This window comes from Adiantum capillus-veneris, chromosome 30 (genome assembly GCF_014529385.1).
Source record: "Adiantum capillus-veneris isolate H3 chromosome 30, ASM1452938v2, whole genome shotgun sequence".
Classification (NCBI taxonomy): Eukaryota; Viridiplantae; Streptophyta; class Polypodiopsida; order Polypodiales; family Pteridaceae; genus Adiantum; species Adiantum capillus-veneris.
The window spans coordinates 10,624,816-10,768,994 of NC_140960.1; the positions used below are offsets into that span (position 1 = coordinate 10,624,816).

At 44.1% G+C, this 144,179-nt stretch overlaps 1 protein-coding gene across 1 annotated transcript; it reads left to right on the forward strand.

Annotated features, from left to right (window-relative positions):
* The first annotated feature begins 3,856 nt into the window (after positions 1-3,856).
* On the forward strand, positions 3,857-114,624 carry LOC147417533 (uncharacterized). Its single transcript, XM_086507385.1, has 39 exons — positions 3,857-4,121; positions 25,301-25,341; positions 27,003-27,105; positions 27,194-27,301; positions 28,012-28,128; positions 28,234-28,384; positions 28,482-28,732; positions 28,820-29,008; positions 29,081-29,157; positions 29,723-29,840; positions 29,918-30,001; positions 30,181-30,276; positions 44,025-44,126; positions 44,239-44,307; positions 44,392-44,487; positions 44,570-44,677; positions 44,762-44,875; positions 44,970-45,056; positions 45,142-45,270; positions 45,689-45,887; positions 45,978-46,118; positions 46,228-46,280; positions 46,382-46,465; positions 107,598-107,666; positions 107,751-107,827; positions 107,908-107,977; positions 108,096-108,245; positions 108,625-108,690; positions 108,886-109,030; positions 109,119-109,183; positions 112,625-112,690; positions 112,831-112,924; positions 113,154-113,190; positions 113,291-113,348; positions 113,487-113,597; positions 113,689-113,756; positions 113,824-113,890; positions 114,071-114,139; positions 114,212-114,624. The coding sequence occupies exons 1-39, from the start codon at positions 4,071-4,073 to the stop codon at positions 114,356-114,358; spliced, it is 3,927 nt and encodes a 1,308-aa protein (XP_086363511.1). The 5' UTR covers positions 3,857-4,070; the 3' UTR covers positions 114,359-114,624.
* The last annotated feature ends 29,555 nt before the right edge of the window (positions 114,625-144,179 follow it).

Sequence of the window (144,179 nt, forward strand, 5' to 3'; positions counted from 1 at the left end):
CTGTGATAGCATAGACATAATCCTCTCTTGGATGGTCCTATTCATTCGTTCGGCAACACCATTTTGTGCAGGGGTATAAGGAGCTGTAAACTCTCGCTTAATTCCCCTACTCGAACAGAAGTCTGCAAACTCTTTGGAGACATATTCCATATGAGGCCACTCCAAAAGAGGCTACACACTCCCGAATGAGCCGTGGGCTCTCGTAGATGGAAGAGACTGCAAAAATGGTACCTGTAAAACTGGCTATGGAAGCACTGCAACACAAACTACCACAAGAGGGCTGAAAATTTCAGCTCCTGAATCGTAGCTCGAATGGGGTTTTTGATGGCTCGAATGGCTCCGAAAGAGGGGTAAAACTACAAGGCACCTGCTGGAAATGCTCTCGGGAAGCTGAACTTGCCAATGGTGAAATCGGAATCATGTTTGCACCCTTGAAAGTGTGCACGCGCGGAAACAATTTCGGGAATGAAACCGCTCTGATACCAAATGATAGGGAGGAGCTGGGAGCACAACGGAAGAAGAATACGCACGCACACACTACCATAGCCACACACACAGGTTGAAGGGGGAGAGCCAACGTAATGTGTGCCCCCTTTCTTTCTTCTCTTATCTTATGCACTAAGGCACAATACACATTGTACTTAATGTTAGTGGCTCACACAAGTGTATAGCTGTACACTTAGGGTTTGTGGCAGTTAGTGATGGGCGGTTGGCCACATGGCCATTAAACCTGACACTATTTTTTCAAGCTCTAAGTTTGCTAGGTTTTTTGAAGTTTATGAAAGATTATTCATTCATTGTCTACATTCTTCTTGCTAGCATTTCGCCCATTTTTTGCAGCGTTCAATGAAGATAATGAGAGTGTCCACCAACAAAGTTCTACTAGCAAAGTGATATCTAGGCACTTGTTGCTTTTTTCAAAGCACTAGCAAGGTCTTCTTGAGAGAGAGGAAGAGCATATTTTGAGAGAAAGGAAGAGCTAATTGGGCAACAATTGTGAAGTTGTTGAGTCAAATCTTCACATAGCCCAAAAATGGGCAGCCATCCATGAGAGGAGATGGGGATCCAAGCTATAATGGGTCTCCTCTATAGTCTTGTTTCGCATGCTCATAGTAGCCAGGTAACCAACCAGTAATAATTAACTGACCTCCATTACTTAAGCTAGCGATGATGATCAACCAATCTCTGACCAGATTGCAAGAGGTCACCCACTCTTATCAACCTTCTTGCGATCCATGGATACTTTGCATCTAAGTGCAAGATAAGCAACAAGGAGTTGGGAGTGGTGCACAATTTGGTGCACAAATAGTTAAACTAGTTCATGGGTTGTTGCAGAAGACTTTGAAATGGAAGCTGTCCTATTTCATCATCTAATGCTATCTTTTGGTGTTGACAATGGGGTGGACAGTAAGACTGGAACAATTGTTTGTGCAACATTGAGAGAGAGAGAGAGAGAGAGAGAGAGAGAGAGAGAGAGAGAGAGAGAGAGTTGTACCTACAACGGAGCCAAGATCATAGCTGATGACGTGATTGCATGGGTTGAGCTTCAACTCTCATTTTTTTATCACTCCAAATAAGCATGTTGGCATGCACAATATTGAAGCTATCTTAGAGTTTTCACTTAAGGCAAACCAAGACCAATTATACCTCTTCCGCAATAGCATATTGTTTTTGTTAAAATATCATAAAGGGAGTGTGTCAACATGCTTGTTTTTTTGGAGGGCTAGGTTTTCCATTTTGATTTCTATCTAGAATCCATAGTGCCCTTTTGATTGGTTCAAGACAGGGGTGAGCCTCATGACTAGTGCTCACATAACCCTCTTTGTTGTGTAAATTTTTTGATTGAAAATGACAAATCTATTATTGACCCTTCCTTACCTTTCAAGGTAAAGAAATGTGTACTCTAGTTATAAATCTCGATAAATACCTTGATATTAGAAGTTGTATCCTTAGCTTGATCTTAAATTCAAGGCCAAGAAAATGTTTTTGTAAACGCGGTGGGCATGACTATGATAGTTGTGTTTATGATTGGAGATTCCAAAGGCAATTGCATAACACATCAATGCCTCTTTTCAAGTTGATGCTCCATTTTATGGCTGTGATGTAGGAGACCGCATAGTCATGGGCCTAGATTGTATAAGTGGGAACACTAGAATCGAATAATTTCTCTTTGCAAAAAATTGAAAAGAGGTAAAAGAAGGTGAGAGAGAAAAATATTTTGTGCTTGAACTTTCCAAGAGGATTTGACTTGGAAGGGTTTCTCAACGTATGTCATCCATTAGTCCTTCTTCCTCACTACCCTTGTATGCCCCCTTCTTGTTGACCTTCACCTATATATTTAACGAAGAAAAAGACAACATTAATGGGACATGGGTAGTCGGGGATCCTTGCAATGAAAGGTAAACCCGAGCAAAAATATGAACGAGGCCATCTTTGCAGTGAAAATTGACTCATTGGACACAACCTTCACGTTCCCTTCGCATTCTTCACCTATTGTTCGGGGTTTGGGACCTTCTTTCCGTCACTTCTAGTAGAGGGCTTGGGCAAGGCTCATCCTTGTCCTCCTCAAGGGCAAGTCCGGCAGGGAAACCCTTATACATCAAGATGAACTTACCAGTTTAGTGCATGTTTCACACCTTTTTGAATGACCTTGGGGGGAGTAGCTTGGGTAGAAGCCAAGTAGTTTCTTCTTGTTGCTTGGTGCCATGGAAGGCTAGGCTAAAACTTGAGAGCTCGACCCAAGTACGTCTACCTCTTCCATAGTTGGGCAGTGTCTTCTTTGCACTTCAATTCTTCCACTTCATCCTCCACTTCACTTCCCTTTAAAAACAACCACCAAGGTAAATACTTGCATATACACCTAATCCTTGTCATCCTTACATTTTAATGTAAACCTGAGAATCTCTGTGCACTGAGGTAAAACCAAGAACCTTGCAAACACACAAATGCGTACCTCAATGTGTGTGTGCAAGGTTCTCGAGCTTGGTCTTCTATGGCACTCGAAGCGCATCTACATCTTCCTCCATGCAACCTCAGCCTATAGACCTCCACCTTTGGGCTTATTGTTCTCGTTTGGCATTATTGTTATCTTTATCTTTTGCCAAGAAGCTATCAAGGGGGCATCCTCATCACTCCTTGGGGAGGTCACAAGTGCATCCTCCCACTACCCTGCTTCTCTTCTTGTGGGGCCACCGCCTCCACAACAAGCGTAGCCCTGTTCTTAGACCTTCAATAGGTGCCTTGGTTTCTCGTCCCTTCTTGCCCGGCCTTGCAAGTGGCTTGAACTTTGGGGGGGGAAGTAGAGTAGCTACGCCTCATTGCCCCTTTTTTACCACCACCGCCAGCCATTGAGGCACACCCCTTTCACCTTCTTGTTGACCTTTGCCTGCCCACAAAAAGCTTTCTCTATTCCTGCATGGTCTTCCTCCCACATAATGGAAAGGATGTTGGAGCCCCTGGTCTGCCTTCCCTCTAAACTCTCCCTCCAACCTTGCATGCACAAAGGCGGGAAGGGAAGAGGAGTGCTCGACATGACACGACACTTGACCACTCATAAAACGCTATCCCCCTCTACTAAGCATTAGTACTAATCTCATTTGGCATAGTACTTGCCCCTTCGGTGTCGCTAGACTGCCACATGGGCACCTGCTTTTGCCCATGTTACGTTTTGTGTAAACCCACACAACCGCCATGCCCCCCACCACATGGACGATGAGATCTACTCCGGAACCGAGACCCACTTGCACCTTGTCAATCTCATTCAATGACTTGATTAAAGCCATATAGCACATACTCATGAGGTTCGTGCATTGTATGTAAACTGTGCAGAGTCTCGGGTAACCGATAGCCATGGCAGGTAGACCTTAAAAAAAAAAGGAACTTCAAAACATTTACAGAAACTTGGAGGCTAGCTTAAAATAAAGCTCGGGAGAAATATGACGAAGGTCGGCTTAAATTTCATTTCCCCTCGCTTGGAAAAACTTTTATTTTTCCAAAAGCTTCGTGACTTGCTGACTCAATAAGCTCTCGACGCCACCTATTCATCTGCGGGGCAATGATCTAGCGTATCCATGGCGAAATACTCTAGCCTGTTCTGGCTCTTTGGACTGATGATCCTGCAGGTGTGTGTGAGTGTGAGAGAGAGAGAGAGAGAGAGAGAGAGAGAGAGAGAGAGAGAGAGAGAAGAAGAAGAAGAAGAAGAAGAAGAGAATTTTAACGTCGTAGGAAACTATCCCAAGAGACCTTAGAGAGAGAGAGAGATGTGTGGATTGGTTTTGTTATGGATTTTGCAAATAGTATTTTGGGCACGCACTTATTAGTGTGTATGTATCTATGTGGTTACCTGTCTTGCGTACCTATATGTGTTGTGGTATGATATTTTGACACACGTGTAATTAGATATACACAGGAAGCACTACAAAGTGGGAGACAACAAAGTCTATTCCATAGAATATCATGAATGACAAAAGGGAAAGGTCCAAATGGCTTTAAACTCTTTTGTAACGCTTAAGAATCTAAAACATATGGCCATTTCTTGGATAAGGGCGATGAGTCACAGCCCATTAGCATGTTGTCTTCTGAGCTTCTCCCCTTCCATGCGGCTTTCATCCATCATTCGCTGTAGATGCGTGTAGGATCCATCCAGAAGAATGTCCTGTTGTTTGTTAATATTAGCGCTGTTGTAGTACCCCATGCAGTCCGTTCAGATTTTGTAATTTGCTTCATAAATTCTGCATTGCTCTAGCTTTAAGTGATCTTCTGGGCTCTGGTCCTTCTGCAAACTCTAACTGAGTGGGTCTCTGTATGATGTAACTACATGGTGGAAGTATTTTTTGTCAAGCCCCTTTTTGTAATTATGGAGATAAAGGCAAGTCTACCCACTGAGTCAGTGGAGTCCAATGTAATTTCGATCTTTCTAATATAATTTCTCGTGCCGTTTATGGAAAAAAAAAAAAACATAAGGCCATTGCATGGTGAGGTTATGATGCAAAGGTTGTTTCAGAATCAGGTTCTATTGGGTAAGGCTTTTGTGGATAGGCATGCCAAGTATCTATAAGTGCAAAACAAGCTAAAGAATACTTAGGCAATGGCTTATATCAATTACTCTAATAGATACCATGAAAATACCTTTTTGCCTACCCATGTACGACATATTCTGTGATGTTCCAAGCATTGTCAGAGTGTGTAGCGGAAGAAGAAACATCTAGATGCGTCCTTTGAAATTGGAGGAAAAATTCTACTTGCAAGAAACATGCAAAGTTTAGTTGGCCCATCCGTCCGAGCACTACTTAACCAGAAAATAAAAATCCAAACACCCAATTTTCTATCATGCACCTGACTGTACCTGCAACAAACTACCATCACTTAAATACAAGAAGGTAGCAGTTTGCATGTAGCTCATAGGTAGCTAGGTAGCTACCCTTATGTTTGCTTCCCAAGCTCACAAGCCTCACATATTCTCTGCATCTCCAAAACTCTAACAAGTTTTGTGCTTTGCATCAATTTCAGCCTTTGCATATTTGCATGGCCAACACGTTTATGCTAGATTTCTAAATCTGCAACATCTGAACCCTGTGCAAACATGGCATCATCAATCAAAACTTCAGAAGAGCTTAAAGCAAATCAAGCAAAAGCAAGTGCAGATCAAACAAAACAAAAAGCAACCACAATAGCTATTGAGCAAAGAATGCCACAAAAGCTAGCAGTAATGAAGAACAAGGTTGCAGAGAACCAGGAAGAAATAGAAAGTCCAAAGATCAATCAGACAATGCCAGTTGAATCAGCAGATGTAAGTCAGATTGCAAAACATAGTCTCAAGCCACCCTCCATAGAGACACAGTTAGATCAAGATGAGACCGGGGCAAAAGCCGGAGAAAGATCTTCAATAGAACCAAAATTTCCAGATTTAGAGTTGCAGAAGTCACAAGGATCGAAGAAAAATCTTGTTGACAAAGGTAAAGCTTAAGTGGAACCTCCACCAATTAGCAAAAAAGGTGTGACAACATATGCCTCTACATCAAAGAAACCTAATGGATCAGATACTTCAAGTAAGTCAAGCTTTCATTTCAGGGATGCGCACATTGAATGTGAATATCCTTGAGTGAGAGAGAGAGAGAGAGAGAGAGAGAGAGAGAGAGAGAGAGAGAGAGAGAGAGAGAAATGAAATGTTACATTAAACATTTTTTCAAAAGGCCAAAATGACCTATGAGACCAAACTAATACAATCTTGGTGGATCTAATCTAATGTCTGGTACAAAAACAAAAATAAAGTGAAGTAAAGTGAGCGACTTAAATCATCATCATCGTCATCATCATCATCATTACGAGTGCCCGAGGATGCCTGGCATTAGGCGTTGTTCGAGAAACTACTGCATCGGTCGCTAAAGAGCTTCGTCAATGTCCACCTTTGTAAATAGTCGTACTGGGCGGCTCCCATGTCGTGCTAGAATAGTCCCGAATCCGATGGAGCCTTCGTCGATGTTGTGGTCGCCCTCGTAGATGTGGACGTCTAGCTCTCCCGATGAAACCGGCCCGTGGGGCGGTAGTCTTTGGCATTCACCCGAAATTCTTTACTTGAGACACACATAGAGAGCACTTTGGACAGGTAACCTGCGACGGGAATTAACACTTAAGCACACACACGGCTCGGAAGCTAGAATGCTCTGAGCAGAGACGCCGACAACTTCTATGCCCCAAAATTGGCGCCGCTTTTGGTATTTCTTTATACTTTAAGAGGGTAAATTACAAAGTAGAGTCTTGGGAATTCTTTACCTGTATCTAGCTAGATACCACCTGTTTTGGCAAAATTTCGGTAGCATAACAGCCCCAAAACTTGCCCGAAACCAATTCCCCTGCTGGAACTTACTTCCATTGGCATAAACCCTCTGATTTCTGCCCAAAAACAGTAAATTCAGCTTGCTGTATTTTCTGGTTTTTGCCCTGTTTTCAGCCCTAAACAGTCCCTAAACTGCCCTCTAGGAGTGGGGCACTGTTCCCGATGGTTCTGGCGTCCGTATGGCTGAAAACAGTCGAAATACAACACATAACCAGCGTTGAAATCGCACCTGTACGGTGAGGTTATCACCCTCACCGGCGCCTGCTTTTGGAGCAACAGTTAGCTACTCCTGTTCTTGCTCAGAGAGGCTCTTGCCTCAGCAAAAACGCATGTAACCACACAACTAGTTGTACATGAGCCAAATGAAGAGCCCTCTTATGGGGCATCACATTACTGCACGTAGGGAAGAGAGAGAGCAGTGTGAGGTGTGCAGGACATGACTTCTTGCACCACACTGTACATGAGAGGGAAAGCTTGCAGTCAATAGCTCTTAACCTGTGGCAAAATCCCCCAAATGAGCTCTCCCAGCGTAAATTTCAGCGCTACCTTCTTCTGCATGAGGAAGTGCACCAAAATGTGCCACTTGGCACGTTTACAAGTAATTTCTCGTTTCGGGGTTGCCGCTTAAAAATCTCCCGGCTGGTTGCCCAATTGACTTTGCGGTAGAGTTCTAAAATGTTCTTGTCATTTCGGAAGTAATGACGCGAACAGATTTCATGGCCCAAAATAGCAATCCCCTAATTTTTAGTAGATGCTCGTTGGGCTCCCACTGGTCTTTTGACCATCTATCCCCGTTGGGACCGCATCCAAAATTGCAATGTGGCCCAACTGTCGGGTACTTTCTTCTGGTGACCCCACCTTGACTTTGTGCCTTTATTGAGTTCACTTCCTAGTATCCACCAACTTGCTAAGTGCGATTGGGGGACCTACATAATCTTAAACTGAGCCTAGACATCCTCTTATTATACGAATTCCAGTGTCGACCAACTTCCCGTCTACGGGTGAAACTACCGTTCACATTGGCTAGACAATGTCCGACCATTTGCAACTTCAAAAAGAGGGTCTCAAAAAAATAAAACAAAAATCATTGGAAAGAAACAAACAACTAAGGTTAGCAGTTGCCACGTCCTCGTGTGACACCTTTCTCTTGAAATTGCAAACGTCCTCAATTGCATACCATAAATACACGCCACTAATGATCTTGTGTTGTTAACACTCTTTTATCATCATATGTATCCGTATTAAAGGTCGTTACACATAGATACAAATGACTTAATGAGACCTTCATACTTTTGTCATTTCCATCTATTACACTGAATTCATATGTACATTTGATGTGCTAGCTCTATCATTACCCCTCCTTTGCACACGTTGGGTTGGGGCATAGGTAGGCTGTAACCCAAAGGTTTCAAGGTAAAGCTGCAATACATTTGGTGACTTTGACAGGTCATGCTCTTCCATCCACTTTGCATCCATAGGTGGATAGTTCTTGAACTTCACCAAGTAGCGTCTTGCAACCTGTCCTTTAACTTTTCTGTCCTTATGTGCCAAAACTTGCTCAGGTACCAGGATCTCATCAAGTTTCTTAACTTCTGGCTGATCCTCATTTGGCATATTTTCTGGCACATCACCCCCGAACGGTCTTAGAAGACTCACGTGAAACGCATTGTGAATCTTCCACGCATCAAGCAATTTCAGCCTGTAAGCCACATCGCTGATCTTGTCAAGCACTTGAAAAGGCCCATAGTAACACATGCCGAGCTTAGGAAACAGCCGTTCCTTGCCCTTCATCTTCTTTAACCTTGCCTTCTTGAACCTTAACAGAACCCAATCACCAGGTGATAATAGCAATTCACGACGCTGACGATCAACAACCTTTTTTTGTTTTGCCCGAGTCTCCTCCAAGGCAGCTTTAATTTTCTTGTACATCTCATCCATGTTCTCAACATATCAATCTGCCTCAAAGATCTTGTCCTTTGTATGCAAACTGAAAGGAACTTGTTTGCCGCCTTCAACAATCTCGAAAGATGCCTTGCCAATCGACGAATGCACCGTATTATTGTACGCATACTCAAGCATAGGCAAATACTGTTCCCACTTGCCCTTATTATCCGACACATAGCATTTCAGCAAACCTAAGACAATAGAATTAGCCTCTTCTGACTGTCCATCAGTTTGTGGATGAAACGAAGATGAGAACTTGAGGGTAGTGCCCATGTTCTCAAACAATCCTATCACGTGACACATCCAACCCTATGTGTCCATGGACAAGCTACAGCACGACAAGGGTTCAGTCAGTCCAGTCAGTCTAGATTAGAAGTGATCTGGCACTTTCGTGAGTCTATTCGTAGACCGTGCATGCCCAGTCACTTAGTGTAGATGCATATCCTCTGGTTGCACACAGCATGATCATCATAGTTACATGGGACGGCGGGTCGGGGTCGGGACGGCAAAAGTCAGGAAACGGGGACGGGGGTCGGAACGGCAAAAAAAAAAAGAGAGTTTTTTTGGCATTTTTTGACCTACACACATGCCACACACATAGAGCATCACTTTGACCATAAATTTACACTAAATAGACCAAAGAACACGAGTCATATAGGCTGAAATGTGCTAATAAAACATCGATGATCGATGGATACAAAATGAGAAGTGCATGCCACAAGGGCTCAAGAGTCAAAAAGCCTTAAGGACTTAGGACAAGCCTGAGGCCTCAAGGATAACAAAAAGTACAAAGGGCTATGTAGTAGGTAGAGTCGTAGACTCAAGAGTCTAGACTCGAGAGTCGAGTGATCAATGATCATCAAACTCAAGAAGTGCTCGCCTGCTGAATCTCCACATCGTCGTCGTAGTCGAGGTCGTCAGCAACGTATGAGGGCTCCGGCTCGGGAGGCTCGCATTGAGGCTCGAAATCCTCCTCTAGCTCCTCCAAAAGAGTATCGGCCATAGATGGATTCTCTTGTGCCATCTCCCACTCAGTGAAAGGATCTGCCTTGTGTGTGACGCTCTTGGCAAGCATGCGTAAGTTAGCGCTCACAAACACCAAATCATTGGCCCTCTGAACGCCAAGGCGATTCCTCTTCTTAGAGGCAATGTGGCTGTACACACTCCATAGTTGCTCCAAGCAACTAGTGGTACATGCTTGGCTAAGGACACGAACAGCCAAGCGCTGCAAATGTGGGCCATCTCCTCCATAGTCCTCCCACCACAAAACCGAGCCAATCTTGTTGCGATCAAGCTGTGCATCTACACATCCATAGGAGCCCTTCTTTTGCCTGTAGTTGAGTAGCTCGTCTCTAATCTTGCGCCTAATGTCACTGCTAGGCTCAAGGCGCTCCAATGCAAGCCGCCATCCTTTGCTCACCTCCTTGTCGGTCTCTTGACGCCTTCCTTGAAACTCAGGGTCAAGCACATAAGCTGCCGCATGAAGTGGAGAGTAGTATCCATTCCACCTCGACTCACACAAGCCATGAATCTCCGCATACTGAACAGGGTCAGGCACAAGCTTCTCAAGTGCCTCTATCATCCGATCCATGGCTTCGTAGACTTTGCCAATGCATGGCTGCAAGCCATCCACCACTCGAAGTAGGTGTAGAATAGGCTTGACCATGGCGTCAAGAGTCTTCACCTCCTCCCACCAAGCGGCGTCGTCGGCCCATTCTCGGCATTTCAATCCTACTGTTGATGTAGACTCCGGCATGGCCTGGAACTCATCACTGAGAAAGAGGCCCCTTAAGGCTCCGCCACATGTAGACAAGCGGCCTAGCATAAGCCAATTGAATGCAAATCTTGTCTCTGAATATTTGAGCAAAGACAAGTGGCTCCTCTTTGAGGATTCATGGCGCACTTTTTGATGGTTGAGCACAAAGGAGACAATTCGAGAGGCGTCACCAATGGTGGGTGAAATCCATGACAAGTTCCCTATGTCCTTGAGGAGGTTATTGAGGCAATGCGCCATGCAAAATGTGACATGGATGCTGGGATACATGCCCTCAATGATAGCTCCGGCTGCCCTATTTGACGCCTCTCCATCTGCAACCATACAAAGGACATTCTCCGGGCCGGTGATCTCTATGGTGCTTGTCCACTCCGCAGCAAGCATCTCGGCGGCCTTGCCACTATCGGATGCATCATGTGACTCCACAAAGTACATCTCCCCCCGAGAGTAGGCCACCACCCCGTGGATGGACCGCTTGCGGGTGTCGCTCCATCCATCTACAAGAAGAGAGACGCCATTGGTCTCCCACAAATCCTTTGTTGCTTGGGCCGCTTGCTCCACGGCAAGCTTCTCTTTGTCAAGGAGGGTGGTGCGAAGCCTCTCCGATGAAGGTGGCACATAAGAGGAGCCATATTCCCCTATTTTCGTAACCATGGTTCGAAAGTATGGAGACCTATCCATACAAAATAGAGCATGTTGCGTTAGTATGGAGAGTCGAGAAATTATAACCCATTATGAATACAAAATGGAAGATTGCAATGTGCATATGCCAAGGGAAACTCACCGCGAAGCATGGAAGGCAATGTGGTCGTGGAAGAAGAATCGGGCAACCGACCTATCTACCTCTTCCTTCAATTTAGGATTCCAATTTTCGTTGCGAGTGGTTTGGCGATGTGGAAGGGAAGAGGACGGTGTAGATCCATGGCTCTTGAAGGTTCGAGAGATGTGGTCAAGGTTGGCTTCCCTTTGCTCTCGCGGTGTCGCCGTGGCGGAGGGATCAACGGCAACAAAACGGCCCCTCTTGGCCGCTTCCGCAACCTCATACACCGTGAGTTTCTCAAGAAGATCCAACCTCTTCTCGGGAGCTACATGAGGGCAAAACTTCACCTCGTGACCGGGTTCATGAAGAAGATGGGCTCGCACTTTGTTTGAACCACCCGATCTCTTGTATGGACATAGCTTGCACGTCCATGGTCTTGCACCGCCACCTTTGCCACGCGAGCTAAAGTCAACTTCATCCCACCACGACCACGTTTGCACGGCGGGCCTCCTTCGAGAAGAAGCGGTTTGAGAAGTGGAGTTTGCTTGAGATGACATGATGGTGGAGAGACTCGAGAGAGTAGAGCTTAGAAGTTAGAAGGGTTAGAGGAGAGCTTGTGTGGAGAGAGAGTAAAGGAGAGCTTCAAAGTGGGTAGAAGAGGGAGAGGAGAGCTTCAAAGTTCAAACTTGAGCCTTGAGCTTGAGGGAAATGGAATGAGCTTGAGCCTTGAGCTTGAGGGAAATGGAATGAGCATTGAGCATTGAGACTATGAGTATTAGGAGGCCCAAGGGAGCCTTTTATAGCCTCCCAAGGGCCAAGGCTTAAAAAATATGGTAGTTGGGGCTGCACAGAGCCGTTGCAAACGGTCAAAAACGGCCATTTTTTTGAATTCGACCCCGGCTGACCCCTGCCGTCCCCGTCCGGTCCGTCCGACCCCGGTCCGGACCCGGCCGTCCCCGGTCCGTCCCCCCTGCGACCCGCCCGTCCGGCCCGTTTTCCGTCCGTCCCTCGGCGTTCCCAGCCATTCCCGGCCCGGTTACGGCCGTTCCCCGGCCCTAGGGCCCGTCCCCCCCGTCCCCTGTAACTATGATGATCATAAGCATTCCCATCAGAACCCATCAGAATCCTTCAGGGGAATTTTCTAGTGCATTTAGCCTATTTTACCTATTTTTGACATTTTTCACTTATTATTTGTAAGTGACTTTTGTTGGAAAGTAGGTAGGGCAAATTGAGTAAGTTTGTATATAAGCAAACCTAAACTAGCACTAATTGGTAGAAGAGGCAGCAGGAGCTCCACCGCTCAACAAGCAACTTCTCAAGCAAGAACCCCTCAAGCAGACTCCCTAGCGTTTTCCATCCTCATTGCCAAGACTCCCCCTGCTTTGGCGTTTTTGCATCAGCAACCCATTGCCACACACTTCAGGACCTAGTGTTTTTTCAAGCAAGCAACATCGCCAAGAAGTTCCCAACATATAGCGTTTTCTAGAATTGCAGCCCTAGTGTTTTTGGAGCCAGATCTCCCTTCCTTGTGCATGGCGATTTTCAGCCCTAAGAACTGCAATTTTCAGCAGATAAGAACCATCAGTTTTCAGCCCAAGTACCCGCAGGTTTTCAGCCATAAAGACCAGCAAGGGCAGCGTTTTTCATAGCGTTTTCAGCCGCAACAGAATTCAGCCATTAGCGTTTTTGGACAGCAGATAAAGAGTAGCAGATTTCAGCCATAGCGTCGGTCTCGTCATCCCCGTTGTCGACATCGACCTAGCCTAGACTTGCATCAGTCATGCATTCAGTTTGTACCAGTTTGTGTAATCAATAGTAGACCACTTTTGCCGACGAGAGTGGGGCCTTCGGAGGAGGGTTTTACGTCTCTGGTCTCGTATTCTCTTCTCTCTCTATCACTCAGTCTCATACACTTTCACGCACAGTGTCCATTCACTTTGTTGTGATCATTGCACTCTCTCATTAAGAACGGAAGGCTCTACCTTCCATAAGAACAAAAGGAACCTTGAGCACAGTTCGGAGCACTCATCTTGAGAAAGAACAACATTCATTCCGCTGCACCTTACATTGGTATCAGAGCTTTGGCAGTGTTCAGTATCACTCAAGGAAAGAACCACAAGAATCACAAGAATTTTTTTTTTTTTTGCTTGTTGCGGTGGCACGAACCCAAGTTCGCTTGGGCGTGTCGATTCCTGATCGTGTTTTTGAAGAGTGTCAGGAATCCCAAGAAAGAAGGGCTTGTCTAGCCTCCCCTTGTGCCTTTTTTCACTCATTGAGAGCGGACCGTGCACTTGGCAGCCGGCCAATCGACGTGAGGCAGGAAAAAGCAACCTTGGTGTGAGCGCAAGGCCGCCAAGGGGTCGCCTGCGGAAAAGAGTAGAACTCGGGTGAAGAGAAGATCTTCTCAAACACAGATTGCAAGCGAAACAAAACCCTCAAGAACCTCAAGAACCTCAAGACCCTCAAGAACCCAAGTTCCTCGTGAACTTAAGAACCAAAGATCATAGTGCATGGTCATCACCCGAAGCGGAATGGATACTTCGCATACAGGTGATGAGCATGAGAGAGGCGACGAAGAGTTCTCCTCACCAAGAGATTTTCCCGACCCTCCCCCTTCTCCACGAGTTGTACCAACTTGGAGGCGATGGTCAAGTCGATGTTTGACATGATGGCCCAACAACAAGAAGCGAATCGTGAAGCGACTCGCCTTGCATTGGCACATCAAGAAGCGAATCGAATTGCGCTCGCACAACAAGAAGCGACTCACATTGCTTTGGAACGCGAGCGCGAAGAACGAAATGAAAGAAATGCAATAAAACAAAAAGCGACTCACATTGCTTTAGAACGCGAGCACGATGAACGAAACGAAAGAAAAGAAAAAAGAAAGGAGGAACGGGAGGCTCAAAGAGCGGCCTTGGAGGCCGAGCGTGAGGCTCAAAGAGACCTCCGCACTCAAGAATTGGTTCGACAAGTACTTGCCTTGAAGTTCGAACCAACCAAAGATTGTGGGAGTTCCTCAAGTGGTGCAAGCCACGATGCGGACTCCAACAATCCAGTCACAGAGAAGTTGACTTTCAGTAAGTATGATGGTAAGATGGATGCTACGGTTATTCATTCTTGGTTGCATCAATTTAATGCTTATTTTGCGACAACTAAGAAGACAGGGAATAGCAAGGTTTTGACGGAAGCTATGTACCTTGCCGGTGATGCCATCAATTGGTACCACGCATGGCAAGAGGCACAGTTAGCCGCACACCTAGAGGAAACCGACAAATTCACGTCCCTTTCCTTCAATTGGGCTGATTTCCAAGACAAGCTCAAGGCGCGGTTTATGCCACCTTAGTACCTAGCACGATTGAAGGACGATTGGCGCGCTCTCAAGCAAAGTGGGATGCCGGTTATGTCTTTTTCTAATCGTGTTTTGCAGCTCGGTACTCAATTACGCAAATCGGATGCGGAGCGCAAGGAGGCATTCCTTTATTGGACGAGTATATCAAGTATGATGTGGAGGTACTTGATCCAATCGATCTCAACAAGGCGGTAGCGATTGCTCTCGCTCAGGAGATGAAGCACAACAAGGGAAAGCCTAAGGAGAACAAGACTTCCACAAGTACCTCTCAGACTTCTCAGAACCCTCAGAACGGTAAGAACGGTAAGAATGGTAACTCTTCTAACCAATCTTCCAACAGTCTCTTAGAAAAGAATTCTTCCAATGAACCTATGTAAGGTGCAGCGGAATGAATGTTTGCGCTTTGCTCAAGATGAGTGCTCCGAACTGTGCTCAAGGTTCCGTTTGTTCTTATGGAAGGTAGAGCCTTTCGTTCTTAATGAGAGAATGCTATGATCACAACAAAGTGAATGGACACTGTGCGTGTAAGTGTATGAGACTGAGAGATAGAGAGAGAAGAGAGATACGACACCAGAGACGTTGTAAAACCCTCCTCCGAAGGCCCCACTCTCGTCGACGAGAGTGGTCTACTTATGATTGCACAATCTGGTACAAATGGTATGCATGAGACTGATGCAAGTCTACGCTATGTTGATGACGACGACGGGGATGACGGGCCGACACTAGGGCTGAAATCTGCAATCTTGTATCTGCTGTCCAAAAACGCTATGGGCTGAAATCTGCTACAGTCCAAAAACGCTGATTTTGGGGGCTGTTTCTGTGGGTCTTTGACGCTGAAAATCTGCAGGTTTAGGGCTGTTTCTTTAGGCTGAAAACTGATGGTCTTTCCGGGCTGAATCTGCTACTCTTTGAGGGGCTGAATAGGCAGATGCTTCATTTTGCTGAAAACGCTGCCTAAAACTATCCAAGGCTGAAATTTGCAAACGCTAGGAATGTTCAAAAACTCTAGGGCTGCAGTTTTTAGAAAATGCTAGGATCTGGGGTCTTCTGGCGATGGCAAGGCTGATGCAAAGCGCTAGGATCTGGGGTCTTCTGGCGATGGTCCAAATGCTGAAAACGCAATGCTGATGCAGATCTAGGCGAGGGTGCTTGATGGAGGAAACGCTAGGGGAGGTTCTTGCTTGGAGGGAAGTACCGCCAAGTTCTTGTTGGAGAAGTTGCCTGCTGAGCTTGTGTCACAAGACGGACACCACGTGCCAATAGAAAAGAACAGACTGAACAGACTTTTAGCACTTCAATAACAACTGCTCAATAACAACTGAACTGAGAGAGAGAGAGAGAGAGAGACGACACGCGACACGGAGTGGCGGAATTCCATCCAGAGAGTATTGGCCCCAAACCTTGGCGCCCCTTTCGGTTATTTCTTTATATTATTGTTGATTCGCAAAGTACAACAGCCGGGGAGCACCTGCTTTGCAATCTGCGCGCTAAAAAGTGCCAGAGAGGGCCCCCAAGGCTCATATTTAAAGGCCCAAAGCCTAAAAGCATCAAATATGAAAAGCTAACCCCAAAAATCACTTTCCTAAAATTTTGGGATTTCCCTAAAAATCCGCCGCAAATTCCGGAATGTCCGTACAGGTGCCACATCATCATATTTTGATGTGCAAAGTCTTTTGAGCGTGTTCTGCTTTATTTTTGAAGCTTTTATGTCACTTGGAGCCCCATCGGACGGGGTGCCCATAAGTTGGTATGACTTCTTCTTCTGTTACTTGTTCTTCTTAGGGTTTCTAGAATTAGGGTTTGCAAGTTTTAGGGTTAGGGTTTCCAGAATTAGGGTTTCAGTAGTTAGGGTTTCTAGCAAAAATTAGGGTTAGGGTTTCTGCTCTCGAGCAACCATTCTTCTGCTACTTGTTCTTCTTAGGGTTTAGGCCCCTCGGCCGGTAGCTCCATTCTTCAGTAGGTCGACACGTCAGCAGTTTGTTACATCTCCCCTTCTTGAAAGAGGGTAAGGGTAATCGTTCTCGATTACATCATATCTGCAAAACAACTCAAGTTAGCTCAAAAATTTCCGAGGGACATTCGGAGGGACAATCAGTTTGCTCTTTTGATCAAGGAGTTAGCTTCTCCTTTCTGCTCTTTTGATCAAGGAGTTAGCTTCTCCTTTCGGCTGTTTTGATCAAGGAGTTAGCTTCTCCTTTCGTCCAAATTGGAACTCTTGATATTCCGGCGTAGTAAAATTAGCCATTACACCCAGACCGTACTGATCTTCCACGGGTGTCTTGATGCACTAAAATTACATACCCAGGCAATCTCATCCAATTAGGAATATTCAGTAGTTGACACATCACAATGCAACACGAATGCTTACATATGCATGTTACAAGACATAGAAATATAAAGCCGCCGATGAACACTCCTCTCGCATAATCTAACAAGGTCCGGGCCGGGAGATATTCAACGACTCCCTCATCACTCCTCCCGCATAACCTAAAAAGGTCCGAGCCGGGAGATATAGAGGCCTTTTACAACCAAACGCCCTCCAGACCGCAGCCTGCGTCGTTTGGAGGTGCTGAGAGTAACCATTGCTTAGACTTCTTAATACTCCTCCCGCATAACCATCCAGGTCTGGGCTGGGAGTCACAACAACAATTATTTTACAAGTATACAACCAAACCTCCCTAGGCATTGGCCTGCGTCGTTCGAAGGTTTTCAAACATACAACGAAACGCTCCCCAGGCATCGACTTGCATCGTTCCGAGGTTCAAACAATACCAAAATAGTATTTCTCACTTCTCCACCCGGGAGTAAAATCACCAATATTTGAAACCAGTATCAAACCAGAGTCAAACAATTCAAATTGGCACCAAAACAGGTTCAAAACAAATATCATCCATTTCAAACAAATTCCAAACAGGATCACCAAACAAGATCAAACAGAACTCAAACTTAAAAAGCAATCTCGATATCAGTCGAGCTCAAAAAGTCGACTGACTTTCCATCTTGAAACCTGCACCAAAAATTAGGGTTAGGTTCCTTCTATGAGGTCGTAGCCGAACACAGCATGGTCCGCCAGCTCTTGGACAAACAGTGTTGCTTTGGCGGCGATGGTAGTCCCAAGATAGCAATCATACTAAACCTCCAAGGTCATCTGCTCGTGAAGAGACATCTACTGAGAGATGTCGAGAAATTTCAAGATATAATCTTCCAGGGTTTCCATGGCAAGCATTTTAGGATACCCCACGCTGCCAGAAGTTGCACTTCAAAGGAAGATGTCAGAAACCATATAAGTTTGGGCAAAAATTTTCTTGAAAGCTTGCCAAGTACTTGGAGTATGCTGCTTGGTAGTTGTAGACATCAACATCTGCATGGCACTGCTTCTGAGAAAAAAAATCAGTGACTTGAAACAAATCTGGATCCTTCTCTTGCAAGTGATCTTAATTGGCTTATGCCCTATATGACACTGCGGTGAAGACGGGAGCGCGCCCGATGCGCGATGAAGTAAGGGTGGGAGTCGCTAATAAGCCCGGGTTGGAGGGCAAAGCTACCTCGAATAAAATTCCAATAGCTCTGTCTGCTCTTTTGTAGGACCGGTATGCTTTCAGAAAAGCACACAACTGATGCTCTGATACCACTGTCAGAGACAGGGAATGATGGTATATGGACCATCATCTGCAGGTTCAGTAAGCAAGCCCATTTTATCCCTGTCAGGAAGAAGATAAAATCTGATCAGATGGCACGCTTGTTCATGTACAATGTGTTTAAGTACCATGGTATGCCACAATCGATTATCAGTGATCGTGATCCTCGCATGACCAGTTTGTTCTGGAGAGGATTGTTTGAGAACATGGGTACTACGCTCAAGTTCTCATCTTTGTTTCATCCACAAACTGATGGACAGTCAGAAGAAGCTAATTCTACTGTCTTAGATCTGCTGAAATGCTATGTGTCAGATAATAAGGGCAAGTGGGAACAGTATTTCCCTATGCTTGAGTATGCGTACAATAATACGGTGTATTCGTCTACTGGCAAAGCACCTTTTGAGATTGTTGAAGGCCGCAAAAAGGTTCCTCTCATTTTGCATACAAAGGACAAGATCTCTGAGGCAGATCGATATGTTGAGAACATGGATGAGATGTATAAGAAGATTAAAGTTGCCTTGGAGAAGACTCAGGCAAAGCAGAAAAAGGCTGTTGATCGTCACCGTCGTGAATTGCTATTATCACCTGGTGATTGGGTTCTGTTAAGGTTCGAAAAGGCAAGGTTAAAGAAGATAAAGGGCAAAGAACGGCTGTTTCCTAAGCTCAGCATGCGTTACTATGGGCCTTTCCAAGTGCTTGACAAGATCAACGATGTGGCAAGGCTGAAATTGCCTGATGCATGGAAGATTCATAATGCGTTTCACGTGAGTCTTCTAAGACCCTTCGTGGGTGATGTGCCAGAAGATATGCCAGATGAGGATCAGCCATAAGTTGAGGAACTTGATGAGATCCTGGTACCTGAGCAAGTTTTGGCACATAAGGACAGAAAAGTTGAAGGACAAGTTGCAAGACGCTATTTGGTGAAGTTCAAGAACTATCCGCCTATGGATGCAAAGTGGATGGAAGAGCATGAACTGTCAGAGTCACCAAATGTATTGCAGCTTTACCTTGAAGCCTTTGGGTTACAGCCTACTTATGCCCCAACCCAACGTGTGCAAAGGAGGGGTAATGATAGAGCTAGTATATCAAATGTACATATGAATTCAGTGCCATAGATGGAAATGGGAAAAGTATGAAGGTCTCATTAAGTCATTTGTATCTATGGATGTTACGACCTTTCTTGCGGATACATGCTATGATAAAAGAGTATTGATAGCACAAGATGATCAGTGACATGTATTTATTGTATGCAATCGAGGACGTTTGCGATTTCAAGAGGGGGGTATGTCACGAGGACGTGGCAGTTAATAACCATGTCACAGAGATGTGGCAACTGCTAACCTTGGTTGTTGGTTTCTTTCCAATGGGGTTTATTTTATTTGTTTTGAGACCCTCTTTTTGAAGTAGCAAACGGTCGGACATTGTATGGACAATGTGAGCGGTAGATTCACCCGCAGACGGGAAGTGGTCGGCACTGGAATTCGTATGGTAAGAGGATGTTTAGGCTCAGAGCAAGATCATATAGGTCCCCCCGTCGCACTTAGTAAGTTGGTGGATACTAGGAAGTGAACTCAATTAAGGCGTAAAGTCAAGGTGGGACTACCAACAAAAAGTATCCGACAGTTGGGCCACATTGCACTTTTGGATGCGGTCCCAATGAGGATAGATGGTCAGAAGACCAGTGGGAGCCCAACGGAAGCATCTCCTAAAATTTAGGGAACTGCTATTTTGGGCCGTGAAATGTGTTCGCGTCATTACCTCCGGTATGACTAGGGGAACATTTTACAACTCTGCCGCGAAGTCAACTGGGCAACCGGTCAGGATATTTTTAAGCGGCGAACCCGAAACGGGAAAATGCTTGAAAATGCGCCAAGTGTCACATTTTCATGGACTTTCTTCTTACAGAAAAATGGGCGCTGATTTTTAAGCTGGGAGAGGCCTCATTATGCATTTTGTCACAGGTTAAGAGCTATGGAGTGTTTCCTTTCCCTCTCATGTACAGTGTGGTGCTAGGAGTGATGCCCTGCACACTACACACTGCTCTCTCTCTCCCCTACGTGCAGTTATGTGATGCCCCAAAAGAGGGCTCCTCATTTGACTGATGTACAGCTGTGTGGGTTCATGCTTTTGCTGAGGCAAGAGCCTCCTTGAGCAGGAACAGGGGTAGGTAGCTGCGACTCCAAAGCAGGCACTGGTTAGGGTCATAACCTCACCATACAGGTGCAAAATCAGAGCTGTGTATGCGCTGTCATTTGACTGTTTTTCAGCCATACAGACGCCAGGACACTTGGGAATCGTGCCCCACTGGCAGAGGACAGTTAGGGGACTGTTTGGGGCTGAAAACAGGGCAAAAACCAGTAAATACAGCGTGCTGAATTTACTGTTTTTGGGCAGGAATCAGAGGGTATACGCCAGTGCAAGTGAGTTCTAGCAGGGGAATTGGTTTCGCGCAAGTTTTGGGGCTGTTATGTTACCAAAATTTGGCCAAATCAAATGGTATCTAGGTGGATACATGTGAAGGATTCCCAGGACCTTACCTTGTAATTTACCCTCCTAAAGAATAAAGAAATACCGAAAGGGGCACCAATTTTGGGGCCTACAGGTTGTCGGCGTCTCCTCGGAGCCTTCTAGCTACTGAGCCGTGTGTGATTAAGTGTTAATTCCCGTTACAGGTTTCCTTTGCAAAGTGCTCTGTGTGTGTGTGTCTAAAGTAAAGAATTTCGGGTGAAAGCCAACGCCTACCACCCTACGGGCCGGTTTCAGGAGTACGGACCCTCGCATAATGCGTCGACAGACTGACGTGGCCAACGGTACGGAATTCCGGAAAGTGCGGCGCAGAATATGCTCGGAGTGCGGACGTGGCATTCTGTACGGAATCAACGTAAATTATGCTGGCTCATTTTTATGGTAGCTTTTGGGCAACTTGCTTTTTAGTTAAAAGCTTTTGAATTTAGAGATTTTGGGGCTCTGCTTTTGGGCATCCCTTGTACCTTTAAATAAGTGGGCAAGGCCTCACTTCTCAGAGCATTTGGATGCAGAGTCTGATAGTGAGCACCTACCGGCTCTCTTGTACTTGAACACAGATTAATACAAAAAGAAATACCGAAAGGGGCGCCAGTCTTTGGGGCCAATACCTTTGGGCACGGAACTACGCCGGGCCGTGTCAATTTTTGTGAATTGTTTTGAAGTGAATGTTTGTTGTGTCGCGGTACAATCTTGACTTGGGGTGTCTAAGTTTGTTACATGTTCAGTCTGTTCTTTTCTATTGGCACGTGGTGCCCCGTGTTGTGACATGAATAACTGTAAAATAAAGGGAAACAGAGAGAGAATCGAGGTGAGAATTCCACCCCTAGATGGCTCTGGCCCCAAAGATTGGTGCCCCTTTCGGTATTTTTTTATTATTAATTGACAGAGGTACAAGTTGAGGGGCTCTCCTGTGCTTCTCCACACGGCTAGAATCATATATGATGCTAGAGAGAGACACCTAGTTACATATTTAAAGGCCCTTAGCCCAAAATCAAAAGTTGTACATGAAATTGAAGTCTAAAAGCATTTGCTTTTGCTATAGTTTAGGCTCCTTGGCCAAGGTTCTGTAAGTTGTTTGGGGGTTAGGATTATTAATCCTAACCCATTATTAATTTGGACCACTCGGCAGGACTTCATAAGTTTGGATTTTTTTGTTTCTTCTTCTTCACTAGGCTTTAGGCCCCTCCATCGGGATCTGCAAAACTCAATCAAGTTAGTTCAAAACCCAAAGCTCATCCCAAGAATCTATCAGTGCAACATTGAAGATCTGCAAAACTCAATCAAGTTACCTCAAAACCCGAAGCTCATTCCGAGAATCCGTCAATGCCATAGAGAAGATCATAGATGCCAGTACAAGACATAAAGAGAAAAGAAATCGTGCACAACATAGAGGCTTCTGGCTCTGATTAGGAGATTAGCATGGACCACCTTTCTAAGGAGAGAGAATCTGTGACTGGGCAAACAACATAGTGATCAGATGCGCCTATGACCTCGTCGCAAAAACCCTAACCATAAAACCCGTCACAAATACACCTGTAGACCACTTGTAGAGCACCTCATGAGCTGAACTACTTGTCGATAGCGTACAAACTCTCTTAGCGTCCACAAAAATGTCGATAGCCTTTAGCCTCAGCTCAACGTCCACCTCAAAATAACCTCCCGGCTTCACTACAATAGCAATGCGGCCTCAATAACTCAACTGCACCAAGCGGACACGGCCTAGTTTAATCCTTCAACCTCAACACATAGCTTCAAGCTCTTGACTTCAACACAAGGTAACACTTAATTAAGCCCTCACTGTCACAAACCATTGACGTGGCACACACAGGCAGCAGACCGGACATGGGCGGCAGTGACATGTGGCAACCTGCCCGGAAAACCGGTTGCATTGCTGACGTGGCAGTTTCGTGAATTGCGGCGCGAAAAGTAGGACAGTACGGAAATCTGCTTTTTGCGTAAGGTTGCATTGGTGATGTGGCAAAAGCTGTACGGAAACTTGCTTTAGCGCTGGCTGAACTGTACTGGCAGCTTTTGGATAAAATTGCTTTATTTTTGGAGAAGCTTTTGACTACTGCTTTTGGGCATCCTTTGTAACTTATAAATAAGTGGGCAGGGTCCTCACAACTCAGAGCATCTGGATGCCGAGTCTGAGAGTGAGAACCCTCCCACTCTCTTGTACTTTGAACTCAGATTAATACAAAAAGAAATACCGAAAGGGGCGCCGGTCTTTGGGGCCAACATCTCTAGGCACGGAACTCCGCCGAGCCGTGTCGAATCAATTGTGAATTGTGAACTGTTTTGAAGTGAATCTCTGCTGTGTCGCTGTAGAATCTTGACTTAGTGTCCAAGTTTGTTATAGTGGTATCAGAGCGCGGCCGATTTCTCTTCTACCGGGAAATCCGATCCTTTTCTCGTGGCACTTATGGATTTCAACAACGAACAATAGACTTCCTCTGCATCTGGGGATGCGGGAAGAGATCACGAAGAAGATGCTCACGAAGAGTACGGTCCGCCTCGGCCTACTGTCACAACCTGCTGACGTGTCAAAGCCTTGAAGAATGGGGCCAACTTACAGATGCCGGCCAAGGGGCCTAAACCCTAAGAAGAACAAGTTACAGTAGAAGAAGTCCTACCAACTTATGGGGACCCCGTCCGATGGGGCCCCAGTGACATAAAGGAAGTAAAATAAAGCAGGACCCACAAAGAAACACTCATGCAAAAACTGATGATGTGGCAGTTGTACGGATGCTCCGCGTTTTGCGCTTACTGCTGACGTGGCAGTTCTATGGAATTCCGCAAACGCGCTGGCAGCTTTTTGGCATTGCTTTTGGACCAGAAGCTTTTGATTTTTGAAGCTTTTAAAACTAATTCCTCTCCTAAATATCCCCTTAACGCATTCATACCCTCTTTTCCCCCAAGCTTCCACCTACTTCAAACCCTAAATCCACCATACCCTAAGAATCTAAGCATACTCTCAATCTCAATGCTACAAATTCAGGAAAAAGGGAAAGGGACTAGGGACTAGGGCAAGCACACCGACCACATGGATGCATTTAATGTTTTACAAGCCCCCTCTCCTCCCAGACCTTTGGACTCTTGATGTACCCTCAGCTTGCCCCTCTTCTATGATTTTGCCCACCTCTACATGCCCCTCATCCACAAGCCCAACGAACCCCTTTATATACGGTGAACATACTTGTAAGAAGCTAAGAAGGGAGATTTTTTCCCCCCTTATCAACCCACATGCCTACAAGCTTTCTATCTTTCGTAAGCAACTGACCTACTCCTATAATAATGCCATTTCTTTCAATGTTGTGCACAATCTCATCCCATGCCCTCTCAAGATTTAATGAAAAGAAATGCTTAGATTTAGGTCTTAAATACATCCCACCACCTCCCAATCCCACACCTTAAACCATTTGAGAAGCATGGAGTTCTTCAAAACCAAAGAGCATTCCATTCCTTATCCTCTCCCTATGAACTATCTAACTGCAAGTGGGTGGAGAACTATCTTACCACAATTGGAAACCACTCATGAGTCATAGACTATCCTCCTCTAGAAACTATCACAAAACATAATCGGATTCACCTTGAACAAACCTTGGAACTTTACAACACCCCTTGTTCTGAAATCCCCAAAAGTCGTCCTACATGACGAGCAAAGTAAGAGTGTTCCCCATTGTTGGTATCTATAAATATATTACGGTTTACTCCATGTAGATTTTGGGAGTCATTAAAATGACTATTTTTAACAAAATGTTAAGAATAGCATGTATGATGCTCTTCTTTGTAGCGCTTTTCAGGCTATTGCTACAGTTCTCGCATGTATATGGTGATCTCTCTCTGTTGTTTCTGCTTAACTATCAAAGCTTCTTACAGAAGCACATGGTTGGAAGCTTTTCCTATCTATTATTATATGTGTATTGTTTGCTCATAAAGAATCTATCTTCCACTGTGTGGTCATATTTCTTACACAAAAGGTGCCTCAAATAGGGCAAAAGCGGCACCCCAAACATGGCTTGACCGACCATTGGAAAACGGCCAAAGTGACCGGTTGCCTTTGAAACCTGTGCCCAACTTTGTACTGATCTTTGTTGGTCTTCAAATCTCTACATGACCTTATAAAGTACTTGTTTTTGTGTAAAGCAGAACGCAACAACTTTAGGGAAAGGGGTATTACTGGTGCTTTGACTCTATTGCCCAGTTTGTAATGTGTTTTTCAAGTTCATCGTTTTTAGTACTTGACTGCGTATTGTCTACTTGTTTCCTATACATGTTAAATAGACCATGCTGCTAGAAATTATATCATGTGCTAACTTCAAGAAGGGCTCAAACTAATAATGCCTGTGGAACCATTTTAAGGTAAAGACTGGTTGTCTGTCTGGTAAAGCCGTCTCAACAACCAAGTGAAAGCCAGTTTTCCTTTTGCCTTTTCTGAGTGCCAATCGACCTGAATACTGATTTGTTACTGCAGATAGCATTCTCAAGAACAAGAGCTGTGGAGGATGGATCAGTGTATGTATCAGAAGCTTCTGTTTTTTTATTTTACAAAATTCCCTTTCACCTTAATGTACAGACATCTGCACCAACAAGCATACATACAAGTGCAGGCCCACTCACCCACCAAACACACGTGATGCGCGTGCACGTGCGCACACCCCCACGTATACTTTTTTCAATGATTACTTTAATTACTAGTTGGAAATCTCTGAGGACAACCTACAAAGGAAATACGAACTGGGAGTTTTCCCAATTTAACAGAGAACTCAAGGGACTGCCGTAGAGAAGCCTATAACCTGCCAATCGGTCCATGGCCATGACCACACCATGAAGCATCAGGGAATTGTGGGATAGCCATGCAGTAAGAGAAACAAGTATCTGAGTTAGATAAAGAAAAGTATGATGTTGTGGAAGGCCACAAGGGAGCACACTCAAAAGCCAAAATTGTCTGCCAAATTATGCAATTGAGATCTGCCAATGAAGATGTAAGGAATGTGAACAATGCTAGAAAATGTGAACTAATGATTCAGGATATCTAACACATCTGGCATCAGCAATTTGTGTTCTTGCAAATATTTTCCAAAGGCAATTCACCCAAAAGGCATTTCCATAAAACAAACGGTGTGAGGCAGGCGAGAATGCCATAACTTTTTTAAAAGCTGGCACAACTCCCTCCAAATAGTATCTTGAAGATCATGTACCCAAGGGGGAGGCTGAGATGGTGCATATACTAGAGCAATCATTAATTGGTGCAGGGGAGTAGCAGAAAAACATCAGTCAGCATAATGCTGAACTTTCCAAAGATTTCTTTGGGTTCTTGGAGAGAAAGTGGTTCTATGAATACAAACACTTGAGTGTGAACTCTCTAATTGGAGAGAACCTGATGATTCTCTTCTAGACCAGACAAGTTGGGAAGTGATCCTTATAATATCCACAAGAAGTTATTATAAGGGAAACATCTGCAATAGCAGTAGCTCAATGTTGGGCAACACCTACCCAACTGTAGTGGCGCTCTCTTTGACGTGCCATTCTGTACATGAGAGTGTGGAAAACATCCTTGAGAATCTTGTGTCATGCACCATGACGTAATAGAGTTGGCACGAGCATGTTCTTTGGAGCACCAATGGAGTTTGGCTGTAGAAACACCTTAGTGTTCCATATGGTTTGATTGACTCCCCCACCTTCAAGGATCTCTCGACTAGTTTGCCTACAAAGAAGATTAGGGAATGTTGCAATAGCGTGATAGTGTAGTACATTAATGCATTGAATGCCGCACATATTGAGTAGACATACCTGTCCATGCTTTGCGATTGCCGATCCCGTAGAGAAGCATTGCCCACAATCCCATCTGACAAGGCAGGGAAGAGCAGAAGGGAGGGAGCAGTTGATGACGAAGATGAAAGAGAAAAAACAACTGACATCACCAAGAGAGTTGCAGGAGGATGCCACAAGACAATCACCAAAGCGCTGCACTGGAGCAGACAAGGAGCTGTCAGCCAGGATAGAGACCAGTTCACTTGCTGAAGGTGGCTCCTGAAATCCAGTGCTGAGGAGGGAACTCGGTGAAGGAGGCTATGGTGATGATCATGTGATAATCCTGGTAGAGAGAACAGAGAGGCAAAAACTATCCTCATCATGGTATTCTCTATACATTGCTTACTGTTCTGTTTGTTTAGCAGGATTGTTCATGAAGAGGATTTCTGTGCTATGTATGGAATTTGTGGAACTCGAGAGGATGGAAAAGCTTTAAATTGTCCAGCCTATGTACCAGCCACAGAGGTATTGGCATTACAAAGTTTGTCTATCAAGCTTCTAATATCATCTGCATAGCTGTAATCTGATGACACTCTCTTTACTGCCTTTGCAGCCTGATGCTTTACTTTCTGCAAAGATTCAAAGTTTGTGCCCAACTCTTACAGGGAATGTATGCTGCACTGCTGAACAGTTCAGCATTTTGCGGACCCAGGTTCAGCAGGTTGGATAGTTGCTATGCATGTTGTGGTGTTTATTGTTTTTTAATTTTGTTTGCTTAAGCATAAACGCTGCATCCCTCATAAAATTTTGTGCGGTCCCACAAGAAGACCTTATTATTTCTAGCACATCGCGACCTGAAACACTTTAGGCGGCTGGCTCACTCTTCGCCTTGTCTAAGGCGAGTTTCTTGTGTGTTTTATCTCGCACTCAGTCTAATGCAAATATATGGAATTTGAGTGTTACTGTCTTGTTCTGAGGCCAGCATTAGAAAATATTTCCAGGTCACATTTAAGGTAGCTAAGGTCTGTATTGATTCTTCTACATGGCAGGACAGGATTGATATTATGTTTGAGCTTTGCATAGGTGATTCAAATGTTCAGATCAAGGCTTTCCTTTTGTCGTATTTGATTCACCTTTGGCAATTTGTGTAAATGCTTGCACTCGTGGAAATTGTATATGGGCCTCGTTCGTTGTGTTCATTCTGTTGTCATTCCTTGTGCTCTTCAGATCTGTGTTATCCAAGTGTCTATTTTTCTGATCTGTTTTGCTTGGAGTGTAGTTACTAGTGCTGAACCATTTGAAGGCACATGATAAGGTTTGCTAGACAGGGATCTTGTTATCACATTAGCTATGTGGGCAATATCTATTTAGGAGCTGGTTGCATTAGAGAAAAAAACTCTCTATGATTCTTATCAATTTGAGGATGTACAGGCGGTACCCTTTCTTGTCGGTTGTCCTGCTTGCTTGCGCAATTTTCTGAACCTTTTCTGTGAGCTCTCTTGCTCTCCAAATCAAAGCCTTTTCATCAATGTGACATTAGTAGCAGAGGTACTATCTTTTGCTTGTAAGCCATTTTTTCGTCATATAGTAATTGCTACCCATTGAAATATCAACGTATGCAAGACAACCAGTCAAGGATTTCCATAATTGCAGGGTTCAGACAATGCAACTGTCATGGGGATAGACTTTTTCGTGACAGAGGAGTATGGTTTGCAGCTTTATGATTCTTGCAAGGATGTAAAGTTTGGTGCCTCAAACACACGAGCTATGGATTTCATTGGAGGGGGTGCGAAAAATGCTGCAGGTGTGAATAGACACTGCATAGTTAAGGCTGATTCATATGGAGCGTTCGAACATTGTACTCTTTAAGTTTTGGATGACCCCTTCTTGTTTGGTTGCAGCTTGGTTTTCCTTTATTGGTAGGAAGGCTGAGCTTTTTGAACCTGGCTCTCCTTTCGCAATCCACTTCCCATCAGTTAATGCGAGTCCACTTCCTATGCAGCCCTTGAATGTGCCTGTAGTTCCATGCTGGGATACTTCTTTGGCTTGCTCGTGTGGAGACTGCCCAGCTGCTAGCTTTTGTGGGAATGCGACACCCTCTCCATCGCACGATTCTGATCAGAATTGCATTTTGCATGCTGGTTTTATCCAGGTTTATCCAAAAATCGTGCTTTTTGTCTTTTATAGATTTGCAAGCATACATAGATTCTTGGATGTGACTACCTTTTTGAAGCTGCAGGTACGCTGCATTGATTTTACCATGGCCTTTTTGTACATTGTGGTCGTTTGTGCCATTTATGGAGTCTGGTCCAGCCATGCAAGGAAAAATGATCATGCACTAAGTGTGATGGAGCCACTTCTGAAGTTTGAAGAGGAAAGTGAATTACATACAGTGGATGACAAGGATTTCGAAAAGCCAATTGTGCAGGTGAGTGTCAGGTTCTTTGTGCAGCTAAATTGGCTTTATTACAGAATAAAGCCAACTTATGACACGGTGCAGGTGCTTGAAAGTGAACCTGCTGACAATTATGACTTGCAGAAACCTTTTGTGCAGAATCTATTATCTAGATTTTTTAGGTAATTTTCTCATCAGTCCATAGTACCCTTTTAGCAATGCCATTCAAAATTATCTTCATAATTTTTGTTCCAATGGTCCCTCTGATGGCGAAGTGTTGTAAGACTACATTGTGTGGTGTATCATACACAAGTATCTTGCAAATGAAGGATGCATCATGCTGGGATGTAGGGATGTCCACCACTGTTTATTACTATCGTTCTGTGCTGTTGTTTACTTCATTATGATTTCATCTAATAAGCAACCAGCCATATATTTGGATCATTGTTGCGTTAATGTGAGCTATTTGCTCCTTGCTTTTGGCTGGCTGGCTGGATAATAGCAAGTTTGTTCTTTGTATTAGAGTATGCTTTGTGTGTGTGTGTGTGTGGGGGGGGGGCTGTATTATGGGCTCATATTTATGTCCAACCATAGTTTTGAAAGGAGTTGAGTTTCTTATGGAAGAATTTCTTGGCTTCACTTGCTTTATGCTCAAGGAATATCAGCTCTCGTAAGATGCAGTTTGTACAATGCATGGTCCTCTGTGAGCAGAGGCTCAGCATCTGATGCTTCTGTTACGTTTTGCAGGTGGTTAGGTATCTATGTAGCAAGAAATCCTGGGCTTGTTTTGGGAGCAGCAGGGACACTTGTGTTACTGTTTTGTTTAGGCTTGGTTTTTCTAAGCGTTGAAACAGATCCTGAGAAGGTACAAGGATTATCACAAAAAATGGAAGGGTCTGCATGATTGCAAGTTAACAACTTGATTTTTGCCTCACTGTACAGTTATGGGTGAGTCACAATAGCCAGGCCGCTGCAGAAAAAGATTTTTTTGATAGGCATTTATCACCCTTTTACAGAATCGAGCAGGTAAGCTGGAACAGGATTGTGCGCTTTCTAAATTTTCTGTATAGTTGAGATTTTGGCATGATTTGTTGTTTCTCTATCTATTGAGCCTCTGCCATGCATGCCAAGGCTTGTGATTTGATATTATGATATTTTTAGTATGGCTATTTTTTTGTATTAATGCATTTTGCTACTTTTGACAGCTTATCTTGGCAACTGTACCACAACAAGGTGAAGGGACTGCACCTAGTATTGTCACAGACAAAAATATCCTACTTTTGTTTGAAATGCAAAAAAAGGTATTCTTACTTAAAGTAGTGATACAGCATGTAATCTTTTAGTCAAGTTTCATGGATAGAAGTAAAACTGTTCTGTACGGTGACGTTGCAAGGTAATCGATCACTAGTAGGGTCCTCTCGTAGCGTTTTTTCTAGCATCTTAAAGTGGTGTAATGGAATTGGCCTATTTAATTTGAGAGTAGCGGAAATCAATGAGAGTACTTTTGAGTAATGACTTTGTGAGCATAGCGGTGAACATAATTGAAGATAGCAACATAATCATAGCAATTAGTTAACTTGGCATGAACAATACTTTTGCAAGAGAGAGAATTTAGAGAACATGACAACAGTTGAGCACCGGATTTTATGTGGAGCCGGTCCCCCCTCCAATAGGCATCTGTATTATGATTTCTCCCATTAAGAGAGACTTGTTACAATACAATCTTTGTGTTCCTTGTGACCTAGGTGATGCAATGAAGATGGAAAGCTTAATGCATCACAAACATAACATAAACTTGAAGAAAGCTTTAACTATCTCAAGCCTCAGTCCCAAGACCTCAAACACCTTCGAAGGTGGAGAGAGCTAGCAGGGAATGAGGGTAGGGAAGAGGAAGAAGAAACATTTCGTAGGAGAAAGAATTAGTTCCTCACTTATCATAACTCTTGTTGCTAGCATACATAATAGCATAGTAATGAAGGAGGAGGAGATGGCAAGCTTAAGTATTGAAGCATGGCTCTTGGTTGGATTTGCACTCCATATCCAAGAGTGTTGGTGTAGGCTCTCAACCTCTACTCGCTTGGAGAAGGAGAGGGAGCTCTTGCACTTTGCATAGCACACAATGAGAGTGTTTGTGAGTGTGTGTGGGTGAGTATACCTCCTAAGCAACCCCCTAGATTGCTTGGGTCGACCCCCCCCCCCTTTAGCTCATTCTTGAAGCTCATTGGACCCCTCCAGGCCTAGCCAATCACAAGCAAGAGGCATTATAAGCAGCAAGGGTAGCCTTGAGACAAGTGTCTCCCTTTCCCCTTTGAGAGAGAGGGCTAGATAAATGCTAAATCAATTAATTAAATCTCCTAAATTATTATTGGACCCCTTGGATGGCCAACCAATAGGCTTCAGGCACACCATGAGGGCAACATGAGGAGGAACTTGACAAGTGTCCCTCTTGCTTTCTTTGTATCATCCATGCCTTGTGTGAGTGTGTGGGTGTTCTCTCTCATCCCCCCTCATGTAGGGCTCGCCCCCTCCTTGTAGGGATTGAATATTTGACTTTTTGACACCTCAAGCCCCTCATACATAGGCCCAGTTTCCACCACAAGCTTGGCCGTTAAGCACTTTAAGCTTGGGCTAGGTTCTCACCTTAAGTGCAACCCTAGCATGTCAAGCACCTCAAGCATCTCAATAATTAAGCACCTCAAGCACCTTAGTCATCAAGCATGACAAGCAGGACAAGCACCTCGAGCTAGGTCGGGTTCCCGCGCCTCAAGGTCAGCCCTAGCTTACCTAAGGTCAAAGGACTTTTACACACATTATTGGAGGTCTTCAATGAAGCTAACCCTAAGGTCTTATGCTCCATTGGTTAGCCTTGCTCTTTGATAGACCATCTCTCATTTGGACCCCTTTACCATTTGCCCCATGTTGAGATAGATCTATAAGCACATGTCTATATCTTAACCCTTGTTCCCGTTTATTCTCTCACATTAAGTGATCAGTTTAATATGAGAGAATCATTTGGGTTGGTTAGATATTAGATATTAGATTTTATGACATTATCTCTCTCTTGAAATCATAGTCGTCATCGACTATGAGGTAGAAGAGCTAAAGCCTTAGTCGTTAGTCAATTTTACTTAGCGGGTAGAGAATCCCTTTTTACCCTACGATATCTTTCCAAGATGGATGACTAATCCATTTGGTGCTTGGGAGACATAGCTGCCGCAAGCATGTCTGCTCTTTAGTCCATTTCATTCTCCCAAAGTAGAGTGACAAATTCTACTTGGTGTTTGAGAGACGTCATCGTCACAAACATGATTCTAAGCATGCATAATAGTTAAATTTGTGCACAATTAAAAAGAGAACTAGTCTTATAAGACAAAAACATTAGTCATTTAAAAGAAATTTGTACATTTACTTACTCTAATGTAGCATTGTAAGCATTGACAAGGTTCATACTATCCTCAAGCTGTATTCCTTGCATCCATCTAGCATCTTGAAAAGGATAATATTTGAACTTAATAAGATACCGTTGGATAATCTTACCATGTCGTAGTACCTTGTCTTTATGCCGAAGGACAGCTTCGGGTTGTAGCACCTCTTCTTGGTCTTCGACTTCGGGAGGGTCTTCAATAATTGGTTCAGTTGGTGGCTCTCTTTTGTAGGGCTTAAGTAAGCTTACATGAGAGGCATTGTGTATGAGCCAATGGTTGGGCAACTTGAGTTGATAAGCCATCTCATTGATGGGCTTCAAGATTTGGAAAGGACCAAAGTATCTTTTTGCTAGTTTAGCATAATACTTTTGATGGCCCGTAGGATTTTTACCCGTCGTTTGCCTTAATCGAGCCTTAGGAAACTTGAGTAAGACCCAACCATTTTCTTTGAACATTAAGGTTCTTCTGTGCTTATCAGCAGAAGCTTTTTGTCTTTGTTGAGAGATGGATAAAGCCTCTTTAATCTTTTGAAAAGATTCTTGTAGGTCACGGCTATACTCATTGGCGGCGAAGATCTTCCCATGTACTTTGAGTAGCAAGGGACTTTTAGGTCTTCCCTCAATGATCTCAAAAGGTGCTTTTCCCATAGAAGGATGTGCAGTATTATTGTAGGCATACTCTACAAGAGGTAAGTACTTTTCTCATTGTGAGCGTTGATCTACTTCAGTAACATAAGTCTTGAGTAGATCGAGTATCGTAAGATTGGCTATCTTACTTTGGCCATCCGTTTGTGGGTGATAGGCCGAAGAGAAATTCAATCTTGTTCCTAGATTTTCAAAGAGACCTTTCCAGAAATTACTGGTCATTCTAGGATCTCTATCTGACACAATGGATGTGGGTAATCCATGGTGCTTGAAAATCTGAGATATGAAGAGAGTTGCCATTTGATGTGCCTTAATAGTCTTTTTGATAGGAATAAAATGTGCTTGCTTGCTAAACCTGTCAACTATTGTCCATATTCCTGTATTCCCATGGATAGACTTGGGTAATCCAAAGATGAAATCCATGGATATACTTTCCCATGGTGAATTTGGGATAGGCAATGGCTTCCCTCTATCATACTTGGTCTTTTGGCATACTACACATTTTGAAACATACTCTTGTATGTCCACTTTCATGGTAGGCCAATAGAAGTACGTCTCTACTCCTCGGAGAGTAGGTTGAATACCTCTATGCCCCGCATATGGAGGAGCATGGGATTCATACATAACTTTCTCACGAAGGGAATGGGTAACACATAGCCTATTGCCGTGGAGAAGATAACCATCCTGCAAGCTGAATGGTTCCTCTTTCTTCCCCAAAGCAAGGGCTGACATTATGTCTCTAAAGTCAGGGTCAGTAGCATACTCATCTATCATAGAGGATAGATCATTGTGAGTAGCTATAGAAACCGCATTAACTTTGGGTCATCGTGAAAGTGCATTGGCCACTTGATTGTGCTTACCAGCTATGTGAGCAATATGGAAATTAAATTGCGAAAGAAAATTCACCCACCTCATTTGTTTGTCGGAAAGCTTGGTTTGCGTCATGAAATACTTGAGACTTTGGTGGTCGGTTCGTAGGATAAATGGAGTCCCCAATAGGTAGTGCTTCCATGTGTCTAGGGCATGTAGAACAGCTAAAAGCTCTTTCTCATAAATGCCCAAGACTCGTTCATCAATATTGAGTCTTCGGCTCTCATATGCTATGTCATGCCCTTCTTGAAGCAAAACTGCTCCAAGGCAATCACCACAAGCATCACATTGGACCTCAAATGGCTTTGAGAGATCCGGAAGCACGAGGACTTGTTGGGAAGTAAGCTTCTCTTTGAGATTTTCAAAAGCATTTTGCTCCTTAGCAATCCATACAAACTTAACGTTCTTCTTAGTTAAGTCGTGTAGTGGTCCTGCTACTTGAGAAAATTTTGCTATGAAGCGTCTGTAGTACGCGCACATACCAACAAAGCTTCTTAGCTCATGTGGATTTCTTGGGTTAGGCCATGCTTTTATTACCTCTAACTTTGATGGATCCATTCGGATACCATCTTTAGAGATAATATGACCTAGGTATTGAATCTCTTGAAGGAAGAATTCGCTTTTCTTTTGGTTGAGAAAAAGCTTATTCTCCCTCAATGCTTGAAAAATCACTTGGAGATGTTGCTTATGTTCCTCCAAAGACTTGGAGTAGATGATGATATCATCAAAGAATACTCCAGTGAATTTGCGGTACGGTCTAAAAATTTTCTCCATCAAATGATTGAACGTAGCTGGTGCATTGGTCAAGCCAAAAGGCATGACTAGATATTCATAAAGACCAAACGTTGTGCGAAACGCGGTCTTTAAGATATCTTCATCCACTATCCTTATTTGATGATAGCCACTCTTAAGGTCAATCCTACTGAAGTAGGTAGAGCCTTGTAGCTTATCAAATAGATCTTCTACCCGAGGTACGGGAAATTTGTTTTTGATAGTGATATGGTTTAGTGCTCGATAGTCCTTATACATACGGTATGTACCATCTTTCTTTTGTACTAAAAGGACTGGAGAACAAAAGGGAGAGGAACTAGGCCTCACCATCCCTTTGTCTACCAGCTCTTGTACTTGCCTCATGATCTCCTCTTGTTGAGCTTGTGAGACTCGATAAGGAGGCTTGTTAGGTGGTGAGCTTCCAGGAAGGAGCTCAATGCGATAGTCATCATCCCCTCGTTTTGGAGGTAAGTCCATAGGGATATCATCGATGAACACATCTTGGAATCCTTTTAGAAAATTAAACAAGTCTAACTCTTCTTGATTCCTACCATTTACATTTGATGAAACATTAGTATCTTTTAGAGACTCTTTGACAAAAATCATGTACGTAGAAACTGAGCTCTTCATTGACTTATCAAAAGCAAGAGGATTTACAAGTGGAATAGTGCGACCACGCTCACCAGCATCTATATACATGTTCTTTCCCCTGTAGGTGAAGTAGATTTCCTTTCAGGGAACTTCATGTTGGCAGCCATGCGATCAAACCATGGTGCCCCTAGGATAACATCCTCATGTTGGAGAGGAGAGATGATGAAGTCTTCTTTGTCGACATAGCTTTGGACATGAAGCCTCAACTTCCCAATCAAGGGGTAACAGAGGCTTGTTGTCCCTTGAAAGTTGCATCAGCCACTACTATATCTCCCATCTCAAAAGCTTGAATGCCCAACTTGGTGGCCAACTCTATTGATATGAAGTTGAGGGTAGAGCCAGGGTCAAACAAGATGAAGGCATCATGCTCTCTTACCTTTCCCCAAGCATAGGAAAGTGATGATGCTGTGCAATGAGCATCCTCTTTTGGAGCTTCGATGGTGGAAGCCCTAGGAGTCTCATTGCGAGTATTCTTCTTGGGGCAAGAACGATAGCCGTGTCCTTGCTCCCCACACTTGAAACACTTATGGTCCTTGCGAAAAGCTTCAAGCTCTTCAGGAGAGAGTTTGTTTTAACCTTTGTAAACTCCCTTCTCCTTGGACCGATTGTTGTTGTTGTTGGAAATGACTTGGGAAGTATTTTGAACATTGGTTTTCCCCTTTACATCATTTTTGTCCTTGTTTTCCATGGGCTTGACATTACGTCTAGCCCCTTGATGGAAATTGATGCGTGAAGCAACCATGGTATGATGGATTACTTCGCTAATAGTACCAAGCTGTTGAGAGTTGATGTATTCTGCCATCTCTTCAGGTAATCCCGCACAGAATTGCTGCCTTTGCTCGGCAAAGTCTATCTTTTGAAAGACAGTAGCGTTGAGATGTAAATCCCAAAACTTGTCTATATATTTGTGGATAGACTCATGGGAGAGGAGCTTCAAGCTGCGCCATTCAGTAAGCACTTTGTCTTTTGCATCGCTTGCAAGGAATTGCTTCATGATGGAAACTCGTAGAGTTTTCCATGTCTTTGGAGCTTCACCATTTCCACGAAGGCTAGTCCACCATTGACGAGCTGATTTTTGGAAGTGCATAGCTACATGGCGTAGCTTGGAGGACTCTGTGAAGCCCTCATCTTCAAAGGCCGCATCAAATTGCTGGATGAAGGCCAACACTTTGTCGATAGCACCGAAGGTGCCATCATAGGTGAGAAAATAGATACTCTTTCCTCCCTCCTTGAACTTCTTTAGCTTTTGTGACCTTCGCCATACAGGAAATGATTTGCGATGTCCTCCCCTCTTGTATTCTCTAGGAGAAGAGCCATAACTTTCGTCGAAAGAGGAGGAAGGTGAAGAAGAAGGAGAAGAGGGTGACCTCTTCCTAGCCCTTTTCTTCTTTTGTTTCCTCTCTTCCCTTTCAGAGTGATGAGGAGAAGGACTATGTGTTGATCTTTTCCTCTTGGGAGGAGTGGGTGATCGTTTAGACCGCCGTCTTCGTGGAGCCACATCTTCAGAGGAACTTAAACTTTCATTGATTTCTTGCTCTTTGGATTCCTCCTCTCGAATGGGAGAGAGTCTTCTTTTGGGGGTCTCTTCAAGAGGCCTCCTAAGCTCTCTCCTCTTGGAGAGGAAGGGAAATTCCATAAGTACGAAGTTGTTGAGGAACTTTGGCTTGCAAAGCACGGTTGCCCATAGCTTGTTGCAACCCAGTGACGAGATAATTCACAAACATGGGAGCATCATCATTAGCACCTTCATGTGCAAAATTAAAGCTATCAATGTTTATTCTACTCTCTTGATTATTGTCAGCCATGTTAACAAAATTTATGTATGTACTTAGTATATGCTTTGGCAATTAAAAACCTTAGTTGCCACTCCTCTTAGCCTTTGAAAATTGGCTTTTAAGTATCTACATCCACGGATCGAAGTGGTTAATTATAGAGAGTAGAGGAGTAGGTCTAACATAGCAGAGTTGCCAAGGGCTAGCTCCTTTCGGACTTCTTATGGCTCAATAATGGTAAAGCCATAGGCAAGTTTAAAAAGACTCCATTATTAAGTCCAAAGCTCGCGAGGTGTGCACCATCCCCCACATAGTGGGCTCAACAAAACCGATAATAGATCCGAGGTCCACTTACCCTAATATAATTAACAACATCAACCATTTATAGGCTACTTAAGGACCTCTCTTCTTAAGAAAGAAAAGAGAAACCAAATGCTCTGATACCAATGTAATGGAATTGGCCTATTTAATTTGAGAGTAGTGGAAATTAATGAGAGTACTTTTGAGTAATGACTTTGTGAGCATCGCGGGTGAACATAATTGAAGATAGCAACATAATCATAGCAATTAGTTAACTTGGCATGAACAATACTTTTGCAAGAGAGAGAATTTAAAGAACATGACAACAGTTGAGGACCGGATTTATGTGGAGCCGGTCCCCCCTCCAATCGGCATTTGTATTATGATTTCTTCCATTAAGAGAGACTTGTTACAATACAATCTTTGTGTTCCTTGTGACCTAGGTGATGCAATGAAGATGGAAAGCTTAATGCATCACAAACATAACATAAACTTGAAGAAAGCTTTAACTATCTCAAGCCTCAGTCGCAAGACCTCAAACACCTTCGAAGGTGGAGAGAGCTAGCAGGGAATGAGGGTAGGGAAGAGGAAGAAGAAACATTTCGTAGGAGAAAGAATTAGTTCCTCACTTATCATAACTCTTGTTGCTAGCATACATAATAGCATAGTAATGAAGGAGGAGGAGATGGCAAGCTTAAGTATTGAAGCATGGCTCTTGGTTGGATTTGCACTCCATATCCAAGAGTGTTGGTGTAGGCTCTCAACCTCTACTCGCTTGGAGAAGGAGAGGGAGCTCTTGCACTTTGCATAGCACACAATGAGAGTGTTTGTGAGTGTGTGTGGGTGAGTATACCTCCTAAGCAACCCCCTAGATTGCTTGGGTCGACCCCCCCCCCCTTTAGCTCATTCTTGAAGCTCATTGGACCCCTCCAGGCCTAGCCAATCACAAGCAGGAGGCATTATAAGCAGCAAGGGTAGCCTTGAGACAAGTGTCTCCCTTTCCCCTTTGAGAGAGAGGGCTAGATAAATGCTAAATCAATTAATTAAATCTCCTAAATTATTATTGGACCCCTTGGATGGCCAACCAATAGGCTTCAGGCACACCATGAGGGCAACATGAGGAGGAACTTGACAAGTGTCCCTCTTGCTTTCTTTGTACCATCCATGCCTTGTGTGAGTGTGTGGGTGTTCTCTCTCATCCCCCCTCATGTAGGGCTCTCCCCCTCCTTGTAGGGATTGAATATTTGACTTTTTGACACCTCAAGCCCCTCATACATAGGCCCAGTTTCCACCACAAGCTTGGCCGTTAAGCACTTTAAGCTTGGGCTAGGTTCTCACCTTAAGTGCAACCCTAGCATGTCAAGCACCTCAAGCATCTCAATAATTAAGCACCTCAAGCACCTTAGTCATCAAGCATGACAAGCAGGACAAGCACCTCGAGCTAGGTCGGGTTCCCGCGCCTCAAGGTCAGCCCTAGCTTACCTAAGGTCAAAGGACTTTTACACACATTATTGGAGGTCTTCAATGAAGCTAACCCTAAGGTCTTATGCTCCATTGGTTAGCCTTGCTCTTTGATAGACCATCTCTCATTTGGGCCCCTTTACCATTTGCCCCATGTTGAGATAGATCTATAAGCACATGTCTATATCTTAACCCTTGTTCCCGTTTATTCTCTCACATTAAGTGATCAGTTTAATATGAGAGAATCATTTGGGTTGGTTAGATATTAGATATTAGATTTTATGACAAGTGGTACAGTAGTTCACAGATATATATCTCGACCTCTCGTCCAAAGTGATTACAGTGGTACCAGAGCTTGCTACTTCCTCGCCTTCTACAAACTAAAGCATAGTCTTTCCTGTGAACTCCCATGGCTTCTGAGCACAGGGAACAACAAAGTGGAGAAGAACTTTGGGTACCTGCTCTGGACGAAGTCTACAGAGTCCAACAAAACAAAAGCTTCATGAAGAGACTCATGCACATATGTGGTGTGATACACCAACCGTTGCATTGGCCCAGCAGCAACAAGAATAAGCCATGATCAGATTGACTTGGAGGTGCTAGATGCTTATCTGAAGACAATTTATCCTTCAACTACCCACTGTATTCCTCCACAAGATCCTCCATGGTCCTTTTTAACCTCTTCGGGACGAAGGCTTTATCTAAACATATGCATTTAGCGATTAGGACCAACCTCCTCTGTCACCAGCTCCTCCTCCAACACTGATACCACTGCCTCCACCTCTGAAATTTGCTTGGTTTTGTGGTGGATATTACCCATGGGCCATATTATATGTTTCCTCCACCTCAAACACTCATTTTTCGTGCACCCAAAACCTTTAAAGACGGAGCATTTTCTGCTAAGAAGGCTCCCCCATAGGCCCTCTAAAGGGCCTTGTGGCTGGGGCCCCTTTATCGATTGAAGGGCCCAAGAGAAGTAATTCGGGCGCCTTATAATTTCACGGCTCCAGGTTTAAGCTGCTATTAGAGGGAGCGTGCTCGCATCCTTTCGCAGGCGTCTCTCTCTCGCTTGCTGCATGGCATCCAAAACTATGGCTTTACCATCGTCATCCTCGACCTCTGTCAGCCTGCAGCTCTCGTTCTCCAGCTCTGCAGCTTACCGCGAGTGCCTGATCCGTCTGTCTATAGCTGCGGCATCGTTTACCAGCAACTGCAGGTGCACCGTAATGTGCGAGTAGCTGCAACTACGCCCTCATGTGCCCTCATTTGCGCAAGTGCAGGCTGAAGCTCCAACAGTACGTGTGTACAACAGACTGTTGAAGGTGACGACTTGGACGTGTTAACTTGCAATACCCAGTTATAATGGTGATTCTGAAATGTGGGGGGTGGTTCACGGTGAGAATCACTGGCGCATGGTCGGAAAAAGTAGTCCTTGCGAGGATGCAAACATGTCAGTGGCGTAGAAGCGATCTATTCGAGATAGATTCACTCCTCCTACTCTGCGGTCAGAGCGAGAGAAAGACAAGTTGTCTGGGGCCTCACAAAGCCTGAGTGCTGCCAAACATTAGAAACCCTCAAAGTCATACATAGGCGCTCCCAAGCTGCCAACTTAGCCTTGTGCACAGTAGCATGGCCACGTCCAATCCTGTCAGAGGGATTCTTCAACAAGTTGAAGTCTCCCCCAACACACCACTGCTGTGCATGCGGCAAACACTCTACAATATGAGACCAAAACTTTGCTCGTGCACTTGCCACATTGGGCGCATATATGTTCAGGAAACCCACGAGGCAACCGTGAACCTGCATAGTAATCCACTGGCCCCTACCTGGCACAAAAATACCTCTGCCCACAATGCATGACTATTGCTGCCATGAGTCCTCAATAGTCATACATATCCCTCCCAGGATACCTCTAGGTCCAAATGCAGCTGACCAAAATGTCTCATAGCGACCATGCAAAATCTGACCACATCGTCTATTGCGGCATAAGAATATCGGTCTCACCACCCACAAGGCATCGCTGAAGCTCTTGACGCAGCCGACCCCTCTGACGCTGAAACTAGGGTCCTCCTAATCCCTGCACATTCCATGAAACGATTCTCATGGAGTCAGTGAGAGAAAACAGATCCTACAGTAGCAGCCAACCTCGCTATCTTAGAGGCCGCGGCTTGGATGGGGAGTAATCCGCATCCGAGCGACCTCTAGACAAGCGCAGGTGAAGTGACTATCTCACCCAGGCCCAAGCCGAGCGTGTAGCCCGTAAGGCTACATCCTCTGTCCAAGAATCCTCATGTACAAACACATGACAAGGGGGGACTTTGAGTGTCAGCAAACAAGTGCACCACAATGTGCCTACAACCTACTGCATCTAGCGACGTCACACTAAACTTGGTTAAAGGCCAGAGTGTCTGTACCAAATCTGTCACTCCCAGGTCCCCTGTGGTGTGATAACTCAATATCCTGGACCTGGAGCCAATCAAGAACTTTGTGCAAGGTCCACTCTGCATGGTTCTTGCCGCACAACGGAAAGGAGAAACTTACCGCTGTATCCAGAGCCTCAGTGCCTCGGGTTGCTAAGAAGAGGACGTGAACTTGAAAGCAAGCTTCCTCCAGGTTGGAAGAAGGGTCGCCAAGGAAGCTGTAGTCGAAGAAGTCCCATCGTCTGCGAATGTTGAAGCTGGTCAAACCACGAGGGACTGCTGCAAAAGGAGAGGTCTGGACCAGAAGAGGCGTCCTTAGGTGGGGCTGTCCCTCTCGAGCCATGCGACTCGTAGCAAAAGCACTACCAAGAGATCGTCTCGCTGCGGATGTGTGTCCAGTCCCCTGCGTCTGAGAAGGAGTGTGGGATGGGTCGGGAGATGAGACTTGAGGGCCCCATCGGGGAGGGAGGAGGGGGTGGGGGTGGGGGTGGGGGTGGGGGAAGAGGGGAGGAGGTGGCGGCAAAGCGGAGGAGGCTGAAGGTGGAGGAGTTGCGGTGGAGGGGGCCTCCTTAGGGGGCTCCTGCTGAAGGAGGGCCACCAAGGGGGGCAATGTGGCGAGCCCATCCTTGTCAATGGCGGTCGAGTATTTGCTGCCAACCTTCATCTGGCTGATCGTTGGCCTTTGTCGAGGTACCAGCCCGTGTGTCCTGGGTACCTGTCTGCTCGACATGCTCAGCCTTGAGAGGCAGCACATGCGCTATGGGTCAAGATCTCCTGCGAGGACATGCCTTCGCTAAGTGGCCCATCTGTGTGCAAATGAAGCACTGGTTTGAGAGTCCCGAATACTCCACCCTCTGGCGTAACCATCCCCCACTCACCCTAGGTAGAAGGACCACATTCAGGAGAGAGATAGTATCATGAACTAGGATGACGAACTAGGATGCGAGTTGAAGGCACCCGGCAGCCTTGGCTGCAACCGAAGCTGTCGTGCGCGAGGTCTCCAAGACTATCCTGCTCTCAGAACCAATCCTAGAAAGAAGCAGTAAGTACTCCCTCCGTAGGCCAGGGAAGCAGACCGAAATAGGCAAGTCTGCCTCCTTGACAAGAACATCCGATGCTGGATCGCTCACGGCGTCAGTGTCGGAAATGAGCTCTGACCGCTCGAATGGCCAACGGGCTCATCGAGATGACCATGGCAGCCATCTCGGGAGTCTCAAACTCTATTTGATAGTATTCTCTTCCGAGAAGCTGGATGTCAATGATCTTCCCCACCTTTGCTAGAAGGCGGGCTTGCAGAAGGTCGTGTACCTCTCCTCGACTGGGACGACTGCCAATAATCTTGCAGATGACAGAGGTGGCCTGAACGTGCTCCACCTTTGCTACTGCGAGGCTTGCTTGCTCTGCTGGCGACAGAGCAAGTCGGATGGTGGGCTCAGCAGGGTGGGACGAGGGGGACTTGTCACAAAGTGCTTACGTGTCAAAGCCTTGAAGAATAAAGCCAACTTGCAGATGCCAGCCGAGGGTCCTAAACCCTAAGAAGAACAAGTAAAGTCCTACCAACCGATGGGGCCCCAAGTGACATAAAGGATTAAAATAAAGCAAGACCCACAAAGACCCAAAAATTGATGACGTGGCAGATTTCCGAAAATTCCGCTGACTGCTACTGACGTGGCAGAACTGTACGGATTTCCGTAATTTACACTGGTAGCTTTTGGACCAGAAGTTTTTGAGTTTTGAAGGCTTTTCAATGTAACTGCTTTTTAGGCCAAGGGCCTTTGAATATGAGGCTAGGGCTCATTCTTTGGCATGCTTCCTGGAAAAGGTGTAGAGCGTGCAGTTCCGGCTTGTACTGTGTTGATGCAATATAAAGAAATACCGAAAGGGGCGCCAAGGTTTGGGGCCAATACTCTCTGGGGTGGAATTCCGCCACTCCGTGTCCCATGTCGTCTCTCTCTTTCAGTTCAGTTGTTATTGAAGTGCTAAAAGTCAGTTCAGTCTGTTCTTTTCTATTGGCACTCACGCGGTGCCTGTCTTGTGACAGGGCTTTATTTGAGTCCATCTTGTGGCGGAGCACGAGCTTCCATGTGTGTCTGCTATTGTTGATGAAGGCGAGAGAGGGTGTATTCCTGCTGAAGTGAACATCGGCGAGCAATGTCAATGAGGCATCACTATCGAGCCAAACCACAGCAGAGGCTCCTTGGGGGGGGGGGGGGGGGGGGGGGGGGGGGGGGGGTGTGTGGCCCGTTGGCGAGGGAGGGAGCGGGCAAAGCAAATGCGGAAGGGGGCGGGCGAGCGGGGGTGTGTGTGCAGCACAAAGGGAGAGGGAGGGAGTGGCGGGGGGGATGGAGCAGGGCAGCGCGTGGGGAGGGAGCAGGGGCAGCGCGAGGGGGAGGGAGGGAGGGAGTTGCGGGGGGGATGGGGTAGGGCACAGCGTGGGGAGGGAGCAGGGGTAGTGCTAGGGTGAGCAGTGAGGGGGAGCAGCAGCAGGGCAGCGCGTGGGGAGGGAGCAGGGGCAGTGCGAGGGGGAGGGAGGGAGTTGCGGGGGGATGGGGTAGGGCACAGCGTGGGGAGGGAGCAGGGGTAGTGCTAGGGTGAGCAGTGAGGGGGAGCAGCAGCAGCGAGCTGGTACATCAAAACCGGGTTGCTCAGTCCTACATTGTTTTTTCAGAAAGATGAGATTTTTGTTGAATTCAGTCTTGCTGCATCAAACTTATTGGACATTATTTACTGTACAGATTGATAATATCAGAGGAAATAATTCAGGTGCAGTGGTTGCCCTCCAAGATATATGCATGAAGCCATTTGGCTCTGCTTGTGCAAGCCAAACTATCCTACAGGCAGGTTTGATGTATTGCAGCTCATGTAAAACTTTCGGTGGTGAATGCACTGCATGTAAGCTTGTTTCTAGCCATTTTACCGATCATCCTAATCATTGATCATGTTGCACAGTATTTTAAAATGAAGCCGGAGCTTTTTGAGGATTATGAAGGTGCATCACATGCTCTCTTTTGCTTTGAGGTACATCTTTTAAATACCTTCTTTGGTTAAGATCATCACTTTCTCAAAGTTGTTGATTATCTCGCTTTGTACATCCTTAACCAGCATTTTTCATCATCTGAACCATGCCTTAGTGCATTTCAAGCTCCTATTGATCCAAGCACCGTTCTTGGTGGCTTTACAGGAACTAATTATTCCCAGGTTTGCTAGATATAGATCCCAGGGCTATTGTATTTAGCTTGTAAACAGACAGAATTTTCTGACACTTGTTTTTGATCTGAAGGCAACAGCTTTTATTGTAACCTATCCTGTCGACAATGCAGTAGACAATGCTGCAGATTCAAACCAGGAGGCCATTGCTTGGGAAGAGGCTTTTGTAACATTAGCTAAGGTACAGTTTTTTAACTTTTTCAAAAAAGTTGTCTGGGATTTCTTTCACACTTCCAAGTTGACGTGATTGAATGGATTTGAGCAGGAAGAGCTTACACAGCTGGCAGCATCTCACAATTTGACCATTGCCTTTTCATCGGAGAGCTCTATTGAAGCAGAATTAAAGAGAGAAAGCACAGCAGACATTGTGACAATTTTTGTGAGTACAAATCTATTTCAGTGTGGTGGGTTTGTATAATTGATGCAATTAAATTATGCAGCTAGATACTGATGCTTATGGTTGCACAACACAGATTAGTTATTTGGTAATGTTTGCATACATCTCAATTTCCTTGGGAGATTTTACACTTTCAGCTGCTCCTTGGTATGTTACATCAAAGGTAAGATCTCCTAGCAAGGAGAACATGAATGTGGCTCATATAATGTTTTCTGCAATCTTACCCATTTTGACGTTTCCTATGGCAGGTCTCCTTGGGTCTAGCAGGTGTTGCCATTGTCGCATTGTCAGTACTAGGCTCAGTAGGTCTTTTTAGTGCTTTTGGAGTGAAGTCCACCCTTATTATTGCTGAAGTTATTCCATTCCTTGTTTTAGCGGTAATTTTCAAATCTTTCAATGCTGTTTATTTTGGCTGCGTGGTAGCTGACTCCTTGGAATGGCAGAGAGGTTAATTCTTTAAATTAGCATTATTTGAAACTACCTGACTTGTCTATGCATTGTGATTTGGCTTGTGAGATAATTCTCACCATGCCTCTAATTCTATAAATGAAATTAATATCCTTCCATCTTCGTATCATTGTTTGACAAATTTAATACCAACCAATAGTGGTGCATGGAGGAATTTCAGTTTTCAAATGGAGCAATTTATATACCTGATCTCATTTTGTTAGACTTAAGTTTCTATAAGGTTATGTACAGCAACAATGCTTCGGGGGTTATCAAGTTGATTTTACGAAAGATGTAAGATGTTTGCATGTTACCACATGAGGCTGATAAATTTTGCAATGGTTGTAGGTTGGTGTTGATAACATGTGTATTATAGTGCATGCTGTAAAGCGCCAAGGTGCACAGCTTTCCACCGAGTTGCGGGTTGGCAATGCACTTGCTGAAGTAGGGCCGTCAATCACACTTGCAAGTATGGCAGAGAGCCTTGCTTTTGCGGTTGGAATCGTTACGCCTATGCCAGCGTGCCGAGTATTTTCTATGTTTGCAGGTTAGATTGTTACGCATAACTTATGTCCTTCACTTGAAGCAGTATTGGTGTACTAATTTCTTGGCCTGTCCTGCTCATAACATTTTGCAGCGGTAGCAGTGTTCTTAGACTATTTGCTGCAATTAACTGCATTTGTGGCTCTTCTGACTTATGATCTCAAAAGGACACAAGCCAATCGTGTGGATTGTTTTCCTTGCTTCTCAGTTTCTCCACCTGATGATGAGACAACAGGTTAAGGATTGTATTCTTGGAGAGGATGCATGGTATTTAGCCATGATTTTAGGCAAGGATATAAATCTGTATCTGTAAACTCATGAATATTGGTTTTTAATGCATGAAGGCACCCGAGAGAGGTTTCATCAAGCACCTGGCTGGCTTGTAACATATATGCAGGTACTACTTTCAGTTTCATTGTTCTGAATACAGAATGATCTTGTATGCATTTTAAAAAATAGACAGGTAAGGGGCTTAATCTTACATGGTGCTTCTTGCAGAAGATACATGCCCCTTTTTTGCAGATACCTACAGTCAAAGCTTGTGTTCTTGCAGGCTTCACTGGATTAACATTTGTTAGCATTGTAAGTACCTTTCTTTTCTTAGAAATTCAAAATGCACCATACATAAACTGTTGTACATCTGCGCAAGACTTGAAGAGCTTCTTCTTTTGTACGGTTTGCTAGGGAGAACAGTTTGCTTTATTTGATGAGGGAATGCCATGGTTGCCACCTTGTCAGCTTTTTTAATGTTTGTATCAAGCAGCTTTACGGTTTAGCTGTCTGTTGGACGCTTGTTCCTTCTTTATTGGTTGAACAAATTTCCTTTGTTCTCTGTTTCAAGCATCCTGGCATTTTCCTTCTGCTTTGCCAAAAAGAAATGTTTCCCAAGCATCTAGTAGTTCTTGTAGTGAGAAGTTGTCACCAAATCAATACTAAAACTTTGGGAAGGTTCTCTACATGGTTCTAAACTTGCTCAATTCCTGTGTTTTTACAATTTTGTCTCTAGATTCAATCCACCTGGTTTTGTTTTTGATTATGGGGAAGCTCTTTCACCAGCTATGTACTTGAACAAAGCCCTCCATTTCCAAGGTTCAAGGTGAAAATGAAGAGTTGAGAACTACTCAGAATTAATCGTGATGACTTTGCTAACTTTGTTTGTGTGTGGCATTAACTTTTTTTATGTGCTTGCAACGATTGTGGCTTCCTTGTTTATAAAACAATTAGGAAGGACATGTGGACACCTTAAGGAGTATGGAGGCATCGTCTCTAGCCCTATATGATGCCTATTTGTGATCCATAAGTAAGGATCTCCATACGGTTTGATTATATAGTACGGTTATGTACGAGTCCAACACCTTACATTACTACTTCTGATTGGGCTGCAAAATATGCAAAATCTAAGCTTAGTGCACTTGGTGCCATGAACAAATGAGCCCACGTGGGCTAGTGGATTAAACCTTTTCTTCTTCAAATAGCTTTTCCTGCATGTTTCAATTCTCAAACTCAGCTTCTCACGTCCTCACATGGACAACAACTAGCTGAGTGACGGGCTTGTACAACCCATAAATCATTTTGGTCTTCCATAGAATTGTGTTGTTTTTAGTCATTGCACAGTGTACTATGAGATACGGGGCCGTTTCCACTGCTTATTTAGAGAGGGTTTCGGTCCTTTCTCTAGGGTCATGAGTTATGAGGATCAAAGATGTCTTGGGCTATATCTACTTGAGTTACACAGATATAGAGACACTTTACTGGGGAGAGATAGAGAGAGACAGTCCCAGAGACAGATTACAGATTTCTTTTCACTAGATATGGGACAGCCAGAGGAGCAGCCATCACTGCAGAGCTCGGTCCACACTCATTCCACCACTACCAGCACTCTCATCGACCGAGCACTGGAGCTACGGAGATCCAAACGGCCACGATTGAGGAGAGGGGCTACACAGCATCGACGGAGACTACAACAGAGGATTCGAGCCATACTCTCTTGACATCCAAGTGCAGATGAGGATGGATTCTCTTAGTAGTATCTTTGTTCTAGTTCTTTTTGTAACCAGACATGGTAATAGATTCACCAGTTTGTAACAGATTGGTCTCATAGGTCATTTTGGCCTTTTGAAGACGTTAATATAACATTTCATTTCATCTCTCTCTCTCTCTCTCTCTCTCTCTCTCTCTCTCTCTCTCTCGCTGCCCTGCCCACGCGCGCTGCACCCTCGCTCCCTGCTCCCCTCCCCCTAGCACCCTGCCCACGTCTGCTGCTACTGCTGCTGCTGACTTTTTCTCTCTCCCTCTCTCCCCCGCTGCCCTGCCCCCTGCTCTGCACCCGCATCCCTGCCCGCGCGCGCTGCACCCCCCGCTCCCTCTCCTGCCTCGTACCCTCTCCCTTGCGCACCCGCGACCCCTGCCCCTGCGCCCACGCTACTCCGTGCGCTGCCCCCCACCTCCCTCTCTCTATCGCGATAGGCCCCTCCCCCCGCTCCCTCTCCCTATCGCGCTGCCCCCCGCTCCCTATCGCTCTCCCCTCTCTCTCTATCGCGATAGGCCCCTCTCTCTACTCTACCCCCCCCCCCCCCCCCCCCCCCCTTTTACAATTTTACATCTTACATTTTAACTCTTTTTAACTCTATTTAACTTTAACTCTAATCCTAACTTTTAACTCTATCGCCCTTTAAACCCCCCCCCCCCCCCCCCCCCCCCCCCCCCCCTTTTTACAATTTTACATCTTACATTTTAACTCTTTTTAACTCTATTTAACTTTAACTCTAATCCTAACTTTTAACTCTCTCTATCGCCCTTTAAACCCCCCCCCCCCCCCCCCCCCCCCCCCCCTTTTAACTCTACCGCCCTTTAACTCTCTCTCTCTCTCTCTCTCTCTCTCTCTCCTCTCTCTCTCTCTCTCTCTCTCTCGCCCGTACTCTATCGCTTCTTTCTCTCCCTCTCTCTCGTCCGTACTCTACCGCTACCCCTTCCTTGCCATACCTCCTCACGTTCCCCCACTTGCCCAGCTACCGCGCCCGATGCTAGTGTGGGTGCACACGTGCGTTTAGGGCCTCTTTTTCGGACGGCGATCAAGCATGAGGAAGGGTGAACGATACAGCCGACCCCCTAGAGGATGCCATTCAAAAATGCAAAGAGGAAATGACGGAGATCATTACCAAGATGAACCGCAATCTTTGGGGTACAATAAACATGCTCGAAGGGCGCGTGCTGATCCAAGAGAGCAAGATAAGCACGCTGGAAGACCGAGTGACGACCCAAGAGGAAGAGATCGCGTCACTCAAGAAAGATCTCGCCGAAGCACGATCAAGAAACACACTGGAAGAGGGCGAACTGCAACCCTCAGTAATCGAAGAAATCAACACGATCAAGGAGCAAGTACGGGCCATCAAAGAGGGAGAAGAGCAGCACAAAGAAATGACGACTTCTTGGGTGGATGTTCTTACCAAAACTCAACAGAAGGCGGACAAAGCCGAGAAATGGATCAAGGTGGCCAAGAAAGGGAAAGGCAAGGAGATAACGCCCACGTCCACACCCAACAACATCATTAATCAGACACTTGAGGAGGAGCAGAGGAGAAGGGTGCGCGCTTTACATGTGAGAATCTGCGGTCTTAAAGACAAAGGCAATGTGGACGAAGAAGTAAAAGAACTCACAGCCTTGATGGGGGTTCATGAGCCGACGCACACAAAGGCATGGAGAGTGGGCAACATAAAGAAAAATGGAAGCAGTGGAGAAACCTCAAAAGAAAGAGCACTCATCCTCCGTTTTCCCTCCATGGAAGCGAAGAAGTCTTTCTTGAAGAAAAGACCAACTCTTAGAGAGACTGGCATCTTTCTCGGGGATGATCTCACCCTCTCGCAGATCGCTCATATGTAGGAAGTAATGCCGGAGATTAGAGTGGCAAGGGGAAAAGGCATCATCGAGGAGGGTAGATCTCATGGGAGACGGATCTATTGTAGCTTTGTGGACTTCCGCAAAGCCTTTGACACAGTACCCAAAGCTAGATTGATGCGCAGACTACAGGAGATGGGAGTACCCACAGAGCTCATTTGGGGGATCATGGCATTGTACAGATCAGTAGTTGGGAATGTACGCACCCCTGAGGGACTATCTACACCGGTTCACTCCACTATTGGGGTGAAGCAGGGTTGCTCGCTCTCTCCTACTCTATTCGGTATGTATGTAGATGAGGTTTCTGACTACATTGAGAGCGATGGTGATAGAGGTGCACAGCTGGCAGGGACATGGATCCCACTTTTGTTATATGCTGATGATATTGTGTTGATCTCCGAATCTCCGGAGGGGATGCAACGTCACTTGGATGCTTTGCATAGGTTTGCCCATGAAAGTGGCTTGTCTGTCAACCTTGGTAAAACCAAGGTTATGGTGTTTAATACCACCCCACAGTGGATCAAGAGGTCAGCACCTACATTCACATATGTCTAGGAGACTGTGGAGTACACAGATGCTTACACTTACCTTGGAGTGGTTTTTAGCGGACCGGCATTCTCACTCAAGAGAGAAACAGAGACCAGATTGACTAGAGCCCGTGCAGCATTGGGTAGATTGGAGAGGATGTGTTCACAAGTTTAGTTTCAGGAGCCTCGGACGAAGCTCTGGCTCTTTGACACCTTGGTGGCTTTTGCATTGCTCTATGGAGTTGAGATATGGGGACCTTCATTGGATCATCACGGGGAGTCGAGTCACAGTGATGGATGGGGGAGCATGGAGAAACCTCTGGTCTCTATGATCTAGCGGCTCATTAGAGCCAAGGCGTCAGTACCACATGCCATTATCCGAGCAGAGCTAGCGGCCCATTAGTGGTTGAGGCGCTCACCAGATCAGTCTCCTTCATACACCGCATGTGGGAACTTCCTGGAGACAGATATCCTCGCATTGCACTTGAGTCCTCTCGACAGTTAGCCATGCAGGGAGATACAGCATGTTGGTAATGGGAGATGACATCATGGTTTCAGGCGCATGGGTTCAGCATAGACGGGTTGCCACCCTTCCAGTACTCATCGGATGCACCATCTCTCACTCTTACACAGTCCGAGGCCACCAGGCTCATCCGTCAAGACCTGACCCAGCTAGACACCAGGAGGACATGGATACAGCCGGCGCACTAGCTGGGCACGAAGATGGCTTTCTATAGAGAGCATCTTCTCCAGCTTACGAAGGATGGTTTTGTGACGAGACCCAGATACATGGACACCGACTTGTCTCATGGGATAATGTAACAGACTTGGACACTCCAAGTCAAGAATCAACCGCGACAGCACCAAATAACCACTTCAAAACAATTCACAGATCACAATAGATTTGCACTGGCCCGACGGAGTTCCGTGCCTAGAGATATTGGCCCCAAAGACTGGCGCCCCTTTCGGTATTTCTTTTTGTATTAATCAGATCAAAGTACAAGAGTGTGGCTAGGGTTTCACTCTCAGACTCTGCGTCCAGATGCTCTGAGAAGTGAGGCCCTCACCACTAATTTAAAGGTTACAAGGGATGCCCAAAAGCAGAGCCCCAAAAGCTTGAAAGCAAAAGCTCTTTTCTCTCTCTCACAGAGAGCTTCTGAAAGCAAAAGCAAATTCTCTCTCTCTCTCTCTCTCAATGAGAGCCAGTAAAAACCAAGTTCTCTTTTTCCCAAATCATAGCAAAAAGCTGAGATTTGCGTCGCCGAAAATTTCCTCTTTTTTTTTTTTGCTTTTTCACCTCCGCGATTTCCGGAAATTAGGGTTTTTGGCAGATATTAGGGTTTGCAGGAATTTTAGAGTTTTTGGCAGAAATTAGGGTTTCTGTTGTCCGCCACGTCATCACTTTGTGACATACCCCCCTCTTGAAAGCATTGTCAAGAACAAATCAGTATCATAATCACGAATTCCATTTCATAAAGTCATCCAGCAAAATACTGTCAGCTATCAGTATCCCTGAAGCTTAAAGAGACATTAGTGACTTTAGTATCAAAATCGAGGCATCTGTTGACAAAGGAGCGGAGTAACTCCCCTCTTGTGCATCCCACTGCACCATATCTTCGGCCAAGCTGAGTTTTTGGGTTCCGTTTGGAGTAGACTATGCTAAACCAAAACATCGAGGTAAAGTTTCACAATCCGAGGAGTATCTGCTAGGTCCTCCTCCTCCATCCACTTTGCATCAAATGCAGGAAAGTTCTTGAACTAAACCAAGAACCGCCTTCAGAATTTACCTTTCTTCGTATCATTATGTGCCAAAATCTGTTCAGGAACAAGGATCTCCTCGTTTTCTTCCACTACGGGTTGCTCATTAGGCTCCCCATCATCAGGCACATCACCCTTAACAGGGTTCAAGAGACTCACATGCAATGCATTATGAATCCTCCAAGTATCTGGCAGTTCCAATCGGAAGGAGACATCATTTATCTTGTCAGTGATCTGGAAAGGTCCATAGTATCACATACTAAGCTTTGGAAAAAGCCTCTCCTTTCCCTTTTTCTTTCGTAGGCGTGCCTTCTCAAAAGTAAGAGCACCCAATCATCCTCCTTCAATTTCAAGTCGCGACGATGGCGATCCGTTGCCTTTTTCTGTCGTTCTTGAGACTCTTGCAAAGTCTCGTGAACCTTGGCAAAAGCCGTATCCAAATCTCGCGAATATTCATCCGCTCCAAATATCTAATCTTTCGTGCTCAGGAAGGATGGAATCTTCGTAGCACTTTCAACAATCTCACATGGCGTCTTCCCCATCGAAGAGTGTATCGTGTTATTATAGGCAAATTCCACCAAGGTAAGTTCTTTTCCCATTGAGTCTTCTGATCCAAGATACAAGACTTCAATAAATCTAAAATCACTGAATTGGCAATCTCAAATTGCCCTTTGTTGGGGTATAAAGCCCAATGTGGTCGCCCAGGTAAGTGGGTGGGCCGCCAGATATGTACACATATTCTTTTGTAAAAACCTAATAAGAACTCACTATGCTCTACACATTACAGTAGAGCGAGTTCACCATATTGTCGTGCTCTTCTTCTCGCACTCTCTCTCGCGTCGCACTTCCGCTCGTTCTCCTTCAACTCGTATCAGAGCTTAGATCGAGGCTCGGGGCAGCATTTGCAGGTAGCCAGAGTCACCTGCTCAGATTGGAGTGAGATTCGACAGGCGAAGGCACGGCCCCAAATCCTGTGGGAAAGCCTAAAGAGCTTGGTGTTCTCAGAATTTCATTCTGAGGTCATCTCGACCACCGTTCGGCTTCGACAGAGTTCTGCGCAGGCCATTTTCGACTACGTGGTCTCGGCAGGTGCAGATCCGATTCTGCAAATTTGGGGTTTCGGCCTACGACTGCAGGTGCTGAGGATATCGGCACTCCCAGAGTGCTGATTTGTGGCTGTCTACACATCGAAGGACGGCTCACAGTTCTTGGAGGCGTGTCACATACGACACGAGCGCATCTACACACAGATTGTAGGCGACATCCACTAGTTCATCAGGTAGCTTGTGTTTGCTGCTTGATATTCCAGATTTCATCCTGACATTGCAGGTACTTCCACATGGGATGTATTGTCAGATATGATGTATGTCTGTTGAGGGTTTACTGGCTGTGAGTCACGCAACAAACAACCGCCGCAGCGGTTACAGCATACAGTGGGAAATTTGTGGATGTATGACTTTGTGGGAAGTCTATGTACTGTCAGATTTACTGTAGCCTTTGTTGAGGGTCGAGTGAGGTTTTATTGAGCTGGGGGATTCTCGAATGTTGAGATCCTTTCGGTGATACAGGTCTTGGAGCGATCCCTCGAGCACCCTTAGATAGGCAGCTAGGATGTATTGACTGTGAGTTAAGACAGTTGGGATTGCATCTTTGCTTTACTGCCGTTGAGGCATTGTCGCAGTCTATGCTTACAGGACAGTGACAGGACAGTCAGAGACAGTACATGTGCAGGACAGGTTTACCCGCAGCTTACAGTGTCAGAGAGATAGTGGTTTTTTGAGCTGTTTTTTGGTCTGTTTTTAGTACACCAGAGCCATTTTACAAAGGAGACTCTGCCAAAATTTTAGCAGAATCTGAAGCTTTCTTGGTTCATTTGACAGGTTGATGTTGGTTCAGAGGTCTGTTTACAGGGGAAACTCTGTCGAATTTTTCCCAGGAAAGTAAACTACTGTGAAGCGTAGCTATGGCTGGATCACATGACACTGCTCTTTACAATATCAAGAAACTGGATGGAACCAATTTTCCATTGTGGAAGAAGCAGTTTTGGCACGTGTTGGTACAAAAGAAGCAGATAAAACCTATAAAGCTCAAGGGGATAAAACCAGAAGGTATGGACGAAGATGAATGGAGCGAAATGGATGAATTGACACTTTCTACCATTATGCTGACTTTGGCAGAAAGCGTTTACTTCAATGTAGCAGACAAGATGTCGGCTTATCAAGCATGGTTAAAGTTGAGTGATCTTTATGAGAAGCAGAGTGCAGCTTCACAAGTATACTGGCTTAAGAAGCTTGTTGACTTGAAGATGAAAGAAGGGACACCTATGTCCAATCATCTGAATGAATTCAACACAATCTATAGTCAGTTATCAGCTCAAGGTGTCAAGTTTGATGAACCTGTTAGAGCTATGTTTCTGTTGATCACATTGCCGGAAAGTTGGGACACTTTTCGCACAGCTTTGAGTAATTCTGCACCTCCAGATGGTTTGAACATAGCAGGTGTAGAAGGAAGTCTGCTTACTGAAGAAACCAATAGAAAGACAATGGACAAAGGCAAAGAAACAGCCTTAGTTGTCAGGAGAAGGACCAAAGAAAGTACAAAGGTGGAAAGAGGAATCAATCTCGTCGCAAGTCCCGCAGTGCTAAAGGCAAGAGTGACATAGAATGCTACCATTGTGGCAAGAAGGGTCACATGAAAAGAGACTGCAGAGAATGGAAAGCATAAAACGGCAAAGAGAAAGCTGAAGACCATGGTGAGAAGAACAAGTCCTCAGTGAAGATTCAAGAAATAAATGTGACAAACATTGTTGCAGAGGATGACAGTCTAGTGTCAGGAGACATCTACTTCTTGAAGAATACAATGGACTCGGCTCTTCTTACAGCATCTGATGGAAATGCATTGAGTGACTGGATTATAGACTCGGGGGCATCACTTCATGTGTCTCCAAACAAGGAGTGGTTTACCTCTTATGTGACCACTAAAGATCATGTTCGGCTAGGAAATGGGCAGACATGTGAGATCTTAGGTGTTGGAGATGTTCAATTGAAGTTTCAGAATGGCTCTTCTTTCACGTTGAAGAATGTGAGACATGTTCCCGCAATTACAAAGAGCTTGATCAACACAGGTTTACTTGATGATGCTGACTACATCACCACTTTTGGACATAACATGTGGAAGATATCCAAGGGTTCTATGACAGTAGCACATGGAGTAAAGTTTGGAGGACTTTACATGATTTATGTATCAAATGTCTCTAAAAATGTAATCAATGTAACCGAGCAGCCGAACGTTTCTTTGTGGCATAGCCGGTTAGGACATATGTCCAAGAAGGGAATGAAAATCTTGTCTCGTTCTGGTTATTTGCCTGGCTTTTCATTTAATGATTTTGAATTCTGTGAACATTGTCTGTATGGTAAGCAAACACAGCAGCCACATAAGCATAGAAGCAGTAGAAGAGATACACAGTTGGCACTAGTTCATAGTGATTTGTGTGGACCTATGCCTAACCTATCTCTAGGGGGAGCTTCTTACTTTATGACATTTATAGATGATTACTCGAGGAAAGTATGGGTTTACTTTCTCAAGCACAAGGATGAAGCGTTTAGTGTTTTCAAAACGTTTGTGACACTTGTGGAGAATCAGAGTGGCAAGAAGCTTAAATGCTTACGCACTGGCAATGGTGGAGAGTATGTTTCAAAGGCCTTTCAGGACTTTTGTGAGTCAGAAGGTATAAAACGTGAACTTACTGCTCCTTACAATCCTCCTCAAAATGGTGTTGCTGAGAGGATGAATAGGACCATACAAGAGAAGGTCAGAAGTATGTTTTCTAATGCACAGCTGCCAAATGGGTTTTGGGATGAAGTTGTATCAACAGCTGTTCATCTTATAAATAGATCTCCTAGCAAGGTTTTGCAGAAGGATTTAGTGGCAGAGATGGTATGGTCAGGCAAGGTGCCCTCATACAAGCATCTTAGAGTCTTTGGTTGTGAGGCATTTACTCACGTTGCAAAGGAATTTAGGAACAAACTTGAGCCAAAGAGTAGAAAGTGCATTTTTCTAGGCTATGGTAATTCTGGTGAGATGGGGTACAGACGTTGGGATCCCGAATCCAGAAAGGTTATCCGTAGCAATGATGTTCACTTTAATGAAGCCAAATATCATTCTAAACGAGAGAGGGTTGAGGAGATTAGAAGAGTTGTCTTCCAAGAAGATGGACCTGCACGTGCAAGACAAAATGTCAGGGCTCAAGAGGAGCAAGGACAGGATAGAGTGGAACCACAGGTTGTGGCTGAGCCTGAGCCACCTATTGTGCGTAGATATGGACGTGTCACACGACCTCCTGATAGGTTTGTTCCATCTATGAACTATGTCATGTTGACTGATTGCAATGAGCCTTCATGTTACAAGGAAGCAGTGCAAATGAAGGACTCCGGGAATTGGCAATTGGCCATGTAGTCAGAGATGACAGCTCTGCATAAAAACCAGACATGGAAGCTAGTTAAATTACCACAGGGCAAAAAGGCTCTACCTTGTAAATGGGTTTACAGGTATAAGATCACCGCTCATGATAGTCAGCCAAAGTACAAAGCAAGGCTTGTTGCCAAGGGCTTTAAGCAAGAACAAGGCATTGACTTTGATAAAGTCTTCTCTCCGGTGGTCAAGATGACTACATTGAGATGCTTTCTTGCATTGGTTGCCATATTAGATTTGGTGTTGCACCAAATGGATGTCAAGACAGCGTTCTTGCATGGTGATGTAGATGTGGAAATTTACACGCAGAGCCAGAAGGGTTTGTTGAGAAAGGCAATGAAGATTGGGTATGCCAGTTGTTAAAGAGTCTTTATGGCTTAAAACAATCACCGAGGGCATGGTACCATAAATTCCACAAGTTTATGCTTTCTCAAGGCTACAAACGTAGTGAGTTCGATCACTGTCTATATACAAAGAAGGCTAAGGATGGTTGTTGGCTGATCCTTATTTTGTATGTGGATGACATGTTGATTGCTGGCAAGCACTGGAAGAAATTTCAGCTTTGAAGTCAAAGATGGCAAAATCGTTTGACATGAAAGACATGGGTGAGGCAAGTCATATACTTGGTATGGGCATTGAAAGAGAGATCAAAGAAGTTGATTTGGTTGTCTCAAACATAGTATATTGACAAGGTTTTGCAACGTTTCAATATTGAGAAGGGAAAGGCATTGAGTGTTCCATTGCCACCATATGTGAAACTTAGCAAACAAGATTGTCCTGTGTCTGAGGAAGAACAGGCTGAAATGGATAAGATTCCATATGCGTCTGCAGTGGGTAGTTTGATGTATGCAATGATTGCTACTCGCCCAGACATTGCATTTGCAGTGGGAGTAGTAAGTCGATACATGTCAAACCCAGGCAAGAAACATTGGGAGGCAGTGAAAGGAATATTGAGATACCTGAAAGCTACAAAGAGTATGCGTATATGCTATGGGAGTCAGGAGCTAAGTGTAAAGGGTTTTACAGACTCAGATTATGCAGGTGACTTAGACAACCGAAGGTCTACGTCAGGATATGTCTTTACATTGGCTGGTGGAGCAGTATCATGGCGTTCTAGATTACAAGATTGTGTTACTCAGTCTACTACAGAGGCTGAATATGTTGTAGCATCAGAGGCATGCAAAGAATCAATTTGGCTTAATCGACTAGTAACAGATTTGGGAATCAAAGAAGAGATGCTTGTGTTATATTGTGATAGTCAAAGTGCTATACAATTGGCTCGCAATCCAGTTTATCACTCAAAGACAAAGCATGTGGATGTGAAGTATCATTTCATCAGGGAAATGCTCGAGGATAAGCAACTTCAGCTTGTCAAAAACTTACAAAAGGACTTCCCTCAGAGAGCTTTGCGCATTTTCGAAAGCAGTTAGGTGTAGGATAGTACATCACTTCTCTACATCTCTTGTATATTAGCTTGTATAGTAGCTTCTCTCACACTTAAAGTACCACATTGGACTTTAAGTGGGAGGTTGTTGGGGTATAAAGCCCAATGTAGTCGCCCAGGTACGTGGGCGGGCCGCCAGGTATGTACACATATTCTTTTGTAAAAACCTAATAAGAACTCACTATGCTCTACACATTACAGTAGAGCGAGTTCACCATATTGTCGTGCTCTTCTTCTCGCACTCTCTCTCTCGCGTCGCACTTCCGCTCGTACTCCTTCACCTGTCAGTCTGCAAGTGGAACGATGACGAGAACTGTAACTGCGTGCCAATGTTCTCCCAAATTGTCTTCCAAAACAAACTCATAAATTTGGGGTCTCTGTCGGAGACAATCGTCTCAGACGTGCCATGTAATCGGAAAATCATCGTGATCATTCTGTGTTCTCGGGAGATAAAAAAGAAATGAAATCCATTTCAATATTTTCCCAGGGGCGGGTGGGTATGGGTAAAGGCTGTAACAATCCCTGTGCCTTATGCCTGTCAAACTTGACCTTCTGGCATACCAAGCAACTGCGCACAAACTCTTCCACATCCTTTTTGAGTCTCGGCCCAAAGAAGTCTCTCTCTACCCCCTTCATGGTGGTAGCAATGCCGCGGTGACCCGTAAAAGGTGGACAGTGGCATTCAGTCATAACCTTTTCCCTCAATGGCTGTGTACCGCACAACATAGTCTTTTTGATCAAGTAGCCTTCCCGAAGGGAGTATCCAGCTACTGTCTCCCCATCCCGTATCCGTGTGAAAATATCTGCAAAATCTGTATCTGTGGCATAGTGATCGACCATATCCTCGAAGCTCCTATGATGTATCGCGGAAATAGCTAGAACCAACGGTTTCCGAGACAAAGCATCTGCCACCACATTCTTCTGTCCCTCACATGGACAATCTGGAAGTGGAACTGTGACAAGATGTTCGCCCACCGCATCTGCTTTTCCGAAAGCTGCTTCTGTGACAAGAAGTAGCGCAAACTTTGATAGTCTGTAAAGACAGTAAAATCCGCTCCGAGTAGGTAATGCCGCCACTTAGTAAGAGCATGGATAACCACCAAAAGCTCTTTCTCATAAATCTGTGCTGTCATCTCCGGCCTAGAGAACAAACGGCTCTCATAAGCTATGACATGGCCTTCTTGCATCAAGACCGCACCCAGACTACGACCACAAGCATCACAAAATACTTCAAATGACTTTTGCAAGTCTGGCAAAGTCAACTCTGGTCCTGTAGTCAATCTCTTGTTCAATATCTGAAAGGTAGTCACCTTTGTGGATCCCCACGAGAAAGGTACTCCTTTCTGAGTCAAGGTATGCAAAGGGGAAGCAACCTCTGCAAACTTTCGTATGAACCGCCTGTAGTACGAACACAGTCCCAAGAAGCTTCTAACTTCATGGACATTCCTCAAATCGGGCCAATCACGGATAGTCTCTATCTTGGCCGGGTCCATTTGCACTCCTGTTGCTGACACAATGTGTCCCAAAAAGTGTATCTCTGGTAGGAAAAATCCACTTTTCTTTGCATTAATCACTTACGTGAGATCTCGTAATGCCTGAAAGACTTGAAGCAGATGATCTCTGTGTTCTGCCTCATTCTTGGAGAAAACAATGATGTCGTCAAAGAAAGTGACAACAAATAGCATGTACTCTCAAAAAAAACGTGTCCATCATCCGTTTAAATGTTGTAGGAGCATTGGTTAAGCCAAAAGGCATCACCAAAAACTCAAATAACCCAAAAGTCGTCCGAAAAGCTGTCTTGTAGACATCTCCTGGCGCTATCCTGATCTGATGATATCCACTCTTCAAGTCAATCCTGCTAAAGCACGAGGATCCCTGTAACTTGTCGAGTATATCATCGATCCTAGGAATCGGAAATCTGTTCTTGATGGTGATTTCGTTGAGAGTGCTATAATCGATGCACATTCTCCAAGATCCGTCTTTCTTCAAAAACCAACAACACTGGAGAGCAACACGGTGAAGTACTAGGTTGGACAAGACCCTTTTCCAAGAGGTCTTTCACTTGGTTCATAATCTTTTCATTCTGTACTCGGCTCACACGGTAAGGTGGCCGATTCGGTTGCGTGCTTCCAAGTATTAGATCAATGGTGTGATCTTCAGGCCCTCTGAAAAGCAATCGGCATGAGTGTGGAGAAAAATCTTGGCGTTCTTTTGATCAGGTCAAAACATATTCAACCTTTATCCAGCGTTCAGTTCTCTCCCAAAAGAATGAGTAAGAAACTGAAGTTCATCAAGTACAATCTCTAAGCCCTTCATTTATCAAAGTCGCTTTCTCGGCCCGGTAGTCAACCACGGCGTAGTTCTTGTGGTACCAAGGGATCTCGAGTAGAACGTCGCTCGCGTGCCCTGAACACCCCTGTCATTGCAAACAAAGTTTGCCAATGCTCGGTGTAATGGCAACATCCCATCCAGGTGCCAGTCGAACTACCTCCGCCTATGGCGTCAGTATGTTAGGCGTAATTTCCAAATCGAGCCGCCAATTCCAAGCGAAAAGAAGTTGGCCTTGGCTCCTTCAAAAGAGCTTCCTGATCTGTCACTTTGCCCCAAAAGCGGCAAAGTTTGTACTTTCATTCATTAGATTCGGTGTAGGTCCCACGCCATGTGGTACCAGTTCTGCTTTTCTATCTGCCTTTTCTGCCACATTCCTCAGCTGCTCTCGAACTCTTAGACCTATCGTCGTCTTTATCATTCTGTTCTTTCTGTGCCTTTTCATGGCACTTCGCGGAGATATGTCCATGTTCCCCGCATCCAAAGCACTTCCCCTCTCTGATGAAGCGAGCTCTCTCCTCAAGAGTAAGCTTGGGTCGTGCATCCTTTTTCTCTGGTTTGCTCTTTTTCTTTCTACTTTCATTCCCAGAAGTCTGTTCGGCTCGTTGTGTCATGGCCTCATCTGTGCGGTAGGTCAGACTGCCAGAGTGAATGGCAAAGCCCCGCTTCGCATGACTCATCAACTCCTGAATAGAAGCTGACTTTTGTTCCAAACAGTGGTCTCGGATCTCTGTAGGTAGACCCAAGGTAAACCGCTCAATCTGTTCTCTGAACGAGATCTTCTTGAATGAAGAGGCAGGTAGAAAAGAGCTCCAAAATCTTTCACAGTAAGAATTCACTGTATCGCTCTTGGTCATCCGGAGATGGTTCCAAGCAGCTCGTATATCTCGCTCAAACTCTTGAGTCAACCAAGAAGAAATAAAAAGCCTCTTGAATTTCAGCCATGTAACTGGCACAGTCTTGCTTAATAGAAGCGTGGACCACCAAGTGCGAGCATTCCTCTTAAAATAAGAGGCAGCTCTCCGAATCTTGGAGTGCTCTGAATAGCATCCTCCCGCGAAAGCAATGTCAAACTGCTGTATAAAAGACAACCTTCAAAGCATCTGAGTATCCTGAAAAGTATCAAACTTGATCGAGTGGCCACCTTCCTTAAACTCTCGGACTTGCTTGCTTTTATCTTCGAGAAAGTCATACTCGTTGGCTTTGTAAAAATTCTTCTTGTTCGCATAAAACTTTCCGTCATCGGAATCTGAGCTGTGTGTAGACGAGTCCTCAGTAGAACTATCAGTCTCTGGGCGAGATGTAGCCTTCTTTGCCTTTTTCTTGCCCTTTCTGAAGCTTTGTTTCTTGCTTTGCTTTTTACCTTTTCTGTCTTCTTCGCTCGAATCTGAAGAGCTAGAAGAAGAAGAAGAAGAAGAAGAAGAAGAAGAAGAACTGGGTACTTCAAATCGAACACGCTTCTTCTGTTTCTTTGCCTTGTCAAAAGTCGATTGACGACCCAAATATCCCGGGAAGTCAGCGCTTTTCTTCTGCTTTTTTTTTTTTGCGGTGCTTTCTGGCTTTCTTTTGCGCGTCAAAAAGCTGAGCAATCCGTGCATCAACCACGTTCTCCAGTTCCTTCTCCGTATATTTCTTGGAGGCAGAAGGTTTCTTGAGAGCGGGTTTCGGGAGTGGTGTTGTGGTTCTCTGCCACTCCATCTGTACCTCTTCCAAAGAGGTCTGGTTCATATATTTTGCCATCTTCGGGTCCTTGGCAAAATTGAGCATCATCTTCGTTGCATCGCCGATTAATTGACGATGCTCCATCTCTTGTCTCTCCGCCTAAGTAGGCCGAGGCGGGCCATACTCTCTGCCTGAATCTTCGTTGTGATCCCAGCTCGCATCTCCAGATGCAGAGGGAGTCGACTGATCATTGCCTGAAGCCATAGGTGCCGCGGAAAAAAAATTCGGGGATCGGATTTCGCGTAGAAGAGAAATCGGACGTGCTCTGATACCACTGTAACAGACTTGGACACTCCAAGTCAAGAATCAACCGCGACAACACCAAATAACCACTTCAAAACAATTCATAGATCACAATAGATTTGCACTGGCCCGGCGGAGTTCCGTGCCTAGAGATATTGGCCCCAAAGACTGGCGCCCCTTTCGGTATTTCTTTTTGTATTAATCAGATCAAAGTACAAGAGTGTGGCTAGGGTTTCACTCTCAGACTCTGCGTCCAGATGCTCTGAGAAGTGAGGCCCTCACCACTAATTTAAAGGTTACAAGGGATGCCCAAAAGCAGAGCCCCAAAAGCTTGAAAGCAAAAGCTCTTTTCTCTCTCTCATAGAGAGCTTCTGAAAGCAAAAGCAAATTCTCTCTCTCAATGAGTGCCAGTAAAAACCAAGTTCTCTTTTTCCCAAATCATAGCAAAAAGCTGAGATTTGCGTCGCCGAAAATTTCATTTTTTTTAAATTTTTAATTTTTTACTTTTTGACCTCCGCGATTTCCAGAAATTAGGGTTTCTGGCAGAAATTATGGTTCTTGTTGTCCGCCACGTCATCACTTTGTGACAGATAAGATGTGCTATTGGCCAGATACACATCTTCTCACCAGCTGCGGATTGAGACTGGGAGATACAACAGAGTTTCAGCAGAGGCCAGGACTTGCCCCTTGTCTGACATGGAGCTTGAGATAGAGTTGCACTACACATGCCGCTGCCCCGTCTACTACGAGATACGGGGCCGCTTCCATTGCTTGTTCAGAGAGGGTTTTGGACCACTCTCCAGAGTCATGGGATATGAGGATCAGAGATACTTGGGTATATCAACGGCGCTTCTGTTGAAACCGCAAGACAGGAGAGCTGGAAGCTTTGGGAACACTCACATCAATGTGTCTCCCTTGATCCTTATATCGAGAGGAAGTATGAGGACACGCGTGGATACCTCTATAGGCAGAGCATTGGGAAGAACCCCGGTGGGATGGAGGAGAAAGTCTTGTTACTAGCAAGAGTGGATGGCTTAAGGCTTAAGGATAAGATTGAACGGGCACAGTCGAGGACTTGCCCGTTATGCGGAATGGAAGAAGGTTCAAGGTCACTTACGCACCTGTTGGTACAGTGCCCTGAACTGGACAATCTCAGAAGCTCAATACGACCCTGTTTGGAACATGCTAGACGGCTGTTAAACAATCCGAGCGGTGAAGATACCGAAGTGTTACTCCTGGGAGGGGAGATTAGCGGAAAGCGATTGCCAGGTTGGGTTGTCCCCCGTGGGGCCCATAATGGTCGTCGTGGACCGCAGCTGAGGAGTGCCTATGCGGATAACGTTGCAGCATTCCTCTGCGGGGCCGTACCGCGATACTACAATGCTCTGGCCCGTGAGGGTGTTTGAAGCTCGTAGGGCTTGTAGTTATTGCGTACGGTGAGGTCTCGCCTAACATGGTCCTGGGGCTTTCCGAGCGGGCCTTGGTGACCATGGTTGGCCGGATCGGGAACCCTCCTTTGAGCCGACGCCCACCTTGGGTATGGCAGTCCTACCGGACATCCGCTGGACGGGGGCCTTTTTCTACCAGGCGAAAATCCTGGAGTACTTGGGCAAGATTCAGTACGGTCTGTGAGTTACAAGGGTTTGTCCCTCTCTCTCAGCCTTGGTCCTTAAATGCATCACTGAATTCGTTTGGTGATTTCCCGACGTTACCCTCGGGTGGCGTGACTAACAAGGGAACATGGACTGACTAACATGGCATGAAAAGACTTTTTACTCCCCCGAGGGGGAAACTTGCTTCCATTCCCCGTTGACATGCCACGATACGGCATGGAGGCGCTTTTCCCTTTGTCGGCAAGTCCGCAAGGTAATCTGTCTTTGACGCGTTTGCGTGCACGCGAAGCAAAGGCAGTTCCTTGCTGGCTTGCCGGCTCTAGCCCAAAAAAGTAAAAAGTAAAAAGGTTTGTTCTTGCTCAAGCTGCGCGACTCAGAGATAGCCTGATGAGTGGAGAGGCTAGCCAATCTCAGAGACGGATCACAGATTTCTTTAGAGCAGACACTGGACAGCCGCAGGAGCTTTTACCACAGTAGAGCTCACTTTCGTTTCACACCAGAGGCACACTGATCGACCGAGCGAGTGAGCTGGGGAAATCCAGGCGCCCACAACTGCGGAGGATTACACAACATCGACGGAGGCTTCATCAGAAGATTCGGAGCACTCTGGCCAGGCATGCACGACGCCCGGTCAGACTACTAACCATGGAGGAGATTGATGAGATCCGCCAACGCCCGATGCTAGATCTCCTGTGATTTAGCTATCCCGGCCAGCTGCCCCTTTTGCTTAGTTCACATCGACCACTCTAGGATCCCATAGTATTTTTTTGTTTTGTTTTGTTATGTTGTTAGTTTATTACTCTGACTTTGTATCAGATCCACCACATTGTAACTTTCTGGTCTCATAGGTCACTTTGGCCTTTTGAAGACGTTAATATAACATTTCATTTCATTTCATTTCTCTCTCTCTCTCTCTCTCTCTCTCTCTCTCTCTCTCTCTCTCACCCGAGTGTGGTAGATTGGTTATGCCATTTCCCTCTTGAATAACAGGTCTTGAGTTCAACTCCTCGTCGGCTAGATGTTTAAGGTCTCTTGGGATAGTTTCCTACGACGTTAAAACTCTCTTCTTCTTCTTCTTCTTCTCTCTCTCTCTCTCTCTCTCTCTCTCTCTCTCTCTCTCTCTCTCTCTACAGGTTATGCTAGTTCAGCCCGCCACCTTTCAGAGCCCGCATGCTGTCTTGAATGGACAGGGAATTGGTTACCGGGCAATGCACCCAATTTTTCCACCACCCACGGTACATCCTAGGTATTTCGGGGGTGGATCTGTGTTTCAGAGTATGGTTGGTTGCGCCTGGAAGTCAGCCATACATGCCAGGAACAGCGTTTGGGGGTATGCAAGGCATGATGCCAAACCCCATGTATGGTAGCATTCGCATGCAACAAGGTTTTCAGTGCAACCAGGGCCAGTTTGGGTGCCACAGGGTCATTTTGGCATGGCTGGTTTTTCTGGACAGCAGCTAGATATCACACCTCTGACGCAACATGTCAATGGCCAAGTTGTGCCGATGATGCCTACCTACAGTGCCAATGTTGTAGACCATTCCTTATGACAACTTGGGGGCACTGGAAAAGCCGAAAGCTTACAAAGAAGGTGGTGCAGCTGTAAAGTTCAGCACTTTCAGTGGCTTCGAGGATAAAGGAAAGGCTCTCACTTTCCTCCAATAGTTTGATACAGCTTATGAAGGAGGGAATTTTACAGAGGCCTCTAAGGTCAGGAAAGCTTCCACTTTCTTAAAGGACAATGTGCTTACATGGTGGATGACATTGTTAATGCAAGGACAGGCACCCGCCACTTGGGTTTACTTCAAGCAAATGTTTGCATCTGCTTGGCTGTCAAATGAATTTGAAGCGGATGTCATGATAGATTGGCACCAGCTTACTTCGGCTACATGCAAGAGCTTGCTGGGGTACAATCGGAGGTTTTGTGAAGCATTACTCTCAGTGACCTCCTACAGATTTGTGCCATTGACAGAGTAGATGGAGAAGTATTGTTGTGGGCTGCCTAGAGGGCTTCGGGACTACTGTACCAAGAACATAGTAGCTACCCTCACCTAGCTTATGGAAGTTGCTGACACTGGTCTTGCCTTGTTGAAAGGAGAGGACAGTGGGTTTCCAAGCAACAAGAAAGGAGGGCAGCAAAAGAAAAATTCAGTGAAGAAGCCCTTTGTGAAAACGGCTCTTGAAGTGTCACAGGGGTCAGAAAAGGCCACCAAAGACAAGGATTCAACCGGACTTCTGGAGTGCAGGCAAAGAAACAAAAAAGGAAGCCTTTTGTGCGCAAATCGCTCGAGGAAAAGAAGGTCCTAATGGCTGAAAATAAATGCTTTATATAGGAGCAGCCTGGTCACTTTGCTACCATTTGTCCCCAAAGGAAAAGACCAGCTGACTTAGATGATACAGCGGATCAAAAAGGCAAGAAGCTTAAACCCACGGCAGGATTGGTGCCAGATATGGTGGGTGATAGGCCCAATACAGATGCTAGTGAGAGAGCATGGGGTAAAGTTATGAGACGACACTCATCTTCTTTGATCCAGGTGCCAAAGCAAACTTTATCTCACTAGAGTTAGCTATGAAGTTGGGCATTAGAGCTGGAGAGATAGGGTACACAGCAGAGGCAGGGTTGGCATATCCTGGCTACTCAGTGTGTGTTACTCCCATTATTGGAAAGCTGCGTCTGCATATTCAGTCGTATGTGGACACAGAAGAGTTCTATATCATGCCATTGGAAGGGTGCAATGCGCTACTTGGAATTCCGTGGATGTATGACGTGCTGGATGTGTTCGGCAAGACGATCACCCTCCAGCATCGGGACAAAACTCATGTTTTGGATGTAAAGCTCAAAGGGGAGTCTGTCCCTGTTGTATCTGCTTCCACTATCACTTCTGTGATAAAGAATCATCTTTCTGTGTACTTGATTTTTGCATGTGATGTCTCAGATAATTGTCAGTCAAATTTATCTGTGTTAGATAAAGAAAGGTCAGCATTTTTGCAAAAGCTTAGTGACTATTTCTCTGATTCATTACCATGGTAATTGCCGCCAGAGACAATCGGATAGATTTGGTGCGAGGGTGTAGCCCACCAAATAGACCTCCCTACAGGGTTAGTGCGGTGCAGCAGAAAGAGATTATGGGCCAGGTTGAGGAGTTATTAGAGAAGGGGCTGATTCAGCCTAGTTCTTCACCCTTTTGCTCCCCAGTGCTCCTAGTGCAGAAAAAGGATGGCTCATGGCACATGTGTATTGATTAGCGTGCGTTGAATAAGAATACCGTCAAGATTAGGTTTCCTATTCCTAGAATTGATGATATTCTTGATCGTTTAGAGGGTGCTGCAATTTTCAGCAGGATAGACCTTAAGAGTGGGTACCATCAGATTCGTATAAGGCCAAAGGATGTGCACAAGACTGCGTTTAGAACGACATTTGGTCTTTATGAGTTTCTACTGATGCCGTTTGGGCTAACAAATGCTCCTGCCACGCTCAACAGAATGATGGACCGGATTTCCGCTCGCATCAACAGTTTTGGGACGTTCTTTGATGACATGATAGTCTACTCGAAGAATGAAGAGGAGCATAGGCGTCACTTGACCATTGTGTTCGAAGAGCTGCGCAGTCAACACAGGCTACTTGTCAATCCTAAGAAAAGTGAATTCTTCCTGCAAGAGATCCACTTTCTTGGCCACATAGGCTCAAAGGATGGTGTCAGAATGGATCCCGCAAAGGTCGAAGCTATTAAGACATGGTCAGGCTTTAAGACTGTGCACAATGTCAGAAGCTTCTTGTGATTGTGTTCCTACTATAGAAAGGTTTATTAGGAATTTTGCAGAGATAGCATCACCTCTTCACGCTTTGCAAAAGAAAGAGGTCACTTTCAAATGGACCCAAAAAGAGATTCCAGCTTTTAGTCTCTCAAAGGAAAATTTGACTTCAGATCCAGTAATTGTTTTGCCAGACCTCAGAAAGTCATTTGTGGTTCAGTGTGACGCATGTGGCAGTAGCATCGGAGCAGTGCTAATGCAAGATGGACGGGTAGTAGCTTACGAAAGCCGAATTTTGCAACGGCCAGAGAGGAATAATGCAAGTCTATGAGAAAGAGCTCTGGGCCGTGATTCATGCGCTTTCTAGTTGGAAGCACTACCTCTTAGGTGCTGATTTTGTTGTCCAGACAGACCATCAGACCTTGCGATACATCTTGACACAGTCAAAGTTATCTGAAAAGCATATGCAATGGGCAAACATTCTTTCTATGTTCCACTTCCAGATTATGCATGTGGAAGGCAAGAAGAATCATGTGGCTGATGCGTGATCAAGGAAGCCACAAATTTCAGCTGTGTCAATTCCTTATCATCATGAGTTAGATGACATGAAGGAACAGTATGCTACTGATGAAGATTTTGCAAGGATCTTTGAACAGTTGCAAGAGGGGCAACATCATGAGCACTACCTCCTCAGAGATGGTTTTATGATGATGCATGGTAGACTTTGTGTCACTAGGCCATTGCGACATAAGGTCATGGAAGAGAGTCATGTCCCACCGTATGCAGGGCATCGTGGTATTGATGCGACAGTTAATGCTGTAGGGACATTCTTCTATTGTCCTACCTTGAGGAGATATCTGAATGCCTTTGTGCGAGCATGCGTGATTTGCCGAGGTCAAGTTTGACAGGCAAAAGGCACCAGGGCAATTACAACCACTGCTGATTCCGGATAAGCCATGGGAAAGCATTGCTATGGACTTTATCTTTGATCTTCCAAGAACGCCAACCGGGAATGATTGTATATGGATCATTATCTGCAGGTTCAGCAAGCAGGCCCATTCTATCCCTCTCAGGAAGAAGATAAAATCTGATCAGACGGCACGCTTGTTCATGTACAATGTGTTTAGGTACCATGATATGCCACAATCGGTTGTCAGTGTGATCAGTGATCGTGATCCTTGCATGACCAGTTTGTTCTGGAGAGGTTTGTTTGAGAACATGGGCACTACGCTCAAGTTCTCGTCTTCGTTTCATCCACAAACTGATGGACAGTAAGAAGAGGCTAATTCTACTGTTTTAGATTTGCTAAAATGCTATGTGTCAGATAATAAAGGCAAGTGGGAACAGTATTTGCCTATGCTTGAGTATGCGTACAATAATACGATGCATTCATTGACTGGCAACGCACATTCTGAGATTGTTGAAGGGTCCCATTTTGCATACAAAGGACAAGATCTTTGAGGCAGATCGATATGTTGAGAACATGGATGAAATGTTGAGAGAGGCAGATTGATATGTAACAAACTGCTGACGTGTCGACCTACTGAAGAATGGAGCTACCGGTTGAGGGGCCTAAACCCTAAGAAGAACAAGCAACAGAAGAAGTGTCACAAATTGATGACGTGGTTGCCCGAGTGCAGAGAACCCTAACCCTAATTTCTGCCAGAAACCCTAATTGCTGAAACCCTAATTCTGGAAACCCTAATTCTGGAAGCCTGAATTGCTGAAACCCCAATTCTGGAAACCCTAATTGCTGAAACCCTAATTTTGGAAACCCTTATTATGGAAACCCTAATTGCTGAAACCCTAATTCTGTAAACCCTAATTGCTGAAACCCTAATTCTGGAAACACTAACCCTAAAACTGCAGAAACCCTAACCCTAACCCTAAAGGCAGTAGGCTGATTTTCGAAATTTGCGCTGGCTGATGACATGGCAAGCTGTACGGATTTCTGCGATTTACGTTGGCAGCTTTTTGGCTTTGCTTTTAGACCATAAGCTTTTAAGTTTGAAGGCTTTTTATTGTAAATTGCTTTTTAGGCCAAGGGCCTTTAAATATGAGGCTAGGGCTCATTCTCTGGCATGCTTCCTGGAGAAGGTGCAGAGTCTGGAGTACCAGTACCGGCTTGTACTTTGATGATGCAATATAAAGAAATACCGAAAGGGGCGCCAAGGTTTGGGGCCAATACTCTCTGGGGTGGAATTCCGCCACTCCGTGTCGCGTGTCGTCTCTCTCTCTCTCTCTTTCAGTTCAGTTGTTATTGAAGTGTTAAAAGTTTGTTCAGTCTCTTCTTTTCTATTGGCACGTGGGGCCCGCCCTGTGATAGTGGTATCAGAGTATCAGGCGTGTGCTTTTTTAAAAGCATACCGGTCCTACAAAAGAGCAGACAGAGCTATTGGAATTTGATTCGAGAAGCAGTGCCATGTAGATGTTGATGTCTACAGCTACCAAGCAGCATACTCCAAGTACTTGGCAAGCTTTCAAGATTTTTTTTTTTGCCCAAAGTTATATGGTTTCTGACATCTTCCTTCGGAGCGCAACTTCTGGCAGAGTGGGGTATTTTGAAATGCTTGCCATGGAAACCCTAGCAGGTTATATCTTGAAATTTCTCGACATCTCTCAGTAGATGTCTCTTCACGAGCAGATGACCTTGGAGGTTTAGTGCGATTGCTATCTTGGGACTACCATCGCCGCCAAAGCAACATTGTTTGTCCAAGAGCTGATGGACCATGCTGTGTTGGGCTACAACCTCATGGAAGGAACCTAACCCTAATTTTTGGTGCAGGTTTCAAGATGGAAAGTCAATTGACTTTTCGAGCTCGACTGATGTCGAGATTGCTTTTTAAGTTTGAGTTGTCTTTGATCTTGTTTGGTGATCCTGTTTGGAATTTGTTTGAAATGGATGGTATCTGTTTTGAACCTGTTTTGGTGCCGATTTGAATTGTTTGACTCTGGTTTGATACTGGTTTCATTGATTGGTGATTTTTACTCCCGAGTGGAGAAGTGAGAAATACTGTCTTGATATTGTTTGAACCTCGGAACAACGCAGGCTGATGCCTGGGGAGCGTTTCGTTGTATGCTAGAAAACCTCCGAACGACGCATGCCGATGCTTGGGGAGCGTTTGGTTGTATGCTTGAACCTCCGAGCGACGCAGACTGCGGTTTGGGGAGTGTTTGGTTGTACAGTCCTCTAAGCTCATGGCCTGGACCTTTTTAGGTTATTTGCGGTGGGAGTGACGAGGTAGTCGTTGAGTAGCTTCATACCGTAGACCGTTTGTCTCGGGGGAGTGCTCAGCGGCGGCGTTTGTTGTGTCTTGTAACATGTATATGTAAGCATTCGTGTTGCATTGTGATGTGCCAATTAATGAATATTCCTAATTGGATGAGATTACTTGGGTGTGTAATTTTAGTGCATCAAGATACCCGTGGAAGATCAGTACGGTATGGGTGTGATGGCTAATTTTACTACGCCGGAATATCAAAAGTTCCAATCTGGACGAAAGGAGAAGCTAACTCCTTGATCAAAACAGTCGAAAGGAGAAGCTAACTCCTTGATCAAAAGAGCAGAAAGGAGAAGCTAACTCCTTAATAAAAAGAGCAAATTGATTGTCCCTCGGATGTCCCTCGGAATGACCCTTGGAAATTTTTGAACTAACTTGAGTTGTTTTGCAGATATGTTGTAATTGCGGACGATTACTCTCTTTCAAGAAGGGGAGATGTAACAAACTGTTGACGTGTCGACCTACTGAAAAACGGAGCCATCGGCCGAGGGGCCTAAACCCTAAGAAGAACAAGCAACAGAAGAAGTGTCACAAAGTGATGACGTGGTTGCCCGAGTGCAGAAAACCCTAACCCTAATTTCTGCCAGAAACCCTAATTGCTGAAACCCTAATTTCTGAAACCCTAATTTCTGAAACCCTAATTGCAGAAATCCTAGTTGCTGAAACTCTAATTTTGGAAACCCGAATTTGTTGAAACCCTAATTCTGGAAACCCTAATTTCTGAAAACCCTAGCCCTAAAACCTGCAAACCCTAATTCTGGAAACCCTAACCCTAAAACTGCAGAAACCCTAACCCTAATCTAAGGGCAATAGGCTGATTTCCAAAATTTGCGCTGGCTGATGACGTGGCAAGCTGTACGGATTTTCGTGATTTACGCTGGTAGCTTTTTGGCTTTGCTTTTGGACCAGAAGCTTTTAAGTTTGGAGGCTTTTTATTGTAAACTGCCTTTTAGGCCAAGGGCCTTTAAATATGAGGCTAGGGCTCATTCTCTGGCATGCTTCCTGGAGAAGGTGCAAAGTCTGGAGTACCGGCTTGTACTTTGATGATGCAATATAAAGAAATACTGAAAGGGGCGCCAAGGTTTGGGGCGAATACGGTCTGGGGTGGAATTCCGCCACTCCGTGTCGCGTGTCGTCTCTCTCTCTCTCTCTTTCAGTTCAGTTGTTATTGAAGTGTTAAATGTTTGTTCAGGCTCTTCTTTTCTATTTGTACGTGGTGCCTGCCTTGTGACATGATATGTTGAGAACATGGAGAAGACTCAGGCAAAACAAAAAAAGGCTGTTGATCGTCACCGTTGTGAATTGCTGTTATCACCTGGTGATTGGGTACTGTTAAGGTTCGAAAAGGCAAGGTTAAAGAAGATGAAGGACAAGGAACGGATGTTTTTTAAGCTCAGTATGCATTACTATGGGCCTTTTCAAGTGCTTGACAAGATCAGCGATGTGGCTTACAGGCTGAAATTGCCTGATGCATGGAAGATTCAGAATGCGTTTCACATGAGTCTTCTAAGACCCTTCGTGGGTGATGTGCTAGAAGATATGCCAGATGAGGATCAGCTAGACGTCGAGGAACTTGATGAGATCTTGGTACCTGATCAAGTTTTGGCACATAAGGATAGAAAAGTTAAAGGACAGGTTGCAAGACGCTACTTGGTGAAGTTCAAGAACTATCCGCCTATGGATGCAAAGTGGATGGAAGAGCATGAATTGTCAGAGTCACCAAATGTATTGCAGCTTTACCTTGAAGCCTTTGGGTTACAACCTCCTTATGTCCCAACCCAACGTGTGCAAAGGAGGGGTAATGATAGGGCTAGCACATCAAATGTACATATGAATTCAGTGTAATAGATGGAAATGAAAAAAGTACGAAGGTCTCATTAAGTCATTTGTATCTTTGTGTTACGACCTTTCTTGCGGATAGATGCGATGATAAAAGAGTGCTAAACAACACAAGATCATCAGTGGCATGTATTTATAGTATGCAATTAAGGACGTTTGCGATTTTAAGAGGGGGGTATGTCACGAGGATGTGGCAATTGCTAACCTTAGTTGTTGGTTTCTTTCCAATGAGTTTGTTTTATTTTTGAGACCCTCTTTTTGAAGTTGGAAATGGTCGGACATTGTATGGCCAATGTGAACGGTAGTTTTACCCGCAGACAGGAAGTTGGTCGGCACTCAACTTCGTATAGTAAGAGGATTTCTAGGCTTAGTTCAAGATCATGTAGGTCCCCCCGTTGCACTTAGCAAGTTGGTGGATACTAGGAAGTGAACTCAATAAAGGCATAAAGTCATGGTGGGATCACCAAGGGAAAATACCCGACAGTTGGGTCACATTGCATTTTTGGATGCGGTCCCAATGAGGATAGATGGTCAGAAGACCAGTGGGAGCCCAACGGAAGTATCTTCTAAAAATTAGGGAACTGCTATTTTGGGCCGTGAAATGTGTTCGCGTCATTACCTTCGGAATGACAAGAGGAACATTTTACAACTCTGCCGCAAAGTCAACTTGGCAACAAGTATTTTTGGGTGGCAACCCCGAAACGGGAAAATGGTTGTAGTCGTGTCAAGTGGCACATTTCTATGCACTTTCCTCTTGCATGAAGAAGTGGTGCTGAATTTGTAACTGGGAGGGCTCATTTTTCAGTTTTTGTCACAGGTTAAGAGCTATGGAGTGCGTTCTTTCCACTCTATGTATAGTGTGGTGCTAGGAGTGATGCTCTGCACACTACACACTGCTCTCTCTCCCCTACGTGCAGTTATGTGATGTCCCACGAGAGGGCTCTTCATTTGACTGATGCACAACTGTGTGGTTTCATGCTTTTGTGCTGAGGCAAGAGCCTCCTTGAGCAAGAACAGGAGTAGCTAGCTGCTACTCCATAAGCAGGCACCGGTGAGGATCATAACCTCACCAAACAGATGCGTTTTCAGCGCTGTGTATGCGTTGTAATTTGACTGTTTTTCAGCCATACGGATGCCAAAACCATTGGGAATAGTGCGCCATGGAAAGAGGACAGTTCGGGGACTGTTTAGGGCTGAAAACAGGGCAAAAACAAGTAAATACAGCGTGCTGAATTTACTGTTTTTGGGCAGGAATCAGAGGGTTTATGCCAATGGAAGTGAGTTCTAGCAAGGGAATTGGTTTGCGCAAGTTTTGGGGCTGTTATGTTACCGAAATTTGGCCGAAACAGGTGGTATCTAGCTGGATACAGGTAGAGAATTCCGAGGTCTCTACTTTGTAATTTACCCTCTCAAAGTATAAAGAAATACCGAAAGGGGTGCCAATTTTGGGGCCTACAGGTTGTCGGCGTCTGCTCGGAGCATTCTAGCTTCCGAGCCGTGTGTGTGCTTAAGTGTTAATTCCCGTCGCATGTTCCTTTTGCAAAGTACTCTTCCCCTCTCTATGTGTGTCTAAAGTAAAGATTTTCGGGTGAAAGCCAAAGCCTACCGCTTGACGGGCCGGTTTCAGCAAGAGCCTTCTGAACAGGAACCAGATTAGCTAATTGCTAATCCCCCACAAGTACGCACAGTTCCATCGCGAAAGATTGCGGATTTGGAGAGTTTTCTCGCGTGAAAACTCGTCCAATTTACAGGGGAACTGTCCCATTGCGTATGGGAGCCCTTGGGACACATGTATACGTGTTTTCTCTGCTAAAAATGATCCAAAACAGAGAATTACAGCCTGCTGTGTTTTTTTGCAGGTTTAGGGTTTCGCACCTAAACTTCAAAGAAACACCGGGGGGAGCTTCGGAAAAGCCTTGGGATGTGTGTATAGGGTTTTGGGCACCCAACAATGGAAAAACAGAGAATTACGGCACGCTGAAATTTTGTTACAGCTCACCAGAAAGCTTCTAAATTGCGAGGGAGTCCAGTCTAGACAAGTAATTTTGACCTACAAGGGTTTTGGCATCGTTATGCTACCGAAATCAGGTCGGAAACTTGCGTTTTCAGCCCTCGCCAGGTTTGGACAGCTTTGTGAGGGTGTGATCTAAGTGTGCGAATCGTCTATTTTCAATTGAATAAAGAAATACCGAAAGGGGCACGAGTCTTTGGGGCCTACATGGTGTCGGTCTCGTGTGCACAGTGACATTCTAGTCGCTCGACGCATTTGTGTTCTCTTTTCTTCCCAGTGCTCTGTGTAAAGTTAACAGGTAATTGAAATAGTACTGCCCTCTATTGTGTACATGCCGGTTAATAAAACTGTGACAAGATGTTAGCCCATCCCATCTGCTTTTCTGAGAGCCGCTTCTGTGACAAGTAGTGCAGACTCTGACGATCTGCAAAAATTGTGAAATCGGTTGCGAGTAAATAGTGTCCCCACTGTGTAAGAGCATGGATCACTGCCATTAGCTCTTTCTCATAGATTCGTGCTATTAATTCTGGCCGTGAAAACATTCTGCTTTCGTAAGCAATCACATGGCCTTATTTCATCAAGACTACGCCTAGATTACGACCACAAGCATCACAATAAACTTCGAATGGCTTTAGCAAATCTGCCAAAGCGAACACTGGTCTAGTAGTCAATTTTTCCTGAAGTGTTTGAAAAGCAGTCACCTCTATCAGTCCCCATGTGAAAGGGACTCCTTTCTGATTTAATGATTGCAAAGGTGAAGCTAGCTCTGCAAACTTCTGAATGAACTGTTGATAATAAGAACACAAGCCCAAAAAGCTTCGAACTTCATGAACATTCTTTAGGTCAGGCCAATCGCGGATGGTGTCAATTTTGGCAGTGTCCATCTGTACTCCTTCTGCTAAGACGATGTGTCCCAAGAAATGTATCTCCTGATAAGAAAAAGCCGCTCGTTTAGGCATTGATAACCAGTCTATGCTTGCACAATGCCTGAAAGAGGTGTAGCAGATGGTGTCATTGCTCTTCTTCATTCTTGGAGAAAACTATAATGTCGTCAAAGGAATGATGATAAAAGACCGATACTCTCAGAAAATCCTATCCATTATTTGGTTGAAAGTTGTTGGAGCATTTGTAAGTCCAAAAGGCATCACCAAAAATTCGTATAAACCAAAGCTTGTTCGAAAGGCTGTCTTGTTGACATCTCCGGGAGCGATTCTGATATGATGATATCCGCTTTTCAAATCAATCCTACTAAAACAAGAGGATCCTTGAAGTCTGTCAAGAATATCATCGATCCTTGGGATAGGAAATCTGTTCTTGATGGTGGTGATTTTATTGAGAGCTTTATAATCAATGCACATTCTCCAAGATCCATCTTTCTTTAGTACTAACAAAATCGGAGAACAATAAGGTGATGTACTAGGTTCGATGAAACCCTTTTCTAGAAGTTCTTTCACTTGGTTCATGATTTCTTCATTCGGGGCTTGGCTAACTCGATAAGGTGGCCGATCCGGTGGTGTGCTTCCTGGAATCAAGCCAATGGTGTGGTCCTCAGGACGAGGTTGAGGTAACTCGATTGGTAGGCCTTCAGAGAAACAGTCAGCATGTGTGCGCATAAATTCTTGTAGATCGAGTAGATAATTCTTTCAAGTAGATTGAGTAAACAAAAAGATTGGATTTCATTAATTTCGAAATGGCCGAAGGCGATACAATAGAGACGGACTTGCCCCTCAATGTTACATCAAGTACAATTTTCTTGCCCTTCTCATTCGTCAAAGTCGCTTTTCGGGCCCGATAGTCAACCACGGTGTGGTTCTTGTGGTACCAAGGGATTCGTAGGAGGACGTCACACCCTTCGAAAGGCATGATATAAAAGTCCTCGTGCCCTAAATACCCCTGACAATACAAACGAAGTTTGCCAATGACAGTTCTAATGGCAACATCCCTTCTGGGCGCCGCTAGAACTGCCTCCACCTGTGGCCCCATCCTGTCGGGCGTAATTCCAAGTCAAGCCGCTAATTCAAGTGAAATGAAGTTGGTGTATGGACTCAGACTTCTGCTCAAGGCAGTAATCTCGGATCTCCTTGGGAAGTCCGGAGCAAAACTGCTCGATTTGCTCCTTGAGAGTGACCTTCTTAAAAGAAGAGGTCGGTAGAAAAGAATCCCAAAATGTCACCCTTGGTCATCCGAAGATGGTTTCAAGCGGTTCTCACATCTCGTTCATACTCCTGAGTCAACCAAGAAGAGATAAAGAGCCGTTTGCACTTTAACCACTTTGGTCAGAGCTTCTCTCCAAAGAAGAGTGGACCACCACGTTCGTGCATTTCCTTCCAAGAATGATACTGCCCTCCTGATCTTGGAGTGCTCTGAGTAGCATCTTCCAGAGAATGCTATGTCAAAGTGCTGAATAAAAGCTAAAGCCTTGGGGGCATCTTGTAATCTGGAAAAGGATTCAAATTTTATTGATTGTCCACCTTCCTTAAACTCCTTGGTCTTTTTGCCCTTTGTCTTTTAGAAAATCATATTGGTTGGCTCTATAAAAGTGTTTCTTCTTTGCATAAAACACGGAGTCCAAATTGTCAGAGGATGACTCCTCAATAGAACTGTCAGAAACGGGTCGGGATTTGCTCTTCTTTGCCTTGTTCTTGTTCTTTCCAAAACTTTGATTCTTGCTTCGCTTCTTGTACTTTCTGTCCTCCTCGCTCGAGTCGCAAGAGGAAGAGCTGTGCGAACTGTTAGAAGAAGAAGAAGAAGAATTGGGTAGTCCTCCGAAACGTACATGCTTCTTCTGCTTCTGTGCATTTGTAAAAGATGATTGACGGCCCAAGTAACTGGGGTAGTCAGTCCCTTTGTTGGGCGTTTTCAATTGTTTCTTTTACGGCTTCTTCGCTTCAAGAAGTTAATTGATTCGTTTTTCGACAACGTCATTAAGTTCTTCTTCAGTTAACATCCTAGGCGTAGGGGGTTGCTTGAGGGCGGGTGTATGGGTGACTCAATGGCTTTCTGCCAATGAGTATGCACTTCATCCATCGGGTGCTTAGTAAAAAATTTGGCATATTGTGGATCCCTGGCAAATTCGAGCATCTGCTTTGTGCACTCATCAACCTATTGTTGACGTTGCATCTCCATAAGTTGGTACTCCATAGGCCGAGGTGGCCCGTATTGGTGCCTTGCTAATCTACTTGAATTCTCCATACTGCCTCCCGTTCCCGAGGTGGCAGGTGGAGTCGTTTTATTCTTGCCTGAATCCATATGTGCCGTAAGAAAAGGGATTGGATTTCCTGGTAGAAGAGAAATCGACTGAGCTCTGATACCACTATAACAAACTTGGACACCCCAAGTCTGGAATGTGTCGCAACACGAGAGAGAGACTTACTTAAAACATTTCGCCAAATTCAATCACAGTTCAATTGAGTCGACACGGTCCGGCGTACTTCTGTTGTCACAAACTGGTGACGTGGCAACACACTTCTAGAGCAGAGCAGCAAGGAAAACATGTCGAAAATTATGCCGCAGAAATGCTGACGTGGCAGTGTACGGTCCTCCGTGATTTGCGGCAGAAAATCCATTGACAGGGCTGACGTGGCTGGCTGTACAGATTCCGCTTTTCATGCTGCAGCAGTGCGGATATTTGCTTTTGCGCAGGAGAATTTCTACGCAAGCTTTTCGGGAGAGCTTTTGGGCTTTGCTTTATTTTAAGCCTATTTTAAAAGATTGGCAGCTTTTGGGGCTCTGCTTTTGGCATTCCTTGTAATCAATATATAGAGGGGCAGACGACACCTAGGCTCATTATCTGCAAGTGAGTTACAAGCTGGAAATGGTTTCTTGAGTTCAACATTCTCGCTGCTGCTGTGCACCCACCCTCGCTGCCCAGCCCCCCCCCCCCCCCCCCCCCCACGTGCTGCCCGCTGCCAGCCCTCGCGCTGCCCCCACAGCCCCCGCTGCCCCCCGCTCGCCTAACCCCTGCCGCTTGCACTCAGCCCCCGTTGCCTCCCCTCTCGCTCTGCCCTGTCCCAGCCCGTCCGCTCGCCATCAGCCCCTGCTGGCCGCTTGCCCCAGCCCGCTATCTCTCGCCGTTGGCCCGCTTGCCCCAGCCCGCTTTATCACCCCCCCTCGACTCGGCCCGTTCGCCCGTCAATTTGGGCCATCCGCCTCGGTTACTCCCTGCAGATTCGGCACCTTCGGCATTTGTTTCAACTCCTTGGAACAGTGTTGGCGCGCCCTTTTGCAGCACCCTCCCGTTGTCGTCCTCTTCTTACGCCACAGCAGTAGACACAGATGGAGGCTCCAGCTTCGCCACAGAGGGACTCGCCAGAAGCCCCCTCACCAGACCCTGCTGAGCCCACCATTCGACTTGCTCTCTCGCCTACAGAGCAAGCGAGCCTTGCCGCCGAGGTAGAGCGATTGCTGGCGACCTCGGTCATCTGCAAGATTCTCGGCACCCGACCTAGCAGAGGAGAGCTGCGAGACCTTCTCCAGGCCCACCTTCTCGCAGAGGTGGGAAAGATTTTGGATGTCCAGATTCTCGGACGAGGGTACTATTAGATCGAGTTTGAGTCCTCTGAGATGGCGTCCAAGGTCATAGTTATGAGTCCACTGGCCATCCGAGCCTCACGTGCCCACTTTCGACAGTGGTGACATGGTTTTGACCCAGCTTCGGATGTTCTAGTAGAGGAGACAGACATCCCCATCTCAGTCTGCTTTCCGGGTTTACGGAGAGGTACACTTCTTTCCAGGATCGGTTCCGCCATTGGGACTGTCCTGGAGACACCTCGCACGGCAGCATCAGTAGCTGCCAAGGTGGTTGGCATTCCCTCAGTTCGAGTTTTGTCAGAGATACCCACACTCTTCCGAAGGTTATCCTTTTACCTCGGGTTAGTGGGGGTTGGTTTCGACAGAGTGTGGAGTACTCGGGCCTCCCGAACCAGTGCTTCATTTGCCGATAGATGGGCCATCTAGCGAAGGCCTGTCCACGGAGGAGCCGCGACCTGCACCACAGCCTCAGCCCCAGCCTGCCAGGGCTGGCCCGCAGCCACAGCCAGTGGCACAACGTACAGATGCAGAGCCACCCTTCGAGCCTGGGGCTCCAGCAGAGGAGGGGTGGCAGCAGGCCCGTGGCCGCCGACGCCAGGGGCCACACCGTCAGCCTGGCACTCAGAGTGGCCCTCAGGTGCCTACTCAGCAGCAGTGGGTTCCCAGGGGAAACCGTTTTAGTCCTCTCGAGCAGGAGGAGATCCCTACGCCAGCCTCCACCTCTGCTTCTCCCTCGACAGCCGCTCCCCCCCCCCAGAGTTCCCCCCCTTTGCCTCATCCTCCCCGCCTTCTGCTCCGGTCGCCTCTCCACCTCGCCCCTCTACCTCTGCCGCCCCATCCCGCCCCTCTTCTCCTCCACTCTCCCCAGCTCCCTCTCCCCCCCCTCTTGCTCCAGTTCCTCAGTCGGTTCAGGAGACCGGTCCCTCTCCGGCGGCTAGGAGATCTCTTGCCACGAGTCGCCTAGCGCGAGAGGGTTAGCCCTTCTTGCGGCCCCCTCTGCAGATTCAGACATCCTCCCTTGCAGCCATCCCTCGTGGGCTGACGAGCATTGACATCAGACGCCGCTGGGACTTCTTCGACTACGGGTTGACTCGTTTTCTCGGCGATTCCGCAGTAGACCATGAGGCAGCCTATTTCAGGGACCATGTTTGTTCCTCGCCGCTAGGGGGACAGAGGCCCTGGACACAGCAGTTGGTTTCTCCTTCCCCCTCTGTGGTAGGGCCGATACAGAGTGGTCCCTTGACTCAGTGGTGGGATGGTTACATACACAGGTCTTAGAGTTCTCTCACCACATGGGAGAACTTGCAGTTACAGATATGCTGCAGACTTTGTGGCCATTGGCCAAGTTGCGGTGACACCCCCAGACTCAGCAGGATGTAGGCACATTGTGGTGTACTTCTTTGCTGATACGCAGTGTTTGCCTTGCTATGTATACATTCATGAGGACTCCTGGACAGAGGAGGTTGCGTTACGTACGGCTCGCTCTGCTTGGGCTTGGGCTAGGCACTCACTACAGTCACGCCTATCTAGAGGACGCTCGGATGCGGATTACTCCCCATCCAAGCCTGCCTTGAAGATAGCTCGTCTTGCTGCTGCTGCAGCATCTGTTTTCTCTCGCTCCCCATGAGGATCGTCTCATGGAACGTGCAGGGACTAGGTGGGTCCCAGTTTCAGCGATAGCGGGGCAGATTGCGTCAAGAGCTTCAGCATTGCCTTGTGGGAGGAGAGATTGATCTCCTCATGCTTCAGGAGCACCATCTGTGTGAGAGCCGCATTCGACGTTATGGTCAGATTTTGCGTGGACGTTATTATACCTTTTGGTCAGTTGCTTTTGGACCTGGAGGCATCCAAGGAGGGGTATGTATGACTATTGCGGACTCACTGCAGCAGCAGGCCATTGTGGGCAGAGGGATTATTGTGCCAGGTAGGGCTCAGTGGATTACTATGCAGGTTCAGGGTGGCTTGGTGGGCTTCCTGAACATCTATGCGCCCAATGTGGCGAGTGCTCGTGCAGAGTTTTGGTCACAGATTGTCGAGTCTTTGCCGCAGGCCGATCATTGGTGTATAGGAGGGGACTTCAACATGTTGGAGGACCCTTCTGACAGGATTGGTGGCAGCCATGCTATTGTGCATGGAGTCGAGTTGGCAGCTTGGGAGAGGTTTTGTATGACTTTGAGGGTCTCGGATACATGGCAGCACTCTGGTTTTGTGAGGCCCCCAGAGAGTCTTACCTTCTCTAGATCGGACCGCAAAGTGGGAGGAGTGATTCTATCGCGCATAGATCACTTCTACACTAGTGACCACTTCAGTGACATGGGGGGTTCTGTGGGCATCCTCGCAGGGACTTCCTTCTTGGACCATGCACCAGTGATCCTCACAGTGGCAGACAAGCAGAGGAGTGGGAGCACGATGCTCCGCATCCCAAAGAGGGTCTTGTTGGACTCAGCACTCAGAGAGAGGGTAGAGGCTCTCTGGATAGAGGGCATGGACAGACATGATTCACCAACAGACAGAGTGGCCTCAGGCCTAGCTCAGCTTAGCCACTTTTTTCTTCAGGAGTCTCTGGCTCATCGGGCTGCAGCGCGAGAGGCGGAGCAGCGTCTCAGACGTGGCATTGCTTCACTACAGAGGCTGCATCTCAGACGTGGCATTGCTTCACTACAGAGGCTGCAGGAGCAGCACCCAGACAGTCCATGGTTGGAGGAGCAGTTACAACAGGCTCGACAGGAGCTTGCTAGCACAGAGGAGAGGCGTCATGAGTTTGCCTTCGACCGACAGGCATCTCAGTGGACTCAAGTGGGTGATAGAGTGACGGGTGCTTTTTTTGAGACAGTGGGGCCTCGGCACTCGCATGCCAAGGTCAGTCAGTTGAGGAGGCCCGATGGGTCAGTTGCTTGTGAGCTTGAGGATATGCGTGCAATCGCTACTGACTTTTACCGTGAGTTATTGTCGGCTGAGCCTCAGTCAGTGAGCCTCAGTCAGAGCGGCAAGATGCATGCAGGGAGCAGGTTTGGGCACAGATGCCTTGTCTTGTGAGAGAGGAGATGCGCCAGAGGTTAGAGATGCCACTTCAGCTTGAGGAGCTGCACACAGCTCTGAGGGCCCTCCCTCGTGGTAGCTGTCCAGGAGAGGATGGGTTGACTCCTAGCTTCTTCTTGGAGTATTGGGACTTGCTTGGCCCAGATCTTTGTAGTGCTTTTCAGTACATTTTGCACACAGGAGTGATGCCTGACAGCATGAGTGAGGGCTTGATCTACCTCATTCCCAAGGAGGGTGGCTCCTTGGATGAGATTCGACAGTGGCGCCCCATCACCATCCTCAACTCAGCCTACAAAATTCTTGCCAAGGCTCTGAGTTTGAGGATTCAGCCACTTTTAGAGAGCCTTATACATGGGACTCAGACAGGTTTTGTCAAGGAACGCGGTATCCTTGACAACATCTTTACTTTTTGGGAGGCTTCTGCTTTGGCACGGCTCCGTGGTGAGGACCTTGTGATTCTTCTTCTCGATTTTGAGAAGGCCTACGACCGAGTTGACTGGGACTTTCTAGAGGGCACTCTTCGCAGGATGGGCTTCTCAGATGCTTGGATCAGAGGGGTGTCAGCTTTGTACAGACAGGCTCACAGTCAGGTGCTTTTGGCAGGGGGGAGAGGTGAGCGCTTCATGCTCACACGCTCGGTCAGACAGGGCTGTCCTTTGGCCCCCTTTCTCTTTCTGTTCTATGTGGAGGCGATGAGCAGATTTTTGGTGTCACAGCAGGTTGGTCTTCGGGGCTTAGCACTCCCTATTTGGGGAGAGGAGCTACTGGACGCTGAGTTTGCCGATGACTCAGCCTTGTACTTAGATGGCCAGGAGGCCAATCTTCACAGATGTGAGCAGGCTCTGGAAACCTTCTGTAGTGCATTGGGCGCACTGATCAACTGGAGAAAGACAGTGGCTTTCTCGGTTGGTAGTGCTCCTATGCCAGATTGGATGCCAGGAGAGGGTTTCAGGTGGATTCCCCCAAGGACTGCAGTTCGATACTTGGGGTTGTCAGGTTGGTTCGGACTTGTCTCCCGAGCAGCAGATTGCTCCTCTTCTCCTGTCCATCAGGAGAAAGCTGTTACATTGGAGCTCAGCACGTCTGTCGCTGGCTGGTAGAGTAGTAGTTGCCAACCAGGTGTTATTGGCGACTATGTGGTATATCACTTCCTGCTGGATCTTCTCGGGTTCTTGTATCAGCCAGGTAGAGAGGCTGATCAGGAACTTCCTTTGGTCAGGACGTGACACTCAGATGGTCCGAGCCAAGGTGGCTTGGTCGGTCATCACGCTTCCTTGTTCTCAGGGAGGGCTTGGGATCATTGATCCAGCACAGCAGAGCAGAGCCCTTCTAGGGAAGTTCATAGTCTTCCAGGTGAGGAGCCCTGGAGGGAGTTCTTGTTGTAGAGGCTTCGTGCCAGGGTGCCTTAGTCAGGAGGCCCTTGGCAACCGAGTTGGTTTGAGCAGGAGACTGGAGGACCGCTTCGCTGTGAGTTTGCTTCGTTCTTGGGAGCTCTTATGGCGTGGCCTGGAGCAGCGACAGCCGATGTGCACGGAGGAGCGCCTACGGCAGCCCCTCGTCTGGAACCTCATGGTTAGCACTCAGAGTGGCCACTTGGTTGGTAGTCGACCGCATGTTTCCTGGGGTCCCATGGCAGCAGGTCCAGCGCGCTCTCTAGGTGACTGGCTAGAGTTCACAGGTTTGTCAGAGGAGGTACATGGTTACCAGCTGCAGGGCATGAGAGGGGTGCAGAGCATGTGTCAGGACATCTCAGAGTCAGTTCCAGCTGAGTGGCTCACGCCTCTCGAGCCAGTAGCACCCCGGTGGATGGGAGCCTTCACACGACTGGAGGTTCTCATTTCAGTCAGGGCCTGCTCTAAGACAGTCCCAGCCCTGTTCTTCGAGCTTCAGGGTGGGGGACGATTACAGCGAGTTGCAGTAGAGGCCCCGCAGGTAGCAGAGTGCTGTTTTCAGAGGATCCGAGTTGTGGGCATCTGTGGGAGGACTTGCGTCATAGACCCTGACCCAGCAGCTCTTGAGACTGGACACTGGAGACTTTGGGCTTGGGAGTGCTATCCACTGGCACGAGTATAGTGGGATCCTGGTGAGTGGCTATGGAGGGACCCCTTTTCTTCTGCAGACCACCCAAGAGCCCCCTTCTTTGAGTACACTGTTCGGCTTGGACGTCATATACTGGCAGCACAGAGAGAGGCCCTCCCAGCTGCAACACGTCATTGGCAGGAGGAGGGCCTCACAGTCGAGTTCTTGGCAGCCTTTTGGCAGAGGTTGTGGGACTCCAGACAGACGAGGCGTGTCACTTTGTTTCAGTGGCTTGTTGCACACAGAGCTACAGTAGTAGGGAGCTGGCTTGTGCATAGTGGTCTCTCGGCCGCATGTGCAGCCTGTGACCAGTTGGTGGAGAGTCAGCGTCATTGTCTTTGGGACTGTCCCTCGGCCCAGCAGGTGTGGCTACGAGTTCTTCGGCTCATGCCTACTCTCTCCACGGCTAGACAATACACTTGGGGGGCAGCGGCTTGGTCCACTCTCACGGGCCCGGCACTTCAATTTGAGCTATCTTCCACCAGCAGGATGATAGTGATACAGGGGGGGTGACCTACACTCCAGCCTGCTACTACAGAGCTTACTCCACAGGAGTGGTGCAGTGAGAGAGAGGAGTGTTGGGAGCTCATCAGTGGCCTGACACTTTGGTTCATCTGGCGGGCCCGCTGTTTCCGCATTTTTGAGGCTCGCTCTGTGCCACCAGAAGAGACTGTTCGTGACCTTTGGCTAGAGCTGATCCATACTCTCAGAGGATAGCTAGAGGGACTACAGGGCAGCTCGGACCGCATGCGGGTGCGTCGCGAGGCTTTCCTTCGACTCTGGAGCCCTGGGCCTTTCTTCACCAGTGTCCAGGGTGTGCTCAGATGGCACTACCGACCACCTGTGTGGCTCTTCCCTCCTCCCATCTCTTGATTTAGCCTCATTGTATATATGTTGTTCTTTCATTGGGAGAGTCTCCCCATCATGTTTGTTGTAGCCCTCTCTTGCAGAGGTGGTTGTAGCCCTACGGGCAGTTTTCATTAACTAATAGAAGGATCTTTTTCTCGAAAAAAAATAAAATATAGAGGGGCAGGGCTCCCACTTCTCAAAGCATCTGGACACAGAGTCTGAAAGTGAGACCCCTCCCACTCCCTTGTACTTTGACCACAAATCAATACAAAAAGAAATAGCGAAAGGGGCGCCAGTCTTTAGGGCCAATATCTCTAGGCATGGAACTCCGCCGGGCTGTGTTGAATCAATTGTGAACTGTGAATTGTTTTGAAGTGAATCACTGCTGTGTTGCGGTAGAATCTTGACTTGGAGTGTCCAAGTTTGTTACAGTGGTATCAGAGCACAGAAAGATTCTTCTTCTACGGAGGATCCGATTTTTTTTTTACAACGCACACAACGTTTGGGAAAGAATCTTCATGTCCCGACCCTCGACTTATTAGCCACTCCCACCCTTCATACATGGCGCATCGGGTGCGCTCTCGTCTTCATCGCTCTGTCTTACAGGGCATAAAGCCATTAAGAATCCAAGATTACACATGGGTTCTCGTGAGGAATCTGACGGAGATGACACCTCTCAGTGGGAAGGCAAAGAAAAGTTGAAGATTCGGCGCGGGAACTGAAGAAAAGATTGAAGGTTTGGGCAAATTTTTTTCGGACAAATTTGTTAGAAAAGGAGTACAAACATCAACTGCAGATTGGCATATGTTTGAACAGATTGATTAAGTACTCCAGGGACCCTAGATGGGTGATATACCTGAAGAATTATCCAATTGATAAGATTTACTTGAGATGGCGTGTGGCCATTGCTTCTCCTCTCAGATAGGGAGTAAAGCCGAAAAGACAGACGAGTGGAGAAAAGCAGAACCTGTACTCGCAGAAAGACATGGACAAGCGAAGCAAAAAGCAAAGCTTCGGAAAGGGCAAGAAAAAGGCAAAGAAGCCTAGATTTTTGATAGTTCTACCGAGGACTCATCCTCAAATACCTCGGACTCTGACGATCACAAGTTTTATGCAAAGAAGAAACATTTTTATAAAGCCAACCAATATGACTTCCTGGAAGATAAAAGCAAGAAAGTCAAAGAATTCAACGAAGGTGGACAATCAATTTGAATCCTTTTTTTGGGTTCCGTGATACTCGAACATGGTGGTTCACTCTTCTACTGAGAAAGGAAGCTCCAGTTAAATGGTTGAAATTCAAACGGCTTTTTATTTCTTCTTGGCTGACTCGGGAGTACGAACGAGATATACGAACCGCTTGTAATGATCTTTCGATGACCAAGGGAGATTCTTTGGACGCTGATTGCAAGAGATATTGGAGCTCTTTTCTACCCTAGCAGATTATAACTTGAAGTTTCTCGACATCTCCTAGTAGGTGTCTCTTCACGATCAGATGACCTTGGAGGTCCAGTGCGATTGCTATCTTGGGACTACAATCGCCGCCAAAGAAACAATGTTTGTCCATGAGCTGATGGACCATGCTGTGGTTGTCTACGACCTTATAGAAGGAACCTAACCCTAATTTTTTATGCAGGTTTCAGGATGGAAAGTCAGTCGACTTTTCGAGCTCGACTGATGTCGAGATTGCTTTTTAAGTTTGAGTTTTGTTTGATCTTGTTTGATGATCCTGTTTGGAATTTGTTTAAAATGGATGGTGTCTGTTTTGAACCTGTTTTGGTGCCGATTTGAAATGTTTGACTCTTGTTTTAATACTGGTTTCATTGATTGGTGATTTTACTCCCGGGTGGAGAAGTGAGAAATATTGTTTTGGTATTGTTTGAACCTCGGAACGACGCAAGCCAATGCCTGGGGAGCGTTTCGTTGTATGTTTGAAAACCTCCGAACGACGCAGACCAATGCCGGGGGAGCGTTTGGTTGTATGCTTGTAAAATATTGTTGTTGTGACTCCCGGCCCGGACCTTGATGGTTATGCGGGAGGAGTATTAAGAAGTCTGAGCAATGGTTACTCTCAGCACCTCCAAATGACGCAGGATGCGGTCTGGGGGGCGTTTGGTTGTAAAAGGCCTCTATATCTCCCGGCCTGGACCTTTTTAGGCTATGCGGGAGGAGTGATGAGGGAGTCGTTGAATATCTCTCGCGGCCCGGACCTTGTTAGGTTATGCGGGAGGAGTGTTCATCGGCGGCTCTATGTTTCTATGTCTTGTAACATGCCTATGTAAGCATTTGTGTTGCATTGTGATGTGCCAACCACTGAATATTCCTAATTGGATGAGATTGCCCGGGTATGTAATTTTAGTGCATCAAGACACCCGTGGAAAATAAGTATGGTCTGGGTGTGATGGCTAATTTTACTTCGCCGGAATATCAAGAGTTCCGATCTGGACGAAAGGAGAAGCTAACTCCTTGATCAGAATAGCTGAAAGGAGAAGCTAACTCCTTAATAAAAAGAGCAAACTCATTGTCCCTCGGAATGTCGCTCGAAAATTTTGATCTAACTTGAGTTGTTTTGCAAATATGCTGTAATCGCGGACGATTACTCTATTTGAAGAAGGGGAGATGTAACAAAGTGCTGACGTATTGAAACCTCTAAAGCTTTGAACGTGCTGACGTATTGAAACCTTTGTAACAAAGAAGGGGAGATGTAACAAAGTGCTGACGTACTGAGAAGGGCCTTTAAAGCTCATTCTTTGGCATGCTTCTTGGAGAAGGTGCAGAGTGTGGAGTACCGGCTTGTACTTTGATGATGCAATATAAAAAAATACCGAAAGGGGCGCCAAGGTTTGGGGCCAATACTCTCTGGGGTGGAATTCCGCCACTCCGTGTCGCGTGCCGTCTCTCTCTCTCTCTCTCTCTCTCTCTCTCTCTCTCTCTCTCTCTCTCTCTCTCTCAGTTCAGTTGTTATTGAAGTGCTAAAAGTCTATTCAGTCTGTTCTTTTCTATTGGCACGTGGTGCCCGTCTTGTGAGAGAGACCTCCTTCGACGAGGTGTATTCATAGTGTGGCGGCAAACCACAGAACCACCCCTCAAACTGGCACTCAAGAAACCTCCTACTCCAAGGATGTTTACAGAGCAAGAATTATAGGAGGTGGTTGATACACGGATTTCTCAGCTTTTTGACGCGCAGAACAAAGCCGAAAAGCACAACAAAAAGCAAAAGAAAGGCACTAACTTCCCGGGTTATTTGGGTCGTCAGTCTACATTTGCCTCAGCAAGGAAGCAGAAGAATCATGTGTGATTTGAAGGAGTACTGAGTTGTTCTTCTTTATCTTCTTTTGACAGTTCTTCTAGCTCCTCTGACTCGAGCGAAGAAGACAAAAAAGGGAAAAAGCGAAGCAAAAAGCAAAGCTTCAGAAAGGGCAAGGAAAAGGCAAATAAGTCTAAATCTCGCCCAGTTGTTGACAATTCTACAGAGGACTCGTCTTCGGATAGTTCGGACTCTAATGACAACGGCTTTTATGCAAAGAAGAAGAATTTCTTTAAAGACAACCAATATGACTTTTTGGAGGATAAAAGCAAGAAAGTCCGAGAGTTTAAAGAAGGTGGACAAACAATTAAATTTGACACGGTCCTATTAATCTGATACTTGGAAGCACACCATTGAACCGGCCACCTTACCGTGTAAACCGAGCCCAGAACGAAGAAATTATGAACCAAGTGAAAGACCTCTTGAAAAAGGGTCTTGTCCAGCCTAGTACTTCACCGTACTGCTCTTCAGTGTTGTTGGTTTTGAAGAAAGATGGATCTTGGAGAATGTGCATCGATTATAGAGCTCTCAACAAAATTACCATCAAGAACAGATTTTCGATTCCTAGGATTGATGATATTCTTAACCGACTACAGGGATCCTCGTGTATTAGCAGGATCGATTTGAAGAGCGGATATTATCAGATCCGAATCGCACCGGTAGATGTCTACAAGACAGCTTTTTAGACGACCTTTGGGTTATTTGAGTTTTTGATGATGCCTTTTGGCCTAACCAATGCTCCTGCGACATTTAACCGGATGATGGACATGATTTTTCAAGAGTATAGACTATTTGTTGTCACTTTTCTTTGACGACATCATCATTTTCTCCAATAATGAGGCAGAACATAAAGAACATTTGCTACAGGTCTTTCAAGCATTACGAGATCACAAGTTGGTGATTAATGCGAAGAAAAATGAATTTTTCCTATTCGAGATACACTTTTTGGGACATTGTCTCAGTAGCAGGAGTGGAGATGGACCCAGCCAAGATATAGACTATCCGTGATTAGCCCGATTTGAAGAATGTCCATGAAGTCAGAAGCTTCTTGGGCTTGTGTTCGTATTACAGGCGGTTCTTTAGAAAGTTTGCAGAGGAGTCATTTGAAGTGTATTGTGATGCTTGTGGTCATAGTTTGGATGCGGTCTTAATGCAAGAAGGCCATGTTATTGCCTACGAAAGCGGATTGTTTTCAAGGCCGGAATTGACAGCATAGATTTATGAGAAAGAGATTTTAACGGTTATCCATGCTCTTACCCAGTGGCGACATTACCTACTCAGAGAGGATTTTACTGTCTTTACAGACCATCAGAGTTTACGCTACTTCTTGTCACAGAAGCAGCTATCGGAAAAGCAGATGCGGTGGGCGAACATCTTGTCACAGTTTCACCTTTAGATTGTCCATGTGCAGGGACATAAGAATTTGGTGGCAGATGCTTTGTCTCGAAAGTCGTTGGTTCTGGCTATTTCCGAGATACATCATGGGAGCTTCGAGGATATGGTCGATTAGTATGCCTCAGATATAGATTTTGCAGATATTTTCACTCAGATACGGAATGGGGAGATGGTAGCGGGATATTCCATTCGGGATGGCTACTTGATGAGGAAAACGATGTTGTGCGTTACACAGCCGTTGAGGGAAAAGGTTTTAACCGAATGCCACTGTCCACCTTTTACGGGTCACCATGGCATATACCACCTTGAAAGGTGTGGAGAGATACTTCTTTTGGTCGAGACTCAAGAAGGACGTGGTCGATTTTTTACGCAGTTGCTTGGTATGCCAGAAGGTCATGTTTGACAGGCATAAATCACAGGGATTGTTAAAGCCTTTACCCATTCCCACCCGTCTCTGGGAAAGTATTGCAATGGATTTTATTTTTGATCTCCCGAGAACACGGAGTGGTCACGAAGGTATCTGGACTGTTATTGACAGACTTAGCAAGCAAGCTCATTTCATTCCGGTAAAGAAAACAGTCAAGCGGGATCACTTAGCGTGATTGTTTGTGGCCTAGATCTTCAGATTACATGGCATGCTTGAGACGATTTTCTTCTACACGGACCCAGATTTACGCGTTTGTTTTGGAAGGCTATTTGGGAGAACATTGGCACGCGGTTGCAGTTCTCGTCATCGTTCCACCCACAAACTGATGGGCAATCTGAGATTGCTAATTCAGTGGTACTAGATTTATTGAAGTCTTACATCTCGGATCAGAAGACTCAATGGGAAAAGTATCTACCTTTGGTGGAATTTGCCTACAATAACACGATACACTTTTCGACGGGGAAGGCGCCATTTGAGATTATTGAAGGTGCTACGAAGGTTCCACCCTTCCTAAGCACGAAAGATAAGATTTTTGAAGCCGATGAGTACACATGTGACTTCGACACGGCTTTTGCCAAGGTCCACGAGGCTTTGTAGAAATCTCAAGAAAGATAGAAAAAGGCAGCAGATCGCCATCGTCGCGATTTGAAATTGAAGGAGAACGATTGGGTGCTCTTACGTTTTGAGAAGGCACGCCTAAGAAAGAAAAAGGGAAAGGAGAAGCTTTTTCCAAAGCTTAGTATGCGATACTACGGACCTTTCCAGATCTCCGAAAAGATAAATGATGTCTCCTTTCGACTAAAGCTGCCCGATACTTGGAGAATTCACAATGCTTTTCATGCGAGTCTCTTGAAGCCTTTTAAAGGCGATGTGCCTGTAGATGGGGAGCCTGATGAGCAACCCGATGTGGAAGAAAACGAGGAGATCCTTGTTCCAAAACAGATATTGGCACATAAGGACATAAAGATTAAGGGTAAAGTGATAAGGCGGTTCTTGGTTAAATTCAAGAACTATCCTGCATTGGATGCGAAGTGGATGGAGGAGGAGTACCTAATAGATACTCCTCAGATTGTGAATGTGTCTATTCTAAATGGAACCCCAAACTTAGCTTGGGTGGAATATGGTGCAGCGGGTGTAACAGACTTGGACACTCCAAGTCGAGATTTTACCGCGACACCACAAGAATTCACTTCAAAACAGCTCACAGTTCACAATTGAATTGAGACTGGCGCGGCGGAGTTCCGTGCCTAGAGATATTGTCCCCAAAGTCTGGCGCCCTTGTTGGTATTTCTTTTTGTATTAATCTGCAACTCAAAGTACAAGCGAGTAGCCGGGACTCACTCTCAGAGTTTGCGTCCAGATGCTCTGAGAAGTGAGAGCCCAACAACTCTTATAAAGGTTTAAAAGGGATGCCAAAAGCAGAGCCCCAAAAGCTGGTAAATCAAATCTCAAAAATAAAGCATAGCCATCCTTCTCACAAGGCCTCTTAGGAAAATAAAGCAAAAGCTCTCTTTCTCTTGCCAATTGCGTAGCCAGAAAGCTGGGCCAAAACTGTTGTAAATTGCGCAGCAAAAAGAGAACGTCCGTACAGCGTGCCACGTGTCAGTAGTTATGTGTTTTTCGGGGGCTGCCGTACAGCCATGCCACGTCAGTATTTCAGCGTGCAGCCGTGAGTCCTTGCGAGAGGGTGTGTGTGTGTGTATTGGGCAGCCACGTCACTGAGTTGTGACATACCCCCCTCTTGAAAGCATTGTTATTGCCCTCGATTACTTCTACAAAACAGACAGAAGCCATAAACTGTCTTAGCAAACACTGACTTTTAGTACCGATGCACTAGGAACACACATCTAGCACATGTACCAATCGACAGGACATCACATGACAAATCACATTCGACATTCATTCGGATCTTAGACCACGATTTATCAGCAATGCAATTAGCAATCGCATCTAGATCCACTCAGGACCTCAAAGATGATCGATTGACTAATCCCTATTGCAACCATGTCTATTGTCAGACCAAAATGCTGTAGTCATTTCGTCTAACAGTTCCTGCACCTACACAAGTCAAGAACAAATCAGTTTCATGTTATCCGGAATTCCATTTCATAAAGTCATCCAGCAGAATACTGTCAGCTCTCAGTATCCCCGAAGCTCAAAGAGACATCAGTGACTCTAGTATCAAAAATCGAGGCATCTGTTGACAAAGGAGCGGAGTAACTCCCCTCTTGTGCATACCCACTGCACCAGATATCCGGCCAAGCTGAATTCGGGGTTCCATTTGGAATAGACTATGCTAAACCAAAAGCTTAAAGGTAAAGTTTCACAATCTGAGGAGTATCTGCTAGGTCCTCCTCCTCCATCCAGTTTGCATCCAATGCAGGATAGTTCTTGAATTTAACCAAGAACCGCCTTCTCACTTTATCCTTAATCTTTTTGTCCTTAGGTGCCAATATCTGTTCTGGAACAAGGATCTCATTGTTTTCTTCCACTTCTGGTTGCTCATTAGGCTCCCCATCTTCAGGCACATCACCTTTAAAAGGCTTCAGGAGACTCACATAAAAAGCATTGTGAATCCTCCAAGTTCCGGGCAGCTTCAGTCGGAAGGAGACATCATTTGTATTTTCGGAGATCTCGAAAGGTTCGTAGTACCGCATACTAAGCTTTGGAAAAAGCCTCTCCTTTCCCTTTTTCTTTGTCAGGCATGCCTTCTCAAAACGTAAGAGCACCCAATCATTCTCCTTCAATTTCAAATCGCGATGATGGCGATGTGCTGCCTTTTTCTGTCTTTCCTGAGATTTCTGCAAAGCTTCGCGGACCTTGGCAAAAGCCGTGTCCAAGTCGCGCGTGTACTCATCGGCTTCAAAAATCTTATCTTTTGTGCTTAAGAAGGGTGGAACCTTCACAACACCTTCAATAATCTCAAATGGCGCCTTCCCCGTCGAAGAGTGTATCGTGTTGTTGTAGGCAAATTCCACCAAAGGTAAGTACTTTTCCCATTGAGTCTTCTAATCCGAGATGTAAGACTTCAATATATCTAGTACCACTGAATTAGCAACCTCAGATTGCCCGTCAATCTGCGGGTGGAAAGATGACGAGAACTGCAACCGTGTGCCAATGTTCTCCCAAATAGCCTTTCAAAACAAACTCGTGAATCCGGGGTCCCTGTCGGAGACAATCGTCTTGGGCATGCCATGTAATCTGAAGATCTGGGCCACAAGCAGTCTCGCTCAGTGATCCGGCTTGACTATTTTCTTTACTGGAATGAAATGAGCCTGCTTGCTAAATTTGTCAATAACAGTTCAGATACCATTGTGACCACTCTATGTTCTGGGGAGATAAAAAATGAAATCCATTGCAATACTTTTCCAGGGGCGGACAGTGGCATTCGGTCATAACCTTTTCCCTCAACGGCTGTGTAATGCACATGGTTTTCCTCATCAAGTAGCCCCCGAATGGAATATCCCGCTACTGTCTCCCCATCCCATATCCGTGTAAAAATGTCTGCAAAATCTGTATCCGTGGCATACTGATCGACCATATCCTCGAAGCTCCTATGATGTATCGCGGAAATAGCCAGAACCAACGGCTTCCGAGACAAAGCTTCTGCCACCACATTCTTCTGTCCCTGCACATGGACAATCTGGAAGTGGAACTGTGACATGATGTTCGCCCACCGCACCCAGACTACGACCACAAGCATCACAATATACTTCAAATGACTTGTGCAGGTTCGACAAAGTCAAAACTAGTCCCGTAGTCAATTTCTCTTTCAAAGTCTGAAAGGCAGTCACCTCTGTGGGTCCCCACGAGAAAGGGACTCCTTTTAGTGTCAAGATATGCAAAGGGGAAGCAACCTCTGCAAACTTTCTAATGAACCGCCTGTAGTACGAACACAATCTCAAGAAGCTTCTAACTTCATGTACATTCTTCAAATCGGGCCAATCACGGATAGTCTCTATCTTGGCCGGGTCCATCTGCACTCTCGCTACTGAGACAATGTGTCCCAAAAAGTGTATCTCTGGTAGGAAAAAATCACTTTTCTTCGCATTAATCACCAACTTGTGATCTCATAATGCCTGAAAGACCTGAAGCAGATGTTCTCTATGTTCTGTCTCATTCTTGGAGAAAACAATGATGTCGTCAAAGAAAGTGCCAACAAATAGTCTGTACTCTCGAAAAAACCTGTCCATCATCCGGTTAAATGTTGCAGGAGCATTGGTTAGGCCAAAAAGCATCACCAAAAACTCAAATAACTCCAAAGTCGTCAGAAAGGCTGTCTTGTAGACGTCTCCCGGCGCAATTCGGATCTGATGATATCCACTTTTCAAGTCGATCCTGCTAAAGCACGAGGATCCCTGAAGTTGGTCAAGTATATCATCGATTCTAGGAATCAGAAATCTGTTCTTGATGGTGATTTTGTTGAGAGCTCTATAATCAATGCACATTCTCCAAGATCCGTCTTTCTTCAAAACCAACAACACTGGAGAGCAGTACGGTGAGGTACTAGGCTGGAGAAGTGTCACGGGGACGGCAACTGTTAACTATGTCACGAGGACGTGGCAACTGCTAACTTTAGTTGTTGGTTTCTTTCCAAGGGGTTTTGTTTTATTTCTGAGACCCTCTTCTTGAACTAGCAAACGGTCGGACATTGCATGGCCAATGTGAACGGTAGTTTCACCCGCAGATGGGTAGTGGTCGGCACTGGAATTCGTATGGTAAGAGGATGTGTAGGCTCAGAGCAGATCATATAGGTCCCTCTGTCGCACTTAGCAAGTTGGTGGATACTAGGAAGCGAACTCAATAAAGGCCTAAAGTCAAGGTGTGACTACCAACTGAAAGTATCCGATAGTTGGGCCACATTGCATTTTTGAATGCTGTCCGAATGAGGATAGATGGTCAGAAGACCAGTGGGAGCCCAACGGAAGCATCTCCTAAAATTTAGGGAACTGCTATTTTGGGCCGAGAAATGTGTTCGCGTCATTACCTCCGGTAATGACGAAACGGGAAAATGCTTGTAAATGCGCCAAGTGGCACATTTCTGTGCACTTGCCTCATAAGGGAAAAATGGGCGCTGATTTTGAAGCTGGGAGGAGGCCTCCTTTGCATTCTGTCATAGGTTAAGAGCTATGGAGTGCTTCCTTTCCCTCTTATGTACAGTGCAGTGCCAGGAGTGATGCCCTGCACGCTATGCACTGCTCTCTCTCTCTCCCCTACGAGCAGTATGTTATGCCCCACTAGTGGGCTTTTCATTTGACCAATGTACAGTTATGTGGGTTCATGCACGATTGCTGAGGCAAGACCCTCTTGCACATGTACTAGATTAGCTAGCGGCTAATCCCCCGCAGGTACAGGTGAATTCGGAGAGGTTTCATGCCAGAAATCTCATCCGATTCAAAGGGCAAGTGGCCTTATAGGTGCGGGAGCTCAAGGTCTTGCTACAGATGCGACCGGCACGCGAAACGGAGCCCAAAACAGGGAATTACAGCCTGCTGTATATTTTTGCAGGTTTAGGGTTTCGGCCCTAAACGGACCCTAATACCCCTAGGAGGTTCGGGGACGTGAGGGGACCGCTGTACAGGTGAACTGGCGCATTTTTGGGGCAGAAAACAGAGAATTCAGCGTGCTGCAGGTTCTTGCCAGGTTTTGCAAAGTGTCCGTATGCGTCGGGAAAGTCACCTATTGCGTGGGGATACTGATTGTGAAGCGTCCTAGTACAGTTATGTTGCCGAAATCGGGCCAGAACAGGTGTTTCTTAGCCTAGATTGTACGGGGCAGCTTGTAGGAGATCACAGGTTTTATTCCCTCTGTTAAAGAATAAAGAAATACCGAAAGGGGCGCCAATTTTGGGGCATACAGGTTGTCGGTGTCTGCTCGGAGCATTCTAGCTTCCGAGCCGTGTGTGTACTTAGGTGTTAATCCTCGTTACAGGTTACCCTTGTAAAGTGCTCTGTGTGTGTGTGTGTGTGTGTGTGTGTGTGTCTAATGTAAAGAATTTCGGGTGAAAGCCAACGTCTACCGCCCTACGGGCCGGTTTCAAGAAGACCCTTTCTTTCACTTGGTTCATAATTTCTTCGTTCTGAGCTCGGCTCACACGGTAAGGTGGCCGGTTCGGTGGTGTGCTTCCAGGTATCAGATCAATGGTATGATCTTCAAGACGAGCGGGTGGTAACTCACCTAGCAGGCCCTCTGTGAAGCAATCGGCATGAGTGTGGAGAGAATCTTGGCGTTCTTGATCAAGCTCAGACATATTTGTCCTATTCTCATCATTCATCTCTCTCAAAAAGATTGAATAAACAAATAGATGGATTTCATTAATTTTGAAATGGCCGAAGCCGATACAATAGGGACAGATTCGCCCTTAAGTTTTACATACAGTACAATGGTTCTGCCCTTCTCTGTGTTCAAAGTGGCTTTTTGCGCCCGATAGTCAACCACAGCGTTGTTCTTGTTGTACCAGGGAATTTCCAAGAGGACATCACAACCTTCCAAAGGAATTATGTAGAAGTCCTCATGCCCCAAATACCCCTGACATGTTCTGTAATCTCGTCCATCGTGCTTGGGGTAGGTCAAACTCTCGTCCGTCGTGGGGTAGGTCAAACTACCTGAGTGAATGACAAAACCCCGTTTCGCATGACTCATCAGTTCTTGAATGGAAGCTGACTTTTGTTCTAAGCAGTGATCTCGGATCTCTGTAGGAAGACCCAAGGTAAACCGCTCAATATGTTCTTTGAACGAGATCTTCTTAAATGAAGAGGCGGGTAGAAAAGAGCTCCAAAATCTCTCGCAATAAGCGTCCATTGTATCTTTCTTGGTCATCTGAAGATGGTTCCAAGCAGTTCGTATGTCACATTCATACTCTCGAGTCAGCCAAGAAGAACTAAAAAGCCTTTTGATTTTCAGCCATTTAACTGGCGCTGTCTTGTTTAGTAGAAGCGTGGACCACCAAGTTCGAGCATTTCCCTTAAAGTAAGAGGCAGCTCTCCGAATCTTGAAGTGCTCTGAGTAATGCCCTCCAGAGAAAGCTATGTCAAATTGTTGTATGAAAGACAAAGGCTTCGAAGCATCTCTATAACCAGAAAACGTGTCAAATTTGATTGACTCTCCACCTTCCTTAAACTCTCAGACTTTCTTGCTTTTATCTTCCAGAAAGTCATACTGGTTGGCTTTATAAAAATTCTTCTTCTTTGCAGAAAAGTTCCTGTCGTCAGAGTCCGAACTATCTGAAGACGATTCCTCTGTAGAACTATCAACCATGGGGCGAGATTTTGGCTTCTTTGCCTTTTTCTTGCACTTTCCGAAGCTTTGCTTTTTGCTTCTCTTTTTACCTTTTCTGTCTTCTTCTTTGCTCGAGTCAGAGGAGCTAGAAGAACTGTCAGAAGAAGAAGAAGAACTGGGTATTCCTTTAAATCGAACACGCTTCTTCTGTTTTCTTGCCGATGCAAATGTAGATTGACGACCCAAATAACCTGGTAAGTCAACGCCTTTCTTCTGCTTTTTGTCGTTCTTTTTTGCTTTGTTCTGCACGTTAAAGCTGAGCAATTCGTGCATCAACCACCTCTTCTAATTCTTGCTCTGCATACATCCTTGGAGTAGGAGGTTTCTTCAGTGCCGGTTCAAGGGGTGGTTTTGTGGTCTGCCGCCACTGTGCATGCACCTCGTCGAAGGAGGTCTGGCTCATAAATTTTGCAAATTTCGGGTCCTTCGCAAAATTTAGCATCATCTTTGTTGCATCGCCGATCAATTGTCGACGCTCCATCTCTTCGATCTCCGCATGAGTAGGCCGAGGCGGGCCGTACTCGCGTGAATCTCGTTGTGACTCTTCCTACAGCTGCGGATGCAAAGGAATTCAACTGATCTCTGTCTGAAGCCATAAGTGCCGGGTAAAAAGGATCGGATTTCCCTTGGAAGAGAAATCGGCCGTGCTCTGATACCATTGTAACAGACTTGGACACTCCAAGTCGAGATTCTACCGCGACACTACAAGAATTCACTTCAAAACAATTCACAGTTGTTCTAAATTTGCTTTATCTGACAGAAAAATAATTCTAATTGAATTATTGGATTTATAAGTGAGAGGGTTTTCTCGCTTGGAACACAAAGGAAAAATAATTCTAAATGAGTTATTGGAATTTTAAGTGAGAGGGTTTTTCTCACTGGAGACATCCGAGTACAGAGTATTCCTAGTGCGTCATTCAGAGTAATGACGGGAGCACTGTGAATGGGAATATCTGTAAGGCCACCAGGAACGGGTACTTTTGATGCGTCACATCGGATGGGTGATAGGGAGCATCGGGAAGAAGTATCCGACCATGCGGGAACGGACATCTCTGATGCGTCATAGGATGGGGTGACATAGAGCATTGTGAAGGAGATTGTACCGTAAGTTCGGTAGGAAAGGACTAGGTGATGGGTATTCCTGATGCGTCACAAGGTGGGTGACGGGTGCATCGGAAAGGGAATATCCATAGTTAGGAGGAAGTACTGTGTTTGAATTGTGCACAAGGAAAAGCAAGCACTTGAATGAAGATGGGTTCAGAGGAAACTTTGAGGAAAAACAGACGCTTCCTAAGGAAGCGGAATTGCTTTTTGGGAAAGCAGATGCTTTCCCGCGAGGAAGTTTATGTCTGCATTGCAACTGTGCATGTGATTGCATCCAGGGACGCCTGGGACGTGGTGTGAAAGCATTGTTGTAATTTTATAAGGTTTTATTGAGTTTTTGGACAGATTCAGACCATTTTTAAAGGTGATTGGCCGCCCACTTAATAAGTGGGCAGTCTATGATTAAATAAAGCAGTATAAATCAGCCAGCGATTTTTCTCTCTTTTTTAGGTAGAACAGCGCAAAAAAAAAAAAAAAAAAAAAAAAGGGCCGCGATCTCTACGCGAGCAGCTTGTGCTTAGCTATTCGTGCCGTGGCCAGGAGCTTTAAAAGCATCACATGCCCTCACTCAGAGGAGAAGATTAGTTTTTGCAAAAAAGAAGATGCTACTGCAGATTTTAGCCGCAAAGAAGACGTTGCCGGTGATGCCCATGGCTGCCCCAAGTGTACCAGATGTCGCCAAGACCCAGTGCGTGAGTTCCCTCGCAAAGAAGTGCCTACGGAGTGTGTTTCCATTGTGACAAGTTGCTGTTTTTCTCTGTTTTCAGCCCATAAACGTCGTAGATGGGGCTGATTTACGAGAAGGAACCCGAGAACACACCTCTTTTGCGTGTAGGATTGGAAGAGAGGATTTTCTATGTAGAGATCTCTTCCGGGGAATTGCTTTTCGAGAACCGAGTTGCGTTTTGAGCGTCGAGACTTTGAAGGTAATGGTTTTCATGTTATGATCTCTAAGTATTTGTTTGCAGGTGTACTTCCTCTTAGTGAGGGAGTAGGAGCAGAGGAAGGCATGAGCCTTTGCAGGAGAAAGCGCTCTAAGGAACTAGAGCCAAATCAGCCCAAGGGTTTCATACCCAAGTTTGGGAAGTAGATCCACGGATCGGAGAGAGGTAGTCTCGCAAGTTGTGATCCAGAAGTGGGGATTATTAAGTAAGGACTTCGCGTCCGGGAAAGCAGAGTTGTTCTGCGAGAAGAGGACTTTGGAAACAGAGTTGGAAAAGAGTTGCAGGGATGCCGTGCCCTGAGTGTGGAAGGTGAGATCCAGAGGCGAGAACCTTGATTCTCGAGGATTTGGAATAAGGAACGGAAGTTCCTTGGGATAGGGTTTTGCCCTAGGAATAGGAAGCCGAGGCTTCCGGGAACCATCAAGTCTTATTCTAGAACGAACGTGGTAACACGTTCAGTTCAAGTGCTTGTATAGACTTCTCCTCAGTAATAAAGATACTATTACGGGGGGGGGGGGGGAGGGGACCAGCCCATCTTCTGGTCCCCAATACCGTGTCGATCTTCTCACTCTCTCTCTCTCTCTCTCTCTCTCTCTCTCTCTCTCTCTCTCTCTCTCTCTCTCTCTCTCTCTCTATTTCTCTCTATATCCTCTGGCTTCAGTATTAAGTGATAAATTCTATTTATCCAAGTATATTCTATATTGCTATGCGCTCCCGTTTGTGACAACAGTTCACAATTGGTTCGAGATTGCCCCGGCGGAGTTTCATGCCTAGAGATATTGGCCCAAAGACTTGCGCCCCTTTCGGTATTTCTTTTTGTATTAATCTGCAACTCAAAGTACAAGCGAGTAGTCAGGACTCTCTCTTAGACTTTGCGTCCAGATGCTCTAAGAAGTGAGAGCCCAACAACTCTTATAAAGGTTTACAAGGGATGCCAAAAGCAGAGCCCCAAAAGCTGGTAAATCAAAAGCTATCTCAAAAATAAAGCATAGCCATTCTTCTCACAAGGCCTCTTAGGAAAATAAAGCAAAAGCTCTCTTTCTCTTGTCAATTGCGTAGCCAAAAAGCTGGGCCAAAACTGCCGTAAATTGCGCCGCAAAAAGCGGACGTCAGTACAGCCTGCCACGTATTAGCAGCTCCGCATTTTCCGGGGGCTACCGTACAGCCATGCCAAGTCAGCATTTCAGCGTGCAACCGGGAGTCCTTGCCAAAGGGTGTGTGTGTGTACTGGGCAGCCACGTCACTGAGTTCTAACAGCGGGTATGCACAACAGGGGAGTTGGTCCGCTCCTTTGTCATCAGATTGCCTTGATTTTTGATACTAAAGTCACTAATGTCTCTTTTTGAGTTTCAGGGATACTGTGAGCTGACAGTATTTTGCTGTATGACTTTATGAAGTGGAATTCTCGATAATATGAAATTAATTTGTTCTTGACTTGTTTAACTGTAGGAACTAATAGACGAAATGACTGCAGCATTTTGGTCTGAATGATCTCGATAGACATGGTTGCAATAAGGATTAGTTAATCGGGCATCTGTGAGGGCCCTATTGGATCTAGTTGCGATTGCTAAATACGTTGCCGATAAATCACGGTCTGAGATCCGAATGAATTTTGAATGTGATTTGTCATGTGATGTCCTGTCATGTCGTGTGATGTGACTGTCGATTGGTACATGTGCTAGATGTGTGTTCCTAGTGCGTCGGTACTAATAGTCAGTGTCTGCTAAGACAGTTTATGGCCTGGGTCTGTTTTGTAGGCGTAATTCAAGGCGATTACAATCCTTTCAAGAGGGGGTATGTCACAAACTGGTGATGTGGCTTCCTAGTACACACACACACACCTTTGGCAGGGATCAGTCCCGAGAAAGCTGGCTATCCTGCTGACGTGGCACTGTCGTACGAACTCCCGAAAATGGCACCGGAAAACGCGAAAACTGTACGGACTTGCTGACGTGGCAGATTGCGTACGGAAAAAAGCAGTGGCAGCTTTTGGCTTGCTTTATTCTATGCAAAAGAAAGAGAGAGAACCTTGTTGCTTTATTTTAATCAAGCAATGTCTTGTGAGAGGATATGCTTAATTTGTGAAAGCTTTTGGGGCTCTGCTTTTAGCATCCCTTGTAAACCTTTATAATAGTGACTTGGGCTCCCACTTCTCAGAGCATCTGGACGTAGAGTCTGAGAGTGAGACCCAACCACTCCTGTGTACTTTGTGCAATAGATTAATACAAAAAGAAACACCGAAAGGGGCGCCAGTCTTTGGGGCCAATATCTCTAGGCATGGAACTCCGCTGGGCTATGTCGAATCAATTGTGAACTGTGAGCTGTTTTGAAGTGAATTCCTGTCGTGTTGCGGTAGAATCTTGACTTGGAGTGTCCAAGTCTATTACAGCAGAGGAATGTGACAGAAAAGGCAGATGAAAACAGAACTGGTACCACATTGCGTGGGGCCCGAACCAAATCCGATGGACGAAAGTACAAACTTTGCCGCACCTAGGGCAAAGTGAAAGAACAAGAGGCCCTCATTTCTTAGATGGAGATCTGTCTTTCTTTAAACCAACAACACCGGAGAGCAGTAAGGTGAAGTACTCAGCTCGATAAGACCCTTTTCCAAGAGGTCTTTCACTTGGTTCAAAATCTCTTCATTCTTGGCTCGGTTCACACGGTAAGGTGGCCGGTTTGGTGGTGTGCTTCCAGGTATCGGATCAATGCTATGATCCTCAGGACGAGCTGGTGGCAACTCGCCTGGCAGGCCCTCTGAAAAGCAATTGGCATGAGTGTGGAGAAAATCCTGGCCTTCTTTATCAAGGTCAAAACTATTCAACCTTCAATCATCATTCAGTTCTCTCCAGAAAATCAAGGAAAGAAGCTGAATTTCATCAAGTACAATCGCTGTGTCCTTCAGTTGTCAAAGTCGCTTTCTCAGCCCGATAGTCAACCACGGTATTGTTCTTTTGGTACCAAGGGATTTCGAGGAGGACGTAACAACCTCCCAAGGGCATTACGTAGAAGTCCTCGTTCAATCATCATTCAGTTCTCTCCAAAAAATCAAGGAAAGAAGCTGAATTTCATCAAGTACAATCGCTGTGTCCTTCAGTTGTCAAAGTCGCTTTCTCAGCCTGATAGTCAACCACGGTATTGTTCTTTTGGTACAAAGGGATTTCGAGGAGGACGTAACAACCTCCCAAGGGCATAACATAGAAGTCCTCGTGTCCTAAACACCCTGACATTGCAAATGAAGTTTGCCAATGATCGGTGTAATGGCATCATCCCGCTTGGGTGCCGCTAGAACTACCTGTGCCTGTGGCCTCAGCCTGTTGGGCGTAATTCCAAATCGAGCCGCCAATTCAAGTGAAAAGAAGTTGGCATTCGCTCCTTGGAGAATGTGCTTTGACTATAGAGCTCTCAACAAAATCACCATCAAGAACAGATTTCCGATTCCTAGGATAGATGATATTCTAGACCGACTACATGGATCCTCTTGTTTCAGCAGGATCGATTTGAAGAGCGGATATCATCATATCTGAAACGCGCCGGGAGATGTCTAAAAGACAGCTTTTCGGACGACCTTCACTTTCTTCGAGTTTTTGGTGATGCCTTTTGGGCTTATCAATGCTCCAGCGACCTTTAACCGAATGATGGACAGGACTTTCAAAGAGTACAGATTTTTTTTGGGCACTTTCTTTGATGACATTATTGTCTTCTCCAAGGATGAGGCAGAGCATAGAGAACATTTGCTACAGGTCTTTCAGGCGTTACAAGATCACAAGTTGGTGATTAATGCAAAGAAAAGTGAATTTTTCCTATTCGAGATACACTTTTTGGGACACATCGTCTCAGCAGCAGGAGTGCTGTAACAACTGCTGACATGTCAAAGCCTAAAGAATGGAGCCAACTTACAGATGTGGCCGAGGGGCCTAAACTGTCACAAAGTGATGACGTGGTTGTCCTGGAGCAGAAACCCTAACCCTAATTTCTGCCAAAAACCCTAAGTTCTAACTGTTGAAACCTAATTCTGGAAACCCTAACCCTAAAACCTGCAAACCCTAATTTTGAAAATCCTAACCCTAAAACTTGCAAACCCTAATTCTGGAATCCGTAACCCTAAAACTGCAAAAACCCTAACCCTAACCCTAAGGGCAGCAGGGAGACTTTCGAAAATTGCACTGGCTGATGACGTGGCAGGTTGTACGGATTTCCATGATTTACGTTGACAGCTTTTTGGCTTTGCTTTTGGACCAGATGCTTTTAAGTTTGAAGGCTTTTCACTGTAATTGCTTTTCACGCCAAGGGCCTTTTAAATATGAGGTTAGGGCTCATTCTCTGGCATGCTTCCTCGAGAAGCTGCAGAGTCTCGAGTACCGGCTTGTACTGTGTTGATGCAATATAAAGAAATACCGAAAGGGGCGCCAAGGTTTGGGGCCAATACTCTCTTGGGTGGAATTCCGCCACTCCGTATCGCGTGTCGTCTCTCTCTCTCAATTCAGTTGTTATTGAAGTGCTAAAAGTCTCTTTCAGTCTGTTCTTTTCTATTGGCACGTGGTGCCCATCTTGTGGGTGACAGGTGTAGATGGACCCCGCCAAGATAGAGACTATTCGTGATTGGCCCGATTTGAAGAATGTCCATGAAGTCAGAAGCTTCTTGGGCTTACGTTCGTACTAGTGGCGGTTTATTAGAAAGTTTGCAGAGCTTGCTTTCCATTTGCATATTTTGACACAAAAAGGAGTCCCTTTCTCGTGGGATCCACAGAGGTGACTACCTTTTAGACATTGAAAGAGAAATTGAGTACACGACCAATCTTGACTTTGCCGGATTTGCGAAAGTCATTTGAAGTATAGTGTGATGCTTGTGGTCGTAGTTTGGGTGCGGTCTTAATGCAAGAAGGCCATGTCATTGCCTACGAGAGCCGATACAGATATATGAGAAAGAGCTTTTGGCAGTTATCCATGCTCTTACTTAGTGGCGACATTACCTACTCGGAGCCGATTTTACGGTCTTCACAGATCACCAGAGTTTACGCTACTTCTTGTTACAGAAGCAACTATCGAAAAAAGCAGATGCGGTGGGCGAACATCTTGTCACAGTTTCACTTCCAAATTGTCCAATGCAAGGACAAAAGAATTTGGTGGCGGATGCTTTGTCCCGGAAGCCATGGGTTCTGGCTATTTCTGCGATACATCATATGACCTTCGAGGATATGGTCGTTCAGTATGCCACAGATACAGATTTTGCAGATATTTTCACTTGGATACGGAATGGAGAGGTAGTAGCGGGATATTCCATTCAGGATGGCGACTTGATGAAGAAAACGATGTTGTGCGTTACACAGTCGTTAAGGGAAACGGTTTTAACCGAATGCCATTGTTCATTGGTGATTTACAAGTCACCGCAGCATTGCTACCACCTTGAAAGGTGTAGAGAGATACTTCTTTTGGCCGAGACTCAAGAAGGACGTGGACAATTTTGTACGTTGTTGCTTGGTATGGCAGAAGGTCAAGTTTGACAGGCATAAAGCAGAGGAATTGTTACAGCCTTTACCCATACTCACCTGCCCTTGGGAAAGTGTTGCAATGGATTTCATTTTTGATCTCCCGAAAACACAGAGTGGGCATGATTGTATCTGGACTGTTATTGACAGATTTACCAAGCAAGCTCAATTCATTCCAGTGAAGAACACAGTCAAGCCGGATCACTTAGCGAGACTGTTCATTGCCCTGATATTCAGATTACATGGTATGCCTAAGACAATTGTCTCCTACAGAGACCCCAGATTCACGAGTTTGTTTTGGAAGGCTATTTGGAAGAACATTGGCACACGGTTGCAATTTTCGTTATCTTTCCACCTGCGGACAGATAGGCAATCTGAGATTGCAAATTGAGTCTACTGGATTTGTTGAAGTCTGGGGAACGCGCCATTTGAGATTATTGAATTTGCTACAAAGGTTCCACCCTTTCTTAGCACGAACGATAAGATTTTTGAAGCCGACTAGTTCACGAGAAACTTGGACTTGGTCCGGGAGGCTTTAGAGAAATCTCAGGAAAGACAGGAAAAGGCGGTGGATCAACATCGTCGCGATTTGAAATAGCATGAGATACTATGGACCTTTCCAAATTTCCGAAAAGATAAATGATGTCTCCTTTAGACTGAAGTTGCCCGATACTTGGAGGATTCACAATGCTTTTCGTGTGAGTCTCCTGAAGCCTTTTAAAGTCGATGTGTCCGATGATGGGGAGCCAGATGAGCAACCCGAAGTGGAGGAAAACGAGGTTATACTCGTTCCAGAACAGATTTTGGCACATAAAGATAGAAAGGTAAAAGGTAAAATGATAAGGTGGTTCTTGGTTAAATTCAAGAGCTATCCCGCATTGGATGCAAAGTGGATGGAGGAGGAGGACTTGACAGATACTCCTCAGATTGTGAACCTTTACCTTGAAGCATTTGGTTTAGCATAGTCTATTCTAAATTGAACCCCAAACTCAGCTGGGTGGAATTTGGTGCAGCGGATATGCACAAGACGGGAGTTGCTCCACTCCTTTGTCAATAAATTGCCCCGATTTTGACACTAAAGTCATTGATGTCTTTTTTGAGTTTCAGGGATACTGTGAGTTGACAATATTCTACTGTATGACTTTATGAACTGGAATTCCCAATAATATGATACTGATTTGTTCTTGACTTGTTTAAGTGCAGGAATTAATAGACGAAATGACTTCAGTATTTTGGTCTGAAAGATCTCGATAGACATGGTTGCAATAAAGATTAGTTAATCGGGCATCTATGAGGTGTCGACTGGATCTAGATGCGATTGCTAAATACGTTGTTGATTAATCATGGTCTGGGATCCGAATGAATTTTAAATGTGATTTGTCAAGTGATGTCCTATGATGTGATTGTCGATTGGTACATGTGCTAGATGTGTGTTCCTAGTGTGTTGGTACTAACAGTCAGTGTCTGCTTAGACAGTTTATGGCTTTTGTCTGTTTTGCAAAGGTAATCGAGGGCGATTACAATGCTTTCAAGAGGGGGGTATGTCACAAACTGGTGACGTGGCAACACACTGCTAGAGCAAGGCAGCAGGGAAAACAAGCCGGAAATTACATTGCAGAAATGCTGACGTGGCAGTGTATGGTCCTCTGTGATTTGCGGCGGAAAATCCGCTGACAAGGCTGGCTGTACAGATTCCGCTTTTCACGCTGCAACATTACGGAAATTTGTTTTTGCGTAGGAGAATTTCTACGCAAGCTTTTTGGGAGAGCTTTTGGGCTTTGCTTTATTTTAAGCCTATTTTAAAAGATTGGCAGCTTTTGGGGCTCTGCTTTTGACATCCCTTGTAATCAATAAATAGATGGGCAGGGCTCCCACTCCTCAGAGCATCTGGACGCAGAGTCTGAGATGAGAACCCTTCCACTCTCTTATACTTTGAGCACAAATTAATACAAAAAGAAATACCGAAAGGGGCGTTGCCACGTCATCAATTTGTGACACCCCCCGCCCCCCAAAAAAAAATAAAAACTAAAAAAAAGAAAAGGGAAATGAAGCAGTCCTATGAACAAGCTTGAGCAAGCCGGGAGAGCAAGGCAAGAAGCAAGGAGCAGAGTTTTGGGGGTAAACCGAAAAACAGGGACTACAAGTGAACTATGGCAGGGTTGCAAAGTTCATGGCATCGGACAAAGAGTGGGCGTGGCTGGTGGGGCATCTGGGAAGGACTAGCGTGCTGACCATTTGTTACAGAGAGACTGGTGCAGTGTTAGATGGCAAAGTCATTCAACTTTTATGCATCAATTAAAATTGGAAAGAAGTGCATAAACAGGGAGGCATGAAATGGGTGACAAGACATTGCTTGAACTAAGAGCACCATGTGTGTGTCATGTAACCTTTCACAGGCTTTAATTGCACGGATATCGCCTGGTCTGGAGCAGCAAGTGGCTCTTCCACGAGACTCTTATCTTCAGGTATTCAAACAGTTTTTGCTTGATTATAAATGCATTTTGTGTTTCGAAATGGCTTCTCTAGTAATCTGCTCAAATCGTATACAGGGCTATTTTGACAATATTACAGAGCATCTTCGAGTTGGACCCCCTTTGTATTTTGTTGTCCAGGATTATCACTACAGGTTGGACTGCTTGAGCATCTCGAACTTTAAATTTATTCTCATTTTTATGTTCTAATGCTGTGATATTATGTATTTCCCAGTTCCTCAAGCAACCAGACAAATCTACTATGCTCCATTAGTCAGTGTAGTCCCACATCACTTCTGAATGAGGTAAGTGTATTATTCCTAGTAGAATGTTACTAAAGCATCTGTACAATTATGTTTTCTTTCTGCACATGTGGTCTCCTACAGTTAATTGTAGCCAGTTTAATTGTTGGTTCAACTGCAGATTTCTCGTGCTGCAGAGTCACCAGAAAAAAGCTTTATAGCCAAGCCAGCTGCATCATGGCTGGATGATTTTCTTGTCTGGCTTTCTCCAGATGCGTTTGGATGTTGTCGGAAGTTTATCAATGGAAGTTATTGCCCTCCTGATGATCAGGTAAACAGTGCAACCTTTTTTGAATTACTCTCAGTGTGTCCACGCACAGAAGATATGGGTATGTTTTCAAGCAACTACAATTTTGCGTTCAATGTTGTCTATCACCAAAAACATCAAATAAGGAAGCTGCACTAGATTATGGAAGGATTCAGCTGGAATTGAAAATCTACGTATGGGCATCCTTATCTGACACATGGTTCTCCTTTTAACCTCATTTGGAATAGTGGTCACTGTCTTGTTTTAAGATGCAGTTTACTTTTATGAATTTGCATGGTAGATAAGATTAGGGGGAGAAACCTTTTTATAGTTATCAAATCCTGAAAGAAACCTTTTCTAATAGTAATAAACCATGCTAAATCCTGTGTTTTATGTTTGCCAGCCTCCCTGCTGCCCTGATGATGAGGACTTTTGTGGGACTAGTGAAGTCTGTCAAGACTGCACCACAGTACGTATACTGTTCTATTCGATATTTTTGGGTGTTTCATTGGTTTCTGCCTGGCCTAGCGTTGCTTGCTACCAGGGCACAAAGTGGCACCAATGCATGGCTATGATTTATTTCACTGAGTATGTATTGCAAGGGCCACCTCACGGGAAGGTTTTTCTACCAATTTTTCATTTGCCATGTTTTAATGTGCAACAGTGCTTTTTACACTCAGAATTATCTTCTGGACGGCCATCTACAAGCCAGTTCAGAGAGAAACTTCCATGGTTCCTGAAGGCATTGCCTTCGGCTGATTGCAGCAAGGGTGGTGTGGGTGCATATTCAAAGAGCATAAATCTGAATGGTAAAAACTGATAGCTCGAAAAGTTTTATCTGTGGTAGTATTTTGAGTTTTTCATTTGTGGGATAAACATGGCTTGGTCACTGCATAGATTATGAAACGGGAATTATCAAGGCATCAGAGTTCCGGACTTATCATACTCCAGTAAACAAGCAGGTAAACTCGTGCTCATAGCCATTAGGATGATTATGTGGAAGATGAGTGTATGAGGTAGCTTGCAGGAATACTAAACTTTAACTAGTTGTCATTGTTGCGGATATTTCTTATTGGTTTTTTCATCTGTCTATCCAGCAGTGGATGTGGCAAATGGATGTAAGAGTAACCTCAATCTTTGCTCAGTCAAGCTATTATTCTCAATAATCTTTGACAAAGCTGTAGTTGACTCGTGGGGTTAATAATGTACCAGTTCTTTATTGATTGTATGCAAGCAAGCATGCACTTTTTAAACCCTTCTATACTACTTTTCTGAACAGAACAACCAACTTTAGAGAGCATTATTCTTTCTCAAATTTTCAGAATAAAATGGTAGTTAAACCTCATCAGACAGGCGGTGACCCAGCAAGCCACCACAATCAGAGTTAAACAGTAAGCACTCAAGACAAATTGACACTTTCACAGTCCCAAGTGGTGAGACAGTAGTGGTCCCGAACTCTGCACCTCTTGCGAAATTTCTTTATATTAAAACTGGTAGCACGGGGTGCAGGTACAACGCTGGCTTGATTTTAGAGGGCCCCCCCATAGGCCCTCTAAGGGTGCCTTTTGGGGGCCCTTCAAATGCCAGCACGGTGCCCCATACCTGTCAATAGTTACGGGGTAGGGAATGGCCCTGGAGTGGCCTTTCCCCGTAATGCAACGACCCCTGGTGATCGGCGGGAGCCGAGAGCCATGGGGAGTTGCATTGCAGGGGAAAGGCCACTCCAGGGCCATTCCCTCCCGTCAAGCGTCGGGGGGAGAGGGACCAGCAGGTGTCGTCTGACATGTAGGACAGTTGGTGGAAATTCCGCATTCCGGAAGCTGAGGTAGCAGGTTGCGAGCATCTCGGGCTGCAAAAATTCCGCCAGCTGAGGGGTCAGCAGTTGATCGTGTTTTCCCTGCGCACATGCCGGCTCCTCACCGGATGCATGGGAGTGGGTTCCGGGTGTGGGTGCTGACCTGGCAATCATCAGACGGCTGCAGCTGATATTACGGTCAGTAATGACGAGTAGATAGACGGCGACAATTTCCTGCCCCGTGACCGCCGACCTTGACGGATGCTGGCGCGCCATTTAAACTTGCTACAGGCAATTTTTCCCACGAACAAGCAGGAAAGGACCAGCTGTATTCAGCACGCAGAGGTCTCACATGTTGCAGAAAAGACGAAGGATCCTTTTAATTTAACACCCGTAATAAGGCGTACGGGGGAGCCCTCTTAGAGCGAGTGCCGCATGAGGTTTGTGGTATTAGTAAGATTAATTGAAACGTATTATGATATAGTCTCACTCACCGCTAGGGAACATGGCCCTGAATTCTAGTGATACACTTAATACTCACAAAAAAACCAGTATTAGGTTTGCTTTTGTTAGACTAACCAATCAAAATTTGAGTTTTTTTTAGGATACTCCTCAAATGAAGGACATGGCGTTGAAAAGTTGAGTGAAATTCTTTAAATATGGAAACACCACATCATGCAGTCAATGATTTCACAATTTCAAATTCAATATGTTTAAACTTAAATTCACTAAAACCTCTAGGGCAAGCGAGACCCGGCTCTTAGGCCGGTTACACACTAGCTATTTCCTGCAGGTGAATCGAATCATTAAGCTGCACGTTGTCTTGGGCGCCTTCTACATGCTACACACTACCTTCTATAGGTCGACGCCATATCCTACCTGGAAGCCAGCACACGTCCAAATCTCTGACGATTTTGGACAGCACCACAGGGCTGCCCAAATATGGTGTCACATTCTTTAACCAATCAGTTTTCTCAATTCTGACTTGCTGCACTCAGGTTGGCCCTCATGCTTCCAACTATGCTGTGCCCTCTCTCGGGTGTGTGTAACATTGCTTCCAAATGCTTACCCACCATGTGCATATCAATGCCATGACTTGGGCTGCGTGGTTTTATGCCCTAGTACTTAACGAGGTACTTTATATTGTCTAAAAGTAAGAGGCTCAGAAGCTGAGACAGATAAACATCAGGGCTCAATAAAAGCTGGAGAAATTGTGTGTGCATGAGCCTTCTAGTTCTCTGCGCTGGCTCTATTTGCTTTTGCGCACACTTCCTCTCTGCTTTTATCCATGTGCCGAGCTGGTTTCAGGTTATACCTCTGGCTGACTGCATTATGCAGACTTCTCTTTGATATTGGCTGCTCTCTCTACATAGCTACCCAATATAGGTAGTAAGTAGGTACCCTCATTTTTTTTTTTTTTTAATGTTTCCCAAACATTGTACTGGAGTCACTAACCTTTGGGTCTCATAGGTCATTTTGGCCTTTTGAAGACGTTAATATAACATTTCATTTCACTTCATTTTCTACTATGCTTAGGCACTTGCCAACTGGTGGCAACTGTGCGACAATCTTGCTGCTGTCACCTACATGCCCTGCCACATCGGCAGCCCATCCCATATCATCATCTATGGTTAGCTGCCATTCACAGGCTGAACATCTCCAGTCTCTGCAATTGTCACATCATCTGCCAGTCAAGTGCACTTACATCTTCAGCCACATCAGCAACCCTGCTGCTGCCAAGTCATCATCAGCTAGTGTAGCGCCAAATGCCTCATATGTATCATCAAGCCCTGTGTTGGCTTGCCACCTAGAGTGCATTCCAACCATGTCATCTCTGCTACCAGGTCATCTGAGGACTGTGACACATTAAGGTTGCCATGTCTTTAGTTTGTTGCGCAATGCCCACTTTCTGGCTGCCATCCATCCACCATATGCCATGTCATCAGTGCCATGTCACCAACGGGTAACATGGATACCAGAAAATTTCTAGGAAAGGTCGATATTCAACAGTCTATCAGAGATATACAATCAACTTTTATACTAGTGGTACTTTCTCTTGGCACATACCAGCGGATGCAGTTGTCATGTGTAAGATGGATGGAGAAAACGTAAACAGGTGCAGCTTAGCAAAGGGGTAGTGGGTTTAGAAGTTGAGACTCAAAGTGGATGGTATCATTGATCAGGGTTTTTACAGAAGCTCATGCCTGTGCAGGGGAAAACTTTTGTCCCACTCATTGTAGGATCACAACTCATAGTAGCTGTACAATTGTAGCTCATGATGGATGGCGTTTTTCGTGTCAAGGGCTTCGATTCACGACACGTGTAATGTTCCAACTGGATCATACCAGAGAGGGGTACCTTTTTGTGCTTTTAGTTTTAACTTCATTCATATGCTACGCATTCATGAAGTCTAAAACGGGCACACTGTTTACCTTTTATTCGTTTATTCTTTTGCTTCGCTTGTGTTACGTCTTTTACCAATATTTATGGTGATCAAACAATTTTCCTGTCACATGAATCTGTGTCAAGCCTGGAGCCCTCTATGCTTCAATCTAGCAGCTTTAATTAGCTTCAATACAAGCTCAACCTCTGCTAATTTGTTTTGCAGAGTGATTTTATTGAATCGATGAAAGCCGCTCGCAAATTCTGTTCACAATTGTCAGACTCCTTACAGGTTAAATTTCAAAGCTCCAGTCATACTCATATTTATGGGCTTTAAGAAGGAATCAAATGCCAGAACACCTTTGATTTAGCTTGACAAAGTGGAGAGATCGTTTATATTATTTTAGATGTAATCTTGCTTTCTTTCTGCAGATGAAGATATTTCCTTATTCAGTTTTCTATATATTTTTTGAGCAATACTTGGACATATGGAGAATGACATTCACTAGTCTTGCTCTTGCCTTAGGTAAGAACTGCGGAGAAAAAAAATTCAAGATAGCATGCTTTTATGAATTTGGAGTTATTTCTGACAGAGGCTAACATTCATGTTATCCCTTGGCAAAATGTTTGTTTGATGATTTGGAGCACTCCTAGTTGTTTACCTGTTTTGAAGAAATTCCCTTTACCTTTTTTCCCCTTTCAATATTGAGTTTGGTGATGGACTTACTCTCATGTTGTTGCGCTGACCTGATCAGGAGCTATTTTTGCGGTATGCCTTTTCATAACAAGCAGGTGAGTATAGCTTGGAGGCATCCCTCTTCTTTGACAAAAAGCAGCTTTCGTCCTATTATTTTCAAGGCGTCTCTTGTGATTCTAACATCTTATTGTACAGTTTATGGCAGTCAAGTGTCATAATCGCTGTATTAGCAATGATGGTGACAGACATACTGGTAAGATGTGTTCATTCTAGATATATCTTTGTGTCCTGCCTTTCTTAAAATTCAGACATTGAATACAATCTGTGTTTTCAGTTTTGGTTTGAGGCTTGAAAAAAACCACTGAAAAGCGCTCTTTTTTTATTTATGCAGGGCATTATGTCCTTCTTGGATGTGCAATTAAATGGAATCTCAGTTGTGAACCTCGTCATGTCAACAGGCATTGCAGTAGAGTTTTGTGTACACCTTACACACTCCTTCTCGGTATAACTTTTATCCTGCAGCACAACGATTATCTTTTGTATAGAGTGTTTATTGGGAAACACTACCAGTAACCTTTAAATGGGCATCCCAGATGTTTGGAGGTAGCAGATCTGAAAGAGCTACTAAAGCGTTGGCCACCATGGGGGCTTCTGTGTTTAGGTAGGGTGTTAGTACGTCTTTTGCATGGTAAAAAGCACACTTCACTTATCAACTATTATCGTTGCAGTGGGATAACGGTAACCAAATTTCTTGGAGTTTTGGTTCTTTTTTTTTCACGGTCAAAAATATTTGAGGTAACATTCTGACTACTGTATTGTGTTGTTCTTGCTGCGCCGAGTGTTTGTGAAATTTTTACATACAACCAAATGTTTTGCAAGCTTGTGATCCATGGGCGTCTTTCAAGGCTTTAGTGGATCGTGTAGACAGGCGTGTTTTCTGCAAACTGAGGGAAAGTTAATGCATCAATTACGCAGGTGTATTACTTCCGTATGTACCTTGCGTTGGTTATATTGGGATCCTTGCATGGGCTTGTTTTCTTGCCGGTAATGTCCCCACACTCTGTTTTGATTTTTTTTAAATCTGGCTCCATGTGAATTGTCTTTAGTTTTGTGCAGGTATTTTTAAGCTTCTGCGGTCCACCACCTCTGATTTCAATATCTCAAGAATCTCATCTGAACATGAACAGTAGTCAGTCTAGCACTGTGGGCATGGGTATTTTGAATGCGGAAAGTGAGGATTCTGGAGCACCAAATCAAAGGTAACATAGTGCTCTGGTAGTCTACAGCTCGGGGAACTCCCTGTATACAGATTGTGTAACAGACCTTAAAGAAGTTTAAAAGCCCATTATAGCTATACATAACAAGTTGTTTCTAAAGGACCTTCTTCCAACATGTTCAGGATTCTGTCAAATTGAGGCAGCACGTTTAGCATCAGTCATAAGATATGGCTAATAGATAGATGGAAGCGTTAGTCAGCAGATGTATGTAAAAAAACGACTCTTTAGTATGAATATTTCACTTTGTGGGTCTCTGCACTTGGTTTAATCCCCCCTTGTCAAAATCCGTTTATTCATGCATGAGAAAAAGAGGTTCTTTTTGTTGCAATGGTGTAAACTACCATGGTAAAGTTACGCCCTGAAAGTCATGCAAGCATGCATTGGTGTCAGTTCTTCTATTGTGTGCGTGCGCGCACGTGTTGAAAAATTGGTATTCTGTCCTTTGGCCAGGTGGAGGGATTCCTCCTAATGACATAGTCAGACATCTCAAATATCCACTTGCATGGCCTGTTTCCTCTTGCAAGCAAGCATATTGGGTCTTGTAGCGGGTACGACAAAAGATACATTAGTGGAAGTTTTCTACTTGGCCTTTGCATGTGAGGCTTTGAATTGTTCAATATAATCCTGATTGCTTATTTACAGTTCTTTTTGCCATTAATATATTGGTCTCGGCACAAAATATATATTTTCATGTCTAAGATATTAGAGCAATTTTGGAGAAGTAATCAACAAAAGAAAGGGTTGAGATTATTGTCCATGGAGAAAATATGTACTCCAAGAAAGTATGGGGATTCCAGTCATGCAAATTTCAACCAAACATCTCTATCAAAAGATGCATCTTAACCCTTGGATTGCTGACCATTGCAATGCATTATGGAATGGGAATAAACAAACATGTTGGTGTTGGGAAAGGCTGCAAGATGTTTGGAAAAGTAGTCTTACTCTGAGAAAGGCTATTTTTGTGAAGATGCCTTATAGGGGTATTGCCTATCGGATGTTACCTGGAATCTTGCCACAGTACACTTGTATATTCTTCCCTTTTCCATGGGTTTTCCTGCTCTTTAAGAGGGTTTTTTGCAGGTAATATAGATTTACCAAAAAAAAAAAAGTGTGTACGTGTGTTGGGGACTACGTTGAGCTGAATTTGAAGAAGAAAATGAGAATGTACATGCGACTCAAAGGTTCGTAGGGAGCAGAAAGAGCTAATCAGAAAGAAGGGCTTTTTAAACAAGAAGAGTGTTGCAAATAAACAAACTGATGAGTTATAGATGCACTCAATTGAGGATTTCATGGAGATGGTAATTTGAGGAGTAAGTCTTTTCAATCTTGCAAGGCTAAGGAGATAGCCTCCTTTAAAGTATGAATACAACTAATACCCAAGAGTACCAGCCACTAAGAATTCATTTCTCCAACCGTACTTTTTGCAAATCACACTTTCCCGTTCTAACCTTCTTTATATAGGATTCAATGTGAAGAAACTTTTCTTTGAGGAATTGGAAGCCTTTTACTTCTTAAGCTTACTAAAATAATAAGGGGGTAGCGAGACGGATCTTAGAAATATGACAATAATTAAAGCCACTGTATTTTTTCAAAACCATTATTTTTCAAGAGGTTATTTTGAATGGTGAAACTATAGCGTTTAGAGAGTTTTTAATATAAATAGATGCAGTAAAGCAACGCTCACGTAAAATATTTTCGTGAACATAGCACCTACGGCCAAAAAAAAGCATTGCATGTCAATCGGAGGAGTATAGTGAGTGTTTTTGGCATGCCATACAGTATAGCGTTTGGTCCAATTTTTGGAAAAGATTTTGTAGGGGATGTTTGTGCATGTATCCATTTCTGGCTGTAATCTCCAGATGCGCATCCCTTCTCCCATGTTCTTTTTATTTGCGGCCATAGCCTTGCCAAGAAGTGGTGATGCATCATCTTCCCACTTCGCCCATGCATTAGAGGTTGCACATCGTATTTAGCTACAATTATTGGTACTTTTGTCTATTTAGGAAGAAGCTTAAGTCTCTCTTGATCTTGTCTTTCCTTATTGTCATCTTCAAAACAAGGTTTTGACTGTGTACTTACATGCTTACAGCACCTTCTGCACAGTTGTTTATTCAAACACTTTTGACTATGGGGTCTATAGACACGAGTTTTCTAAATGCAACTATAATCTCATTGTGCTTATCATAATTTGCAACCCTCACCACAAGCATGGGAGTTTTGAGGCCAGGTATCTTTAACACAGTGCTTGCTGCCTACTGAAATCTTTCTCTAATCTACTTCAGGCCTGCTCTACGATCCACAGCTAGATCTCGCTTTTGGATTATCTGGTCTTTAATGTCTACAGCACTACTATTTATCTCACTGGCCTCGAAGGTGAAATGATAGCTATTCTCAACCACCAATGCAATCTCCGACGCAGCATGCTCTCATTTTGTTCATTTTGTTTGTTGGCTTGGCTTGATGGAAAGTTTTACATTTGTTGGTTAGACTGTGTAAAGATGTGTGTACTCTTGTTGTTTTCTTTTGACAAAATGGTCATCAAATCAATCGAGTTGGCCATGAGAGAAATGATAGGGTTCCATTTTGACATAAACCGATATCCTGCTTGACGATGGTTGGGCCATCCAGCTAGGTCTATTATGGAGTCTATGTAGCACTCTTTGTGACGGGACAGGCACCACGTGTCAACAGAAAAAGAACAGACTGGACAAGTTTAAACACTCAAATAACATGAAACTGAAAGAGATGTACGACACATGAGATGTGGAGTGAGATTTCCACCCCAAGAGAGCACTAGCCCCAAACCTTGGCGCCCTGGCCCCTTTTGGTATTTCTTTATAGTGCTTCAACAACCTACAACATCCATGGCTATGGTCTGCATCTCTTGCGGGTAGGCTGCCAGAGTGAGCCAATGGGTCTTATTTAAAGTCCCTAGGCCCAAATGCAATTTCAGGAAAGCATCAAGTCAAAAGTATCTTGTCCTAAAAGCATATGACCCAAAAGTTGCTAGTGTCACAGTTTGCTGACATGTCAAGCCACTAAAGAACGAAGCCAACTTGCAAATCTCGACAGAGGGGCCTAAAATTTAGGAAGCAGTAGGAGAAGAAGTAGAAGCGGCACAAGGAAGTTTTACCAACTTGCAAAGTATTGCCCAGGGGCCTATTTTTAAAGAAGAGTTCCCACCAATTTATGGGACCTTGTCCGCCGATGGGACCCAAGTGATGAAAGGCATTAAAATAAAGCCCCAGAAGACTTGCATGGAGATTTGATGATGTGGCAGTAGTTGTACGGACAGCCCACAACTCACGCTAGATTGCTGACGTGATAGACAATACGAAATTCTGCGTTTTACGCTAACTGTTCTAATGTGGCATCTGTATGGATTTTCATCAGGGATTTCATTGATGTAATCATGATCGTGTGATTACGTCAATAACTCTAGTATTTACACAAGAAAATCACGTGATCACGTTAATTGTTAACGTGATCTTGATGGTGACCTGCAGAAACCAATAGAGCCGGTAAGTTCGTCAGGCTTTTTCATTTTCTTGGCGTGGCCAGTCGGGCTTTTCCATTTTCTCGTGGTTTTCCTGGCGAGCCTGTCGGGAAAATGAAAAAGCCCAGCAGGCCCGACTGTATATAGTAAACCTCTTCTTACTTTGGCATTTTAACTAAGAAAATCCTTGGGGAGTATATCCGAGTGTCGGGTATAGTCATCTCCTTGTGAATTGACTTAAGGTTACAGAGTCACAAGTCTTTTTTTGGGGCTCGGACGTGATTCTTAATTCGGTAACCACTTCTAAAAATAATTAAACCCTTTACCGAACATAAAGGTACTAAACCAAAACATTTGAGAATTTGGAAAGTCATGCTCATTGTGACAAAGCCATTGGTCCATAAAAGGACTGTAGTTGGTTTTAAAAGATGAACATATTTAAATAACGAGTTGATAGTCAAGCCCTGTACTAGTGTATTAGGTATATAAAGATCCTTGAAGTCTTGCATTTTTCACCATCATACATTTGAATTGATATACATTTTTGCTGCACAATATGAGAGCTATAATCCTTAATGGGTGAAATTAGCTTTTATATATTGAATTGGATGCATAAGGGGGCTACAATCCTTGATTGGGTACAAGTAGTCTTCAATTGTGTAATTGATTGGGTACAAGTAGTCCTCAATTGTGTAATTGTATTGAAGATTTCATTGCCTTGTTTTATGCATTGGTTTATATAGGGAGTGAATTATGTATTATAATTAAAAGATTGTTAGTGCATGAGATGGTCAATCATCGACATTATTTCTTTTATGTGTGTTTTGCAAATAATTATCATCATTTCAATGTGAATGTTGATGATTCTTTGCAGCATGTGAAAATAGTTGTGTCTTTTTAAGATCGCAGAGGATATATAACTAATCATTATATTTATAATTGCAATGACAATTTCATATTATTTTTGTATCCATAATGCCATGTAGAGAGTGCATTGCAATGTGTATGTTCTCTCAGAACATATGTGGTCGATATGTGGAATTGGCTAGAGTGCATTGCAAATCTCATATTGTGTAGATTTGATTGCTTTCTTAGTGATTGTTTTTTTAATATATATTAAAAAGTTATTTATTTATTTTAACTGAACATCTAGTTCTTATGTCTGCAATATTAAATTGAGAGCAATGGGGAAAAATGTCGGCACAAGTGATACGAAGAAGGCAAAGAATTAGAAAGCCCCTAGCAAACATGGGTTTTGAATCTCAAATCAAAAAGATTGTAGAAGTTGTTTTTGAGAATGAGAAATACTCAAAATTGCCAGATTTACTGAAGAGAATGATTGATGGAAGTAAAGTGATCATATTTATGGAAACAAAAAGAGGTTGTGATCAAGTTACTAGACAACTTCCAATGGATGAATTTGCAGCTTTATCTATCCATGATGATAAGAGTCAACCTGAACGAGATTGGCTTCTTTTTTAATTGAGATCTAGTAATAGCCCTATAATGACAACAACAGATGTTGCAACTCGGGGTTTGGATGTGAAGGACATAAATCACAAGAAAGAAAAACAACAATAAAGACCGCACCGACATTGGCAATGAGGTCATGTCAGGGAGGACATGAATTCGGAGGGGGGAGTGTTGGTCAACAACACGACATAACTCAATTTCCATACCAAAGTCTTATTTTTTGATAGTTATGATATGATGCGGATTATGATTAAAAACATCATTTATAATGAGTAGTTATTCTAGTTGTAGAAGCGGGGGTGCAATGGCACTTCCAGATTGTAAATACAAAGCCATTTGACCCCTTTAACTCTATTTTGATTTAACCTATGGGAGCCTTAGTATATAAGGTACCTAGTCATTTTGTAAAGAGAACTTAATCATAATCAAAGTTTTAAGCTATCATTGACCGTCTGTGAGAGAGAAAGAGAGAGAGTGTGAGCTTCATCCTAACGCTACTTCTTGTCTCCTCATTGCATTGGAGATTCAACTACACCATCACAATTGGCTCGGAGAGAGATACACAACAATGCCAAGCATTCCTTGCAAACTAGAACACGTGTGCTAACGCATCTACGAGCTATTTATGGTTGTAAGTGTATCAAATGATGTCTGTTTTTTGCGTGAAAGTAGTCATTATAATTGTGGCGACACTAGGTAGCTCCACAACAAAGATAGTCTGTGTGTGTGTGTGTGTGTGTGTGTGTGTGTGTGTGTGTGTGTGTGTGGCTCAATAAAAAACACCCAACGTGTCCGATTAGGGCCCTCTATGATATTAAGCTGCAGCCCGCTGGGCTTTAGGGTTTTCCCGGCGGGCCCGTAGGGAAAATGCATAAGCCCGGTGGGAAAATGCAAAAGCCTGGCGGGCTTTTTTTGGTTTCCAACTTGCTCTAAACCGGCTTGTTTGTGATCATGTTAATTGTGATTATGTAAACATGTCAACAAGACCTTGTGATCACACAAATTCTTTGGTAATTATGTAAATATTAAATCCCTGATTTTCATAATTCACGTTGGCTAATTTTTTATGCCAGCTTTTGGGCCAGATGCTTTTAGAGTTTGATGCTTTTAAGTAAGTGCTTTTCATAGGCCAAGGGCCTTTAAATATGAGCCAAGGACTCATTCTCTGACACGCTCCGCATGGAGGTGTATAGAATGGAGTATTGGCGATGTACTAAGTTCAAGCAATATAAAGAAACACCGAAAGGGATGGCATGGTTTGGGGCCAATGTTCTCTTGGGTGAAACTCTGCCACTCCCCGTCTTGTATGTCTTGCATCTCTTTCAGTTTAGTTGTTATTTGAAGGGCATTAAAGTTGTTCTTTTCCGTTGGCACGTGGTGCCCTTCCTCGTGACAACCAGTGCAAATATGAAAATCCGTACAAATAGCCAGCGGATTTCGTGGATATCCATCCTATCAGCGCAAAATATGGACTATTGTATAGTCTGCCATGTCATCAATTGGGCACACAGTCTTTTGGGTGTTTGTGTTGCTTTATTTTAATCATAGAGACTAGAGCCCTATTGGACGTGGTCCCATAAGTTGGTGGGAACTTCTTTTAAACAATAGTCCACTCAACAAGACTTGTAAATTGGTTAAACTTCTTCTGCGGCTTCTTCTCTTAGGGTTTAGGCCCCTTGATCGGGCTCTGCAGGTTGGCTCTCTTCTTCAATGGCTTGACACGTCAACAGTTTCTATCTCTCTCTCTCTCTCTCTCTCTCTCTCTCTCTCTCTCTCTCTCTCTCTCACACACACACACACACACACACACACACACACACACACACACACACACACACACACACACACACACACACACACACACACACACACACACACACACACACACACACACACACACACACACTTTGGTCTGGCATTCACAACGCCCGGTCAGGCTATTGACCATGGAGGAGATTGATGAGATCCGCCAGCGACCGATGCTGGATCTTTTGTGATTTAACTATCCCACCTAGCTGCTTAGCTCACACCTAACATTTTAGGATTCCATAGTATTTTATTTTGTCATTTTTGTTACTCTAACCTTGTATCAGATCCACCACATTGTAACTTTCTGGTCTCATAGATTACTTTGGCCTTTTGAAGACGTTTATATAACGTTTCATTTCTCTCTGTGTGTGGAGTCATTATTCAGAGGGTAGCATACCCTCCTCAAGATCATGCACTCTTGAGATCAGAGACAGTTGGAGCGCTAGCTGCTAGAGATATAGAGGCATAGAGATACACTTCTACAGCCACATACAAAGACATAAGTGGGGGGCCGGGGGGGGGGGGAAGGTAGTCAGAGCTTACAAATATTTTCTAGAGGACCACACCTCCTCCACTCCCAGATCCATCGAGATGAGTGACTCTCCAACAGGCTGAGATGAATCGAGCCAAACGACGTCCGTGTGTTACTGAATGTCGGGCCCCACAAATCCACCACAAACAGATCGAGGAGATCCAGATCAGAGAGCATTGAACTATTGAGGAGAAACAAGCCCAGATGATGGCTCACTCAGCTGCGTTCATTTGAGCAGACCTTGCTCTTGGTCCTCCCATGGACCACATTTTAAACCCCCCTATTAGCACAAGATGGAGCTAGCTAGCTTGATGCATCTACTGTATGATGACTCTAGATGCTTATGGTCTTTGTTCATATTAGATTCTATCAAGAATAAGTTCATATGACATCAATTTTTGAGTCTGATGTATCTAATATCACACTTTGTTGTGTTGGGGGTTCTTTTGGTGCTAAATAGTAAATTATTATTTTGGCTCCATTTTATACACCAAGTAACATGGGTCTCTAAAGTCCTTAAGTTTGACTTTCCATTTGAGAACCCAATCAACCTCATAAGGTTTGATGTATCTGATAACACACTTTGGTTCTTCTGGTGCTGAGTAGTAAATCAATCAATGTTTGAGTGTCATGTATTTGATAACACGCTTTGTTGTGCTAGAGGTTCTTCTGGTGCTGAATAGTAAATTTTTATTTTGTCTCATTATATACACCAAGTAACATGAGTCTAGATAAATCCTTAAGTCTCGCTTTCCATTTGAGAAGACCCAATCAACCTCATAAGGTATTAACTAGGCTATATTCACATTGGGTTTCTTGTTGTCATGCCAATATTTTCTTCTTTGTTGGACCACCTGTTAGGGTCAACCCAATTTGGGTGGCCAACCCTCATGTGAACATGGTGTAAAAGCCTTTATAAGAACAATAGGACATAAATGATAAATCTCTTTCATTTGTGTGTTAGTCATGTGTAACCTCATCTCCTATCTCTCTCTCTCTCTCTCTCTCTCTCTCTCTCTCTCTCTCTCTCTCTCTCTCTCTCTCCTCTACACATGTCATAAAATTTATTATCTAATCAACCCAAATGATTTTCTCATATTAAACTGATCATTTAATGTGTGGGAGAATAAACGGGAACAAGGGTTAGAATATAGACAGGTGCTTACAAATCTATCTCAACATGGGGCCAATGGTTAAGGGGTCCAAATCAAAGATGGCCTATCAAAGAGCAAGGCTAGCCAATGGAGCTTAAATACCTTAGGGTTAGCTTCATTAAAGATCTCCAATAGTTTGTGTGAAAAGTGCTTTGCCTTAGGCTTTAAGCTAGGGTTGTGCTTGAGGTGAGAACCCGGTCCAAGCTTGAGGTGTTTGTCATGCTTGCTGACTAAGGTGCTTGAGGTGCTTGCTGAGTGAGATGCCAAAGGTGCTTGTCGTGCTTGAGATGATAGGGTTGTACTTGAGGTGGGCAACGGGTCCAAGCTAGAGAGGCTTAAGGGCCGAGCTTGTGGTGGGAACCGGGCCCAAGGTTAAGGGGCTTGAGGTGTCAAAAGGTCAACAAGGATCCCTACAAGGAGGGAAAAAAACACACACACCCTCACACAAGGCAACCCTAGACCAAGAGGCATATTGGACACATGTCAAGCCCCTAGCTATGTTGGCCTTATAATGTGCCTAAAGCCTATTGGTTAACCTCCCAAGGGTTCCAATGATAAATTAGTTAATTTACTTAATTGTTTTTGCATTTATCAAGTCCTCTCTCTCGAAGGGGAAAGGGGGACACTTGTCCCAGGGCTACCCTTGCTGCTTGTTATGCACTAGGCTTGTGATTGGCCAAGCTTGAGGAGGTCCAGTCAAATGCCAGAGAATGCTAGAAGAGGGGGTCGATCAAAGCAAGAAGGGGGATAGCTTGGGGGGTATACTCTCCCACACACTCTCACATTGTGTGAAGTGCAAAGTGCAAGAGCTCCATCTCCTTCTCCAAGCTAGTAGAGAAGTTGAGAGCCTACACAAACACTCTTGGCTATGGAATGCAAATCCAACCAAGATCCATGCTTCAATGCTTAAGCTTGACATCTTCTCCATCTTCATTACTATGCTATTATGTATGCTAGCAAGAAGAGTGATGATAAGAGAGGAACTATTTCTTTCTCCTATGAATGTTTCTTCCTCCTCTTCCCTACCCTCATTCCCCGCTAGCTCTCTCCACCTTTGAATGTGTTTGAAGCCTTGAGACTAAGGCTTGGGATAGTTAATTCTTTTTGCAAAGATTATTATGCTTGTTATTCATGAAGCTTTCCATCTTCATCGCATCACCTAGGTCACAAGGAATCCAAAGATTGTATTGTACCGAGTCTATGTGGATGGGAGAACCTATAATACAAAAGCCTATTGGAGGGGGGACCGGATCCACATGAAATCCTGTCCTCAAATGTTGTCAAGTTCTCGAAACTCTCTCTCTTGCAAAAGTATTGTTCATGCCAAGTTAATTAAGTACTATGATTATGTTGCTATAATCAATTAAGTTCACCCGCTATGTTCTCAAAGTAATCTCACAAAAATGGTCTCTTTAAGTCTCCTAATTCCGTTATTCTCAAAGTTCATAGGCCATTTTTATTACATTGATATCAGAGCTAGGAATCTACATGAGCTAAGAAGCTTTATTGGTATGTGTGCATACTATAGACGCTTCATAGAAAAATTCTCTTAAATAGAACGACTTAAGAAAGACCAACGTTACGTAGTCATGGACAGCTAAGGAACAACATGCTTTTAACAAGCTCAAAGAGAAGCTTACCTCCCAGCCACTCCTTATGCTTCCGGGTCTCTCAAAGCCATTTGAGGTCCAATGTGATGTTTGTGGTGATTGCCTTGGAGTAGTCTTGCTCTAAGAAGGGCATGCCATAGCATATGAGAGCCGAAGGCTCAATATGAAGGAACGGTCTTGGGCATTTATGAGAAAGAGCTTTTAGCTGTTCTACATGTCCTAGCCACATTGAAGCACTATCTATTGGGGACTCCATTTATTTTACGAACAGATCACCAAAGTCTCAAGCACTTCATGACCACCAAAGTCTCCAAGTGAGAGAGCCTCCAAGTGAACCAATTATTGAAGACCCTCCCGGAATCCAAGATCAAGAAGAGGTGCTACAACCTGAAGCTATCTTTTTGGCATGAAGACAAGGTACTACGACATGGTAAGATTATCCGACGGTATCTTATTAAGTTTAAAAATTATCCTTTTGAAGATGCTAGATGGATGCAAGGAATACAGCTTAAGGATAGTATGAACCTTTTCAATGCTTACAATGCTACATTAGAGTAAGAAAATGTAAAAATTTCTTTCAAATGACCATATTTTTTTTTCTTATAAGACTAATTATCTTTTCATTGTGGACAAATTTAAGTAGTATGCATGCAGAATCATGTTTGTGATGACGACGTCTCTCAAACACCAAGTAGAATTTGTCACTCTACTTTGGGAGAATGAAATGGACTAAAGAGCAAAGGAGAGCCTCCAAGTGAACCAATTATTGAAGACCCTTCCGGAATCAAAGATCAAGAAGAGGTGCTACAACCTGAAGCTATTTTTTGGCATGAAGACAAGGTAATATGACATGGTAAAATTATCCGACGGTATCTTATTAAATTTAAAAATTATCCTTTTGAAGATGCTAGATGGATGCAAGGAATACAGCTTAAGGATAGTATGAACCTTCTCAATGCTTACAATGCTACATTAGAGTAAGAAAATGTAAAAATTTCTTTCAAATGACCAATTTTTTTTTTCTTATAAGACTAATTATCTTTTCATTGTGGACAAATTTAAGTAGTATGCATGCAGAATCATGTTTGTGATGACGACGTCTCTCAAACACCAAGTAGAACTTGTCACTCTACTTTGGGAGAATGAAATGGACTAAAGAGCACAGGAGAGCCTCCAAGTGAACCAATTATTGAAGACCCTCCCGGAATCAAAGATCAAGAAGAGGTGCTACAACCTGAAGCTATCTTTTTGGCATGAAGACAAGGTACTACGACATGGTAAGATTATCCGACGGTATCTTATTAAGTTTAAAAATTATCCTTTTGAAGATGCTAGATGGATGCAAGGAATACAACTTAAGGATAGTATGAACCTTCTCAATGCTTACAATGCTACATTAGAGTAAGCAAATGTAAAAATTTCTTTCAAATGACCAATATTTTTTTTCTTATAAAACTAATTATTTTTTCATTGTGGACAAATTTAATTAGTATGCATGCAAAATCATGTTTGTGATGACGACGTCTCTCAAACACCAAGTAGAATTTGTTACTCTACTTTGGGAGAATGAAATGGACTAAAGAGCAGACATGCTTGTGGAAGCTATGTCTCCCAAACACCACATGGATTGGTAATTCATCTTGGAATGATGTCATAGGGTAAAAAGGGATCCTCTACCCGCTAAGAAACATTGACTAATGACTAAGTCTTTATCTCTTCTACCTCATAGTCGAGGACGACTATGATTTCAAGACAGAGGTAATGTCATAAAATCTAACCAACCCAAATGATTTTCTCATATTAAACTGATCATTTAATGTGAGAGAATAAACATGTGCTTACAGATCTATCTCAACACGGGGCCAATGGTTAAGGGGTCCAAATGGGAGATGGTTTAGCAAAGAGCAAGGCTAGCCAATGGAGCTTAAAGACCTTAGGGCTAGCTTCATCAAAGACCTTCAATACTTTGTGTGAAAAGTCCTTTGACCTTAGGCTTTAAGCTAGGGCTGTGCTTGAGGTGGGAATCCGGCCCAAGCTTGAGGTGCTTGTGGTGCCTACTAACTGAGATGCTTGAGGTTCTTGTCGTGCTTGAGATTCTAGGGTTGTACTTGAGGTGGGAATCGGGCCCAAGCTTGAGAGGCTTAAGGGCCGAACTTGTGGTGGGAACTGGGCCCAAGGTTGAGGGGCTTAAGGTGTCAAAAGGTCAACAAGGATCCCTACAAGGAGGAGCAAGCCCTACATGTAGGGGCATGAGAGAGAACACACACCCTCACACAAGGCAACCCTAGACCAAGGAGGCATATTGGACACATGTCAAGCCCCTAGCTAGGTTGCCCTCATAATGAGCCTAAAGCCTATTGATTAACCTCCCAAGGGTTCCAATGATAAATTAGTTAATTTAATTAATTGTTTTTCATTTATCAAGACCTCTCTCTCAAAGGGGAAAAGGGGACACTTGTCACAAGGCTACCCTTGTTGCTTGTTATGCACTAGGCCTATGATTGGCCAAGCTTGAGGAGGTCCAATCAAATGCCAGAGAGTGCTAGAAGAGGCGGTCGACCAAAGCAAAAAGGGGGCTAGCTTGGGGGTATAATCTCCCATACACACTCACACACACTCTCATTGTGTGAAGCAAAAAGTGCAAGAGCTCCATCTCCTTCTCCAACCTAGTAGAGAAGTTGAGGTCCTACTATGGAATGCAAATCCAACCAAGAGCCATGCTTCAATGCTTAAGCTTGCCATCTTCTCCATCTTTATTACTATGCTGTTTTTTATGCTAGCAAGAAGAGTGATGATAAGTGAGGAACTAATTTTTTCTTGTATGGATGTTTCTTTTTCCTCTTCCCTACCCTCATTCCCCGCTACCTCTCTCCACCTTTGAAGGTGTTTGAGGCCTTGGGATAGTTAATGTGTTTTGAAAAGATTATGTTATGCTCATGATGCATGAAGATTTCCATCTTCATTGCATCACCTAGGTCACCAGGAATGCAAAGATTGTATTGTACCAAGTCTCTCTTGATGGGAGAACCTATAATAGAAAAGCCTATTGGAGGGGGACCGTTGGAGGGGGACTGGCTCCACATAAATCCAGTCCTCGACTGTTGTCAAGTTTCCCAAACTCTCGTGCTTGCAAAATTATTGTTCATGCCAAGTTAATTAAGTACTATGATTATGTTGCTACCATCAATTAAGTTCAACCTCTATGTTCTCAAAGTAACTTCACAAAAATTCTCTCTTTAATTCTCCTAATTCCGCTATCCTCAAAGCTCATATGCCATTTCATTAGCCATGTCAATTCGTGACTTCACCCAATTCCCATGCTCAAAATCTCGTATCAAGTCACTTAAGAATGACAAAAGCGCTTACAATTTGTTTGGTTCTTACATGTTCGAGTAGAGACTATACGTGATCTCATGGAGGGTCAATATCATTGCTGATTGAAGAATGCCTTGGGACAAGGGCGATTAGACATGGTAAAAACGACTTCAAGTATGATGTCACCTTTTTTGCATGACTATGTGCTTATGTCAACAAGTTTACCCTTGAGGACAAGAAAACATAAAGAATAACTTTGTTTCATTTGTGTGCTAGTCATGTGAAACCTTATCTCTTATCTTTCCCTGTGTGTGTGTGTGTGTGTGTGTGTGTCTACACACTGTCTCCACCATAGCCATGTCCATTTGCGACTCCATCCGCTTCACATGCTCAACACCACTTCTTGTTCTAGCATTGCTTTCTATCAAATTTTAGCCTTACTAGATCATCTAGCCTCTTTTTTAGATTTGAGGTATAATCCATATCATGTTCTATTGCTAGCCTCATACTGGGAACAACAAATTCCATTAGTACAATAGCCTCTGTATCATACACCATTTTGAAAGGTGGCATACGAGTTGTACTTTTGTACACTATTCTATGTGCCCATAGTGCTATCTGAATCTTCTTATCCTAGTTGTGGGGTTCTTTTTGCACAATCTTAGTTAAGATAGTCTTGATGGTCTTGTTTCTACTCTCAACTTGTCCATTACATCTAGGATAATAAGGTGTGGACTTCTGATGCTTGATGTAAAATATTTTGGCTAGGATTTGAATGATGTCATTTGTAAAATGAGTCCTTGATTTGAAACTATATCCATTGGGTATACATATCAACATATGATATGTTCATACAAGAACCAAGTTATGGACTTAACTATGTTGTTGGGAAGTTCTTTAGCCTCCACCCATTTATTGACATAGCATGTAGCCATGACTATATACTTATTCTTCTTGGGTGTGACTTTCTTGAAAGGATCCATGAGATCCAAATACCACTTCATGAATATTTCTAAGGGTTTAATAGTGCTAATATGTGTCATATGTGTTGCATTAGGTCTACCCATTCTCTGAAAAATATCACGTCTTGCAAAAAGTTGTAACGTCCGCCTGACATCATACTCTACCACCATAACCTAGCTTGTAAATTTCTTATAAGTGATCGATAGAAATATTTCCTATGAACTTCTAGCGTGTGTCTCAATGGTTACTTGCATCCTTGCTTGAATAGGTACACATCTCCTCAACACTCCATCAATACCCAATGCGTATAAAGATCTAACTATGATTGTAAATTTTAGATATCTAATAATAAGGGCCTTCTTACTAGACTGAGGCTATTGTTTTGGAATTCCACTATTGCAAGAATCATAAATGTCCTACCACTCTGGATTTGGCTCCTCAATTTTCATTGTTTGAAATAATGCAGCATCCACTAGTTCATCTCTCAAGGACATCATGAGATACCTTTCGTCCTTTTGGAAAATAAGTTTGCATCACAATGAGTCTTTCTAGACTTATGAAAAATCTTGAAATCAAATTCCAAAAGGAACATCATCCATTTGGATTAATCTTCCTTAGATGACAAGTTTATTAGTTAAGGCTTGATGGGAAACATAGAGATGAAATAGCTTCCCTAGAACATAATGTATGAATTTTGTGGTACTGAATACCATTTTAAGTGCCTCTTTTTCTATGGTTGATAATCCTTGTTCTACCTTACTGAACCTGCAATTGGTAAAGTATACTAGGTAATCAATTCTTTCCATCGGGTTGGGCCATAATAGCCCCCATCTCCATGCTAGGAGCATCTACATGAACATGAAAAGTAATATGTCAGCTTGGCTAGCAAAGAGTCATCTTCATACTAATGGCTTCTTTTAGAGAATAAAGGATGGCTCTATATTTAGGAGTCCAACTAAACTTCACTCCTTTTCTGGGTTAGTTTGTATAATAGAATGGCCTTCACTATGAGCATATAAATTAATCTTTGACAAAAATTAATGTATCATGAAAAAAACTAAGCTCAAATATATTTGTTGGTGCTTTGGGCCTACTGGACACTTCAGATCAAATACATTTGTTGGTGCTCTAGGCCTGTTGGACACTTTGGATCTAGTCTTTAGCCGTCTCAATACCATTTCTCAACACAACATGTCCCATTAGCTGTCTTTTCTATACCATGAATACTGAATTGAAGGGAATCAAATAGATTCTCTTCTCTCTACATCCCATCTTTGAAAATAGCAGATGTATGTCCTCATATGAGAAGTTGTGATGTCATCCACAAAAATTGCTAGAAATTTGTGCAAAAACTTGATGAAGACCTCCATCATACATTTTTGCTAGAGCATTACGTAAACCAAATGGCATAATTAGATACATGAAAGCTCCCCATTCAATAATGAATGTTGTTTTTGCTTGATCTTTTGGTGCTATCTTTGACTAATTATACCCATCCAAATATATGTGCATTTCATTTTTGGCTATCTCATTCAACATGATGTTTGTAAAGGGTACTGGGAATGGGTCTTTAATTGTCCAAGGGTTCAATTTCCTTCAATTAACACATACCTTGAGTTTTCCGTTCTTCTTCAAAATCACCACAATGGGGAATGACCAGTCATTGCTTGCTACTTTAGTGAGAAAACCAACATTCAAAAGGTTGGAAATCTCTTCCTTGACCTTCTTTGTATAATTCAGATTTATCTTGTATCTCTATAGTCATACTAGTTTGTGCATTGGTTTCAATGGTGTTCAGTAATAGTAGACTTATGGCTTGACACCCTTTAGACTCTATGTTCCCAAGCAAAAACATCCTGATATTTTTGAAACAATTGCTTGGCCTTTTATTTAACCTTTGGTTTCAAAATGCTTATTGATCTTTATTATCTTAGAATATGACTCCAAATGTAGATTCCATTCTTCTTCTTGATCATCTGGTAATAACCAATTTGACATTCCACCCCATTTTTGTCTGGCCCAGGATGCAGCTTCCTTCTTTGTATAATATCTATCTACTACATACTCATTGTAAGGAGTATTTGTACTGGCTAAATCCTCATCTCTTTCAATTGGTACCCTATTGCATTCAAGTGCTTGCATGTTCAGTTGCCTATTTTCTACGTCTGCCCTATATGTTTTGATTTCCCCAAGTGTTTGACTTCCTCTCTCTACTGCAGGGTTTTCATCTAGATTAACAGGACTTTCGGGCCCTGATTTGACTTGATAAAGTTATCCGAGTATTGTTGTCATTGTTCCTTTGCTCTCTATTGATCTAGAAGAACTACATTTAGGTCTATTTTTGTTATGGAAAAGATATACATTGATGATAAAATTTCTTTTATCTTTTTGGTACTACATTTCTTGCATAACTCTCGAGGATGCATCGCCCTTCTACAGTTTCTAGTGTGATCGGTTTTAATTTGGATTCTTCTATACAATCCTTGTATGGTCAATCTTTGGCATGCATAACCCATGTATGTCTCATGTACTTCTTAGCCATGGACTTCCTAGGAGCATATTGTACGCATCTTGGACATCCAAAACTAGAGCACTTGTTTAAATGTTTTTTATCCGACCCTGATCTAGAGGTTTTCAATCATGCTACTAGCTTGGACAATTCTTTGGTCTCCCATCCATTTTAAAAGGGGTAGGCTTCATATCCCGAATCCCTAGTTTTTGCATGGCGTGCTCCCCTAGAATATTCACTCCAACACCCCCATCTAGAATGACACTTGACATTGGATCTTGTAGCTTTCTAAACGATTGATACTTCATCATCCTTAATTTCAGATATTTTAACTGCCAATGCATTTGACTCTCTATTCCTTTGCCTTCTTCTAATAAAATTGGTAGCTTTAAGTAATTTCTTTCTACTATCATCGAGTTCAATAGTTTTCGTTTGGACTATGTTACGTACTTTTATATATATTTCATCTTTTTTGTTTTCAAAATTGCTATCTACACTAGATGACCTTCCCTTTGGAAAACTATCGTCATAGTGCTCTGTCTCTATTGGTATCATGTCTCTTCTATTGTGTTTGTGGCCTTTGGCCTAAACACCGACAGCTGGTGTGAGAACTATCTCTTACTTGTGAAAATCCTCTCTGAGGATAAGTGCTTGTGTGGCAAGATATTTGAAAGCCTTTTATGAAAGTCAAGGGCTCTCAGCCGGATAGACTTTGGGCCTTATAAATAAAGGCTTTTCATGTACATAAGATATTCTATGCTATACAAAAGTGAATGTATTATTGAGCGCTACAAGTGTTTACTTTTCTCTCTCTTTCTACTATGTGAAGCTATGACTGCTCTCACTTGAGCTCAATTGCATCCACCTGGTCCGTACAACTGGTATTAGAGCTCAGGTTAATGCTCCTCTTAGTACCTTAATTATTGTGTGTGTATATTGCATTCATTTAAACGTACATTACATCGTTTTTTGGTCATGCTTAATCTTGCAAGATTGCATTGCGGATGTGTGGAAGACACACCTTCAGGAGCTTTCCAAAGCATCATTAAACGGATCAAGCTTGCCTAACTGTATTCCTATCACTAGTGCAATTGGCAAGGATTTGTTTGAAATTGTCTGTCATTACCCAATCATGATTCAGCTTGCAAATTCCCTTAATCTCTTTGCCTCAACCCATCGTCACCAACTCTACTTGCAGCGCGCATTTAAGGTGGTGAATCACTTTGATTGAGTGGGTGTAGCATTCAACCTTCACTAGAAATTGCAAGCTACAAATGAGCACCTCTCAAGTGTAGCAACAGTGAAGACACTAACACATACACCCTTGCATTCGGAAAGTGCACACTCCAAAAGATATGATCCATTTAAAGCATCTCATCTAACAAACACTTGGCAAATCGACTCCCTTTGCTTTTCTCAAAGCCCAACATGTGAATTACACACACACACACACACACACACACACACACACACACACACACACACACACACACACACACACACACACACACACACACACACACACACACACACACACACATCCGTGCAACATCTGATAGTATTTACAATTCTCCAAGTTGTTGACAAAAGCCTTTGAATGGTTCTGGATTTTGAGCATTCTGGCATCTCTGTCTTCCTCCACACTAGATCGTGACTCATCTAAGTTGCCAATGCCCTCTGCTCTTAACCCTCATCCACTTCATTCGTCTTTACTTAAGCCTTCCATACAACCCTTTTCTTCTCCCACTTTTGAGCCTCTTTGCTTTGCTTCATTTGACTGTTTGTCTCATCTAGTAGTTCTTCAATGACAACGTCATCACTCCTAGTGATCACGCACATTGTGAAAGTGTCTTGGCCACCTTCCCCTTGGCCACTTTAGCTTTCAAATTGTTTGGACATTGTGCTTCAAAGTGTGCATACGTTCCACATGCGTATTAACTAAAATTTTCTTGGAAAAATCATGGTACTGCCACCTTTCCCTTGGCCACTTCAGCTTTCAAATTTTTTGGACATTGTGTTTCAAAGTGTGCATACATTTCACAAGTGTAATAACTAAAAATGTTCTGGGAAAAATCATGGTACTAGCTCCATTCTCTGCACAATACTATCATGGAGATGTATTTCCCCTCCTTGAAATGGTGGATTCTAATTTTACAATTTTTCCATAGGTGTCCAAAAGCTTTGCAATAAGTATAATGGTAACATTCATCAAACCAATGCTCTTTGGATTTGGAGTTTGTGCACCAAATCTCTATCTATGTACTTATCATTTGAAGACCTAGAGTTATTTGATGACTCTTTAGTTGGTGAATCACTTGAACGGGAACTTACTTTTCCTTTGTGGCCTTCTCCTTCTTAGCTTTTTGTTCTAGTTTTAGAGCTCTTTGCACCCTTTAATTTTTTTGGTAGGTGCTGGCACTTTCTATTCTCTAAGCTTCTTGCTTCAAAATTCAGTTGAAAACCAAGCATTCATATGCTTCTTTGAGGGTGGCTCGTTCATTTTTCCGGTCAATTCTTTAATTTTCTCAGCATAGCTCCTAACCAAAAGCTTACCTTGCTTTACTTATCTAATTCATAGATAATATCCTCATCCCCTTGGTTCTCACTACATTTCTAGCAAGAAGACTTTCTTCAGTTTGTTGTATGTCCTTAGCTTATAGGATGGACAATGATAGTACCATTTTTGTGTAGCATCTTTTAGAAATAATCTACCCAATTATCTTCATCTATATACTTTAGATCAACATATTGTTCAAATGCTAGAATATGAACTTTTGGGTCATCTCTACATCTACCTTTGAAAGTGGAAAATGCTATTTTAAGATCGTTGGACCTCTCCCTATGTCAAGATTTGACGTGATGATATAACTCCCTTTCTTGGTATTTGTATTTATTATTGTGATCTGGTTCTCTCTCTCAATGCATGTTTTTGTCATGATAGGAAGTGTCTGTTTCCCATATCTCATTGTAGTTATCATCACTCTATGTGACTATGTCATCTTATTTTCCCTTTAAACAGGTTTTATTGGAAAATCTGATCACTGAGGCCTGCATTTGGTTGCATCATGGGTGTTAGTATGATCTTTGGCCTTCCCTTTCCAAATAAAATGAGAGCATCTTCTAGCTCTTTTTGAATGTTGTCATCTAGCTTGTGATGAGTTACCCTCGTCAATGCTTGGATTCCCTTTGGTTTCTTTGGATTGAGATTGTTGTTTCTCATCATCATATTGTTGTTTAGATTCATGTACCAATGTACTAATGTGATCTTGATTTTTAGTAGATGCTATGGTAGTTCTCCGTTCTTGTGTTGATCATCGCACATGCATTGTGAATGATTCTCTAAATCTGAGTTCTAACTAGAATATTGGTTCTTGCCAAGAGATCACCACCCTTATCACCAAAATGGAATGATGTAGATCGCTTTGACAACAATTCTAGAGGTAGATTGAGAGTCACTATCTAGACTTTAGACTCTAGATGCTCAAATGATGGATTCAGATTAAGATGGCCAAATGACAAATACATACTTCGCATAATAGATGGAGAACTAAAAATAATACATTCAAATAATAGACAACTAGATGTGTTTTCAGATTTGAATAGTACTTTAAAGTACAAGAGCTTAGAGAATAGTGCTCTAGTATGATTAATTTGGACAATACAATGATAAAAAGGTCAACAATGAGTTCTCTTGATCTCTATAAGATGCCTAGCCTCTAGAGTTCCAATCAATACAAGAATCAAAATCCTCAAATTGGGAATAGTGGACCCTATTTATAGGTGTCTGCATTGGGTTTGACTAGTCGCATAAATCATACAACATTGGGTAACTATTGGTTATTTTGCTAGGTAGCTTGTCCATGCAAGGCATCTCTAGAGCCGGTTCCCACCTTCTACACATAATCATAGTAGTGCTACTATCCAAGACCCATGACTTACCAAGCCTATAGCTCATCATAGAGATCTTATTCTAGGGCCACTAGACGAGTTTATATGCTGCACAATGACACATACTAGTGTTGATATGCTAATTTGGATTGAGAACCATCATAAAAATGATGGTTCATCCCATGGTTCGCTCACATACAGATACTCACTCAAGGCACAAGGAATTTATAGAGAACATAAATATATTTGGATTCCTAAACCACAAACCTTTCCACATCCTCATATATCTCCTATTGTTCCTTTGACCATACCCATGCTACAGAGATCTAGACCATGTCCATGATCTATAGAGAGGCGTACACCATGAGGAGAGCCGATTTGGGATAGACCTTAACAACCACATGTGAGGAGAGACATTTTTTGAGAGATAGAGGATATTGCAAATTTGGCTACCAAAGAGCTATTGGTACCACACATATTACAAATTTGTCTATCAAAGAGCCTGATATCCCTTCACCACAGGTTGACATGAGCCATAGCTCACCTCAGAATTCCATTGACCATGCTATTGAATTAGAGCTAGGAAAAAGTCATTCAGTTAGGGATTTTAAGCCACATTGATTGGTGACCACATAATCACACATTGATGTCATCCCTAGATCCATAACTTTTTTATAGAATCTACTATCCATATGGAGTCAGGAGAGAGAGAGAGAGAGAGAGAGAGAGAGAGAGAGAGAGAGAGAGAGAGAGAGAGAGAGAGAGAGAGAGAGAGAGAGAGAGAGAGAGAGAGAGAGAGAGAGAGAAACTAAAATAATCAACCACAATAATGAATTACTTCATTTACAATGGGGACATGTGCTTGCTAATATACTACCCAAAGGAAATTTCCTTACCTAGAATCTTGTCATAAGTAAAATAAATTCCTAAAAGACAAATTGATAACTAGGATCACATTTGGAATTCACTTGAGATTCATCCACTTTATTACCATTGGGTTCATAAACCAATGAACAACCGTAATGATAAGCTTGGTAAAAAATTTCCACAATAGTCTAGTATCGCAATACTAAACTCGGTAGCCAAATCTGGACAATTTTGCCAAGTTGTAGATATAGATTGTATATGCATGCCTAAAATAGCCCATAGATGAAGTCAAGACAAAATTTATGAAATCAAACATTTTGCCAGATTGAAAGTTTGGCGTTTGATCAACCTAAAGTGATCCAAATTCTACACGGGTACTAAACTTTGACATTTGGGACAAAAGTATCAAGTCAAAACTTTGATAGCACATCTAGATCTTCATGATGATACTAGACTATTGTTCATAAGGGAGTATTTGACTCAACAAGGTTGTCGATACACTTGAGTACTTGTCAAATCTTCATGTTTGGATCAAAATATCATTAAAAAAAATATTGGCCAAATTTAGGACAAAACTTTAGTATTGCAATACTAAACTTTGGGGTCAAAACTAGGAAATTTTGCCAAGGGTCTAAACAACACAAGATGAGAGTGGATGATAACAAGGATTTATTTCTTAAAGGTTGGATCAATGGGGGTCTTAACACCTCTAATCCAAGAAAAATGGGTGGCAATCATGCTACTAAAGAGCCAAGAGAATCACATTGGACTACTTTATTCCAAGATTTGAATTTAATCATAAAAAGTCATCCACTCCATAGAAATGTAGGAGTAGATTCAAGAAAAGTCAGACTTACAAATCTCCAAAAATCGGTCAAAAATTATAGTGAAAATGTAGATCCATTTGATCACATAGCAAGCTTTAACTATGTGTTGCGAGTATGAAATTTCTATAAGCAATACAACGGTCTTGGAATGACTGTTAAGGGTAAATCTTTTGTAATGGAAATGGCCTATGAACTTAGAGAATATCGGAATTAAAAGAATTAGAGTGAGAAAATTTGAGAGCATAGAGGGTGAAATTAATTGGTAGTAGCAACTTAATCATAACACTTAATTAACTAGGCATGAGCAGTACTTTTGCAAGCGAGAGAGTTTAGAGAATATGACAACAATTGAGGACCGGATTTATGTGGAGCCGGTCCCCCCTCCAAAAGACATTTGTATTATAGATTCTCTCATTAAGAGAGACTTGGTACATTACAATCTTTGTGTTCCTTGAGACCTCTTTGGTAGTATGAAGATGGAAGCTTCATACACCAAGATTTTGCATAATATCAACAATCAATCTTAGCTTGAAAACAATCAAGAACTTGTGAACATCATTAGTCTTTGTGTTCCCTAAATCATTTGAGTGCATGAAGATGTATACTTTTATGCATCAACCTGTGCCTAACGCAACAATTAACACAATTAATCTACTTTCATTAAGTAACTAATCTACTTGCAATAAACCATTAGCCTTCTTGCAATAAGCATAACATGCACTTTGTAGAAAGCATTAACTATCCCAAGCCTCAGTCCCAAGACCTCAAACACCTTTGAAGGTGGGTAGAGCTATCAGGGAATGAGGGTAGGGAAGAGGAAGAAGAAGTATTCCATAAGAGAAAGAAATAATTCCTCACTTATCATCACTCTTCTTACTTAGCATACATAATAGCATAGTAATGAAGAGGGAGTTGATGGAAAGCTTAAGCATTGAAGCATAGCTCTTGGTTGGATTTACATTCCATAGCCAAGAGTGTTGGTGTAGGCTCTCAACTTCTCAAAGAGCTTGGAGAAGGAGATGGAGCTCTTGCACCTTGCATAGCACACCATGAGAGTGTTTGTGAGTGTGTGTGGGTGAGTATACCCCCTAAGAAACCCCCTAGCTTTCTTGGGTCAACCCAACCTTGTAGCTCATGCTTGAAGCTCATTGGACCCCTGCAGGCCTAGCCAATCACAAGCAGGAGGCATTACAAGCAGCAAGGGTAGCCTTAGGACAAGTGTCCCCCTTTCCCCTTTGAGAGAGAGGACTTGATAAATTCAAAATCAATTAATTCCTAAATTATCATTGGACCCCTTGAGTGACCAACCAATAGGCTTCAGGCACACCATGAGGGAAACATGAGGAGGAACTTGACAAGTGTCCCTTTTGCTTTCTTTGTACCATGCATGCCTTGTGTGAGTGTGTGGGTGTTCTCTCTCATCCCCCCTCATGTAGGGCTCGGCCCCTCCTTGTAGGGATTGAATATTTGACTTTTTGACACCTCAACCCCTCATGCATAGGCCCCAGTTCCCACCACAAGCTTGGCCCTTAAGCACTTTAAGCTTGATGCTGGGTTCTCACCTCAAGTACAGCCCTAGCATCTCAATCATCAAGCACCTCAAGCATCTCAAGCACCTCAATCATCAAGCACCTCAAGCACCTTAGTCATCAAGCATTACAAGCAGGACAAGCACCTTGAGCTGGGTCGAGTTCCCATCAGCCCTAGATTACCTAAGGTCAAAGGACTTTTACACACATTATTGGAGGTCTTCAATGAAGATAACCCTAAGGTCTTATGCTCCATTGGTTAGCCTTGCTCTTTGATAGACCATCTCTCATTTGGGCCCCTTTTTTATTGGCCTTGTGTTTAGATAGATCTATAAACACATCTCAATATCTTAATCCTTGTTCCCGTTTATTCTCCCACATTAAGTGATCAGTTTAATATGAGAAAATCATTTGGGTAGGTTAGATATTAGTTTTTATGACATTACCTCTCTCTTGAAATCATAGTCGTCCTCGACTATGAGGTAGAGATGGTAAAGTCACCCATTATTCCATTGGTCTTAGCGGGTAGAGGATCCATTTTTACCCTACGACATCATTCCAGAGTGGATGACTAATCCACTTGGTGCTTGAGAGACATTGTTTTCCGCAAGCATGTCTGCTCTTTTTAGTTCATATCATACTTCCAAAGTAGAGTGACAAGTTCTATTTGGTGTTTGGGAGACATAGTCACCACAAACATGATCCTAAGTACGCATACTTCTTAAAATTTTTGCACAAAACATAAAAAGAGAGTCTTATAAGACAAAAACATGGATCATTTAAAATGCATTTCTTTTACATTTGCTTACTCTTATGTGTCATTGTAAGCATCATGAACAAGGTTCATATTATCCTTAAGCTATGTTCTTTGCATGCTTTTAGCATCTTTGAAAGGATAATTCTTAACTTAAATAAGATACTGTCAGTAATCTTACCATTTCTTATTACCTTGTGTTCCTGTCGAAGGATGAACTTGGGTTGGAGCTCGTTTTCTTCATCCTCGATATCTGGTGGGTCTTCATTTATATAGCCTCTATTGGTGGCTCTCCTTAATAAGGCTCGAATAGGTTCTCATGAAAAATGATATATATAAGCTAGTAGTTGGGAAACTTTAATTGATAAGCCATCTTATGGATGGGCTTGAAAATTTAGAAGGGGCCATAGTATCTTTGTGTTGAGCTAGCATAATACCTTTAATGGCCCGTAGGATTCTTGTGTGTAATTTGCCTTAGATGAGCCTTGGGGAAGTTTAGTAAGACCCAAGTTTTTTTTTTCTTTAAAGGATAAGGCTCTTTTGTGCCTAATGGCAGGAGCCTCTTTTGCCTAGCTAATAGATGGATATAGCTTGTTTAATCTTCTAAAATGATTTGTTTTGATCTCGGCTATACTCCTTTGCAATGAAGATCTTCCCATGTACCTTAAGCTACAAGGGACTTTTGGATCTTCCGTCTTTAGCCTCGAAAGGTACTTTCCCCTTAGAAGTATGTTCACATTATTAGAGACATACTGTTGTTAGGGTAAGTACTTCTCCCATTTTGAGCATTGATCTACTTCAAATCACAAGCTTTTAGTAGATCAAGGATCATTAGTTTTGTGATTTTCCTTTTGGCCATCCGTTGGAATAGTAGGCCGACATAAGAGGGTTACTCTAGTTCTGATAGAGACTCTATCAGAAATTAGTGGTCATGGTAGGATTTCTATCCGACACAATTAGATGTTGGCAAGCCATGGTCCTTCTATCATACTTCATCTTTTGGTATACCATACATTTTGAAACATACCCGTGTATGTTCTCGTTTCTTGGTAAGCCAAAACAAGTATGCTTTTACTCCTAGCATAGTAAATTTGAATTCCTCTTTGCCCCGCATATGGGATGAGCATGGGAGGTGAGGAAGATATAGCCTATTGAGGTATGGAAGATAACCATCCTCTAACGTGAGTGGTTCTTTTTTCTTCCATTTGTAAAGGGTATTATCATATCCCTAAAGTCTAGTTTAGAAGCATATTTAACTAACATAAAAGATAGTTTATTGTTAGTTGCTATTGATACCCTATCTACCCTTGGCTGTCGTGAAAGTGCGTCAGCTACATGATTGTGCTTGCCAGCAATGTGAGCAATGTAAAAATTAAATTGCAAAAAGAAACTTTCCCGCCTCATTTGTTTGTCAGATAGCTTGGTTTTCATCATGGATGGAGTCCTCAAGAAGTACTTCCACGTGTCTACGGCATGTAAAACAGCTCGTATCTCCTTTTATATATGTCCAACATTCGCTCATTGGATTTGAGTCTTTGAATCTTATATGCTATGGTATTCCCTTTTTGAAGCAAAGTTTTGCTCGAAGGAAATCATCCAGGCATTACATTGGACCTCAAATAGCTTTGAGAGATCCCGTAGTGTAAGCATAAGTTGAGAGATAAGTTTCTCTTTGAACTTTTCAAAAGTATTTTTCTCTCTTTGCAGTCCATGTATACTTAATGTTCTTTTTTGTTAAGTCATGTACTGGACCTGCTATAAGCATGAATTTTTCCTATGAAGCATCTCTAGTATGCACTCATACCTTTAGAGCTTCGCAACTCATGTAGACTCCTTGGATTAGGCCATCTTTTTATTACCTCTACCTTTTGTGGATCCATACAAATACCACCTTTAGAGATAATGTGACCTAATTATTGAATCTTGAAAAATCCACTTTTCTTTTGGCTAGAGGAAAGCCTAATCTCTCTCAAAACTTACCAGTTCATGCTATTGCCTTTTGAACTCCTCTTGTGGAGCTTATAAAGCTCAATAAGGAGGCTTATTAGGCAATGAGCTTTGTGGTAGAAGCTCCATTGCATGGTCATTGTCCCCTCATTGTGTAGATAGCTCACGGGGGTATCATCAATAAAAACATTTTGGAATCCATTTAGGAATTTAGACAACTCTAATTCCTATTGATTCCCATCTTTTTTATTGTTACTGGTTGAAACATTAAATTCATTTATAGACTTTCTAACAAAAATCATGTATATGAAAATATAAATTTTCATTAACTTGTGAAAAGCATGCATGTTTACAAGGGATAGGATGCTACCCAACTCATAAACATGTACGTACATATCTCCTAGCATAGGAAAAACAAAAGTCTTTTGCTATGAGCATCCTCTTTTGGACTTTCCAGCATAGAAACTCAAGGCGGCTCGTTGCGTGAATTTCTTTGGGGACAAGCATGATAGACATGCCCTTGCTGTCCACACTTGTAGAATTTGTTATCCTTACGATAACACTCTAGCTCTGTTGGAGAGAGTCTATTCTTACCTTTGTAGACTCCTTTCTCCTTAGCTTTGTTATCGGTGTTGCTAGAGTTGCCTTTGGAGGAAGTTTTGAGCATTATTCCTCTCTCTAGGCTCATTTCCTTCACTTCCATGGGCTTAGAGTTTCTCTTAACCCCTTGTTGGAAATTGATTTGAGAGGCGACCATAGTATGGTGTATGACCGCCGATATGGTATTAGGCCTTTGTGAGTTAATATACTCGGCCATCTGTTCAGAAAGACCCGCACAAAATTGTTGCTTTTTCTCCTCAAAGTCTATCTTTTTGTAGACAACGGCTTTGAGAAATAAATCCCAAAATTTATTTACATACTTCTGGATAGACTCATAGGGAGAGAGTTTCAAGCTTTTCCATTCCATGAGGACATTGTCTTTAGTGTTGCTTGCTAGAAATTGTTTCATGATGGAGGGTCTTAAAGCTTTGCATGTCTTTGGAGCTTTTCTTGGGCTCGTAGGCTAGCCCACCATTGACGAGTGGAGCTCTGGAAATGCATAGATACCTGACGCAGTTTAGAGGACTCCATGAAGCCCTCATCACCAAAGGCCACATCAAACTGTTGGATGAAGGCCAAGATCTTGTTCGTAGCACCAAAGGTGCCATCATAGGTAATTAAAGTGGTGTTCTTTCCTCCCTCCTTGAACTTCTTCAGCTTCTTGGACCTTCTCCATACCGGATAGGACTTGTGATGGCCTTTCCTCTTGGGCTCTTTGAGAGAAGAGCCTCTACCTTCATTGGAATATGAGGAAGGTGATGAAGATGGAGAAGAGGGTGGCCTCTTTCTCTCCTTTTCCTTCTTTTGGTACCTCTCTTCCTTTTTGTGATAACGAGGAGGAGGACTTTGCGATGATCTTTCCCTCTTGGAGGGAGTTGGAGATCATTGAGGCTGCCATCTTCTTGGAGTCACATCTTCGGAAGTATTGCGAGACTCACTTCTTTCTCCTTCCCTTGGTGAAGGCTCTATAGTAGAGAGTTCACCTCTCTTCTTGGATGGAGGTAGGCCTACTAGTAAATGTTTAAGCGCTTCGTATGGGTTCTCCTATTATCTCACCGTAGAGAGGCCTCTCTTGGAAATATCTCGAAGAGACTTCTCAGGTGATCTCTCTTTTGGGGGAGTTTGGAGAATCCCATAACTATGAAGTTGTTAAAAAAATTCATGTGCAAAATCAAAGTTATCAATGTTTGTTCTACTCTCTTGATTATTGTCATCCATGTTAACAAAATTTATGTATGTAGTTAGTGTATGCTTTGGCAACTCAAAAACTTAGTTGCCACTCCTCTTAGCCTTTGAAAATCGGCTCTTAAGTATCTACACCCACGGCTCAAAGTGGTTAATTATAGAGAGTAGAGGAGTAGGTCTAACATAGCAGAGTTGCCGATGGTTAGCTCCTTTCGGACTTCTTATGGCTCAATAATGGTAAAGCCGTATGCAAGTCTAAAAAGACTCCATTATTAAGTCCAAATCTCCCGAGGTGTGCACCATATCCCACATAGTGGGCTCAACAAAACCGATAATAGATCCCAGTTTCACTTACCCTAATATAATTAACAAGATAACCATTTATAGGCCACTTAAAGACCTCTCTTCTTAAGCAAGAAAAGAGAAACCAAATGCTCTGATACCAATGTAATGGAAATGGCCTATGAACTTAGAGAATAACAGAATTAAAAGAATTAGAGTAAGAAACTTTGAGAGCATAGAGGGTGAACTTAATTGGTAGTAGCAACTTAATCATAACACTTAATTAACTAGGCATGAGTAGTACTTTTGCAAGAGAGAGATTTTAGAGAATATGAAAACAGTTGAGGACCGGATTTATGTGGAGCCGATCCCCCCTCCAGAAGGCATTTGTATTATAGATTCTTTCATTAGGAGAGACTTGGTACAATACAATCTTTGTGTTCCTTGAGACCTCTTTGGCAGTATGAAGATGGAAGCTTCATACACCAAGATTTTGCATAATATCAACAATCAATCTTAGCTTGAAAACAATCAAGAACTTGTGAACATCATTAGTCTTTGTGTTCCCTAAATCATTTGAGTCCATGAAGATGTATACTTTTATGCATCAACCTGTGCCTAACGCAACAATTAACACAATTCATCTACTTGCATTAAGTAACTAATCTACTTGCAATAAACCATTAGCCTTCTTGAAATAAGCATAACATGCACTTTGTAGAAAGCACTAACTATCCCAAGCCTCAGTCCCAAGACCTCAAACACCTTCGAAGGTGGAGAGAGCTAGCAGGGAATGAGGGTAGGGAAGAGGAAGAAGAAGTATTCTATAAGAGAAAGAAATAATTCCTCACTTATCATCACTCTTCTTACTTAGCATACATAATAGCATAGTAATGAAGAGGGAGTTGATGGAAATCTTAAGCATTGAAGCATAGCTCTTGGTTGGATTTGCATTCCATAGCCAAGAGTGTTGGTGTAGGCTCTCAACTTCTCAAGGAGCTTGGAGAAGGAGATGGAGCTCTTGCACCTTGCATAGCACACCATGAGAGTGTTTGTGAGTGTGTGTG

Excerpts from the sequence above, each read along its gene's own strand:
- LOC147417533 (XM_086507385.1), top strand. The coding sequence starts at position 4,071 with ATGGCGAAATACTCTAGCCTGTTCTGGCTCTTTGGACTGATGATCCTG. Across the intron at positions 113,891-114,070 it reads CACGGTCAAAAATATTTGAG|GTGTATTACTTCCGTATGTA; the intron begins GTAACATTCTGA and ends TCAATTACGCAG. Across the intron at positions 114,140-114,211 it reads ATGGGCTTGTTTTCTTGCCG|GTATTTTTAAGCTTCTGCGG; the intron begins GTAATGTCCCCA and ends AGTTTTGTGCAG.